This window comes from Macaca mulatta, chromosome 15 (assembly GCF_049350105.2).
Source record: "Macaca mulatta isolate MMU2019108-1 chromosome 15, T2T-MMU8v2.0, whole genome shotgun sequence".
Taxonomy (NCBI): domain Eukaryota; kingdom Metazoa; phylum Chordata; class Mammalia; order Primates; family Cercopithecidae; genus Macaca; species Macaca mulatta.
The window spans coordinates 1,689,386-1,832,990 of NC_133420.1; the positions used below are offsets into that span (position 1 = coordinate 1,689,386).

A 143,605-nucleotide genomic window follows, 5' to 3' on the forward strand; every position below is an offset into this window, starting at 1 on the left:
AAATCTTTTTTTAAAGATAGGACTTCTGTCTTCCTGGTGGCCCCTTTTAGTCGATACTCTTTTAAGCCTGCTTTTCCAGAGAAAAGCTAGGAAGGATGGCCTATATAGGTTCCAGTCTGGGCATATCTGGAAGAATGGGTCTTTTTTAGGTTTGAGTCTGGCGTACCTGGGGACATCTTTGAACCTCCACTCAGAGTCCCAGAACCACGTGTAGAGGCTCCCCAAATGTCTGCTGGGACTTTCCCCTCTGCTCGCGGATGATGAAGAGCAGAACCTCACCCTGCCACGACCTCTGGGGTCCTCCTTCCTGGAGGGCAGTGCCTTGGTGACCAGCGTGTGTAGGAGTCTGAGCTGGCACCCTCGGGCTATGCTGTGCAGCGGGGGCTCATGCCATGGGGCATTCTTGTGTTCTGCACCGGGACTGGTGACGTTGGGCATCCTCGTGCAGTGTGGACCACATGAGGTGCACATGAGCCAGACAGCTCCCGGAATTCGGAGCCTGGCTCTGTCTCAGGCCACCCACCTGTCTGTGGCATTTCTGAGGGATTGTGGGGACCGTATGAGTCTGTGTCCCCACCCTCACTGGCTGGACACCTGTGCCAGGCTGGAGCTTTATGTTTCACCATCCCCTGTTCCGAGTTGTGTGAATATTTATTTTCATTACCTACTCTCATGAGCTTTCCTTTTTAAAAAAAAAAAAAATCGGAGACAGACTTTGAAGTCCCCTGGCCCCACCGTTCGTGGACCTAATGGTATTGCAGAAATTATGACTTCAATTATGTATAATAACTGGGGCTACTTTAAAAGTCATGTAAAGGAACAAGGTGGAGTAGCCATTTCAAGCTGTACATCATGCTGGATTCTTAAGTGAACATTATCAGGCTTTCAACACGTTTTCTCTTTTTATTTACTTTGGAGAATATAATGGATGCTCAGAAGCTGTTGGGATTTAGTAAGAGGAAGTTATCCTTAAGAAGCTATTTAAGCAAGGGGACAGTTGGAGTAAACGTAAATTATGAACACACACCTATTCCAAACCAGAGAAATAAAAGCATCAACTTTACTGGGGTTGAAACTTGGGTGCTAGTGTGTCTTTCCTGCCCACAGTGACTGTGGCAGTGCTGTGGGCAGGAAATTCTGGAAAGAAGACTCGGTGCCAGTGGTAATTTTTGTGACGATTCATTTGCTTTCAGCTCAAGTGACTATAGTCTTACTTGCAAATGGCTAGGTCTCCACCAATGGACCACAACACTGACAAAGGACACATGAGAAATGACCCTTGGGTTTTTAACAATTATTATTTTTAATGGACACATTATAGTACATATCCATGGGATACAGTATGATATTTCAATACATGTTTTTCGTGTGTAATTAGCAACTCAGGGTAATTAGCATGTCCATCATCTCAAACATTTGTCATTTCTTAATGCTGGGAATATTTAAAATCCTCTCTTCTAGCTGCTTGAAAATATACAATAAATTGTAAACTGTAGTCACCCTACAAGGCTATAGCACACTAACCCTTATTTTTACTATCTAGATGTAATTTTGTATCCATTAGACAACCTCTCCCTTTCTGCCTTCCCGCCGCCCTTTCCTGTCTCTAGAAGCCACTGTTCTACCTTCCGAGGGTAGAATATCGTTTTCCTCATAGAGATCTTTAACCTTCTGGGTTAGATTTCTTCTGAGGTATTTTTATTTTTATTTTATATTTTTGTAGTTAAATGGGATTGCTTTCTTGATTTCTTTTTTCACTGGCTCATTGTTGGTCTATAGAAATGCTACTGATATTTATATGTTGATTTTGTATTCTGTAACTTTACTGAATTTGTTTATCAGTTCAAAGAGATTTTTGCTGGAGTCTTTTTTTTTTTTTTAATATATAAGAGCACATTGTCTGAAAACAGATAATTAGAGTGCCTCCTTTCCACTTTGGGTGCCCTTGATTTCTTTCTCTTGCCTGACTGCTCTTGACTAGGACGTTCAGTGCTGTGTTGAATAGGAGTGGCACAAGTGGGCGTCCTTGTCTTTTACAGATCTCAGAGAAAAAGCTCTTAGTGTTTCCCCATTCCCCATTATGTTAGCTGTGGGTTTGTCACATATGGCCTTTATTGTGTTGAGGTATGTTTCCTTCAGTGCCTCGTTTGTTGAGACTTTCTATCATGAAGCAGCGTTGAATTTTATCAAATGCTTTTTCTGTATCTATCGAAATGATATTATGGTTTTTGTCCTTAATTCTGTTGATGTGATGTAGCATGATTATTGATTTGTGTTTGATGAGCAATCCTTGCATCGTGGGATAAATCCCACTTGATCATGGTGTATAATCTTTTTGATTTGCTGTTGGATTCAGTTTGTTAGTATTTTGTTGAGGATTTTTGCATCTGTGTTCATCAGGAATATTGACCTATAGTTTTCTCTTTTTATTGTGTCCTTGCCTTATTTTGGTATCAGGGTAATGCTGGTCTTGAAGAATGAACTTGGCAGAATTCCCTCCTCTTCAATACTTTTGGGATAGTTTGAGAAGAATTGAAATAAAAATGTGTAGAGTTCAGCTGCGAAGTCACCTAGTTCTGGGGTTTTCTTTGTTGGGAGACTTTTTATTATTACTTAGTCATACGTGTTACTCATTATTGGTCTCTTCAGGATTTCCGTTTCTTCTTGGTTCCATCTTGGTAGGTTGTACGTGTCTGGGAATTTATCCATTTCTTCTAGATTTTCCAATCTGTTGACATACAATTGTTCAAAATAGTCTGTAATGATCCCTTGTATTTCTGTAGTATCAACTATCATTCTCCTTTTCTGTTTCTAATTTTATTTCTTTGGGATTTCTTTTTGTTTGCTTAGTGTAGCTAATGGTTTGTCTATTTTATTTATCTTTTCAAAAAACCAATATTTTTTTCTTCATTTTTATATTTGTTAGTTTCAAGTTTATTTAGTTCCTCTTTGATCTTTGTTATTTCTTTTCTTCTACCACTTTTGGATTTGATTTGTTCTTGCTCTTCTAGCTCATTGCAGTTCGTTGTTAGGTTGTTTATTTTAAATCTGTTTTTTAAATGTAGGAGTTCATTGTTATAAACTTTCCTCTTAATACTGCTTTTGCTGTATACCATAAACTTTGATATGTTGTGTTTCTGTTTTCATTTATTTCAAGAAATTTTTAAATTTCCTTCTTCATTTCTTCATTGACCCATTGGCTATTCAAGGGCATATTGTGTAATTTCTATGTATTTATACAGTTTTGAAAGTTCTCCTTGTTGTTGATTTTTTTTTTAATTAAACTTTTTGTTCTAGAGTACATGTGCACAATGTGCAGGTTTATTACATGTGTATTCACGTGCCAAGTTGGTATGCTGCACCCATTAACTCATCATTTACATTAGGTATATCTCCTAATGCTATCCCTCCCTCCTCCCGCCTCCCCCCTCCCCACAACAGGCTCCAGTGTGTGATGTTTCCTTTCCTGTGTCCAAGTGATCTCACTGTTCATTTCCCACCTATGAGTGAGAACTTGCGGTGTTTAGTTTTCTGTCCTTGCGATAGTTTGCTGAGAATGATGGTTTCCAGCTCCATCCATGTCCCTACAAAGGACATGAACTCATCCTTTTTTATGGCTGCATAGTATACCATGGTGTATATGTGCCACATTTTCTTAATCCAGTCTGTCATTGATGGACATTTGGATTAGTTCCAAGTCTTTGCTGTTGTGAATAGTGCCGCAATAAACATACATGTACATGTGTCTTTATAGCAGCATGATTTATAATCCTTTGGGTATGTACCCAGTATTGGGATGGCTGAGTCAAATGGTATTTCTAGTACTAGATCCTTGAGGAATGACCACACTGTTTTCCACGATGGTTGAACTAGTGTACAGTCCCACCAACAGTGTAAAAGTGTTCCTATTTCTCCACATCCTCTCCAGCACCTGTTGTTTCCTGACTTTTTAATGATCGCCATTCTAACTGGTGTGAGATGGTATCTCATTGTGGTTTTGATTTGCATTTCTCTGATGGCGAGTGATTATTGTAGCAGGACTAGCCGCAGACAAAACATGATGGGAGGCTACATGCATCAGCTAACAGAACAAAACGTTTTACAGTGCTTTCTCAGACAATGTCTGGAATTTACAGATAACACTAGTAGTTTGGGTCAGGGGTTAATATTATTATTATTATTTTAACCACCAGGGCCAGGTGGTGGTGCCAAGGTCGTCTAGCTATTTATCTTACTTCTGTTTCCTTCCAACTTTTTGTTTTCTCCCCCTTCTCCTGTCTTATAAACTAGGGAAAAGGGGAGACGGGGAAAAGTTGGGAAAGACAACAGGAGAAGTGGTGGTCTCATTCTATATTATGAGCATTTTTTCATGTCTCTATTGGCTGCATAAATGTCTTCTTTTGAGAAGTGTCTGTTCCTTGTTGTTGATTTATAGCTTCATTCTGTTAGAGTCTGAGAATATCCTAGATGTTATTTCAATTTTAGAAAAAATGTATTGAGAATTCTTTTGTAGCCTAACATGTGGTGGATTCTAGAGAATGTTCCATGTGCTGAGGAGAAGAATGTGCATTATGTATCTGTTGGATGAAATGTTCTGTAAATGTCTGATAGGTCCATTTGGTCTACACTGGACTTTAAATTTGATGTTTTGTTGTTATTTTTTGTCTAGATGACCTCCAGTGCTGACAGTGGGATTTTGAAGCTCCTACTATTGTTGTGTTGGTGTCTCCCTGTCTCTCTCTGTCTCTCTCTCTCTCCATATATATATATATATATATATATATACACGCACACATATATATATGTGTGTGTGTGTGTGTATTTATGTATATATAAATTTATTTGAGACAGAGTTTTGCTGTTGTTGCCTAGGCTGGAGTGCAGAGGTGCAATCTCAACTCATTGCAACCTCCACCTCCTGAGTTCAAGTGATTCTCCTGGCTCAGCCTCCCAAGTAGCTGGGATTACAGGCATGTGCCACCATGCTGGGCTAATTTTTTGTATTAGTAGAGAGAAGGTTTCACCATGTTGGCCAGACTGGTATTAAACTCCTGACCTCAGGTGATCCACCTGCCTCCACATCCCTCCCAAAATGCTGGGATTATAGGCATGAGGCACTGCGCCAGACCTCTCTTTCTATTTAGATCTACTAATATTTGCTTTACATATCTGAGTGCTTTGTTGTTGGGTGCACATATACTCGTAATTGTTATATCCTTTTGCTATTTTGATCTCTTTATTATATAATTACCTTTTCTTCTCCTTTTTACAGTTTTTGACTTAAATTGTGATTGATCTGAAATAAATATGGCTACTCTTGCTCACTTTTGATTTCCATTAATGTGGAATGTGTTTTTCCATCCCTTCACATTTAGTCTATGTGTGTCTTTGCGGCTGAACTGAGTTTTTTGTAGGCAGCATATAGTCAGTTTTTCTTGTTTTAAAGTCATTCAGGCCGTCTGTATCTTTTAATTGGGAATCTTGGGATTATTTTGCTATTGATATCACAGTCCAGACATTAAGATTTTCTCACTTAAGTTGCTTTACACAAATTAATATGAAGAGGAAGTAGAGTTTTTCTTTTGTCCTTTTGAAGAGAGTGATGGATTATTATTTTCACTTCATGCAAGTGAGGGACTCACCATGCCTGTTGGGATTTTAGAATTTCTTTCCTGTTATTAGGAACAGCAATGATCTGTAATGGGTTCCTGGAATCATCCAGTGATGGTCTGAATATCTTAAAAGTTTCCTTTCATGTCTCATTTTCTATTTCTCCCCTAGTAGCCATGCACCTGGGGCAGGACCTGGCCTTACATTTCTTTGGTTTCTTGATGATTTTTTAGGTTTAGTGTTTGACACAGTTAGGAGTCTGGATAAAATCAGCCCTTCTGGGAAGTGTGTAAGTCAAACAAGGACTTTCTGGTGACGTTATACAGGTTTCCCATGCCCCATGAGTACAGGAATAGCTCCCTGGGGAAGGAGAATGGGCACATGATGGCAGGGAGCCATTCTGGGATGGTCCCATCGTTCTGCAGGAATTGTCATGCAGGAAGAAGAAGCACGTGGTGACTGAGCTGGTAGTGATTCTGCTGATAGTTTTGATCGTTATGATTTGCTCCTGAAAGGTGATGTGGGATGAACTGCAATATTTAGAATGCTGACATTCCTTGAAACAAAGATATAGAAAAAGGTTTATAATTGCATGATGCCTTGTAGTTTTCAGCTGCTCTCATGTGGATCCTTTTTCGTGCTTCTGAAATGCTTTCCCAGGAGAGAGCGTTGTTCTTTGTATATAGATGAGGAGCCTGGGTTTCAAATGGTTAGGAATTCAGCACACGCATTGGAATCTTTAGTTTCCTGGAACATTTTCTATTCAAGTATAGACCACATGGCCTCTAAAGGCTGGCTCATTCTTAACACCGCGATTGGTTATCCAGCCTCACGTCTGGGGTGGGTGGCAGGAACTCCACAGCCATCCTGGGTGCTCTGGGGTGGGGTGGCTGAGCTGTGGCAGCTCCTCCCAGCTGAGCAGCAAGGCTGGGGAAAGCTCATTCCATTCCCCTTGGTTCTAACCAGGTAGAGGCTTACACTGCACGTTTCCTTAGCTGGGAACCTTTAGAACTTTACATTTAAATCTAATCTGTGATCCAGGGGGTAGACACATGGGTATTCACTGTACAATTCCTACATTTTTTGAATATTTAAAATTTTTTTTTATATGTGTCATGGACGACAAAAGAAATGAGACCCCTTTGAGTTAGCTTTTCTGTATAGCATCTTCTAGAATCAGGAGGCTGGACAGGGTTTAGTTTCATCAGAAATCTGAATCTTTCTGGTCAAGAGACGGCACTATTAAGTTCTTGGTTGTGTGGTTTCTGGGAAAGAAATATTCTAAATGAGTTCCAGGAATCACCTCTGTGGGATTTCTACAGGAAAAATGACCACTCTTGAAGCTTCGCTGTCACTAACAAGAATAATGGTGACGGTTTCTAAGCTGTCTCCAGCCAATCTTTAGTTCTTTTATGCAGAGTGCTTTTATTCCAAGTGAGGTGCCCTTCTGTTTAATAGTGACCTGCAGTTATTACAGGGACTGCAGCTGCATTTGATGGACGTGAACCTGTTCATCTCTGGCTCCCCAGCTTCGCCTCTGGGGTGCGTGGCAGGCGCTCCACAGCCATCCTGAGTGCTCTGGGGTGGGAAGTCTCTAGGGGGAGTGGACAGTGCATGGCCAGGACGTTCCTGTCCGACGTTCCACACTGGTGTGTGGGCGTCTCTGCCCTGTTTCCTCCGTCCGTGCATGTGTGGCGTTTCCTCCGTTCGTGCATCTGTGGCCTGTTTTCTCCGTGTGTGCCTCTGTGGCACGTTTCCTCCATCCATGCGTCTGTGGTGTTTCTTCCATCCGTGTGTCAGTGGCATTTCTTTCGTCCCTGCGTCTGTGGCACTTTTCCTCCCTCCATGCGTCTGTGGCGCTTTTCTTCCCTCCGTGCGTCTGTGGTGTTTCCTCCGTCCGTGCGTCTGTGGTGTTTTCTCCGTCTGTGGATCTGTGGCGTTTCCTCTGTGAGTCTGTGGCCTGTTTTCTCCGTCCACGCTGAAGGCCGTCACTTCTCTCTAGTCACCACTTACTGATCGCTCCCTGTTGGGGTCCGTGCCGGGGGTGGTGGAGAATGAAAGAACACACAAAAGACAAAGACACACAGAGAACATGGCGGCCGCGCTCAGAGCCTCCACCTCACTTTATTTATACTCCATAAACCCCACGTCAGCAGAAAGAATGCAATGCAAAACAAACTTTCTTTTCCCAGATGTAACCTTCTACTCAGTTCTTTGTTTCTATGCTCTTCCTTATCTGCCCGCCTTCTTGGCGCCTACGGGAGTTCATTAAAAGTTCAATTGGAGATACTGTCCTTGAGCCCTATCTATTCTCAGCATACTGCTTTCAAAGGCCCCTGCATTTCCCCCCCCCCTTTTTTTTTGTTTTGCCTCAATCCTAAAAAGGTAGCCCATATTTGTTCTTGTGTTTTCTTTTGTTTTTGGAGGCGACGGAGGGAGCATCGAATCACCAAAAGAAGTAGACCCAATCCAAGTGCCCAAAGCAATATACTTCCAGAGATTGTAGAAATCCATATCTTCATCTGGGTCCATGGGTTAAAGCAAGGCGCTGACCCAGCTCCTGAAGGGTTACAGTTCCGGACAACACATGTAATTGTTGTTGAAATGCTTCGGAAATGTTCTGAGTGAGCTCTTGGATGTCCAAACTAATATTTTTATGGCCTACTAATAATTTTCGGATTACAGTCCAATTTTGAGAGATGTTAAAAGGCACAGGCGTTACACAAAATTGAGTGGAGTTCCAATCACATTGTAATGTCATCCGAGTACTGAGTACAGTGAGCTGATCTCCAAGCCATGTCAATGCTTGCTCCATGTTGTCCAATCTTTCAGCAAGTTGAGAATCAATGTTTCGTTGTTGAAGCCATAACCGGTGAGATTGTTCGTGCCATTGCTGCATAAATTCAGCATTTTGTATGCTTTGACGAAGAGCGAGTCCTGCTATGGCTGCAGTGGAGACCATGGCGACAAGGCTCATCACCGAGGCAATTATAAGTCCAAGGGCACGGAGGGTTCACTGGAGAGAAGTCCAAATATAAGTCTCAGGAGGTGATGCCCCCCATGGTCACGTAAGGTTAACAGGTAGCCAAATTTCCTTACGAGCCCTGAGGATATAAATATCCTCAGTAAAATTGTGCCACCAGGAATGATTGAGGCAAGACAAAAATGTACACGTATCTGTACTATTAACAATCCCCGTAAGATTATCCCATGTCAAATTTCCTGCTAATAATAGGTGGGGCTTACGGACACAAGAAATAATATATCAGGAGGTATTCCGATATAACTGAATATGAAAGGAGTTATTTGGGTTAGAAAGATTAAGGGGCATATTCCCCACAAAAGTGCTAATGGCATCGCCTGCAACTAACAACTTCCAAAAATAACTCTGTACTTCAGGCCTCCTTCACGCCATACCAAGGTTTCATTACTGTTAGCAGCAATACTTTTATTTACCCAGTGTCATTTCAAAGGTATGTGACTAAATTTTGTTTGAAAATCACCGTGCACACTTCAATCAGTTATTTGCATCCCGTTGTATTCTAATAAAATCCGGGGTTTAGTTCCCCGACATTATTGTCACTCCAGCACCTCAATATTAGGAGAAACGTCTAGAATAGGACAAAAAAGTAAAGAACTAGGAATAGTTTCATTACTATATACAGTATGATTATATTAAAAACTTCTAGTTACAATAATAACAGTATTAGCAGCCACATGACTATGATTATAACGAACAGCCCAAGCTTCATGTGATTTTCGGAGACAATGAGGACTATTTCCCATACATATTGGAAGTCCTTCCACTCCAAATTGGTATGTGCTGATTATAATTGCTGTTTCCCGTTCTATGTTGTCCTTGTCCATATGGGGGATGGCATCCAAGTAATGTTATTGGTGAAAACCTTAATTTCCGCCTCCTCTCAGGCGACTCCCTGATACAAGGGTGGAAAGGGAATATAAGTCCAATATTCATACAAAGCCTCACTAAGAGAAATAAGTCTCCCGCCGAGGCACATCTAACAAAGGAAGAAATGCATGCTGAATCCAGTTTTCTTTTCAACAGGGTTTCAATCATCTTGTAGGAAACAACTCAGGTCCACTCCCTGTAAGGACAAGAGCATAGCCCCGTCCCTGTTTTAGAACTTGCCCTTGAACATGCTTACCTTCTTCATTAGGATACCAAACCTTTAAACTGTCAGCAGGGACTATCACCGAGGGAGTTGAGGAAAGATGGGTTACGACAGCAGAGTCTTGCAATTGTCTCCATTGATTCAAAAAAATTAAGGTAAAAAGAACCTTCAAAATCTGGTTTCAAAATCTGGTTTCTGGGGGGCTCATTTCCCCCTTTTTGTTTTGTTTTAATAGTTAAGTTTTTAAAGTTAAATTTGTGCGCTCAATGATGGCTTGACCTTGACTGTTGCCCGGGATACCGGTGATATGTTGAATATTGTATTGCTGTAAGAAAACTTGTAATTTACGAGAGACATAGGCAGGGGCATTATTAGTTTTAAGTATGAGGAATGCCCATGATGGCGAAATAAGCTAAGAGATGAGTAATAACAGAAATGAGAAAAGGTATCAATGGTATGATGAACATACTTTAATCGTCTAAAAGAAGGGACACCTCGTGGATTAACCCCAGGTTGGAAGGATGGAATGCTCAAAGGAGCACAGGAAGGACAAGCTCGAATAAGAGAACGAGCTTGTTTATGAGTTAAATGAAACCATCGTTGAAGGCCAGAACTATTAGTGTGATGTAGAGTATATTTTTGTTCTGCAGCATGTAGGTGGCCGATTAAAAGCAAATCAATCTGAGTATTACCATGAACTAATGGCCCAGAAAGTTGAGAATGAGAACGAAGATGAGTGATGAATAAAGGAGCTCGACGTTGGCTCAAAGTAAAGGACAACAAAGAAAATAATTTCTGAAGAGAAGAAGTAGTACAAAGAGGTAAAGTGGCCTGAGAAATATAAGAAGTAACATAAACGGCGTATTGAGAATCACTAACAATGTTACAACCAGTAGTAGGGAAATCAAGTAAGACCATGAGAATAGCAAACAATTCTCCCTATTGCACCGAGGGATAAGGATAAACTGTAACTCAAGATTGATGAAGCTTCTTGCCAAGAATCAGAAGTTGCAAGAAGATAAGTGATCTGACTATGAGTGAATTGAGAGATAATTAAGGAAGGATCTCCTCCCCAAAGTTGTCGACAGTGATGCCGTCCTTTGATGATCAGTTCAGCTAAACGATCGATATAAGTAGCCAAGCGTTTAGATATTTTATTGGACAAAAAGATCCATTTTAGTGGTCGACTAGTTTGATGAATCATTCCTGTGGGAGAAGGTAAAGTATGAAATAAACAAAAGGAAGGGCCTTTTGAAGTTGCTCTTCAACAGGCTGGAGTTCCTGTAAAGCCAAAGGAGTTAAATGCCGTGAGTTGTCCAAGTGACTGTCTCCTTCTAGAATAGAAAAAAGATGTTATAACTGATATGTTGGTATTCCTAAAACAGGACGCATCCAATTAATGTCTCCTAGAAGCTTTTGAAAATCATTTAATGTTTTTAAATGATCACGTCGAATTTGAATTTTTTGGGGTCGAATATTTTGTGCCCCCAAGGTATAACCTAAATATTGATAAGAAAATCCAGTTAAATTTTTTCTGTGGCAATATTAAGTGAGTAGAAAGAAAGCTGAGTTTGTAATGATACAAAAGCATCTTGCTGCTTTTCTCTGGTTTTAACTTTGTGGGATAAGGGCAGGATTAGGAAGACCAGGCTGTAAACTTTCCCTAGGTTTAATGTAAACATTTATAATTTTAAGACAAGACAAAGACAGGAATTCCATGCAGAAATACGTGGCTTTATATTCCTCTCGGCCATTTGTTTTTTGACTTACTCTTTTAGAGTCCTAAGTATTTCTTTAAATAATAGTCACTGTTTCACCTAAATAGGAGTGGTGGCTATGAGTTTAAAGGATTGTAGCCCATTTTGAACATCTTATTTTTGGCAGCTGAGGAAATATGAGGAATGTTTAAAAAAGCAGCAAATTGTTGTGAAAGATCTTGTTCCCAAAAATTAATATTGATAGGAACAATATAAAAATTAAAAAAAACACTTGACCTTGTTGACCTTTAGGACTGACACAGGTTAAAGGTTCTACGTCTTGATAAATCACAGAAGCAGCACCCAAGCCAGTGAGTATAATTGAAACTTGTCTTTTTTCCCATTGTATAGGCCACTAATTTAAACAAATAATAGACATATTCACCCCCGTATCAATTAACTCTTTTAAAACTATCCCATTAATGTGCAATGAACATAAGGGCTTTTGATTAGAAACTAAAGTTTCCCAAAAAACAGTTTTTTCTGTGCTACGAAACCCTCTCTATTGAGAATACGTTCCCCTGCCTCTAGGCGTATAAATTGTGAAACTTGTACCAAAATAAACATTTTATTAGTAATATCATGTCCTTTTGGCAAAGGGCCACACACTCTAATAGCTAATTTATATACTCCTCTATTAGGAGACAAAGTATAAGGCTGAGTAATAGCTAAGTCAGCAGCGGCGCTCTGCTTAGTTGCCGCATAAAGCTGAGAAACTGGGGTAAGGTGTGGGATCCTTAAGGAGGACTTGAATTTATTCCTTAATGTTGTAGGCCATTGCTCACTGAATATTGTAGTAGACTTCTATTGTAATTGTTGGGGCCCCAAGCCTGTGGGCCCCGGCTCCCGTTTCCCAGGAGAGGAGACAGTAAATTTCCACTTTTATCAGTTTTGGAACGACATTTATTTGTCCAATGTCGACCTTTACCACAATATTTGTACACCTCTGAAGGCAGCTTTCTGCCTTGAGGGATAAAAGTGTTCAATTTTTATGACATTCTTTTTTTTGAAATGTCTAGGTTTACCACACTGCAAACAAACACCTTGTCTGTTATTTCCTTTTAAGGCTTTAGACAAAGCTCCAGCAAATAATTGAGCATCATAAATAGCCCCTCCAACACTAACACAAGTTTTAATATATTTATCTAAATTGGCCCCATTGGCCTTTAACGATTTTAACAATTTTTAACAGTCAGCATAAGCATTTTTAAAAGACAATGTTTATAACACAATTTTTGAAGCAAGGCCAGCACCCACAATTTTGAAGACAGCATCCTGAAGACGGGCTACGAAATCTGAATATAGTTCATTTGTGCCCTGTAAAATCTTCACAGAGGAAAGGGAACATTTTCCTGTTATCTCTACCTTATTTCAGGCCCTTAAAAACAAAGTCTTGATTTGAGTAAAGGCAACATCATCTAAACCAGCCTGAGCATTAAGAGTAGCATATTGGTCCGTGCCTGTGAGTTGTTCCTCAGTGGGTCCAGGGGGATCACACATAACATTTTTTCTAGCCTATACATGTGCCTTGTTCATTTACCAGCTGTGCAATTGTAACCACTGAGAACGATCAAGAAAAGCCTTCCCCAAAGTCTTCCAGTCTATAGGAATTATCAAATTTTCTGATGAAAAATATCAAGAAGACCAAGGATAAAAGGAGATTGAGGTCCATAGTTAGAAATGGCAGCTTTCATTTCTTTTTAAAAATTTAATTTGTAAGGCATTAAATTGGACATTATTGCCACCATTTGAAAACTGAGCATTAGGAGCAAAAGAAGCACAAATAATTGGAAACAGATCCAGCTCCTTAAATTTTTTTTAATTAAAAGTATATATAATATATAATAATACTCATATCCCCAAATATAAAGAATCTCAACATATTAATAAGAAAAGGCAAATAACCCAACCAAAAGTAGCAGAACAAAGAAATGACAATAAACCTATATGTCTAACATCATTACTCACTAGGAAATATGTATATTAATACCAAATTGAGAATCATTACATACACAATACAATGGTTAAAATTTAAAAACACAGAAAATATCAAGAGGTAGTTAATGTATTAAGCAGCTCGAATATTCAACTTCTGTTTGGAGTGTAAATTGGTGGAACCTATGCACCCCTATAACATAACAATTTCCTAGCTGGGGTTATTAATACTATATTAATATTAATAGTTAATATTAATGTGTTTATTTATTGACTATTGAAATACTCATAATATTTTAACAAACAATAAGATATACATATACACTGGTTTTAACATATTAAACAGGTGTTTAGTATAAATTTAAAGTATGTCTGATGTGAACAGGGCTTCAACTTTGCCAAACAAAGGTAAAGATAAGGAAGCCGGGGGGTTGGAGGCACTGGAAAATCCTCTTTTAACAGGGCAGAAGGAAAAGAAACAGGGAAAGCTCGCAAAGGTGAATTAGAAGAATATATCTGTAATATTTGTTGAAGCATTTCCATAATACACTGCATGTCAGAATTTCCCTTAGAAGAAGGAAGAGCTGGCTTTTTCTCTTCTCCCCCTTTTGCTACCCCCCCCCCCCATCCTCTGTTATCCTGGCACAAATGGGCTCCATTTCAGATTTATTTTATTTTTATTTTTTCCAAATCCTCAGATATCTTTCCTCCTGTGGCTACATTACCACACTCTGAATCAGTCTCAAGTAACTCTAATGTCTGAGTGATAGAGTCACACAAGGTCCACAATTTTAGAGGCATAATATCCCCTAACTGGAGAGCTCTAAGCAGAGTTTTTACTACCTGTAACCATTCTCTGCGATTCAGCTGCACTTTAGTCTGATACTGAAACCAGTAACAATGTTGTTCAACATGGGCAAACCATCACTTCAAAGTCTTTTTCTTTCACTTTTACTCCTATAGACAGCAACAGTCCTTGAAACAGCCGTAAATATTCTGAGGCCAGAGAGATGGAATTCCCCATAACGAAAGCTTAAGAAGGTTCCCCTTAACAATATCCGGGCCTTACCCGCCCCTAGGGGGTTCCCCTTCTTGTTCTCCCCTACTCACCCGTGCTGACCCTGCTCGCTGCGCCACTTGTTGGGGTCCGTGCCGGGGGTGGTGGAGAATGAAAGAACACACAAAAGACAAAGACACACAGAGAACATGGCGGCCGCGCTCAGAGCCTCCGCCTCACTTTATTTATACTCCATAAACCCCACGTCAGCAGAAAGAATGCAATGCAAAACAAACTTTCTTTTCCCAGATGTAACCTTCTACTCAGTTCTTTGTTTCTATGCTCTTCCTTATCTGCCCGCCTTCTTGGCGCCTACGGGAGTTCATTAAAAGTTCAATTGGAGATACTGTCCTTGAGCCCTATCTATTCTCAGCATACTGCTTTCAAAGGCCCCTGCAGCTCCCTGTGTGCTGAGCCTGTGTCAGGCGTGTGGCGTGTGTCACCTGTGTGGCAGGGGTTTGCGTGACACACAGGGACACACGCTTGGGGAGCTGCAGTGATGGGGTCATAGCCACGCAGCTCAGCCCTCGGCCTGAGGGTCTTGGTGCCCACCCAGCTCTTCCCGAAGCAGCCTCAGGGCAGATCCCAGCTCTGCTTTCTCTCCTCGAGATACCTCATGAAGTAAACTAAGCAAATCGAAAGTAGGAAACAGTTGTGAAATGAGGCCTGGTTTCAGGTGTGTGTGGTCATTTCTCTTTACATGTTTACTTCACATACCCCAAATGATATACTTTCCAGCTGGTATAACAATGAATTACCAGCCATTACTGGTACAAAATTCCAGGAAGGATATTTGAGGAGGGCATAGTCTCAAAAACATGCTTAATTTTCACAGTTGTGATTTGCATGATAAAGCTGTCAGGACTGTGACCTTCTTTTGTTATCTTATTTTTATTTTTAGATCCTTGGGAGGAAGTTATTTAGTGATTACTTATAATTGTGAAAATAATGTAATGATTACAGAATCTCATTAGAATAAATATTATATTTTCTGTTCCTTATGTCAATGAAATCATCTTAATCCAGGCCGATGTTGGCAGGAATTGTCACGTTTAAAATGGGTAAGATATTTATGTGATGTGACGACCTCCCGTATTGTCTCTGGAACATATCAGAACTTTCATCTCAATTCTCACTTGTTGACACCCTACCCTGTTTTGTAATTATTCGTTTGCATCAGAATTTTGAATCCACGTACCTGAGATGATACTTACGTATGCATGTACGCATGCATGTGTGTGCATGTGTGTATGCGTGTGTATGTGCGTGTCCACGTGTCCATGTGCACGTGTATATGCATGTATGTGTGTGCATGTGTACGTGTGTATATGTATGTGTGTATATGAGTGTACGTGTATGTGCATATGCGTGTGTATGCATGTATGTGCGTATGTGTGCATGCATGTGCGCTCATGCACACACGTGTACATGTGCATGCACGTGTGCACGTGCATACACGTGTATGTGTGTATGTGTATGCACATATGTACACACGTGTGTACATGTATAGGTACGTGTATGCATGTGTATGCATCTGTGTGCACACAGATATACCTTTTCCTTTCATACAGGCTGTTTTGAGTATTGCTGTTAGGCAGTGACAATTTTCTGTTTCCTCAGTCAGAAAATGGGTAGCTCATCATTAATAAAGATGAGCATTCAACATCAGGAATAACTAAATACAAATGAAATTGTCATATTAAATAAATAAATTCCAAAACAAAGGCAATGTTCTGTACTATGTGTTCACATTGAACTTTCTTATAAAAATTGGTGTGAATGTTTCCCACTTATTGGAAATCACATGACTAGTTTAAGCCAAAACGTGGAATATTAATTAATTCTATTTTCAGATCACTTTTGCATATTTATGATTGATCTGTTCTGCTGTTCTGGAAGCTCTGAAAACCACTCTGTCTTACTCTAGCTGATGCCACGGTTGTGAGAATTCAGGGAAACAAGGTGTTTGCCAGTTTAAGTATTTTAGATCTCAAACTGCCTCTTTTCTGCATCATAAACCAGTCTTAAAGAAAGACATAGTGTGACTTGTAGTGGATTATGTCAGTTTTATTTTCTGTGGCTGAATCATCACTCTACGTTGTGAATTAATGTTATTTTTCAGATCGTCTTCATAACACAGGGAGGTTCTCCAGTGTTGAGTGCAGGTTCAGTGAAAGTACTAACACTGTTACTACGGACTTAAACAGACTTGTTTTCTGAGGTGATAACCTTGGAGTCAGGCATTCAGTGTCCGCCCATCTCTTGGTTCCGAGTTCTCGGTCCCCTCCCGCTCTCCTCCCCCTGTACCCTTACTACTGTCTTACCTTCTTTTTGACTCCTAGGCCCTCGGAAGATGGTGTGTTGGGGGCAGGTGCCTGCTGTGAAACTTTGATAACTTTGGGAGAGAACTTTTTCTTTGGAGCAAGACCCCTCTCAATAAACTTTCAGTAGCCTGAGTATCATCTGTTGTGTGAACTATTTGTGGAAAATGTTCAGCATTTTTCCTTGGATTTTGACTGATCTTTCTCCACCTGCCAGTTTCTTCTCAGTTTGCCATGTCTGTACCCTCACCAACCCGTTCCAGCCCTGGTTACGTGTAAAGTATTTGAAGCAGAACTCTGCAGATGAGAGAGTGTGTGTCACCACCCCGAGTTCCCTTCCTGGCCTCTGAGTGTCGGTTGTGTTTTGTTCCGAGGGACGACTCTGAGGCTCCTGGCCCCTGTTTTGGAGCACCCCACAGCAAAGTGGGTGTAAAATGAAAAATGGGTTTATGCTGTATTATTATAATTCATAGAGTAGATGATAAAAATGCTTGAATCTGAACAGCAGCTGAAAATGAGGACATGGTACCAGTTTGAATGTTGGACGACTTTCTTGAAAAAAGCTTTCATCAAATTTAGAAACTGTGCGTGTGCTGTTTTCTATTTCATACTTAGAATCTGTATAGTGTGTGTTGTATGAATGTGTTGTATGAGTGTGTTGTGTTGTATGTGAGTTGCAGGGGTTGTATGTGTGTTGTATGTGCATATTGTGTTGAGTTGCACTTATTGTATGTTTGAGTGTTGTGTGTTGTATGAGTGTGTTGTACGTGTATTTGTGAGTTGCATGCTTTGTATATTGTATGAGTGTTGTGTGTTGTATGTGTGTATGTGTATGTCGTATATGAGTTGCATGTATTGTGTGTGATGTATGAGTGTTGTGTGTTGTATCAGTGTGTTGTACATGTGTTTATGTGTTGCATGTGTTGTGTGTTGTATGAGTGTTGTGTGTTGTGAGTGAATTGTACATGTATTTGTGTTGAGTTGCGTGTGTTGTGTGTATGTTGTATGTGTTATATGTTGTATGAGTGTTGTACGTGCATGCTGTGTTGTGCGTGAGTTGCATGTGTTGTATGTGTTGTATGAGTGTATTGTATGTGTATGTTGTGTTGTGAGTTGCATGTATTGTGTGTACATTGTATGAGTGTTGTGTTGTACGAGTGTGTTGTACGTGCATGTTGTGTTGAACGTGAGTTGCATGTGTTGTACGTGAGCTGTATGAGTGTGTTGTATGTGTATGTTGTGAGTTGCATGTATTGTATGTATGTTGTATGAGTGTTGTGTGTGCATGTTGTGTTGTGAGTTACGTGTGTTGTGTGTTGTATGAGTGTTGTGTGTTGTATGAGTGTGTTGCATGTGCATGTTGTATGTGAGTTGTGTGTTGTGTGTGCTGTATGAGTGCATTGTTCATGCGTGTTGTGTTGTATGTAACTTACGTGTGCTGTATGTGTGTATGAGTGTGTTGTACGCACATGTTGTGTTGTGAGTTGCATGTATTGGTTATGTGTCGTATGAGTGTGTTATAAATGCACATTGTGTTGTGAGTTGCATGTATTGGGTATGTGTTGTATAGGTTGTGTGTGTTTGTGTGCAGTGTGTGTTGTCAGTGTTGTATAAGCACATTGTACATGCGTGTTGTGTTGTGTTGCATGTGAGTTGCATGTTGTCAGTGTGTGCCATGTGAGAGGCGGGGCATCCACATGACTGCTCCTCAGTGAGTCCTGCCTTGCAGCCCCTTCGAGCTTGTATCTTCCCGAGCAGCCTAGAAGCAGCAGCCTGTTTGCCTCTGCCCCTCCCCAGGAGACCTCAGCCAGGTCCTGTGCTCAGCCCCCCGCTGGGCAGTCTGCCTCTCTTGTCTCTCTCTCTTCTCTCTCATCGTCCTCCTGCGCCTCCTCCTTCTCGGGACCTGCATCCTTCCTCTGTGCTTCCTGGCAAGCCACACCTGGGACGTTGGAGTTCAGGCTGTCCTCCAAACCGTTTGCTCCTCTCTGAAGAGCGCCCCCCCTTGACTGGCCGTGAGCAGCTGGAGTGGATTGCAGGGAAGGGAGGTGGGTGTTCCTGTAGAGACGCCAGGGTCTTACCTGGGGAGAAGGGAGCCTGCACTGGGCAGGCCGCCCTCCTGAGGAAGGGGATGGGGTGGGAGGAGGCTTTCGTGGACAAGGGGCCCACCTCCTGCCCTCCTTCCCTCTATCCCAGTCTGTTGTGAGGGAGGGCGGGACCCTAGGTGATTTCTATGCAGATCTTCAATTATCCACGCTGTGAAACAAATACTTCTGTTTTTAAGATCAGAGGAAATCTCCTTTGTTTGTCTGCCTTTTATTTTATTTTACGTTATGTTTTTTTGAGAAGGAGTTGCCCAGGCTAGAGTGCGGTGGTGTGATCTTGGCTCACTGCAACCTCCACCTCCCAGGTTCAAGCAATTCTCCTGCTTCAGCCTCCTAGGTAGCTGGGATTACAGGTGCCCGCCACCACATCTGGGTAATTTTTGCATTTTTAGTAGAGATGGGGTTTCACCATGTTGACCAGGCTGGTCTCGAACTCGTGACCTCAAGTGATCCACCCGCCTTGGCCTTCCAAGGGGTTGGGATTACAGGCGTGAGCCACCGTGCCCGGTCTGTCTGCCTCTTAGTTAGAACCTGTGCATTTTATGTTTTACATTTCACTTTTCTGGGTCAGAACAGTAGTGTTTCTTTTTCGTAGTGTTGCGATGAATGTCCTTTACGATTAGGAGACTGGGTTGGCTGCCCACTGGAGAGTGGTATCACTGGGTCAAGGTCACCATCTGCCCCAGCAGCGTCCAGAGTGTTTAGAGTCTTTCCTGGACGTAGACACCCTTTTGTCTGACGTTCAGATAAAACCAATCACTGCATTCAGTTAATCAAAGAGGTCAGAGCTGGGAACCGTTAGTGCACATCCACCTCTCCCGAGGGTGTTCACGCCTCTTCCACGCGGGGCTAGGCTGCTGCTGAGCATGGTTCTGCTGGCTGTGGCTGTGGCCTCTTTCCTCAACCACAGCCATCGCAGGCCTGCCACAGTTTTTATTCTTCTAGAAGAGAATAGGCAACACAAGAGAAGCAAGGTATGTTAGATATGAAACCGTTAAAAATTATTTCCTCAAACATTGTATATATTTTTTGCTCACACCTAATTTGATAGCAATTTTAAAAAGATTAAAATGAAAAAAAAATTCCCCTATATTAAGTCTTTGAAAGGCATCCAACTTAGTTTTCATACAATTATTGACTCTTTGGAGTCATACTTTATTGGTTTCAGTAATGTGTAAGAAATGCACCAGCATAAACAGATTTAGGAGCAAACAGCAGCTTCGTAATTATAGTTCAGCTCGTGGGGCCCAGCTGTGGGGGTGCAGCCTGTGCCTGCCTGTGCACCAATAGGGCGGGTCACCTTGAGCATCTGGGAGTGTCTGGGTAAGTGAGGTCTGGGCAAGGCAGCATCCACACACCTGCGTAGTTCTCACTTTGTCCACGTTATCCGACAATGCCACAAAATTATCAAGTAAGTGTTCTCCAAGCGCATATTCAGTTAGTGTTTGGAAAGTGCATAGGTACCTCATACAGCACCTTTAAGAGGAACTAGGAGCCCAGGAATGAGAGCGGGTGTGAGACCTGTACTCTCTTTGCATAGATAAAATATGCATGTGCATATCTGAGGCCAGAAAGTTAGATTGGGGCCAGAATGTGGAAGTCCTTACCTGTGGGATACTAGGGAACCACTGAGGGTTTCGGAGAGAATCGTGTCTCTGATGTGCGGCATGCCGTGGAGCCGGGGGGTGACAGGGCAGGCTCATGCAGGGCACTCGCTGTGGCCGGAGGAGGAGAGAAGGCAGCCAGTGAGCTGAGCAATTCGGTGCCTGGGTCAGGAGGGGAAGAGGGAGTACAGGAAGGCGGATAAAGCTGCGAGTCTGCACCCCGAGGTCGCCGTTGCGCTTTGCCGGAAATCAGGAGAAGCAAGTGTGGACCTGACTCAGAGATACTTAGAGACACCACTGCAAGCTGCAAGTTTGGAAATACAGGAGGAGGCTTGGGGGAAATCTGGAGCAGGGAGCATTTGGGAGCCTCTTAGGTAGAAGTGCACGTCAAGTAGCCAGCGTGTGAGGCGTGCATGTCTGGAGAGAGGAGGCCAAAGGAAAGCCCACATTTGGAAATGGAGGAAGGGTTGGAAGACCCAGAGAAGGCCCTGCTTAGAGTCCAGAGAAGAGCTGGATGGCGCAGTTCACGAAAGCCCAGAGCCGAGAGTTTCCAGGAGAAAGTCCCAAGTGTTGCTGAAAACCAGGGGGCAGGACTCCAGTTGGAGCCTGTGAGGGGAGCCTGGCGGCCCTGATCCCTGAGAGCAGCCAGAGCCTGGGTGTCATGGTGGAACTGGGTGGGAAGTGAGTGCAGGAAGCAGGTGGAGATGGTCCTTCAAGGCCTGGTGCTTCACACAGGTAGCCAGCTGTGGACCGAGACACAACTGGAGAGGGGCCTGAACCCAGAGCATCTCCAGGTGGAGGAGGGAGCCAGGAAGGGCAAAGGTATCCGGAAGAAAGGTGGCAGGCATGGAGCCAGGTCCCCAGGGAGGCTGCAGTCTTCTTTCCCTGTTCATGGACTGGTTGTTGGTTATTTTGAGTTCTCAAAGTCGTCCACTCGGTGCGGTCCAGAGAAAGTTCCCAGGGTCTCAAGCCGGAGCAGGCCTTGTGCTTTTCCGAACACTGTGCGTGTTGACTCAGGGTTACCGTCAATGGCTAATTCTAGCGTGTCTTTTGTTGAAGTCTGCAGAAGAGCCTCAACCAGCACCGGCTTTTGAAGAACTTAGAAAACTTGTGTTCTTCTGATTCTGGGATTTTTGCCTGAAATGCCTCGTATATTTTTGGCTAGGTGTTGTTAGCACTTGTGTTACAGCATTTGGAGCTCTGTAGTTTTGTGATGTGCTAGCTGTGAGGATGTTTAAAATTAGATTCCTAGAAATCAGGTTATAGGAGCTCTCGGCCATGCTTCATGGGTTATGTTTTGACCCCTCATAGTGGACCCCGTTGCAGTGGCTATTCTTAGTATTTGTGGAACACCTGACTGGTGATGCTAGGAGAATGTGATTTGTTTTCTTTGTAAGTCTAAAGTCTAATGACCTTGTAGAGTCTTTATACCCATCTCTTATAAATCAGCTTTAATATACTTGAAAATGTCCTCATTGTGCCCTTGAAAAGCAGGCTCACATTTTAAAAGTCATCCTTTTAAAATCCTTTTCTGCAGCCTGTGCCCTTTGTCTGTTTTGTTACCTTCACTGCAACATCATGAAACAGGGACAAGGGCTAGAATCTGTTTCATACACAGAACTTGAAACAGGGACAAGGACTAGAATCTCTGTTTCATACACAGAGCTGAACTGTGCTGAGCGACCTGCTATGCTGACGTCTGTTTCTGTCATGAGAGGGAACCCAGGCCTCTTGACTTTTCCTTTTGTACATTTTCAAAAAGAATATTTTTTCCTCTCTTGGGTCCATTCCATTGTGGGATTCTCTCCTAAGGCTGTTTCTTTGCGTTCCATTTTGACAAGTATGATTTAGTTTCCGAGATGATGAAAGGGCAGTGAAAAGGCCTGGGAAAGAGAAAGCAGGAAGAGAAGGAATTATCTCATGATTTCAGTCAGAAGGAAATCACTCAGACAGAAACGCTATTCCAAGTGGGTCAGATCCCAGGAAGTGGGATTGAATAAGTGACATGGTATCGCACAACTCTGTTTTACATTCTTGCTGTTGCCAGGGGTAACGAAAAGAACGAGTATATTCATTCCGAGGTCAAATATATATCTTTGCTGACTCTGACTATAATTAGCAGAATTCGTTCAGTTCAAGTTTGAGAATACCTTTACAGAAGAGGGTCTTCGTGCCCATGTGCCTATTTCTATTTATATGTTCACACGTATTGGAGTATAAATGTGTGTGTGCTGTGTGTGAGACCTCATTATTTGAAACAAGAAATGTGCAGTAGAGCTTGTTAATTACGGGAAGGTACATTTGGGGGATAAACCACTTTGTTTAGAATTGAATAATGGGGTCTTTGAGGGATGTATATAAGTATGTGTGTTTGCATTTATGTGTATGAAAGTGTATATTGCATGTATATGTGTTGTGCATGTATGTGTGCCTTTGCGTGTAATGTACATGTGCATGCATGTGTATATGTGTGCATGTGTATTTGTGTTGCATGTATGTGTGTGCATGTGTTACATGTTTAGGCACGACTGCACATATGTGCAAGTAGGCATGAATGGATGCTCATGTGTATATAGTTATACATGTATATTTGTGCATGTTATGTCTACGCATTTACATATGTATGTGTGTCAGAATGTGTACGTATATGCATGTGTGTTTGAGTGTTGTGTGTATGCTTGTGCGTGTGTGTTTGAGTGTTGTATGTTTGTGCGTGTGTGTTTGAGTGTTGTGTGTATGTGTATGCATGTGTTATGTGGTGGTATTATGTGATTATGTGAATGTGTGTGCATGTGTGAATGTATGTATTGCATGTAGGTGTGCGTGTCCATGTGTATGTGTGTGTGTGATATGTGTCTGTGCATGCATGCATGTGCACATTTGATTTGTGAATCCTCTCTGGGAGGGGCATGTTCCTGGAGACAGTGCATGGGATCCTCCGCTGTCCTCTCAGGGAGAGAGACATTGTGAAAGTTCGAGCCATTAGGTAAACATGCCTGATGTTCTATAAAATATATATTTAAATATACCACTGGGGTTAAATATATGTTAAATGGGTGCAAAGCTGTTATATTGCATTAAAAGTCATGTTAGTACTTCCTGGTTAAAGGCTTTGTGAATGATTTCCTGTACATGGGACATAATACACCACACAGAATTACAGCGGGTCAATGGTATTTGCCAGGAGGTCTGGCTTATGATTGGTATTTCTAGTTGCAGACATGCAGGTTGAGCTTTGCTGGACTCAGAGGAGGGTCATTGACTCTGCCCACTGAATGATACCAGCGTCTCTGCTGCTTCCTTTTTGTGCCGGCTTCCCAGAGCTGGGACAGACAGCTGCTCTCAGACGCATTGTACTTTTCTCTCCATAAAAATCTGCAGCATTTGTTAGCAGTCCAATAGCAGACCGAGTGGCAGGTCCAAGGGCAGGTCCAGCGTCAGGTCCAGCATCAGGTCCAGCGGTAGGTCCAGCATCAGGTCCAGGAAGAGGTCCAGCGGCAGGTCCAGGGGCAGGTCCAGCGGCAGGTTCAGCCAACTTTCCACATGGCCCATGTGAAAATGTACCCTCTCCCTTCCATTTTTTAAAGCAGTAGTTATTAGTAGAGCCTACTGCCATTTCTCCTTGAGCTCCTCACAGTGGATGGTAAGCATTTGCTTTATTAAAGCAAAGTTCCGTGCTCTTTGTGCTAAGTCTCCTCTGCCTTTCTGTGAGAGGCTAGAATTGGGATTGACCCTCAGCTGTGCCAGAGCCTTGGTACCTGTCTCAGTTCTGGAATCTATTCTGTGCTTGTTGCCTTCCATCCACCGACAGCCGTCTGTCTTCCTGTCACTCCTTCAACACGGAGTCCAGCAGAGTGCACACAGGTGAGCCTGTGTGAATGCTGGTTTTGTAGGATCTTATCGGGACCTTAGTCATCTTTTCACTAGGAAACCAGACACTGCAAAGGACTTAAAGAAAAGCCCAAAGAAGCCGTATCAGTAGAATCATAGAGACAGAATCCTACAACCATAGGAAATGGCATTGATTATCATGAAATGTGCATTTATGTGAGGCATAGTAAAACATCACATTTCTTACTGGGTAAGAGCTTGGAAAAGAGATTATGAAAGTATAACTGACTCTACTCTTGTATCGTGGAACATGGTAAAATGATGCAAGGTATTGTATAGAATGGAACAAACAGAATAGAATTATATAGAGTAGCGCAGAATAGAACAAATAGCATAATGTTATATAGGGTAGCATAGAATAGAAGAAACAGTGTAACATTATGTAGTATAGTATACAATAGGAAAAATCGTATTACATGGTCTAGAATAGAACAAGTGGGATAGTATTGTAGAGTATTCAGTTGAACTAATGACGTAGTATTGCATAGCATAATACAATCTAGATTAGAACACACAGCATAGTATTAATATTACGTAGTGTGGTGTGGAATAGTAGAGTCGCATGGCACAGAACAGAGAGGATAGTGTTCTGTAGCACTGATGCAGGAGTTTTGCTCTTTAGCTCAGCTGGGTCCAGGTTCTTGTCTAATGACCAGGAAGAAACAGGCACGGGGACATCGAAGAGTGAGTGCAGTGGAACTCGTTAAGCTAAAAGTTAAGCTCTCAGCGAAAAGAGGGGTCCTGAGAGTAGATTGTTCGTCGCCCCCTTCCCAGTTGACTACAAGGGCTTTTATGTAGAAGCTGATGGGGCTGGGCTCGCTGTCTAAGGAGCAAATATTCACCCCATTCCCTCGTGTGCATGGGGACCCTTAGTCTGCTGTGAGCATGTTTAGGCGAGCCCCCCGTGCAAGTCCCCCTATCTGCACAAAACATGGACTGGAGGCTCTCTGGGACCCTTCCCTTACTGTCTGCCTACAGCAAGCTGGCTAACTCCTTTCTGTATAGAAGAAAATAGAATAGAATAGAACAGATAGTACAGTATTTTATAGTATGGAGTGAAGCTGTAGTATTCTATCATAGAGAATGGAATAGTATCGAATAGAACAAACAGATCGTACTAGTGTAGTATAGAATAGTAGCCTCATGCAGCACGGAGCAGGGTTGTGCTCCCTATGTACAGAGTGTAACCACCAGGAGAGCGTTCTTCAGTGGGGCGTCACTGGCCCTTCATATTTCTTTGGTTCTGCGGAAATGAGGAGAGGGAGTTAAGAGAGGGGGAGGAGGTTGGCTTTCTTACTTTTAAGGCGCTCATTACTTCTTGGGGATCATTTGATGGTCCCCTTTGGTAGTATTCTGTGAAGCAGTCTCTGTACTCTGTGTAGGGTGAAATGTGGGGCAGTCTGTGGACTCTGTGTAGGGTGAAATGTGGAGCAGTCTGTGGACTCTGTGTAGGGTGAAATGTGGGGCAGTCTGTGGACTCTGTGTAGAGTGAAATGTGGGGCAGTCTGTGGACTCTGTGTAGGGTGAAATGTGGGGCAGTCTGTGGACTCTGTAGGGTGAAATGTGGGGCAGTCTGTGGACTCTGTGTAGGGTGAAATGTGGAGCAGTCTGTGGACTCTGTGTAGGGTGAAATGTGGAGCAGTCTGTGGACTCTGTGTAGGGTGAAACATGAAGCAGTTGAGAAAGGATGAAGTCAGAAGTAGCTCAGCAGAGATGCACCAACTCTTACCTGGGAGACTGTGGAGCAGTCTGTGGACTCTGTGTAGGGTGAAATGAGGTGTTTTATGTAAATAGTTGTCTCATGCCTGGCACATGGCAGAGCCTCCGTGGATCTTGCCGTCATGAACCCTCTGATAACTTCTCTACAGTGCCCTCCACACTATAAATACCACCCATTGTGGGAAGTCCGGGCCTTTTCAAAGGCTGGGTTTCATTTTAACAAAATTGGAATGCCCTGCATATTTGGAATGGCCAGATCATCCTGCACTTTTGACTTCACCTGTCCAGCTAGGTACACCTCCCTGCGTGCTGCCAAGGTTTACGGCGGAATTCCCTGACGCCACTACCCTCACTGCCTGCACCTGAATCTGCTGTGGGGTCATTTCCTTATTGGACTTGTCTGGGGACCTCCTGAGGGGTGGATGGGTGAGGACTGGGTTATCTGGGGAAGGTGTTCATGGCATTCCTGTTTGCAGTCTGTGTCTCTGTTGGAAGAGATGCTTTTAGCACATCCGTTAATCCAGACGTGATTAGCAAGGAGTGTCTCTCCCAGGTAAGAGTTGGTGCATCTCTGCTGAGCTACTTCTGACTTCATCCTTTTTTAAGTCTGTTACAAAGAGAACTTTGGTTTCTCAAGGTTTAAGAATTAATGTCAAAGAGCAATTTAGTGTTCTTTTTGAGTCACCAGCCTTGCTGTGGATGATCCATGAGTCCTTGGTGGTTAGGGCCACAGCACAATCGGTGGGCCGTCTGTTCCCCACCCTGGTGGATACTTTCTCACCCAAAGAAATGTATTCTGTTAACATGTCTCAATTAGAATATTTTAGTAGGAGACAGAGTTATGGCTCTTGTTTTAATTTGTAATAGATGATTACTGTAGCAGGGTCAAGGTTGAGACTTGCAGTGTAGCTCATGGAAAACATTGATTAGAAACACCCAAAATATATCACCAGCTTTGTTGCTGCAGCTCCAAGGGACTAGGAATGCATATATATTTTTTCTTTTGTTATTATTTATTATTTTTATTTTTGAGACAGAGTCTTGCTCTGTCACCCAGGCTGGATTGCAGTGGCATAATTTCAGTTCACTGTAACCTCTGCTTCCAGGGTTCAAGAGAATCTTGTGTCTCAGCCTCCCAAGTAGCTGGGATTACATGTGCCTGCCACCATGCCCAGCTAATTTTTGTATTTTTAGTAGAGACAGGGGTCTCACCGTGTTGGCCAGGCTGGTCTTGAACTCCTGACCTCAAGTGATCTGCCAACCTTGGCCTCCCAAAGTGCTTACATTACACACATGAGCCACTGTGCCTGGCCACCATGATCATTTTAAATGTGGCACTGAATATCTGCCTTTTTTTTTTTTTTTTTTTTTAAGAAGTGCAAATGTTACCTCTCACACCTCTATTCTGTTGCTGGCCTGGGCTGGCCAGCAGGGTTCCCAGGCTCGAGGCCATGTCTGAAGTGTTGTTGGACAGTGTGGATCTGTGACCCCTTGGTCTTTGGGGACGTGGGGCACCCCGAGACACCCACAGTCTTTCGAGGGCTTACGGCTCTGTGTGTGGCTGCTATGAGGCAGCTTTCGGTGGGGAGGAAGGACAGATGGCACCATCTGTCCTGGTGCGGAAAATGCCCAAGAAACTAAAGAAATGGTACAAAAAAACATTATCTGCCCTGGTGCCATTTCTGTTAAAAAAAAGAAAAAATTCACTCTGAATGTGGCTCTGTGCTTGAGGAGGATAGAAAATACCTGGAAAGGCGCAGAAAGTGTTCTTATGGGGTCAGCGCTGGGAAGTGGGATGGGAGGCTTGGGAGTGTGTGCAAAGGAGGACGTGGCGTACTTTATTCTTGTTTATTTGGTAGAGCAAGTGATGAAAGTGAAGCTTGAGTGATCAGAGCAGCTCGGCCTGGCCATGGGTAGATCCCAGCATGTCCCGCCTCCCGCCTCCAGCTGCAGCTGTTTCTCAGTCACAGATGAGACAGGTGGCCTGAGGCTGTGGGCCGAGGAGGGGCAGCTCGGTGTCCTGAGCACCTGACTGTCCAGGCTGCTCTTGGGCCAGCCTGAGGGAAGGGGCGGAGGAGAGCTGGGAGGGTGCACAGTGCGTCCTCCTCCCCCGCCCTGGGACTGAGGTAAGCCCAGGCTGCTGTCAGGATGGAGGAAGATGCCCTCAGGACGGAGGAAGAGGCCGATGGAGTTTGGTCAGCAGCCAGTGTTGTCTTTCCCACAGGTCTTACGCAGTGCGCCAACTCGCAGGAAAACACTCTGCTTTAGTTTTTAAATTTTGCTCATTCTCTTTATCGAGCTGGTCATGATAAGATTTGGATATTGTTGGTAGGAATCAGTGTCAATTGCATACAGTTGACTCTTGTCCAACACAAGCTTGAGCTTTGCGGGTCAACTTATAGGTGGATTTTTTCAACCAAACTCAGGGAGAAAATACAGTGTTCTGCCACGTGAAACGCATGTTGGCGGGCTGATTCTTTGTACACGCAGAAAATACAGCGTTCCTGCCATGTGAAACGCGTGTCGGAGGGCCGACTCTTTGTACACGCAGGTTCGGCAGGTCCACCTGTGGGGCTTGAATGTGCCTGGATTTGGTGTCCATGGGGTCCTGGAACCGACTCCCTGAGTCCAGCGAGGCTGGCCCCGGGATCGACTCCTTGAGGACAGCGAGGCTGGCCCCGGGACCGGCTCCCTGAGGACAGCGAGGCTGTTTCTAGTAGCAGGTGGTTTATTTTGTGTTTTCCCCCTGGCTCCACACCCCGTTCTCAGAGACACGGCTGTCACAGGGGGACCAGCTGGGGCAGGGGAAGAATGGAGGGCACCTGGTAGAAGTGGCCGTGGACTCTCTTAGGAACGATAACCGTGACACCTACCGTAGACGAAGATGTTGTTGGTCTGCACTCTTCTCGTGTTGGTCTGGGGCATACAGTGGCCGTGGGCTGGTGTGGTCCACAGCCCCGGGCTCCGTGGTCCCTGACCCTGAAATCCCATCCGGTCCTGTGTCACCTTGGGCCAGCTGTCTCCTGAGGGGAAGGGAACAGGGAACAGCCCTCCCCGCATGGCCTCCCCAGCACCACCCACCCCCAGGACCTCCAGTGTTGACCCTGCTGGGGGCTCCTCTCTCCTGGGGGGACCTTGTCCCAACAAGAGGACTCCATGGGCTGCAGGAGGTGTCGAGCTATTTTCTCTCCTGGAACTGGGTTGCTGGCAGCTCCCAGATGCAGGAGGAAAGGCTCAGAAGTGCCTTCATAATAAGGAGTTGTTGACGTGAACTTTGGACAGCAAACACTGCTTACATTTCCTTTTCCATTTTGATGCGTTAATGGTGTGCGGCAACACCGTGACACACGGGGATGCAGGTGATGGGTGACCCCCCCGCAAGGGGGCCATGCACCTGTTTGATAAGAAGGCATGCTTCTCTTACTGCAAATAAAAACTTTTAATGGTTTTCTGCCAGAAAGACCCTGTCTTTATGTAGGATACATAGCGGATCATTTGGCAAGGGATTGGGGATTTGGGGTTAAACTAAAAACAAATTAATTTCATTTTGTAGCACTCTGAACGCATTTGAGTTAATTATTCATTGAGAATTTGAATAGCACACACTGTTCTGACTTCCATTTTCCCCCTAATGAACGGCATTTGCTGTAACATGACAAAACCCTTAGTCTTAGAATTACTGGGTAATGTGGAAAAAGTCAAAGTTGGTTCTCTGTTGTTTTGCTTTAAGGAAATTATATTACTTTGCAGCCACTTAGTTTTCTCCTTTCCAGTAAGAAAAATTGCTTTCTTATTACCTGAAAATTCGTGAAGGTCAAGGGGACACAGGCTGCAGTGCATTAAAAGCCACCATCAAATGTGGACGTGGACCGAGTTTTCCCCTGTTCTCTCCCACCATCAAATGTGGACGTGGACTCAGTTTCCCCCTGGTCTCGCCCATCATCAAATGTGGACGTTGACCCAGTTTCCCCGTGTTCTCGCCCATCATCAAACGTGGATGTGGACCCTGTTTCCCCCGTTCTCTCCCACCATCAAATGTGGACGTGGACCCAGCTTCCCCCTGTTCTTGCTAACCATCAAATGTGGACTTGGACACACTTTCCCTCTGTTCTTGCCCACCATCAAATGTGGGCACGGATTCAGTTTCCCTCTGTTCTTGCCCACCATCAAATATAGATGTGGACCTAGTTACCTTCTGTTCTCACCCACCATCAAATGTGGGTGTGGGCCCAATTTCCTTCTGTTCTTGCCCACCATCAAATGTGGACATGGACTCAGTTTCCCTCTGTTCGTGCCTACCTTGCCACCATGGCTCATTTCACAATCACTCAGGAAAGGAAGAAACATTATTTTTAATAGGCATAAAGGCAGTTGTTTTTAACCTAAGGAACAGGACATAATTCCAGCAATGGAAATGACCAGCCGAGTGGGTCTGTGTGAGGTTTGGAAGAAAAAAAGTATTTTAAGTTCCCCTCTCTGTGTGTGCCCACCTCCCCCAGTTGAGAGTCACAGATTTAATTACTTTAATTTTGAGCTTAAAATAATTTGACAACCTAACAAAAACTACTACAGTCCTATAAAATTCTACTGTGTGTTTGGTTTTTCAGTTGCTTTTCTGAATATGGTAAATGAATGCATTATGAGTTGTTATTTTAGTAATTGCTGTAAAAATTAATGTATGTTATAACCAAGTGTTATAAAGTTAATTTAGCACCAAAGGAAAGCTAAAGCTGCATTGATTTCCCAGTGTAGTTGTGCATAACAACGGCTCCATGAGGCAGGCGCTGTGACCCTGCAGTCTGGTGGGAGCAGGTGCCACCTGGCTGGTGCGTTCGCTGCCCGTCCCCTCTTGCTGCCAGGCAGCTTTGCAGTTTCCAGGCTATGCGGGAGTTGAGGCCGGTGGTCAGTAAGAGACGGTGGGGAGTTGGGTGGTGCAGGTTGACGTGGGGTGGAAGGAGGCGTGGAGAGCCTGGGGAAGCCTGGACAGCAGCTCCGGTACCTGCACAGGGGAGCAGGGTGCAGCGGCACGGGACAGTGAGTAGCTCCCGGAAACAGCCCTTGGGGTTTCTATAGACGAGTCTGTCTTCAGCTCTGCACCCCTTTCCTGCTGAGTCCGGGTGGAGAGTGGAGGCGTCGAGCGCTTGTTTCTCCAGGTGAGGGCCCATCGGACACAGCCAGTGTTTCCTGGAGTCCCCTCACCTGGGAACGTGCCCCTGCTCTTTTCAGAACAAAACAAATCTTAGTTAAACTTGACACATCACCTTTCCAGAAGGTGTTTTAGTCTGTATGCCTGTTAAGTCACCTAACTTTAAAGAGTAATGATACAATATGCTTCTTTTTAGGGGAGAAAACCTAGCTGATTTAAAAGATAAAATCAGAGGTTGGGGTCGCAGCATTTTGGAGACTTGGTTTATGTCCTAGTGGGCAGCAGTGTTTCCTCAACTATGGTGTTTGCTCTATTATTACATTACAGAGGTGACACTTCAAACATAAGGAAATGGAAGTCAAAACAGCCCCCCCCCATTCAGAGATAAACGTTATCAACATATTCATGCACTTCCTTCTGCTGTTTTTGCTCTTCACTTTTTATTTTAAGGCCACGTTCGTAGGATGGATATATAATTGTTTATGGTGACTTTAAAAGCACCTTTCTTGCTAAAAGGAGTATTTTTTCAGTCTGGAAAATTTAGACAACATGTTTTGTTTAAAACTTAATTATAATACCACCGTGAAGTCATCAATGTTTTTATACATTTTCTTGGTCTCTTTATGGACTTAATAGATACAATTTAACAAATTGGAAATAACGTAATTTTATGCATAAAATGTTTCTTGGCATTAGAGATGGAGCAGAGAGGAGGCACAGGGCTTCCCGCTGGCTGAGGTCCTCCCAGGGTGTGACCAGCAGCCTCCCAAGTTTAGGGTCTGCACGGAGTAAGATTTCTAAATTGCCTTACACCACAACCCCTGCAGCCACGCATCCCTTTGATAAGGGGGTGTACTCTGATAGATTTTTCAAGACAAGAGTTTGCTGGATCTGAGGCTGTTTCAGCTGCTTCTGGAGACGGCAGCTCTGGGACGTTTGTGCCAGCTCTCCCTCAAGACCCCACGGATGCCACATCCTCATCTTTTGGAACCCAGTGTTGTAGAGGAGAAGTCTGAAGCCAGTTTGATTTTTGCTTCTTGGTAGGAAACTGATGTTTTCAGGCTTTTCCCCTTTATTTCCATAATGAAGATGATGTCCCACCTCATCCAGAGGTGTGTTTGTTACCTTGTCGGGAATGTCCAGCCCTTATGTGCCCCTTCAGGTCCTCGGTCCCTTTCTCAACTTCCTCGCAATCCTCCCCATCTCATCCATCTTCACTGTATGTAATTCTGTTATTTTTTTCATTTTTGTGCTCACTTTCCCATGCGACTTTTGTTCTTGTTTCACAGATGCCCGTGCCAAACTTTATGTCTGGGGCTCGAGGGTCGTGTTTTATTCTGTCTGCCTCTGCATGTACTTTTGAGAAGTGGGGTTGGAGGTTGCCCCCCAGGTGCTGTTTCAGCTGGACCTGCCCAGACTCTGTGAATTGGGGGCGTCGGGCAAAGCCCATGTGGCTCTATGGTGGGCCGTGTTGCTGAACTGTACATCTGAGGTTTGGGGGCCGTGTTTCATTCTGTCTGCCTCTGCATGTACTTTTGAGAAGTGAGGGTGGGGGTTGCCCCCTGGGTGTTTCAGCTGCACCTGCCCAGACTCCCTCAAGTGGGAACGTCGGGCAGAACCCGTGTGGCTCCACGGTGGGCTCTAGTGCTGACAGAGCAAGAAGCCGCACTCCCAGGACGTGCTTGCAGCTGTGGGCAGGACTGGGATTGTGACAGGATCATTTCCTTCTCTAAAATACATCTCAACTGTTATCCAGAGGGTTGGCTGCAGGCTTTCAACAGCTTCACTCTTCTTAGTGACCAGGAGACAATTCACTAAACAGAGTTGCCGTCAGGGTTTAATTAGGAATTTCTGCGAGTGGCTGGCGGTACAGCTCCCTCTGCAAGCCTCCTGCAGCCTCCCCGTCCCCACTCTTGGGCCCAGCCACCTGCATTGGTCTGTGGAGGCTGCACATTCTCTGTTCTCCTAAGGGGCTCCTGGACTTCGGGACAGCCTTGGTAAGTTGATGTGTAACTCCCAGTCTCTTCTCTCTTTAAGTAAGTACGTTCAGGAACCCTGATCTTCTAAATTGTTTCATCTTTGTAAAACAGCCACAGTTTCCTAAGCCACCTTGTGTCTGAATGTGAATCACTTGTTATTTTTCACTGCAGAATGAACAGAACTGGAATCATAAGATTTAGAAGGTGATGAAAAGACAGAGGTTAGCGTATTCCATTTTCTCACCTTTTCCTTACACTTTTTCCTTAAATGCACCCCTCGTATGTCTGTGAAGTTCTTCCCAATTCTGTAAAGTCACTCCATCCTCAAGTGGAACATTTGTGAACAGTAACAAGTATTGATGTGTACACCTCTGCAACCCCGCTGGAATTAATGCTTTTTATTTATGAATGGATGGTCATCAGATGGCCAGAGGGATTCCCTGTGAATTGCGGGGGTCCTCATGCCTGCTTGTGAGTGACATGCACATGGCGAGGGCTAGGGAATCTGAGTCTCTGTGATTCGAGTAGTGACATCGTTTACGCAAGGCAGGTGGATGACTCTTTGAGCTTGGCATGCTCCTGGGTGGCACAGCACAGCTGACATGGAGTGGGGCAAGGGCTTGTTCCACGAGTTTCTGTGTTGTTGTTGTTGTTGTTGTTGTTGTTGTTGTTGTTATTTTTTTTGAGATGGAGTCTCTCTCTGTCACTCAGGCTGGAGTGCAGTGGCGCGATCCAGGCTCACTGAAAGCTCCACCTCCCGTGTTCACACCATTCTCCTGCCTCAGCCTCCCGAGTAGCTGGGACTACAGGTGCCCACACCACACCCTGCTAAATTTTTTGTATTTTTAGTAGAGACGAGGTTTCACAGTGTTAACCAGGATGGTCTCGATCTCCTGACATTGTGATCCACCCGCCTTGGCCTCCTGAAGTGCTGGGATTGCAGGCGTGAGCCACCGTGCCTGGCCTGTTTTTGTTTTTTTGAGATGGAGTCTTGCTCTGTCATCCAGATTGAAGTGCAGTGTCATGATCTAGGCTCACTGCAACCTCCACTCACTGCAACCTCTGCCTTTCAGTTCGAACAATTCTCTTGCCTCAGCCCCCCTAGTAGCTGGGATTACAGGCATGTGCCACCATGCCTGGCTGATTTTTGTATTTTTAGTAGAGACAGGATTTTGCCATGTTGGTCGGCTGGTCTTAAACTGTTGGCCCCATGTGATCCACCCGCCTTGGCCTCCCAAAGTGCTGAGATTACAGGCATGGGCCACTGCACCCGGCCCTGTGTTTGACTCTTAAATCTTCTTTTTCTTTTTAATATTTCTGTTTCTGGACGGCCACTCAGTGGATATGGAGGAAGAGTTCACAGATGTCCGTATTACATTTCTTACTTAAATTAGCCTCCCTTGAACACTGCTATAGGGTACAGATGCATGAAGGGCTGAAAGGGTGGTTGCGTCCCAGTAAGTGTGAGCGTGGAGCTGGTCTGTGAGACCCCGGTGCCAGTGAAGGCACCCGTGTGAGATGGCCTGGGATGGGGGTGTTCAGAGCCCTGACCGTGGCACACACCCTTCAGCTTTGATGTTTCAGGCCATTGCTCTGGTCATCAGTGAGCAGAAGGTCTAACAGCAGTGATATTTATCACTAGCTGTGTTGGCCAGTGTGTTAGGAGGGTGAACCTGTTTGACTTAAGCTGTTTGACGGGTTTGCATTTAAATAGAAAACTGGTGACCTGGTGCCTGGACGCTTGCTCTGTGACTTGCCCTACGTGGCTTCTCCCTCTGGTATGCGTTAGATGAGATGGGCGTGTTTAGGGTGGTGTGGCCCTAGACTAGAAATGCAAACCCTGCCTCACCCCAGATCTGCCCCACCCCAGTGTGACTTTTGGAGGTGGAGGCCCAGCATCCTTCACCTGCCCTCCAGGGTGATGCTGAGGATGCTGAGGTTTCAGAGCGCTGCTTTGTTGGCACTCCAGCAAGTCCTGCTTAAAGAGGCCAGGATCTGAAATGGCAGGTTACCAAATTGTATAGCAGAAAAATAGAAACGTTTCCTTAGAATGGGCGTAGGAAGAAAAATGATTTCCTTCACCATATCTGGAAAAGATTTCAAATTAGCAGGCACTATTTGGAATTATTAGTGGTCTCCTGTATTTCTTATCTTTTTTTTGTTTTTTGTTTTTTCTTTATTTTGATACAGGGTCTCACCCTGATGCCCAGGCTGGAGTGCAGTGGTGCAATCTTGGCTCCCTGCAACCTCTGCCTCCTGGACTCAGGTGATCGTCTCACCTCAGCCCCCTGAGTATCTGGGACTACAGGCACGATACCATACCTGGCTATTTTTTTTTTTTTTTGTAGAGACGAGTCTTGCTATGTTGCCCAGGGTGGTCTCAAATTCAAGCATTTGTCCTGCCTCAGTCTCCCAAAATGCTTCTGTACCCCTGACCCAACAAGGAAGGACAAGAGGCGTGAGCCACACTCCTGGCCTCCTGTCTTTCCTTGTTGGAGCAGGGATGTAGAAGCACTTGCCGCAGCTGACTTGAGTATATCTCGTTTTGCTTTGTTTTCGTCACGGGTAACCTGGCAGTGCTGTGCACCAGTGCTGCTGGCCAGCTGTTTTTTCGATGGACTGGCAGAAAATCAAACTGAGACCCGGGTTCCTTTCTCCCCGGGTACTGACCAGGTGGGAGAGGAAGGACGTTATCTGAGTATCAACTTCATGAGAGCTGGTGGGGAAACGTCAACTTTAAGGTGCCTGGGATCTAAGGCATGGAACCCAGAGTGCAGCGGAACATAGGGGATGTAGCCTTGGGAGCAGAGACGTGCGGGCCAGTGCCCTGGTTCCTGGCAGGTTCTGAGTGCAAGAAAAGGTTAGTGACCCAGCCGAAGTCACGGAGCAACCTGCCAAGACCTGCCTGGATGTGTGGCTGGCATCTGTGCTGGCCCCAAAACTGCCCATTTGGGGATTCCTTGCAGTTTCAGACCCATCTAGGGGTCCGGAGAGGGTCCCAACCATGACCTCAAAGAACGAGGTGTTGCCTTGAGATCCTCCAAGGTGAGGGTAGGAATTTTTTTTTTTTTTTCAATTAGCAATAATTTGTTGTGAATGATCTTGGACCTATTTTCCACTTCTTTGTATAGGAAGAGAGACAGAATAAAAAGTCTCAATGTGCCAGATGCCATGTAATGAAGTCGTGGGGTTAACATTGTTGATTATTATGTAACATCACGTTAAGTGGAACATATTCACACGTGTCCACAGCATGTGCGTGTGCCCAGTCCGATGAGCACGTTGGGTTGGGGTCGCTGCTGGTTCATGCAGCCCCTCTGGGTGGTGCTTTCTCTGTGACTTCCCAACACCTTTGCTGCTGCCTCTGTTGGAGTTCAGCCTTGACCAGCCTTGCTGCCACCAGGTTCTCGGGGCCTGTGCACCCTCTTCCCCGCGCGCACCCTCTACCCCACGTGCACCTTCTTCCTGGGGCACACCCTCGTCTCCGCGAGCACCCTCGTCCTCCGTCCTGTCCACCCGGGGTCTGCTGTGTGTTTCTACTCAGCCCATGCCTGCCTCTTGCTGTGAGCTCAGTTTATTGAGGTGCGGTGAGAAACCAACAGAGGGGAGCAGTGTCCCAGCTTGTCAGGGCAGGAGGGAGCCTTGGGCATCTCTTCCCCAACTCTGGCGACCCACCCTTCGCGATATAGTGCTGGGGAGAGAGGTGAGTTCTAAAGGTAAGACGGCCGTGATTTCCTGAGTCTTAATTACCTAACACTGGGTCATCTGCCATGTCGCCTCATCGAAGGGCACCTCTAGAGACAAAGCAAAGCCTCTGGTGGCCGTGGGCGGGGTGGCCATGCCTGTCTGTGGGTTCTGTAGAACCTACCCAAAGCCCCTCCAGCCGTGGGGATGTTCAGGCACTTGCCGCCTGTAGGAAGTGTGCGTTAGCCACGTGGTAGGTGCGGACGCCTGGAGGGATAGGCACAGGCCCACAGGCGTGGTGAGTGTGGGAGATTTAGCCACGTGGGGACGTGTGGCGGGATAGGCACAGGACCACAGGCGTGGCGGGTGTGAGAGAAAGTGCACAGAGTGCCCAGCAGATGGCGTGTGGTCAGCGGAAGCCGTGAACACAGGCCGGGCTCGGGAGACACATTTGGAAATACACTTTAAGCAACATCAATGGATAATGCTGCGATTTGGTTTCCTCCCGTGGTCCAAAACATGTTCTAGAGATGCCGCTGCTTTGTGTGTACCTGAGACAAGGGTCTAAATGTATTAGGGCCTTGATGTAATCTGTAAGACAGGTACAAAATGCCTATTTCAACGAGGCACTGAACAAGAAAGCGTGCTCTATTCAGTGCAATGAGAATGCTTCATTGTCATAAGCAAAGTAAAATGCCTCCAAGGCGAGCTTGCCATGTGTTTAATGACCTTGGACACGAGCCTCCTAAACCTGCCAGAAAGTGCTTCCAGCGTGGCTTCATGCAGTGGTTTCATGCAGTGGCTTCAGTGGAGAATGTGCATATGTGGCTGATACTGAGAGCTGCGCAGCACCCTCCTGACCTGACGCATGCCCATGTGTGGACCGTGAGCCGGGCAGCACCCTCCCGACCTGACGCATCCCCACGTGTGGGCCATGAGCCGGGCATCCTGACCTGACAGGTCCGCATGTGTGGACCATGAGCCGGGCAGCACCCTCTTGACCTGACGGGTCTCCTTGTGCCCATTGTGGGACCTCCGTCAGTCAAACAAGTGACACATGTCAAACTGAATGCAGGGAGGAGGGTCCAGGATTGCACGCAGGCTCCATGTCTCATCCTTCTGAGGCCTTCTGGGAAGCCAGGAGGGCAGTGGGGTCTTTTGCGTGTTTCCTCCTGGTGGCTATGAATTTGTACCAATGGCTTTTTGCAAAAGGGCCCGGAGGCGGAATCAGACCCTGTCTTAGAAAGGATGACGTCTTCACGGGCACCTCTTTCCGCCACTCTAGTGCTCCTGTGATTTTTCAATATGTACACCCTGCAGACTTCAGCCTGTTGGTGTCTTGGGGGAATAGATACCAGGATTGTTCCAATGTGTGCAAACCTGAAACAGGAATTTCTCTGCATTAAGTTGGTCACCAAAATGGGAGGTAAGGGGAGAGGGGAAGGAACTTCTTGGCCTCATCAGCCCTTTTCTTGAAACTCACAGTCAAACTTTGTCAAATTCTAGATGATGGTGCTTTAGTCGATGCATTTATGTATGTTATGTCTCGTTTTCTGAGTATGGTGCTTCGAGAATTTAAATATTAAGGTGAAATTGCCATGCACGGTTGAATTGGCACCATAATTTGACTCTCTGTAAAGCCTTTTGGTTTTCTGTTAGAGTGACTTACCATTTTTTGAGTTAACTGAAACAAACTCTGCTGTCAGCACGAAGGAACCACTGTCTAGTTAGGACATCCAATTAAATAGAATTCTCCTAAATAGAGCGTGCTCTTTTCATAAATTTTAAAAATTCATCTATTCATCAAACACATATTGAGTACTTATCACCCTGGTTGCTAGTCACTGTTCATATATATTTTTAAGGAATTACTTCCACCTAGCTCTGAAATAACATTGTATTTAGAATTTAGCCCAGAGGTGATTAAGCATGAACTTTTCTCAGCAGTCTTGTTTTCATTTTTACTTGATAACATGTTCTCAGACTCGGTGCCCAGCTGACGTTACTGTGCATTGCCCCAGGCACACACCTGGCCGGCGCTGTGTCTCTGGGGCTTTAGAGCAGGAAGGAAGGGCTGCCAGGTGTCTGGCCCTTCCATGTTTCCCTGGGGGAAGGATTAGGCCTTGGGCAGGAGTCTTGGCTTGTCTTACTGGATTAGCTGGTGTCATTCAGTCAGCTCTGCCTTGGTGTTAAGCTCTGGACTGACTCTGACCTCTGAATGGCAGAGGAGAGGATGGCGTTTTAGAATCAGTCATGCAGACCGGGGCACCCAGCAGGTCTCGGATAAAAAGTGGTGGCAATTGATCACTTCCCTTTTTGGGAGAACTGTGTGGATTGACTCAGACCTCTTTCTTTTGATTTTATCTTGAGACTTTGCAGAAGCAAAAATGCCTTAAAAAAAAATTAAATGATGGGCTTTTGTAATGTTTGTGTCTCCCCAAGATTCACAAGTTGGAATCCTCACCCGCGAGGAGATAGTGCTAGGAGGGGGAGCTTTGGGCGGTGAGGAGGTCTTGAGGGTCTCATAAATGGGATTTGTGCCCTCAAAAAAGGGACTACAGAGAGCTCCCTCGCTCCTTCCATGGTGTGCAGACCCAGTGAGAAGCGCCGTCTATGAACCAGGAAGCCCTCACCAGGCAAACCTGTCAGGCCTTGACTATGGACTTCCCAGCCTGAGACTGAGACTGAGAGCTGTGAGAAATGAACTTGTGTCATTTGCCAGCCCCTGCCCAGCCTGTGGTGTGTTGTTAGAGCAGCCTGGGTGAACGAAGGCAGGTCGTGAATTTTCTGTCATGCTTTCTGGCTTCAGATACTTGCTAGGGAGATGTCACCATCTTACCCAGGTGGAAGTGTCTGGAATCAGACGTTCCGTTATGATTTGACCTTGTTCTTGCCCCACGCCTGTGCCGTTCACACCTCCTGGTGTCTCGGCTGCCCGCGGCCCCTCCAGACGTTTCTGATTCGGGGTGTGGTGCTGGTCGCGGCCGTGTCGTCAGTGACCAGGAGTAGGAGCTCGCGCCCCTCGTGAAGCAGCAGCCTCACCCGGAAGCTGCCGAGAAGCATTTGACAGAAGGTGATCGCGCCTCGAGACTGAAACTTCCTGTTTACAGGGAATGGAGGTGCATAGTAGGGAATTTCATGATGGCCCTAGAAACAGATGCCTCTGGGGTAGGGGATATTCTGCAGGACAATGCAATGATCTTCTCGAAAAGTGAAGATCACAGATAAAAGGGGTGCGAGGCTGTCCCTGACTAAGACGGGGAAGGAGAGTCACTCAGCACAGTGTGTGGCCCGGATAGAAAAGACGTTTTCGGAACGATTGTGCTACCTGAACATAACCTGGACAACGATGCTCTGAAATCATTCTTGTCTGCCGATGATGGTACTGCGGCTGCAGAGGGGCCTTTATTCCTAGGGAACGTGTGCCTGAGGACTCGGTGAGGCAGCAGGAGCCTCTCACCTTCAAGTGGCTCCAGAGAAGAAACAAATCTGTCTCTCTGTCTGATCTACAGAGAGAGTGAGAAAGCAAATCTAATGAAATGTTAGCAGTTGTTGGAGCTCCACGTGGAGAAAACTTGACCACTCGTTGTACTGTTCTTCCACTTTTTAAATATGTTTGAACATTTTCATAATGAAAATGTGGGAAAGTAAAAATAAATCTGGAAATTAGAACGGAAGTGAGCCCAGCCGAGAGCTCTTGGGTTCAGCCGGGAAGAGCCAACGGTCCGTTGGTGTTCTCTCGACTCGTCGTGGGGATTTCCTCCTCCTGGGTTCACCACCTAGTTTTCCTTGTGATAGTTATTTTACACATAGCTATGAGCATAGGTGATACTGAAAACACACGTTTAGTGTGGTTTGTCATTAAGAATTTGGAGAACTGGCTAAATAAACCACTTGTACAGAGTTGAGATGAGCACCACCTGCCTCAGCGTCTGTGGTAACAGCTTCATTTGGGTGCAGAGCTTGGCAGAGGTTTGAGTGACTCTGTCTCGATGGTCCTCTGTCAGAGGACAAGGTTAGGCATCACCACCGAGGGCCCTGTTGAGCCTCTGGGCTGGAAGTAGCCTCCCCCTGGCTGGTGAGGCAGCCTCTGAGGGCCTTTCCTGACAAAGCCCTTCACTGAGCTGCAGTTTGGCCATCTCTGCCCTCACCTCCCCGACTGCAGGGCCTCGAGGTCTCACCACCTCCAGCCTGAGCACCCAGTGCCCAGGGGCAATTTCCCACCTTCACTGGGGGCTCAGGATTCTGGCTCCCGGGGCAGTGCCCGCAGCTGGGCCCCTCCTCCTGGGCTGGGGGTAAGGCTGGCCACGGCCTCCTGCTATGTCCCACTGGCCACTTCACCGCAGCTGCAGCCCTCACTGGGTGGCCCCTCCTGCTTCTGTTGGATGAGGAGATGCAGGCCTTCACCGAGGCTTCCTGGCCTCGCCCCTGCTGGCCCCAAGGCTGTGCCGCTTCCCCCTTCCCAGCCCCTGGTCTCTGTACAGTGTCTGTCCAGGATGTCTGTCCATCTGTCCTTGACATTCTGTCCAGAAGCAGCCACTGTCATCTTAGTTTGTGAGGGGCGAGCAGAGCCCAGGTGCGGTCGATGTGGAGATGCTCATGCACTTCAGTGTGCAGGGAAGTGAGTTCCTTCATATCTACAGCCTCTGCACAGCCAGCTGGGAGCTCACCCCATTCACAGGTGGATGTGCCTTGTTTTTTGGCCCAATCACCTGCATTAACTCAGAAGAATCACAGTTCCCTGCTTTTCTGTCTTTCGTGACCGTCCACCTCCCTCCTCTGCCTGGGGCTGAATGGTGGGGTCTGTCGTGGGTTCGTGGGACCCTCTGTTCTTGTGCGGCCACCAGGAACTGTTATCCGGGCTGATTCCACAGGAGGAGTTTGGGGTGAGCTCCTGAGCGAGAGTTGGGAAGACTGACGTCGGTGTAAACCTTGCTTGTTCATGGTTATTCCTCTCAGTCTTCTTAAATTGTGAAAAATTGGGGACCATTTTGAAATATGGATTTAGGTATGGATTGGTGAGGAGAGAACGTTGATCTAATTGGGTTTACGTTGTGTGTGATAATTTTACACTATCCTTGGGAAAAACTGAAGATGTTGACAGGGTCATGAGAATCGTTTCTTTCTTTCTTTCTTTCTTTTCTTTCTTTTTTTTTTTTTTTTTTTGAGATGGAGTCTCACTCTTGTTGCCCAGGCTGGAGTGCAATGGTGCAATCTCGGCTCACTGCAAACTCTGCCTCCTGGGTTCAAACAATTCTCCTGCCTCAGTCCCCCAGTAGCTGAGATTATAGGCGCTCACCACCACGTCCAGCTAATTTTTTGTATTTTTGGCAGAGATGGGGTTTTGCTCTTAAAGGCATTGTTCATTAAGTATTAATTGGTGGCCTGCCGTTGAACTAATGTTAGTGTAGTGCTGACATCATCAGCCATGGCAGAAACTTACTTGGCATCCCTGGAAAAGAGGGCAGGGAAGCATAGTGCCCTGATACCACCTCATTCTCCAGTGCTACTTCCAACTCTGAGCTGATGGTCATTATGAGTGGATCTGCCCTGGACAATTAGTTTAGTGCAGCTGCCTTGGACAGTCAGGTTAAAAGTAACAAACCGCCACAAAACTCAGCTAATAAAATGTGAGGAGAGACATGGGGCACCAGGAAAGGGTGAGGCCTGTCTCCCTGTGTGCCATCTGTGTGGAGCCTCAGTACCTAGGGGACAGCGTTTACACAGAGCCCCAGGTTTTTATTAGCATTTCCCTGAATAAAATGTCACTTGTGAGCTGCGGACTGGGAGGCTTTTTCTGATTATTAGGTTTCGTAATGTGGGATCATCAGTAGGCAAGGTGGGCCTGAGGGCCATAGGATCTGGAGACTGTCCAGGGCTGCTTTCTGGGGATGACAGGCTTGTCCCTTCAGCAGTCAAGACACCAAAGAGAGTCTTTCTGAGAATAAAAGAGAGAAGCTTTTAAGGGAAAAAGCAGTTTCTCTCTCTGTTTGGGAGTTGAGTGCATTTTTCTACATTTACTCGGAGATGTTCCTTGGTTCCCACCATGTGCCATCGCCCCCCTATGGGGTAGGGTCACCCCACCGCGTACCTAACCCAGGAAAACTCCTCTGCAGTTATTTCAGAGGCTGTGTGCATTTCTCTTGCCTCAACGGGTAGAGTGAGTTTTTCTTCCTACTGTTTTTAGTCAGTTTTCTTAATCTAGCCTGTTACTGGGATAAGTTCCAGAGACGAGCAGTTTTAAAAACAATCTTTGTACGTTGCGTAGAGAGCAGTCCACCTGTAACCAGTGTGTTCCTGGAGGTACCGCAGTGGCCTTGGTTACGCGAGGGCCCCGTGGCTCAGGATGGGCCGAGGAAGGAGTGCGTGAGCAGTGGGCACTGGCCGGAGGCAGGGGAGGCGTGGCCACCTGTGGCTCGAACTCCCCCCATCCACTCTACCGCACCGCTGGGACGTGAACATTCTCGCCCTGGACGTTTTGTCTGAATGTTCGGTGCCCAGGCTCTTGGGTACACAGGCGGCCCCGGGTTTTATTTCAAAAGGGTGTCATGAACAGTGAAGTAACCCACGTGCCTAAGCTTTGATTGACATGAAGGAATGTAGAGGCTGCTGAAATCCTGGTCATTTTAGAACAAAGTATTTTATTAACAGTTTTCTAAAAGAAAGAAATCATTAAAAAATTGATCCCTGTTGAGGTAGAAGGATCTCGTCCTCATGCTCCTCAGTTCCTTCCAGAATCAGCTTCCAGTTCAGCTGCAGAACAGGTTCTGGTGGTGGCTGGAGCAGCCCAGGCACGTGCCGTCGGGTCTAAGTTCACACTGGTGCCCGTGTGGTCTCCAGTTACGGTGCGGGCCGTGGGGTCTGAGTTCACACCATTGCCCATGTGGTCTCCAGTTACGGTGCTGGCCATGGAGTCTGAGTTCACACTGGTGCCTGCGTGGTCTTCAGTTACAGTGCTGGCCATTTGTGCCTTTCTGGGAAGTTAGAAGGAGGATCATTTCATCACGTCTCTGTCCTCCCACACCTGATCTATGCTGGGCCACCGTGAATTCTTCCTTTTAACTGTTTCTCTCATCACGGGCAACACTGGTGTTCTGTGGTCAATGTTTGCCATTTCTGAAAACGGATTCTGTGTTTTTTTATATAATCACCTGGTCTCTTTTACGAATTTCGCTTTTCTTTAAGAAAATCATCGTGCTTTTATCTCTTCAATCTCAACTCTGTTCCCTGACACAGGCTCTTACCAGCTCGAAAATTAAAAGTAATCTTTGATTATACTTAATACTTTCTAAAGTTTTCAAAAGTTTATCAGCATGTGGGTTACTGAACATTGACTGTTTATTTAATGGAAAATTAGATTCTAAGTAGAGTATTAGAGTGAAAATGATCTTTTGATTTTATTAAAATATTCAGGTAAAAATATGAAAATGCCTTCGCCAAACTTCATGCCTGTGTAGCGTGAAAACATTAAGCTGCTCTCTGCTCCCGGGAATGCATGAGTAGAGTATGTGTTTGAAAGCGTCATTCCAGTCTTAAGTTTTAGGTATTCTTAAAGGGGTTGGCTGGAGAAGTGACATTTAGCATTGAGTGAACGTTTGACAAAGATTTGTCTCGATATAAAAATAGTTAAAAACAATCTTTAGTGTTTCCTGTCAGGGTTCACCCATTAAAGAATGGTCTTGTAAAAAACTCATCGAGAGTGTCGGCGCCCAGAGGTGCTACCTTGCCCACAGTTGTGTCATCTGCTGTCACCAGGCGACACGCCCAGCGTTTAGCTGCACGTCAGATGTGGCCACGGGGCCACAGGACATCCCTGCGGACGGATGTTCTTATGCAGATTAATGAGGATGGAGACCGCTGCAGAACTGTAAGCCCCCCAGGGGCTGACGGAAGCCTGGGAATACCCGAGACACCAGAGTCGCTGCTGCCCTGGGTGGAAGGAAACCTGCCCTGGAAGATGGGAAATGCAATAAGGAGAAAGTACCAGGGTACATGATGCTGTGAAAACGGAGATGTTTTAATTAAATTAACAATTAAAATCATTTTAATTATGTGAATTATTTGAATTCATGTTAGTTCTTTTTAGGAAATTAATACTTAAAGCAAGTTTGTTTTCTGAATTGTTTGATTTAATTGAGTCAGCACAAGAGTTAGCATTGATATCTGACCCTCTTCCAGGGTTGGGGCAGAGGAGATGGGGGCAGAGGAGACAGGCCTCCCACCCGCTTTCCCCTGGAGCTCAGCCAGAATTTCCCATTGAGGAGCCCTCAGCTCCCTGAGAGCCAGGAGCTCTTGCGGAGAAGCCGCTGTCGGCATGCCACCCGCTTTGATGGCCCTGCTCTGCCATCCCTGCGCTCCAAGGGCCGGACCCTGCCGCTGCCTGTGCCAGACGGGTCTCAGGGAGGTGCCAGCCAGGGGTTATGCATGGCGGGGCCTGGGCATCGCTGTCCAGATTCCGTGGCTGCCGGTTTCATTCTCTCGCTGTTTGTCCCCCTAGCAAGACTCATGAGGTTCCTTGAGGACAAGACCCCCTCCTGCCACCTGGTCTGTTTCCTGAACGTTCTCTGCACGAGTACAGCCCCGGGATGCAGCCCTCGGGAATCAGGGTGTCGGCCATAGTAGGGCGGGTCGCTCTGCTGGGCACCATGATGGATGTTAACCGCTGTGCTTCACTTCGGGGACGTGTTTAAGTACAAAAGTAATTTTAAAATTTCACCATTATTTCAAGACAGCTAAGAGCCTATTAGCACAGAATCCCTGGTCTGAATGAAATCAAACGGTTCTTATTAATTATTCATGATGCCACGAATATGTAGCCTTATTTTTTATAATTGCCAGTCTGTATAATTAACCTTTCATTTGGTTAAAGTACTTAACACTAAGTAGAGCTGTACTTTCAACTGTTTATAAAGCATATGGAAGAATGTTTAAATGTTTAATTAGAACCACTTTTTTTTAGTTTCATAGAGAATTTTTTTTCTTGTCAACGAGGGTCTTTAATTATTTAAACCAAAAGAGAAAAACAGACCAGAAAAGAAAAACATCTAGTAAAGCTCGGAACTGTGAAGGTGGCATCATTCCGTTAGTCTCGGATTTTGCTTCCTGGGTTTGTGACGTGGTCAGAGTCCTTGTCTTTGATTTCCTAACACAAGTTGTTAAAGTTGGAAGTGAGTGTGAAATTGAGTTAGTCTAGCTTTATTCTTTCACGGATGAGAAGTGAATTATCTTCAGCAAGGTGGGTGCAGGCGTGGTCCCCGGGGGTCACTGTGGTGAACAGGCCGCCCTTGTGGGGAGCCAAGTTCGTCATCACTGGGACAGAGCCCAGGACACTTCCCCAGCTGGCCAGCCTCTTCCTAGAACCTCACACATTGCAAAGGATGGAGTCCAGATCTATACCGTGAAGAAACGAGGGTGGTTACAGAAAGCACCACGATCTCAGCTGAGTGGCTCTGAGCACCCCAACGTTGGGGCACCTCAGCATCCTGTGTGGCTCAGGCTGTGCCCAGCAGGGAGGCCGGCCCGATCGAGCTGCGGTCTCCACCCTGAGAGTGAGGGCTCCTTCCCCCAGCGCGAGTTAAAGCATCATGTGTCCACCTGTGCAGTGGCTGGTCCCAGTGGCCCTGGAGGGCTGAAACCCTGGGTCCCGCCACTGGTCCGGGGCATCCGTTTCCCCTTCCTGCAGTTCCTGTGTCTGTGTGTCCAGGGGGCTCCGATCCCTGTCTTAGGACCATGGCTGAGGGGTCAAGTTCACCCACTTTGGAGCTGGCCCGGATCTTGGTTCTGTGGATCCTCGCTGTGTGGCTCTGGAGCAGTTCTGTCCTCAGGAGATGGATCCTCACAGCCGCCTCTTGGGGCCATGAGGAGAATTAATAGGACGACCCCCGGGTAGCTGCTCAAAGCCCTGTGCGGGGCCAGCCCTGTGTCTCCACCAGTTCCTTTGCTCTGTGCTCCCCCCCACTGTCACATCGCCAGCCTTTATTTCCTTTTCCTTAGACCCAGACAGCGAATGCTCCGCTGGTCTTGGCAGCCCCTTCTCTAGTCTATCCTCAAATCACTTCCTGACGGACAGCCATGACTAGCCATCGGCGTGACCAAAACCCCACAAAATAGAACCCAACTTTCCTATTAAGCTGTACAGAGCTGTCCCAGCCCCACTTCCCACAGGCTGGCCTCATTCACCATGGGATCCGTGGTTCTCACCTGGGGCTGGGGGTGCCCCTGGCATCTGGTGGGGAGTGTCAGGGATGTCCCTCCAGGCCCAGTACAGTCCCCCAGCCAGTGGCCGGCAGACAGCAGCACCCAACCTGATGTCCCTGTGGCTTCTGGTTCCCCGAGGCTGGCTGTGCTTTGCTGCCTCTACATGCTCTCAGACGTGTGCCCTCTCTCCACCTTCACTGGTTAGCAGTGTTCCATCCATTAGAGCTCAAAGCACTGCCTCCCGGCAATGCAGCCCCTTCTCCTGGCCTGCCGTCTGCCTGTGCCCCACGGTCTGTACCGTGTCCTCACGGACCGATCAGAGCGAGGCTCCCAGGGATGGAAAGGTTCCTGCTTGTGTCTGCTTGTGTCTCTGTCCCGCCTTCTCTGGACCCGGCACCGTGGCCTTTGCCGACAGAGGTCTTGGGTTGATTGTCAGCGAAGCAGACAATCTATATGGCTCTAAATGGCTGTGAATATGCTTGATTGGGTTATTTTAAAAATAGTTGTATATGTAAACATTTGAGTGTGACACAGGTGGATTTTTGGGCTAATGGTCTTGTTCTTCAGGGAGTAACCACAGGCCCATCTACAAGGACCATTTTCAGCTGATTTATGGAACGCTGTTCTACCTGGTTAATTTTCAACGTTATCTCAGCCTGAGAGGTAGGTCAGCATGTGACGAAGTTCACTGGTTTGAATCCTAATCTGCTCCTTAGGAGCTGCACCTTCCATGCCTTCGTTTCTTCCTTGGTTAGGTAGGGAAGGTATGAGCTACCTCAGAGTTGTGAGTGAGGCCTGCATCGAGTGACCGCATTAAAGTGACAAGGACTGCACCCGGAGTGTTGATATTTAAAGACCTTTAAGGCCGGGCGCGGTGGCTCAAGCCTGTAATCCCAGCACTTTGGGAGGCCGAGGCGGGCGGATCACAAGGTCAGGAGATCGAGACCACAGTGAAACCCCGTCTCTACTAAAAATACAAAAAAATTAGCCGGGCGCGGTGGCGGGCGCCTGTAGTCCCAGCTACTCAGGAGGCTGAGGCAGGAGAATGGCGGGAACCCGGGAGGCGGAGCTTGCAGTGAGCCGAGATCGCGCCACTGCACTCCAGCCTGGGCAACAGCGTGAGACTCCGTCTCAAAAAAAAAAAAATAAATAAATAAAGACCTTTAAACATCGCGATGCTGCATTTTCGTACCCAGGTAAAACAGCAAAGTTCTTTCAGATGCAGACACAGACCCTCGGTGAGGTGGGGGGCTGATGGCAGGAGGTGGACCACCGACCCTGTAACGAGGGCGTGGTCTGTTCGAGGCTGAACGAAGTGCACATCATTGCATGTACCACGGAAGTCCCTCTCGTGAAGTCCTGGAAGGGTCCATGTGGCTGAGCCGTGTGGTCTGTCCATGACGTCTGGCAGGAGCAGAGCTTTCGGGTGCAGCCTTGCTCTTGTGCGCACAGCCCTCAACGATCTCAAAAGTCTGAGGCTTAAAGCAGGCTTGGGGTTTCCTTACACCTCCTGGACATCTAATTTGCCTGGCAAACATGTTTTTCTTGGGTGTAAAGGTGAAGGAGTGGGTGATTCTGGTGAAAGTGTACTAATTACTGCACTTCTGGGTCAGTGGCGCTTGGTTGAAGACACTATCTGCCCTGGATGGACATCTCTGGGATGGTGAGAACCGGTGGCTGGATGTCGCGGGGTTGCCAAGAAGATGCCAATTTTTTCCTTTTTCCTGAGTAACAACACCCTACTTTGTTTAGGGAAGCAGCACACCCAGCTGAAAATCCAATTCTCTTGTACGGCGGAGCGGCTGGTGACACAGGTCCAGATGCTGGGATGCTGATGGGGGGTCCTGGAGTGGGAGGTGTCAGGAGGCTTTCCTGACCCACAGCAGCCCTGGGCCCTTGTCCGGCCTTCTTGCCCGGGGCATGACACCTGGAGGGAAAGCAGCTTCGGGGGCCCGAGGGCCAGAAGGCAGAGTCCTGGCGTGTGAGGCAGGCCTGGGCCAGGCTCCTCGGAGGATGTCACAGACCTGCTGCCCATGCAGGGACCACCCACCTCTGAGCCCCACGCAGATTTTCCTCCATAGCCGAGTGAAATCCTGGTACAGCCAGTGAGGCAGTCAGAGGCACCTTTTGTGGAAGGAGGACAAAGCTGGAGAGAAAGAGGTTTTCCTAAAGGCACAAGGCGCTGATTCTGCGTTAGGGATAATTCCTAGGAGTGTGGTTGCTGGTGGGTGGAAAACTAGCCAGAGAATAAGTGGGAGTGGCACTTGCTGGTATTTAACTGATTCGTTCACGAATGGTCCGAACAGTTCCAGTGAAAAGAACATTTCGGACACAGAAGTTTTCATCCTGCCTGACAATGAGCATGACCGTGGGCTGTTCCATCCTTCCTGGGCGACAGTGAGAGGGTCTCAGGCCCTTCCGGCCCTGTGCTGTGCCCCATCCCAGGGTGTGTGCCCCATCCCGAATAGGCTGGAATGCCTCTGGGTGCAGCTGAGCCTCTTGAAAAGGGAAGAGACATGTGATGTGCTCTGGCTGAACAGGAAAACGAGGGAGGACAGGGAGAGGGGCCTGGAGGTGAGTAGGATGGTGAGCAACACTGGGGACAGAGGAAGTAGGGTAACACCAGGGACAGGGGGACGGAGGGTAAGGCCGGGGACAGGGGCATGGAGGGTAACGCCGGGGACAGGGGATGGAGGGTAACACCACTTCTCCAGGTGCCTTTGGGGGATGCTGCCGCCTCTCGCACCCCAGAGTGAAGTCAACAGGATTCTGTCCCGAGGAGCCCCAGAGCCTGGCAGCTGGGATTGTCGCAGTATGAACCACTGTTCACTAGCTCTGCACCCTGGGACAGGCTCCCTGGTGTTTCCACCCTGGTTTCCCATCTGGACAGTGGGACCCTGAGTGTCCCCGTCCCAGCTGCGCCCAGAGCCCTGGACTCCAGCGTGTCGTCGGCACTCATTAGCGTTTCTTTTGTTGTGGTCCGTGGACGAAGTGGCTCTCTCTTTGTGTGTTCACAGCCCTCCTGCTCACTTTACCTTCTGGGAACACTTTTTACATAGCTTCGTATGTGGGGAGGACTCGAGTGATTAATGGAATGTTTCATCAGGTGCAGTTCTTCTGTTTCCCAGTTTTGACACAACATTTGGTGAAATTTCCAGGGACTCCTGTGGTCAGCCTCACGGTTTCACTCTGTCACTTTCTAATGCAGTAGTCTTTGGGAGTCTTTTCAATTAAGCGCCATCATTTAAAAATAAGTTTTATAATATGCAGTTTCAGGTTAATTCTTTACCTTTGTGTCTCAGGCAGTACTACCTACCTGTGAGTAGTCACAAAGGTTCACGCAGTTTTCTCTAGCTGTCCCTAGCTCGTAGCTCAGCAGGTCCCTTCAGATGAGTCAGCCAGCTGTGTACCTGCATGTTCAGGATACTTGTCAGGGGCCTTCCTCAGAGCAAGACCGACGCTCACCTCATCCTTGGGACTTTGGAGCCCGCCCTGGAGAGACTCCAGCCACGTCCAAAGGGGCCGTCCGGGTCCCACAGGCTGGTGGGAGTGACTTCTGAGCCACTCCAGACCACACTTTGTGTTCCTACACCCCACAAAGCCACTTAAAGTGCCATGTTCTGGTGCTGTGTGCCTCACCAGTGTGCCACACAAGCCTGCACGGGGATCTGAGCGGGCGCTGCCTTCCTCAGGCTATGCTGGAGTTTTGGGGCAACTGGAGCACTCGTGGCTGTCATTCTCGCCACTGTCTGGGCTTCCCTAGAGGGTCTCACCTGCAGCGTGAGGACCACATCGGCAGCCACTGAGGAGCCGCCAGGTGCAGCGTTGGTCCCACTCAGTCCTTCTCGACTTTGGTGAGAGAGTAGACAGCAAAACTTCAGCTGGGAGCCCCAGGCCTTCTCTGCTTGGGGCCCTGGGACTGACATAGCACAGATCCTGCCATCCACGTGCTGGGGGCCCCGCCGTGCGGCTCCCTCCTCTGGTCAGGGGCTGCACCCTTGGGCTGTGCAGCTCCTGGTTCTCACACTCAGGGGCCCAGGGAGGGTGGTGGATGAAGAGAGAAGGAGAAGGGTGGCAGTTTGAGCCCAATTGTGTTGGCTTCATCTTCCGCCTCTTGTCCCTAAGTACATTGGCAAAGTTTTCCAGGTGAAAACTCAGAAGGGATTTTTAATGACTGGAATCTGTGAATTCCATGGAAGCCAAGTCTGTCCACCTCTTTCACCCACCTCATTTCTCCCCGTTGGGGCTGATTTTGGCAGCGTTCATAGGGGCAGGGACGGAAGGGGTGGGGGCCAGCCGTCGGCCCTGTGTCCCTCCCTTCCTCCCCTCAGCGCCACAGCATTTCGGTGTCATCCCCTTCCGTGCACGCGTCCTCATGAAAACCAAGTGCGGCTGGAGGGAGATGCCTGCGCCCACTCCCGTGACCTTCCCGGCCGGCCTGGCTGCAGCGGCCCCTCGGCAGGCATCTTTCTGGTGCTGCCTCCGTGCCCCTCCCATCACCTGATGCTCGTGTTCCTGAATCTTCACGCGTGTGCTCTGTGCAGCCACCTCACGGGCTCCCTGGGAAGGAAGACAGTGTCTCACGCCGGTCAGAATGCTCTTCTCTGTCCACTGAATAGTCCAACACAGAATCATTCCTCTGTGATTATTTGTGCTTTGTTATGTAGAACTGGAATAAAGAAAAAGTGAATTTAGACATTACAGCCATCAGGTTGAAGCTTAGTAATTGCATTAGGGAATTAAATGGAAGCATTTGAGCTTCTCGAGTTCTAATTCCACATCTTCGTATCCCCATCACCCCATACCCAGTGTCTAACAGAGCTCTTGGTCTAGGAGTTTCTTGATAAATGCTTACTGAATTGAACTGGACTGAGCTTAACATTCCCACCCAGAGTTAGAAGCCAGTCCCTGAATAAATTGCATTTAGAATATGAGTTTGATGTTACTGTGGTAAGGGGTATCCTACACGTCATAATTCCTAGTCAATATCGGGTATTTAGTCAAATAGACTCAAGTATAAAGAAGCATAGGCCCATCTGGCAAAAGGGCAAGGCACGCTGCTTTAGGTCCAGGTCCCCAATATCAACTATGAAAATAAAACGTCAACTCCAATGACAGCCCTGTCCTCAGCTGGTCACTGTTTACGCTAACAATTACAAACAGCTTGAACTTGCTGTCCTGAGAGGCAACACACCCTCCATTCTCTCTGCAGTGTAGCTGCCTTGGTGGATGGAACATGCCCCTCCTCCCTCCCTCTCCCTATCCCTCCCTCCCCCCTCCTCTCTCCCTCCCTCTCCCCTCCTCTCTCCCTCCTTCCCCTCTCCTTCTTCCTATCTTCTCTCACCTTTCTCCCCCCACCTTCTCTCCTGGACAAGGGGCAGAAGAGAGGAGATCTCCGGAATCTTCTGCTTCATCCAAGCAGCTTGGGGGCAGCATCAACAGCTGCAATTTGGCTGCCCCAGCAGGTGCCTCAGGGCAGCCTTTCTAATGGGAATCCTGGAATCATGTCTTTCCTTAATGTGTCCTAAAGGCTGGAGGACATGAAGTGAAACAATGCTCCATGCTCAGTCCTGTGATTTTGTGTAATTATTGGACTTACTTTGAAATTAAAGTAAATGATACCCAAGGTAGAGCATGAAAAAAAAGAAAAAACAGGCTATGGTGTTTGAAAAACAAACAAAACCATTTGGTTTGTTGGTTTGTTCTTAGACCTTCACAGGCTCCTAGGTCACACGTTTCAGTTTCTTAGCAAGTGGCATTCTCTGCAGAAGCTGTGTCAGTCTCTGTTTGATGATGTCAGCCACAGCAGAAAGAAGCACTCCGTAGGCCCCGTGCTCAGCACCTTGGCGTGAGCTCCTGCCATCTTCTGTTCATGCTCATCACAGCTCTGTGCAGTGGGCATCCTCCTGATCCCTGTGGGAGGATGGAGGATGGAGGCGGAAGGGTGAGTGATGGCAGGATCACATGAGGGGTCTCTCCCGAGGTAGGGAGGGGAACTGGCCCAGGACCTTAGTGCCCATCGCATCCTTCTTCCTCCTCCTCTGCCTCTCTGTGACTGTTTGACTCAGGCTGCAGGGACAGACATGAGTATGTGCAGAGCCTGTGTGCACCCCTGGGAATGTGTGCTCATATTGGCAGGGAGGGATGTGAGTGTGTACAGAGCGTGTGTGCACACCTTGGCGGTATATGCCGGCGTTGGCAGGGACAGATGTCAGCGCGTATGGAATGTGTGTGCACACCTTGGGGATGTGTGCTGGCATTGGCAGGGACAGATGTGTACAGAGCGTGTGTGCACACCTCGGGGTGTATGCTGTCATTGGCATGGACAGACGTGAGCGTGTACAGAGCGTGTGTGCACACCTGGGGGTGTGTGCTGGTGTTGATAGGGACAGATGTGTACAGAGCGTGTGTGCACACCTGGGGGTGTGTGCTTATGATGTTTTGTAACCGGCAAATACGTGGCCTGTTGCATCGGGCGGCCCTGCGCCCATGCTGAGCCCGTCAGTGGCCCTCGGGTTGGGGTCTCCATCTGCCCAGACAGCACTCGAGTGGCTTGAGGTTTCAGATTCTTCCTCTACAGATACTTGGGCTTCCTCAGGACCAAACATCAGAACCAGCCAACTGCAAACTACAAGAACGTTCAAATGCATCTTCAGTAGGAAAAACAAAAGCAATTGGAAAAATTTTCCAACGTGACCCCGTGGTTAAGCCGTTAGATACTCCAGCCAACAGATTGAGTCACTTTAAAATTCACACCAATTAAAATGGTTGTGAGAGTTGCAAAGCTTTACCGCTAAACCTTGAAATAATTGAAGCATTCTGCTCCACTTGCTTACAAACTAGAGTTGGGGATACCTTTCAGTCCAAAGTAGCAACCTTCTAAATCCAGCTTAGATGCGAGGCTCCCACTGACACAGGAAGAGACAGTGGCCCTTGATTATTCTCCTGTGTTCAGATACTGTGTCATTTCTTTCTTTCTTTTTTTTTTTTTTTTTGTATCCTGATCATCACTTCTGCTTTTCCAATTCAAACTAAAGGAAGGGAGTTTAGTTCTGTTTTGGAGAAGCTGTGGTTAGTAGTTTCTTTTCATGGTTTGCTTAATCTCTTAAGTCTGGTGCTTACATTACCCAAATAGACTTTTCTTTAGTACGACAGTGCCATAACCCAGGGCTTCTCCCTCCATATCTGCTCCCCAGGGGGCTCCCTAGGAATGGGCGCTGGAGATCCAGCCCCCCTCCATGTGCCATTTTCTTTGAGTCCAAGGTAGCTTTGGCTCAGAAAAGAAAAGAGGCCTCCGGGTTAGGTGCCTCTGACTGCTAGCTTGTGAAATGTTTAATGATAAGGCGACTTCCAAACTAATTTACACATTGATAGTTGTAGCTTGAAGTATCACCGCAGTCATAAGAACAAGAAACACTCCCATAAAGTAGATAAGCAGAAGAAAGCCATAGAAGTTTAATAAAGCGCAAATAAAATGGTGTTGTAAGAATGTACAGTGGGAAATGCTCTCAGTCCAGCCAGATCCAGCTGTGGCGTCAGTCCAGCTGTGGTGTCCTCCTGTAAAAACATTCAGCCACATGTGGCCCTGATCGCAATCACTACTCTGAATTGTGATCCAGAATGTTCTTGGGGGCCGATGCTGGGACTGTTCCAGCAGTTCAATCTGATTGGGCGTCACGGTGGTGATGTGCTTAGCGCGGCCAGCTGGGCTGAGTGGTGGCCACCCGTGCACTCGCCACGTGCAGCCGTTATTCTGGTGATGGGGTTGCATGCGCCCCGGCTTGTCCACCTGGGCTATTAAAGTACTGGGAACCCAACCGCGGGCGGTGCCTCCCGATATGGGAGCTGTCTTTTTTATCCAGGGCCCTGTGGCGCTGCAGAACCCTGCTGCCAGTCTGAGCTCACAAGGAGGTACCGGAGGGCTCTGCTGGGGCATGGAGGTCCCTGAGCAGGTGGTCACTTATTGCTTGTGGAGTGGTCCATGGCCTGTGAGTTTATTCTCGGGGTTTGTGTGGGCGAGGTTAAGCAGTTCACAGCTGGGCACGTACCCCTTACACAGGTGACACTAGTTAAAGTGGAATCTATATTAGCTCACACGGGAGTGTGTGAGGAGCTGGGAGGGTGGGGAGGCTTGGCCTTAGCACTAGATTCCCGGGCTCCTGACATTTCTGCGTCTTCCAGTTGAGGGGCCGTCAGAGCCGCTGTGGGTCCTGAAGACAGTGGGTGCCATATGGACCAGGGGATGCAGAAGCCTCTAGAGGCTGCGGGAGGCAAGGAGACGGTGGCTTCCCCAGAGCCAGCCCTGCCGCCACTTCGACGTTAGATGGTGGGACCTGTTTTGGACTCCAGCTTCCAGAAATGTGAGAAAATAAGTCAGAGTTTAGGGCGCTAAATTTGGGGTGATTTAGTGGAGAAATAGAAAACTAGCCCACAAATGTGCACGCATTGAAATGTGCTCTGTCCAGGTGTTCACAGTGGTGTGAGGGAGATGGCATCATGGTTCTGGGAACTGTGCAGTTTTACTGAAGGAAGGGGGCTCGCCACGCCTTTCCTCATATAACTGAAGGTATGTATGCCTGCCACACTGCCCAGGAGACAGGGACTAGAATTCTGACTTTATTTCTTATGGGAACCAAGCCACAGTCAGAACACGGTGAGGGCCGAGACGAGCTTCCTACAGCCTGAACTGGGAAGAGGAATCGCAAGTAGTTTGTCTTTTTCTACACAGACCTGTCCTTTTCAGGTTTTGTTAAGTTTTGGAAAAAGGGAGAAGCCAGGCACACCTCGGCGAGGGACAGTGTTTCTGGAGGTGGTGCGGCTTCAGCCTGAACGTGGCCGTGTGGTTGGGAGGCTCAGAAACTGCCCTCCAAGGGCACTCATCTATTCCTTATTGCAGTAATACCTCGTTTACAGAAATCCACAGAAATTACAGTGCGGGAGGCTTCTGGTCTGGATGGGTTTGTGTGGACCGAGGTCACGGGGTGTTGTCCCAAGTGCTAATCCTGATCTGGCAGAGGCTCTGTTCCCAAATAATTATTCCACAGTTTCAGAGCCTATATCTGAGTGATAGTCTTTTAACTTTGTTGCATAAAAGGAAACAAAGTATGTCTTGAGGGTCTAAAAATCCATGTGGTAATCATGGCTGTAAACTCATACCTGGGGCTTTGGGATGGAGTGAAAACCACCGTCACCTGGCGTGGACGCTGCGTGGTATTTTTAGCATGGTGGCCTGCTCGTGCCTTGAACTCTATCTGCAGTGTGAGCAACAGCTGTGCATTTGAGAAATGTGGACAGGTCAGCTTGCTCCTCCAGGGGCCTGCAGGCATCCGGGTGAGGGGCCTGGGATGAGGCCACATCAGTGGGAAGGAGCTTGGTTGTGTCAGCAGATATGTCTGCCTCTACAGGCCCGCAAGCCAGCCAGAACCCAGTTTTCCTTAGGTCATCTAATGCCAGAAAAAACCTGTTTCTTAGAGATTCTCATAATTTATATTAATGAACCATTTGACCGTACCTAAAATGTTATAAATGCATGAGGCTTTACAACTTGGCAGATGTGTAACTCACATGTCGTTGTACCAAACTGTTGAAGATATTTGTTTCACTTGAAGGTTGTTAGCATTTTATGTGCAAAGCAAATGCCAGTAGCATTTTGAAGGAGTATTTTGGAATTTTAAACACAGTGGGATAGTGCTGGGTCTCTGGGATACTGGTGAGGTGGACGTGACCTCAAGCTCTTGTAGCTTGCAAGCAGGATTGCTAAATTGTCACAACTGCAGTGCTGGAAAGTCAAAGTGGATTTCTGTAAATGAGGTATTAGTGCAATAAGGAACAGGTGAGTGCCCGTGGAGGGCAGTTTCTGAGCCTCCCAGACACCCCAGGAGGAAGCGGGGGACGGGGGCAGTTACCCACCAGAACCTGGACGGTGAAGCTGGGTTTGCTGGTGGCCCTGCTTGGCAGGTCATTACATGCAATAAGAAACAGGTGAGTGCCCTTGAGAGCGGTTTCTCGGCCCCCTTCAGAACCGCAAGTGGAAGACGCTCCAAGGTTGGGGGGTGGGGGTTCGGTTAATCCACAGGAGCCTGGATGGTGGAGCTGGGTTTGCTGGTGGTCCTGCGTGGCAGGTCATTACATGCAATAAGGAACAGGTGACTGCCCTTGAGGGCGGTTTCTCGGCCTGCTTCGGAACTGCAAGTGGAAGACGCCCCAAAGTGAGGGGGGGCTGGTGGTCGGTTATCCAGTGGGGCCGGATTGGCTGGTGGCCGCTGCGTGGCAGGTCACGGCGTGGAGCGATGGGAGGGGAGTGGAGTGGAGTGGGAATAGAGGATGCACCCTCCACAGCTACTGCTGGGAGTTGGCTCTGGTAGCAGAAGGGGCATAGATAGAGGGATTCCCATCAGGGGCAACACGACTGGGGTCCCACGTGTGGTGGATGCCGAGGTGTGGCTATATGTAATCTCAGTCTGCACAGCCGTCCTGGTGAGTGGGTTCAGTTACCTTCCCATCTCACATTTGAGAAATCTCGGGGGCTCACATCACAGCTAGGTGGGTTGGAACTAATGTCTCAGGCAGGACGTTGGCCCCAGAGCCCAGATCTTACCCGCCCCCGCTCTTTTCAGTCCACCAAGCTTGTAGAGAGGGTTGTGTGGTGGTGGGTGGCGGCTGAGAAACCAACACAGTAGAAGGCGGGGAGGAACTAAACCAGGCAGGAGACACAGGCAGTGCTTGGGAGGTCTGCACGGGGTGTGGGTGTGGGAGACACCTCTGGGCCAGTGAACCCCGTTCTGTGCTCCTGGCTTGCCCAACCTTGGCCCTCAGCCACATGCTGCGTGCTTTAGGTGAAATCTCAGTCGCTCGTGTGGTGCGGGCATCTTTTCTCCCTGGCTTTGCCTCTCTTTAAATCACGGAGTCTCAGTGGGGATGGCGGGGCGGATGGTGGTCCATGGAATTTGCCCTCCACCTCCTCATCCTTGTCCTGTCCTGTCTGGCCTGTTACCTGAATCTGTGTCTCTTCAGAGCCTGCAAATGAGTGGAGGCCACGACAGCCTCTCGCTGACCGACCTCTCAAACTTTTATTCATCAGAATAGTGTTAAATGCCGATTCCTAGGCACCCCCATTGGACTCTACGCCTGCCTAGCATGGGTACTTTGGGGGAAGGTACAGAGGATTGCTGGGCTGTTCCAGGGGGGAATTTGCATTGTTGAATGTCTATTGTGTTCCTTCCAGCACTCTACTTTCCACGCACACCTGGCATTAAACCTGGAAGACCTCTGGGTGCTGTGCTGGTGAGGAAGCCCCGGCTGGACGAGGGGCTGCTGGGGCTCGGACTTGATTCCCGGGCTGGGGGCTGGGGGCTGGGGGCTGCGGGCTTATTCTCTTCAGTGGGTCTGCTGATGAGATGCCCTGAGAAGTCCTGCTGTGCACTCAGGGGAAGGTGCAGAGACAGGCTCAGAAAAGACAGACCATGGATTTAAAAATTCCTACTGGAAAATCTTTTATGAGCAAAGTAATTTGCATCTAACTGAAGACAATCATTGCTTGAATAATTGGTTTGTTTACAAAGTTGGTCCTATGAACAGATTAAAGTTTTCATTCATGCCTTATCTATAATGTGAATAGGAGCTATTACCGCAACTTAAATTAGCTTTAAATTTCGTATCAGATTGCAGTCCAGATTACAAACGGCTGCTTGATAATCTAATTGATAAAACGGAGGAATTTAGTGCTTGGAACCCAGAGTGAAGGGATCGGAATTGCTTTGGTTTCTCAAAAGGGTGTTGACTGAGTGGTGACCTGGGGTGAAGAGAAGTGGCTAGAGTCATTACACTCGAGGAGATGATCTGCCCCCGCCTTTCTCAGCTGTCTTCTGGACAAAACAAAGGGTGATAAATGGAGAAAATTCAGCACTGAGTTCGTCTATGCCCTGAGCTTCTCATACAGTCATTAATGGGCTGTATCTGTGAAGCCTCCATACAGGCACAAAGGAATTAGGCTAGAGTAAGGCGGCCGGCGACCTCTGGCGTCTGGACCGCGTGTCACTTCCTAAAGCCCTTTTGGGTGAAATGACAGTGGCAATGTCGTTGTTCGGAGGAGTGTAATCTCACGTATGAGATGCAGATTTTAAATGATGCAGATTTTAAACACCAAAGTCAGGAAGCTTGGTGGGAGTGGCTGTCTTCCAAGTGGTTTTCTGTGCTGCCATGGATGAGGCGTGGATGTGTCATCTGTTGGTGAGATCCACTGGTGAAGGGGCTAAGCAAACCATGGAGGTCGGGGGTGTGAAGCTGCATCTCTTCTGGCATCCCAAGGAAATACATCTTGTAAAACTTGTGAATTTGACCCTGACCCTAACCCCAACCCTGAGTGTTGAAGTCTGGTGCAGTGTCTTGAGCCCTCTTCTGCATTGAGGGTGAGTGACTGTAAATGACCGATTCCTCAGTGGTGAAAGTTCAAATGTAGCTTCCCTGAGGAAGCCAGACCTCGGTCACCCGTATCTCCATTGTAAACACTGCGGCCCCTACGCGGGTGGCTGCAAGTTTCCAGGCCTTCCTTGGAGAAGCAGCCGTGAGGTGCTTGATGATTTGATAACATCAGCCACCTTCTGTCTTCTGTCTAATCACGGTACAAATGATTCTCCTACAAGGAAATGGATCTGGTTTCTTCCTGATCGTTGGAAGAAGCAGCCTGCCTAGGGACTCCACCGTCCTCTGCACTTTCACAACGAAGCCTGTGTCTGTCTCCAAGGAGTGTCACGTGTGTCGTGGGACTCGCTTCCTTAATTCTTCCTGCTTTTGAGGGCTCCGGTAGCTCTGCCTGTTTCACCCGGGATGAGCAGCAGGTGGTCTCTGGCTACTGTGGGACTAGGGCTTGGGGGTGCATCATCACATCCGGTGGCCTGTCCAGGTGGGCATCATTGTCTTTTGCCTGTTGCCTGAGGCAGCTGTGATGCCATGGGGGTCATGCTTGTCAGGGCCAACCCAGTTCTTCCCGTGTACACCTCTCCTGCTGGAGTGCCTTTCCTTATGATGACTTGTTGAATTAACGTGGAGAATGCAGAGAGGCTCTGGGCCTCTCTCTCTCCCATTCTTACTCCCTGGAGCTGTGAAGCCCGACAAGGGAGCCCATAGCCAGAGGCTCCTTTAAATTTAATTAGAATAAAGATTTGATTACATAGCTAAACACATTTGAAAAGAACTTCACAGATTAAATTCCAGATTCAACCCTTCAGGCCCAGTGGCCACGTTTTGGGGCTCAGCAGCTGTAGGTGGCTGTTGTCTTTCTGTGTTGGCTGAGCAGATTGGGGCGTTTCCAGTTCAGCAGGCAACTCTCTTGCATGGCTCTGCCTGTGGTGAGGGCACCTAGGCTGGAGAGCCTCGTGGGGATCCCTTAGGCCTCCGGCTGCAGCCAGGCTGCACGGTTCCTGTGCCCCGGGTCCTCTGCAGGCCCAGATGGATCCCACCACAGAGCCAGCACTGCTAGACTTGGGTACTGTGTGCAGACAGCAGAGGGTCACGTCCGGGCCTTGCAGGGGCTGGGGTGACTGGCCTCCTTGGCCAGGCTTCTGTTTCCGAGTCTTCAGGGGAAATGCATCCACCATCCACCATCCACACCGTGCACCAGAGGAAAACTGCAGGCTTCTCTGTGGATGGTGAATTGAGATCATGCAGAGTGACTAGCTTTGGGCTCCTGAGCAGCGTGGAACCTGATACCTTTAGGTGGAACCTGACATGCCTCCATGTGTACATGGCAAAGAGAATGCAGCATTGTCAGCTTGAATCCAGATGTGCTCCCGTTTTGAGGTGGAACGTTCTGGGAGTATTGGCCATTGGTGATTGTGTTGCCGTGGAGGACTTTGAATGCAGGCACTGGTTTGGGATAACCCTGGTTTCCTGGTCCTGTATGTGGGCATCCCTGAATATCCCGGACTGGAGGAAGGCAGGGCAGATGGGAGGGTGACAAGAGGTGTCAGGTGTTTCCAGCTTTGGGGACTGATGCCATCAGATGGCCGAGATCAGGATGGTGGTGGCCAGGGACCAAAGCAGGGGTGCGTGGAAATGCCATGTTCCTCGGAGCATGGGGAGGACCTCTTGAACTCTATTCCTGGGCAACAGTTCTTCCATTCTCAGGAATCTGTGCCATTGTAATTGAGTAGCAAATTCTGTAATTGCTCTAATTACTTACTGTTAAGTCCCCATGCCAATTACCATAAATTAGCAACAGTGATAACAGTTTGCCTGGTCAAACCTTACCAAGAAAAACCAGTGGACCTAGTTTTAGTTGCCTCCAGTTCCCTCCAAATCAGATTCCTTAGCAGCTTGTGTCCCCACACTTGCTGCAGTTCCTCCTGGGCCTGGCAGGCACATTCCAGACATTCACATCTCAGCTCAGATGCAGGCGTGCACATTATTTATAGAAAATGGCACTGCGCTGTGATCGGCTTGAGCTGACGTTCTCTAGGTGGGAGGTGGAGGTTCAAAAGTTCTAATGGGATGAAATTAGAAATATGAATTTTAAAAATTCACGTGTTATGAACTCTGTTCAGTGATTTTCTCTGAAATGAGAGACTATTTGCAGATGAGGCAGTCAGCCTGCAGCTCTCCTTAAATCTGTCCTAGACCTCGATGCCGTCCTTCGGCCTCTTCCTGGGTGTGGGGTGCTCTGCTTGAAGCAAAACCAAAGGAAAGAACGTGGTCTGCATCACTACTGCAGCCAGCTCAACGCGCACACCCACTAGGAGGGGCGTTTGCTCACTTAACATTTTAAATGCATTTAACATTCAACCAGCAAGTCAGCCAGTGCTTTCTGTAAGCAAGCTGCCTGGCTCATGGGAACCTGACACTTGACTTTTTGGAAGAGAGTACTTGCTTCTGTGGAGTCTCAATATTTGTCTCATTTCTTGAGACTCTGCTGAAAGTGATGAACGTGACTAATTAGGACTTTTTTTTTTTTTTTTTTTTTTTTTTTTTTTTTTTTTTTTTTGTAAATTGGGCCACAGAGCTCTCTAGGCAGAGTCAGGGGAGTAAACGGCTGTGAAAGATGCCGCCTGATGTGAGCCACGGCCAGGCACTTTGGAACCTGGGATCCCATCTCCAGCCTTTCAAAGGACACAGACGAATATAAAATGCAGATGGGAGAGTTCATAATTTGGGCATCTCTGTTCTTTTGAAATCAAAGTGCAAAGAAAAAGTTTTGCCCATACTTGTTTTTCTCCTGAGGTTTTAAGATTTTCTTAACTGCTTTTCTCTTCCCCCAATCCTTGAGGAAGTTCTATCTTCATATCTTCTTAAAAGATATGGTTAAATTCAACACTGAAATATAAAAACATGCTTTCATATTTTTCTTTAAACTGAGGTATCTGACATTGGTGAAGAACTAACTGGGAGTATTGGTTTATTTTTATTTTTTTGAGACAGTCTTGCTGTGTTGCCCAGGCTGGAATGCAGTGGCACGATCTTGGCTCACTGCAGCCTCACCTCTTGGTTCACGCCATTCTCCTGCCTTAGCCTCCTGAGTAGCTGGGATTATAAGTGCCTGCCACCATGGCTGGTTCATTTTTGTATTAGTAGAGACGGGGTTTCAACATGTTGGCCAGGCTGGTCTTGAACTCCTGACCTCAGGTGATTCGCTCACCTTGGCCTCCCAAAGTGCTGGGATTACAGGCACGAGCCACCACACTCGGCCTGGGATATTCTTGATTATAATTGTAACATATCCCTTTAATAAAAACAAAACAGAACAACAACAACAAAACAGCTGTCTGAAAAGTCTCGAAATTAAAGAGCTCACTTGGACAGGGATTTGGACACCAGTTGAATGGCCCAGCACACCATAGTTACATGGGCCACTCGGCCTGTTAGGTCCTTAGGGTATTTGAAGTCATATGGATATTTGCATTTCTGCCTCTGGATATCGTGTTAGTATTCGGCTAGTGTTTGAGGGCCAGGCTCAGATCCGGGAAAACAAGAGCCCCTGCCCTCACGGCACTTCTCTTCCATGTGTGTGTGTCAGGAAAATAGAAAGCATAAGATATTTTTTTCAATGAGCTGGGAAGATGGAAAAACAAGCTTAAGATGTTTACTTGTTCAGAAGAAGGGAAGTGCAAGGAACACTCAGCTTTGTTGCTGCTGAAGGAGGCCCCTGGTGGAGGCTGTTTCAGAGGTGGGGTTTCTCTGAGAAAGGTGGTAAGAGGCAAATAGGATGCCCCATCTGGTTTGCCAGAGGTGGGGAAAGTTAGTATCCCCAAAACAGCTTCAGCATTCTGGCAAAGCTTTGGAAAACCAGCTACGGTGTAGGACCTTGTTGGCCGCTGGGTAGAAGGAAAACATTGCTGGTCCTGAGGACTGTACTGTTGTTCCACTGCTATAAAGAACTATCTGAGGCTGGGTAATAAGGAAAAAAAATGTTTAATCGGCATACAGTTCTGTGGGTTGTACAGGCTTCTACATCTGGGGAAACTTACAATCAGAGTGGAAGGTGAAGGGGAGGCCGGCATGTCTTCACATGGCTGGAAGGGGAGAGAGAGTGAAGGGGAAGGTGCCATGCACTTCCAAACAACCAGATCTCAGGAGAACGATCATGAGGACAGCACTTGGGGGATTGTGCTAAACCATTAGAAACCACCCCCATAAGTCAATCACCTCCCACCAGGGCTCACCTCCAACATAGGGTTAGAGTTCAGCATGAGATTTGGGTGGGGACACACAGCCACACCATGTCAGGCTTCCCATTCTTCTCCTGCACGTGCTTCGCAAATGGTTCTGTCATTGGTTTTTGTTTCTGTTGATACATGATATACGTACATATTTTCAGAGTGCATGTGATACCTTGATTCACCCCTATATTGATGAAATCTGTGTACTTGGGATGTCTTTCACTTTAAATAGTTTCTTTTCCTTGTGCTGGTTATGTTAAGTTATTCTCTCCTAGCTGTTTTGAAATACACAGTAGATGACCCACTGCCATCCCCCTGCTGATTTATCAATAGTAGGTCTCGTGTTCCCATTAGGCTGTGTGTTTGTGCACATTACCAGCCTCTGCCCATCCTGCTTATGAGTGGGCTCTGCTGGGCCCTGTTGACCACCTACTTTTGGCCTCCATGAGATCTGCTCTCAGCTCCTGCTTATGAGTGAGAACATGCGCTGTTTCCTTGCTTGACTCGTTTGCTTAACGTAATGTCCTCCAACTCCATCCATGCTGCCGCGGATGACAGGGCTCTCCGCTGTGTGGTGGAGTATTGCTCCTGTGTGTGTTCGGGCCACGTTCCCTTCATCCCCTGTTGACGGGCACTCAGGTGATTCCAGACCTTGGCTACTGTGGATGGAAGCTGAGAGCAGTCACTGGCTTTATACTCGGGGGACGTGAGCCACTTTGATGTTCTCAAGCAGCCTATCCCCAAAGCCCTCCGTAGAATGCCGCATTCGTTTGTACTCATGGCTTCTTCCACTAGGATGAACAGCTGGGAAGGGGCTTTGAGTGAATGCTTGGGTTTCTGTCTTTAATTGGTACCCAGCTACACTGGCCAAGTAGGGGTCCCAGTGGCCCTGGACACTACCTCACATAAGGTCCAAAGATGCAGTTAGGTTCTTTTTTTAACTTAAAAAAAAAATGCTTTTGACCTGGGTAAGCTATGGCATTATCAGTTAGAGTTTTTCATATTGGAAAGGTGTATATTTTATTTTCTAAGAAGGAAAGAAATCCTGTTAAATACTCTAACCACAGATTAAATCATGTCAAGGAAAGAGGTACTATTTTGGGGGAAAATTACCCCTTCATGTCAAAGATCAAGGAGATGACTTACATTGTTTAATTGAGTTAATTATGAAATCTTAAGTGGTTTTAAGAAGATGAGCTGTGGATCCTACAAGACATGAGACTGATACTGATTTAATGTTAGTCAGCCCTGACAGAATGTGGCTAATATTTAAAGCTTGCTCCAGTATTGCTTGATAGATTGTAAGTTAATGTAAAGATCTGTTTGATGCTTTTATTTTACAAAATATTATTGAGAAAAAGTTTGACAGCCAAGGAACGGCCTTCAACCAATTTCTTCCTAATTTCTATCACCAGAAAATTTTGTCCTGTTAATTCCAGAATTTACTTTTGGAAAGTTCCCGTAAGGAGAGCAGAGGTATTGGTGGTTGAATGGTGACTTGAATTTAGGTGAAGATCGTTAAATATTTCATAGTCATGTTTGTCTTGGTGGTTTTAGCAATTTTATATTAAACTTAGAACTGTGAGTCAAACCAAATCTGTTCTTTTGCTTTTGTGATACTCCTTTGTATGACTATACTGGTAAAGAATGATAAAATGTGTATTGGGTATTTTTTCTGTGTAGATATTAGGATTTTTAGGGGAACAAATTAATCATTCTTCTAATATACACTGTGCTGTGTGTTGGGTCCTTTGTATATTAGTTGAATCACTCTAATGAGGACCACTTGAAAGTCTGTTTCTATAGCAGATCTTTTATATGTTGACTTGTGTTATGCAAAATCCTTCATCCTCTAAGAAGACTAAGCAATGGGTTGGAGGAAAGATTTAATCACCCATTAGGTCTATTCCGAATGCCCAGAATTGAATGCAAGTACTAATTATGTTTTTGAAGTGGTGTGTGTGTGTATGGGTGTGTGTAGTGGACTCCTTTTTAGGTCATGGGAGGGAGGTAAAGCGAAGATGAGATTTGCTGATGAACATTTGTGCACATGCTAGTGGAGAAGTCATATGACTTGACTGCACCTGCGTACTCTGATTTTGCTTTCGTTAGTGTCCGTAGCCACAAGCCTCAACTGCCTCTGGGACCCACCCTGAGGGGCTGTGGTGAGGGTTATTATAGAGTCGTGCGTCTTAGTGAAGGGCACAAACGGCCTTGTGGGCCTACTTTGGCTTTGTTTGAACGTCTAGATTGTTAAACTAAGTTTAACATTTTGAGGATTATAAATTGTGATTCTTGTCTAAGAAGAGGTTTCTGTTGTCTCTGAAGACAGGAGCCCCAATACAGAGGGTCCCTGGCTCCCAATTGTTACATATCTGATTTTTTTTTTCAACCTTGTGATGGTGTGAACTAGTCACACTCAGTGCATTGTTTGGCCCAAGATGGGCTGCCTCTGGATGAACCCGTTGTAAGTTGAAACTATGATGTCAAATGCACTTTCTATTTAGGATATTTTCAGCTTACGCTGGGTTTATTGGAACAGTTTCATCCCATGGTAAGTCAGGGAGCATATGTGCTCATAAAAGTGGAGACGATCTCATAGATACCGTGAGATATAATGTCTCTGATGTTATAGAGATACGATGAAAACAATCAAGTGGGACTTGGAAGCCTTGGAGGGACTCACATGGGCGGCTCCTGGAATGCAATCTTGAGCGCCACTGGCTTCTGGATGTGACATCTGTACCTTCTGCTTAGCCCAGTGTGTTATCGGCTGCTCTCGAGGGCAGAGAGGTCCAGCGTTCCTGTGTTTAGGTATTTGAGCTGCCTTAAGAGGCTAGGTCAATTCTCACTGGTGTCTTCAGGGCTTTAGGCCTTCTGAACAAGCAGGAGGAAGCACGACTTTGTAGAGCTTTGGAAATCTCAACGGACTTCAGGGCCATCCCCTTTGGCAGGAGAGAGCCACACTGGAGGCGAGCAGGGTGCCGTGCGGGCCTCTGCTGGGCCCAGGCATGTACGGACGTTGTGAGGGCCACAGGACACAGATCGGTCTTGGTTCACAACTGGCGTCGATGGCCACGCAGCATTTCTGCCAGGTACATGAGTGCGGGGACTTGGGTTTTGGGGTGTGCGTCCTGGTTGCCTAGTTGCTTGGAAGACCCCCATTCAGACCCCAGCCTGAGTCACCGTGACAGGCCTCCTGCTTCACACGCCACACGGAAGCCGTGGCGTCGGTCACTGACGTCCACCGGGTGTCAGATGTGCGTATGTATCTTCCTTGGTCTCGGGATGTGTCTTGTTTTGAGGTTATAGTAAACGTTCTTTACAAGGGGTTTTGGATTTTTTATGTTTGCAAGGAGGCAGCAGGGAGTGCTTGAGCAATGAGATCCCCTTTCCAACCAATACAATTTCAGATCCCAGCAGGTAATTAAGGCAGCGGAGCTGTGGGATCACCTTTGCAACCAATGAGAATTCAGATCCCAGGAGGTAATGAGGGCAGCGGGGCGGGTGGCAGAACCCTGAACTGTGGCTGTTTCTGGTGTCTTGCCCCGCGGACAGAGCGTGCTGGGGCCTCCGTGGTCCTCTGTGGGGTGAGTGGAGCGCATGAGCTGGGTGCTGCTGGGCCCTGGCTGGCTCCCCAGCCCGGGGTTTATGCAGGACTCGTTAGACAACTTGGAACCCAGAAAGCAGCACGAGGAGAACGGGATTGTGCCTTTCTGGATCCTTGGTGCTTCCCAGTCTCAGACACTGAGTAGGCTCTGAGGGGTCTCGCCGGGAAGACTTGCACAGTCGGCCCCCAGGATGGAGTGGGGCTGCAGCGGGTCTTGCAGGAGCTGGAAGTGGGGGTGAGTGTCTCGCAAGCGGGACCTTTCAAGTGGGCCCAGCAGGATGCATCTGTGGAAATGGTGCCACCTAACGCAGGGCTGCGGCCAGCAGGACCTGAAAGGCTACAGCGGGCTGTGTTTCTGCTCTCTCTCGAGTCTCTGCACGATTTTCCTTGGTTTTTGTCTGTTTGGAGGACGCTTCCCCCTTTCTTGCGCTTACCTAGCCCTCTGAGCTTCTTTGTTGAGTATGACAGCCCTGAGAAGGCATTTTTATCGCATAATTGTGTTATCCTGGTGGCTGGATAAATGACCTGCAAATGTGGGTGACTCAGTAGCTCTGAGGGTGTTCAATATCCAAGACAGAGGTGGGAAGGAAATGTTCAGGCAGGCATCAGAGGATCTGTTCTCTGCTTTACACTGGGGCCCTGGTTTGCTGACAGTCTTCACACTCGATCCAAAATGGGGGATAATGAAGTCTCACGGATTCGGCTTCAGCTGAGAGCTGCCTCCAGCACAGTCTTGTGTGAGTAACAGTTTCTATGTTTGGTGCGAAGGGCGGGCGTCAGTCAGTTGATCTTATTTGTGGTGGTGCTTATGGTGGGTTTTCCGTAAGGAATGTAGACTTTATTAGCTTTGGCAAGGGAATCCTGAGTGATAAATTGGAAGAATGTCTCAGGAAATTCTGGAACCTGCAGTGAATCTGGAATCTGTATGAAATTGAGATTTGGATTCTCACGATTTCCTAATGCTACCCCGAAACCCAGTAGTTGAGACAGTCGTAGAGCTTCAGTTGTGCTGCCCCGGTTCCCCATTTTAAAAGGAACACGTTGCTTTCCTCTAGAATGTTCTGAGCTCTGAGTGCTGCCGGCAGAGTGACCAGCTCTCTGCATCAGAGGGGAAGCCAGGGCTGCGTTCACGGCGTCGCGGCAGCCGGGAGCTGACCCTGGACTTCAGGCACGTGTGATGCTGACCATTTTCTGTAAACTCCAAGGGTGTAGTGGTCTCCTTGGCCGTTTACAGTCTTCTGAAGCTTTTGATGTGTCTGCACTTTGTAGATTTTTCAGAAGTAGACAGCCTTTTCCCACACCCTTGGGCTGAGTTTCGTCAGAGGCTGGTGTGTGGGAAGCACCACACCCACATTCTGACAGGGAAGACTCTGGTGCCCAACTGAGGTCAGAGTGGAAATTTGTTCTTCCTTCCCTCCAGTCTGGTCCAGCTGCTCCCTGCTTGGCCAGAAGAAAATCATGCTTATTCAAGTCGTAGGCAAACCCCCGAAGTCAAACATTTGTCTTTTTTCTTTTTTCTTTTTTTTTTTTTTTTTTTTTTTGAGACGGAGTCTCTCTCTGTCACCCAGGCTGGAGTGCAGTGGCCGGATCTCAGCTCACTGCAAGCTCCGCCTCCCGGGTTTACGCCATTCTCCGGCCTCAGCCTCCCGAGTAGCTGGGACTACAGGCGCCCGCCGCCTCGCCCGGCTAGTTTTTTGTATTTCTTAATAGAGACGGGGTTTCACCGTGTTAGCCAGGATGGTCTCGATCTCCTGACCTCGTGATCCGCCCGTCTCGGCCTCCCAAAGTGCTGGGATTACAGGCTTGAGCCACCGCGCCCGGCCTTGTCTTTTTTCTTTCATATGCCCATTTAGTTTATATGGAATGATAGCTAGAAAAATGCCTTTTAGGGGAAAATTAATTTCCTTAATTACAGAGAACTTTTTGGATAAAAATCAGGAGGCTATTTTGTAATAAGATCTAGTTAAATACTACAGTGGAAAGCTCCTTATATTTGATCTTACACTTGGGCCCTGTGTGCGTGTCCGCATGCTCGTGCTCATGACGCCAGGCGCAGATGTGAACTACGGGCACAGTACATACTTTCTGGTTGCTTCTTTGAACGTCTTATTGCTTGACCTCTCCGACTCAAATGTTGAGTTATGTTGATTCTGTTCAGAATGTTTATCCCTCCGTCTAGGGTCCAGTCGTCTTTCAGGGAGGAACCGTCTTCCTCATCTCTGTCTCCTACAGTATTGTATATTTAATAGTCAAATATTTATAGGTTACATGGGTGACTGATCTGTTCATTAGGAGGAAAACAATGCCAATTTTCACATCATTAGAATGGACTTGTTAAATGATTGTTAGTATAATGAAGTTTCCATGGCAAAAGAGGCTTTGCAGATGTGAGTGTAACGGACAGTGAGATGGGAGAGGACCCTGGGTTGTCCAGGTGGGTCCAGTGTCTTCACATGTGCCTTTTGAGAAGGCAGTACGAGGGTCTGCCTCAGAGGAGGAGACCTGAGGACGAGATAGAGGCCAGAGGGCTGTGGGGGTGAGGGCGAGTGTGGGGCAGGGGCAGGGTCCGGAGGGGTGCAGGGCTGAGGCCGGGGCAGTGGTAGGAGGGGTGTGGGGCTGTGAGTCAAGCTGCATGGTGGCTTCTATGAATTGGGAGACTCCAGGCAGGAATACAAGCTACTGACCCCTTGACTTCAGCCCTGGGACTCCTGACTTCCAGGGCTGAGAGGAGGTTTGCATTTGTGGTAATTTGTTGCAGCAGCAATAGGAAGCTAATGCATTGTATCTGTTCTTCACCTCCAAACCTTTGAAAAGTGACCCTGTTGTATCGGCCTTTTGTGTGCCCTAAATTCTAATGAGATGGTTTGTAGGAAATAATGGACACAAACGATGGCAGAACACAAAGTTGGACAGAAGCAGTGTCTTCTGTGGTTCTGTAGTTTGGGTCTGGGAAGTTAGATTTCGGTCAGAGTGTGTGGTCTTGTTCAGCGTATACCTGGAGTACTTGTTCAGAGCTCCTGGGGGAGTGGTCTTTAACACTGTTAGGATTAAAACTCCAAGCACATCAGGGCCAGAGTTCCTGAGTCAGTGTTAGGCGACCTTTGAATAAGAGTTGGCATGTAGAGTCTGCCCACTTTACTAGTATGAAGCAGCAAAATCTTTTTTTTTTTTATTTTTTGAGATGGAGTCTCGTTCTGTCACCCAGACTGGAGTGCAGTGGCGAGGCCTCGGCTCACTGCAACCTCCGCCGCCTGTGCTCAAGTGAGTCTCCTGCTTCAGCCTCCAAATTGCATGATTTATTTTCCTGTTTTATATACTTAGTATGTGAAAACTCTGCAAACTTTATTAATACAAATGACATGCCAGAACTTAGGAGAATCTGGTATTTTCCCATGCAAATTAGTAGTGATGTGGAATTCCTGGGCTGATTTGGTTTTATAAGACATGGGGCAGATTCTTTGCCTTATTTCTGTGGAACTAACAATTGTTAATCACCCAGCACTCTTACCTCCCCCAACAGCTCAGGTGAGGGGGGTGTTACCCCCACTGTCGTGATGAGAGGCAGGAGACTGAGGCTTAGATGAGCAGGTGACACATTACTGTCCAGCCCCACCCACCCTGTAGTTTCCTGCCATGGCTCAGCTGTCTTCCTGCAAGAAAGGACAGACACCCTGGTGCTGGGTAGAATTCCTTGTGAACCCCTTTCCATCCTCCAGGGAGTTCTTGCTTTACAGTGGTGGCTCATGGGGAGTCCTCTGGCCCACTGAGAAAGTGACTCATGTTGTGACATTACTGTCTCTGTCCGGCTGCTGTCGATTGGGTGATTTGTAAAGAGACATTTATTGCTCACAGCTCTGGAAGCTGGAAAGTCCAAGGTCAAGGCAGTCCAAGGTCAAGGCACCTGCACATCTGGTGCCCCAGGGCCTGTGGCTCACAGACGGCAGCATCTCAACAGGTGTTGCGTGGCAGCGGTCGTCTCGTCAGAACTCACGTGGTGGAGGAGCAGGAGGGCTCCTCTAGGCCTCCCAACAAGGACACCAACCCCAGTCCTGAGAGCAGGACTTCCCAAAGGCCCCACCTCTTAATGTATCCCTTCGGAGATGGTTTCAGCATGAGGTTTTGGGGACATTCAGGCCAGAGCCATTGCTCTGCTGTGGTGTTAGGGCTGCATGGCATCATTACTGCAGCAGAGCCACAGCTTCTTATCTGCATTTGCTGCAGGAGGAAGACGCAGGTGCCTGTGCAACTTGGGGTTCGGTGCAAGAAGTGGAGACTCTGGGAATCTTAGCAGGAGGAACTTAAGGGCTTTGAGAACTGACACTTTAGGACTGTAGTTTTCTTCAGACTGTAAAAACCTTGGTGTGTGACAATACTGAACATTGCCTGAGCCCTGTGATCCTGTAAAACAGTGATTGTTAAGACATTCCCCCTCCCCACAACTGCGCCCCCACTTTTACTGCAAGAAGCCCCTTCCCATGTGGCTTAGGCTGACTGGCGGATGACCGTTTACCGAGGACAAGACCAGATACAGGCCTTCAAACCCCCCTTCTCTGCCTTATAAGTGATTAGCTAAACTGCCTGTTCCCACTGATCAATCACTTCCCACCTTGAAATGGTTCTTCGTGGTGCAGTTGCGACTAGGGGGGTGGACTTGTCTTTGACTGTCGCCTTCCACAGAGGACAGTTAGGGTGGGCAGGAAAGAATTCTCTGCTACAGGTCTGCATTCCTGGCTGTTTCCAGAAGTGGGAATTCTGGTGCCGTGGAGTCTGCGAATGGATTTCTAGTGTCCCAGCTTCAGGTGGAGTTGAAATTGAGTGAGGCAACCCACCACACCCATCTGGAGCCAGGAACTAGAGCCATTTTTAAAGTGGCAGTTTCTCCATAAGATTACCCAAAAAACGCGCTCAGCACGTTTCTTTCTTTCTCATATGCATTTGGCCATCTAAAATGGGAATGGTGGTTTTTTGGAGCATGGATGTAGTTTTAAATTTTGAGTATTGTAAACCTTAATGTAGCTTCTTAAAATGTTTGCCTGATTATCTGGAGATTTACTAAACCTTTGGAGTGGTAATAATGAGTTGATCTATATGACTTTGCTTTCTATGATGCAATGAAAGTACTCTAATTAAAACCTCTGCAGTTGGGTCAGCAGGCGATTGGCCAAAACAAATTCTGCTTTTTGGGTTTCTTTAACCAAACAAGGGAGTAGAGTGTAGGCTGAAGTGGCAAATTCATTTCAGAGCACGCCAGAGCCCTCAATGATTCAGCAGCCTTCTCAGGTGAACGTGTAACGTGCCGTGAGTCTTGGCAAGCCTGGCTACTGAAGTGTGCACGTGACACCACAGAGCCACACCTAGGAAGATGTGGTTTCTGTAACAAGCTTTGGAAAACCAAAGTTCAACTAAATTATCCAACTTTGTTACAGAAAAAGCTTAGACCAGATGGCCAAAGACCTGATTGTTTCATGGTTGAGACATGGTTATAAAATCGCCCTTACTTGGTGCCAATCAGTGTTGGTCCACAGTGATACTCCTCCAACCTCACTGAAGAGTTTGGAGACTGATATGAGACTGTGAAAATCTCCTTAAGGTGAAAAGGGCTCTGGGGCACCCGGGAATATCCGCACACCCGTGGCCATTCCCCTATAAGGTGGAGAGGACGGCTGGGTCACGCGGGAGCATCAGCACACCCGTGGCCATCCTCTTTAAGACGGAAAGGGCTGCTGGGGTGCCCCGCAATATCTGCACACCCGCGGCCATTGTGGCTGTCCCCCTTTCTGCTCAGTCACCTCTGTGTTCCCGCATTCAGGCTTTGGGACACTCATGAACAGCTCATCCCCTGGGCTGGTGAGGAAGGAGTGGGAGGTTGTTCTGAGGCTCTGTCACTGTCTGCCCTGTCATGAGCTGGGCAAGGCAGTGGCAGTGACCCTGGAGGAGTCTGGTCAGTGAGGGCTCCGGCAGGAAGTGCTGAGGCTTGAGGTGACTCTGCCAGTCGTAACCAAATGTCTTCCCTCTTATTTCCATGATTCCTTCTAGTTCTGCACCTTGCACTGCAGAGTCTCTGTGTATCTATAAATACACATGAGTTACGATACAGGTGTCTCTTTCCCCTCTGTCTGCGGCTGGGCCCAGGGAGTGAAGTGCAAGACCCCCTTACTGCTGGATGCCCACCAGCACGAGGCACTGCCTGCCCTGCTGACGAATGCCTACAGCGAGTCCTGGAAGCCGCCTCCTGAGCACCTGGCCTGTTGACGGTGTATACGGGAGACAACGGAGCTCCCCTTGCCCCACCCTGAGCAGAGACTGGGGAGGCGGCGGCAGCACTGCCCCCATGGTGCATCCTTGGTGCATGGAGGAAAGTCTGTTCATGCTTAAAACACAGCCCATCCTCTCAAAAGCAGGATGACAACCCCATTTACTTCTGGAATCTTAAAAACGGGCCCGTCTCTTTGAGAGAAGAACATGGCATGTATGTGTGTACCTCCTTTGTTTTTTTTTTTTTGAGACAGTTTCCCTCTGTCACCCAGGCTGGAGTGCGGTGGTGAGATCTCAGCTCACTGCAAGCTCTGGCTCCCGGGTTCATGCAATTCTCCACCCTCAGCCTCCCAAGTAGCTGGGACTACAGGCACCCGCCACCACGCCTGGCTAATTGTTTGTATTTTTAGTAGAGACGGGGTTTCACCGTGTTAGCCAGGATGGTCTCGGTTTCCTGACCTCGTGATCTGCCAACCTCGGCCTCCCAAAGTGCTGGGATTATAGGTGTGAGCCACCACGCCGGGCCGTATGTGTGTACCTCTTTACAAGTCTTGCCTGACCTTCGCATTTAAAAATTACTGAAAAACTTAAGGATGTAACTGACAAGAACTTTATAGGTTTCTCCAAGTAAAAATTTGGAAAAGTTAAGTGAACCCATGATGTGTTTTATTTCTATGAGTCCCACACTTGGATTTTTAAATGTGGGCAAAACATCTGTATGTTCTTCAGCCTGATTTCCGTGGAATCGTGAATGAAACGTGCTGAAGTTGCCGTGCGGATTTTGTTATGTGGCGGTGACAAGTGGGGCTGGTCATTAAACAACTGGAGGAACCCTGTCCTTTCTGTGCTCCTGTTGGACACTAGGCACGTGCTTGGGTGTTTTCTGTGTGTGTGGACAAGATGACGACAGAATTTCCAGATTCACACGGTGGTATCTTCTCCCTTTTCTGTTAAAACGTGTCTTCTGCTGCTTCTACATAGACCAAGTGTTTCTTTCTCTCGCCTGTCTACATAAACGCTGTTTAACAAAAACCGTATTGTAGACATGTGAAGCTGAATTCCACATGATCAAGCAGATAGAGATGACTGAGTATACTGTTTTGTGGAAGGAAGGTTTAAAATGATTTTTAGCTTTTTCCCTGAAATAGGGAATACTTTTAACTTTTTCCCTGAGATAGGGAATAATGAAATGGGAAAATAATTAAATTTTCCCATGTAATTGTTAGATTATATTTAATTATTAGATTATTCATGTATTGCAAGGGAAAAAGGAACTAGATCACCCCATGTACCCAAATGAAAATTTAAAGGGTATGGGCGAGTTCATTTGAACTCCTTTAATTTGTTTTTGTTTGTTTGTTTTTGACAGTCTCACTCTGTTTCTCAGGCTGGGTGCAGTAGTGCAATGACAGCTCACTGCAACCCCAACGTTCTAGGCTCAAGTGATTCTCCTGCGTCAGCCTCCCCAACTGCTGGGATTTACAGGCGTTAACCACCACACACAGCTTATCACCTCTTGGAGACTAGCTTTGAGTTTGGGCATTCACTGAACTATATTTTAGTTAATTCTCAAAGTTTGTCACTGTTTATCTTTAATTTGCTAAAAATCTACATGTATTGTAAAATGTGTTACATTTCCTTAGCATTCACGGATTCCCTGTTAGTGGGGCAGAGACACAGAAGGGCAGAAGGCGTTCGGACATCATCAGGGTTGCAGTTGAGTCCTTGCCCCGAACACACTGGAGCTCTGGGCTCTGTGGTCCCACGGGGGTCCTCTGTCCACTGAGGGGGACGGGTTACCTGGAAGGTCCCTCCAGCCTCTGCAATTTTGCCCTTTTCAGGTTAACATCTCATCATTGTCCTGGACAGCACTGCCTTTCGTTCACTGATCCACGAGTGAACAGCTGGTCAGTGGCCAGTGCTGCTTCCTTCAGCTGGGAGGTGGTGATGTGATAACACTTCCGTGGAATTTGGTTCTTGGTGTATTAAGGGTTCAGTTGTATGTTTATTTTTAATCTGCACCTCTGAATTGGTCTTTTGATTGCAAAGAGATTGCTTACTGGATTTGTTTCTGAATATTTGGTGGATAACAGGAGAACCTTGCTTATCTGTGTGTTCATTTAGTGTGTTTTTGCCAGGCATTTATATGGTTGTGTTAGCCCTCAGCCCACTTTCTGTGTGTGGTGGAGTCATTGAAATCATTTATGTGAAGTCTCTCCTCTTTTAAGGCCAGAGGACGTGGGGTGGTGTCTCCCTAAACTAGGGGGAAATGGCATTGTTCTGCCCTCCTCCCTGGGAATGCTGGTGTTTCCAGGTCTCTGAACTTGGCTCCCACACTGGGAGAGTAGCTGTGGCTTCTGGAGCCCGTTTTGTGAGGGACTGACTCCTTCACTTGCTTTATTCCCCACTGTCTTTGCTGCTTGATGACGCAGGGATGAGGGAGTTGGGCCCAGGGGCCTTGCCTGTGCCTGAAGGGCCCGATGCAGAAAACTCCTCATGGGAAGGATGTTCCTTGAGGGCAGCTTTTGGAGTGTTTTCCTACTTTTAACTGAGAAGCAGCTATTCACATGGTTCTATTCTGCTGGTGTGTTTCAAAATAACTGGTGTAGAGTTGTGAAGATGTCCGAGACACCCATGATCCACTCCGGGCCAGTGCAGGACATTGAGCTCAGAATCCTTCAGACCATTCAGATGCCAAAGATTCTTGCTTGGTTATTCTCAAACTTATGAGAATCTAAAACGCGAGCCACGGTATGGATTTTCTCTTGAGCCCCCATGACTTTGCCTTGTATTTTGGGCATGAATGACTTCATCAAGGGGAAAGAATTTGAGGAAGGAGCCTCTGAGGCTAGGAGGGGGTGGGAAGGGGCGGGGGGAAGAGGAGGGAAAAGGAGCTATAGAGGGAGGAGCCAGGCTGGGGCTGGGGCGTCTCCCCATGATGCTCCCACACGCCTGGCGCGAGGCCCCAGAGACTGACTGATTTTCCCACAGACAATGTGTATGATTGCATGTCTGTTTTGTGGGCTGGCCATTTGGATTGAGGGAATGTCTGTGTTGTGATTCCTTATTGATTCGAAGGTTGGAAAGGTTTGTGCTCAATACAGGGGTCTCTTGGTGCGATGGGAAAATGTGATCGCAGCCGCCTTCGGGGTGGGGAGAGCCCTCGAGGCCCTCAGTGGTGGCCGGCGTCAGCCTTCGCTTCCCTGGGTGAGCTGCCCTCAGGGTGGGAAGGGAGGTCCTCGGTGGTGGCCGCTGTTGGCCTTCGCCTCCCTGGGTGAGGGCTGCTCCATCCCCGGCTCTCCGACTCCTTGCCTGGCACCTTGCTCGTTGGAGGCCGTGATCCATCAACTTTGTCCACGCGTGTCCTGCAGACTAATGCTGACTGGAGGTTCAGGAGTGGTCAGAAGAGGCCAGAGGAGGCCCTCGTGATGCGAAGCTAAACGTTTAATGATGGCGCTGTTGAGTGCATGAGCCGCATCAGCCCAAGAGTCTGGGTAAGAGGGAACCCCGCGGGGTGGAGGGAAGACTGGACAGATGGGTGCTTTCCTCGGCCCCTGGGAGCACGGCCAGGTCCACGCTCAGACCTCCTGGTTTCTCCCATATTTCCATCAATAGCAAGGGAAGGACTCGGGGCAGAAGTAGTTCAAGGGCCTCTAAAGACTTATGTAATTGTTAATAGGCCTACTTTTATGCTTTCTTATGTATTAAGAGCAAATCATGATACAAACTCATTTCTGTTTGAAGAAATCTTTACTGCTCTCATTTTTGTGGCAAGCAACATTGATTCTTTGCTTAGTGAGCGTTAGTGCCCTCCTGCCCAGTGCTGCTGCCTGGCGTGTCCTCGCACACACCTCTGTCCATTGGTCTCCGTTCACCTTTCCGCCTAGAATTGTAGGAGGGGCGCTGGGATCTTAGGGCTAGAAAGAAATTCTGAAGACCACTTTTAGGGGCGGCTTTTAGTCAGGGCTTCCAGAGAGACAGCCAGCCGGGTGTGCGTGTGTCTCCAGGGCGAGGCTTGCTGCAGGGGCTACAGAGTCCAAGAAGCCCCAGGACCCACAGGCTGCAAGCTAGAGTCCTGGGAGGGTGTGGCTTGAAGACTTGAGAAGCGGAGGGTGCGGATCCCACCGTGGTCTGAGGAGCTGAGACCCAGAAGCACGGGCTGCAGAAGACAGATGTCACTGGCCCATCAGCCAGACAGGTGGAGTGAACCCAGTTTTCCCCGCCTTGCTGTTTTACTCGGGCCCTGGGTGGATAGGGTGGTGCCCCCCACGCCGGCGAGGATGGGTCTCCACTCAGTCCAGAGGCAAACATGCATCTCACACAGAAATAATGCAGAACCAGCCATCTGGGCACCCCGGGCACGCTCAGGTTGATGCACAAAACCAACGCCGCGCGTGGCCCTGACATCTGTGTGTTCGCATCACTCCACACACATTGCTCAGTCATCGCCTCGGTGAGTTTGTAAGCTCGTTGTGTGGTTCTGGGGCTTTTCGTCCTTGGTGATGACAGGCTCCCCACTGCCCCAGCTCAAGTATGGAAGGTGATGGCACCAACGGCTCCTTGTTTCTCAGACACTTGAGTGGGTGCTCTGTGCAGCCAGTTTCACCTGCAGCAGCATCTGTTCCCTATGCCGATTCCATTCGGAGTATGTGCCTCCCTTCTGTTGAGGGTGCAGCCTTCTTTCAGGGAAGAACTGTGTCCTGTTCGCCTATATCGCCTGTGGTGTATCTCATGGCTGAATAAGTAGCTATAGGATACCTCGGTGGCTGAATGATAGGTTCATTGGAAGGAAAACTTTATATATTTTTTTCTTTTTGGGATGGAGTTTCACACTCAACGCCCAGGCTGACGTGCAATGGCACGATCTTGGCTCATTGCAAACTCTCCCTCCCGGGTTCAAGTGATTCTCCTCCCTCAGCCTCCCAAGTAACTGGGGCTACAGGCTTCCGCCACCATGCCTGGCTAATTTTCGTATTTTCGTTAGAGAAAGGGTTTCACCATGTTGGCCAGGCTGGTCTTAAACTCTTGACCTCAGGTGATGCGCCCACCTCGGCCACCCAAAGTGCTGGGATTACGGCCATGAGCCTCTGCACCCAGGAACTTAATACCGTTTTTTTTTTTTCCTTTAAATCGTAATGGGCTTGTTAAATGCTTACTTTTTTTTTTTTTTAATTTATTATTATTATACTTTAAGTTCTAGGGTACATGTGCATAACGTGCAGGTTTGTTACATATGTATACTTGTGCCTTGTTGGTGTGCTGCACCCATCAACTCGTCAGCACCCATCAACTCGCCATTTACATCGGGTATAACTCCCAATGCAATCCCTCCCCCCTCCCCCCTCCCCATGATAGGCCCCGGTGTGCGATGTTCCCCTTCCCGAGTCCAAGTGATCTCATTGTTCAGTTCCCACCTATGAGTGAGAACATGTGGTGTTTGGTTTTCTCTTCTTGTGATAGTTTGCTAAGAAGGATGGTTTCCAGCTGCATCCATGTCCCTACAAAGGACACAAACTCATCCTTTTTGATGGCTGCATAGTATTCCATGGTGTATATGTGCCACATTTTCTTAATCCAGTCTGTCACTGATGGACATTTGGGTTGATTCCAAGTCTTTGCTATTGTGAATAGTGCCGCAATAAACATACGTGTGCATGTGTCTTTATAGCAGCATAATTTATAATCCTTTGGGTATATACCCAGTAATGGGATGGCTGGGTCATATGGTACATCTAGTTCTAGATCCTTGAGGAATCGCCATACTGTTTTCCATAATGGTTGAACTGGTTTACAATCCCACCAACAGTATAAAAGTGTTCCTATTTCTCCACATCCTCTCCAGCACCTGTTGTTTCCTGACTTTTTAATGATCGCCATTCTAACTGGTGTGAGATGGTATCTCATTGTGGTTTTGATTTGCATTTCTCTGATGGCCAGTGATGATGAGCATTTTTTCATGTGTCTGTTGGCTGTATGAATGTCTTCTTTTGAGAAATGTCTGTTCATATCCTTTGCCCACTTTTTGATGGGGTTGTTTGTTTTTTTCTTGTAAATTTGTTTGAGTTCTTTGTAGGTTCTGGATATTAGCCCTTTGTCAGATGAGTAGATTGCAAAAATTTTCTCCCATTCTGTAGGTTGCCTGTTCACTCTGATGGTAGTTTCTTTTGCTGTGCAGAAGCTCTTTAGTTTAATGAGATCCCGTTTGTCAATTTTGGCTTTTGCTGCCGTTGCTTTTGGTGTTTTAGACATGAAATCTTTGCCCATGCCTATGTCCTGAATGGTACTACCTAGGTTTTCCTCTAGGATTTTTATGGTACTAGGTCTAACATTTAAGTCTCTAATCCATCTTGAATTAATTTTCGTATGAAAAAACTGCTTTAAAGTTCATATGGAACCAAAAAAGAGCCCGCATCTCCAAGACAATCCTAAGTCAAAAGAACAAAGCTGGAGGCATCACGCTACCTGACTTCAAACTATACTACAAGGCTACAGTAACCAAAACAGCATGGTACTGGTACCAAAACAGAGATATAGACCAATGGAACAGAACAGAGTCCTCAGAAATAATACCACACATCTACAGCCATCTGATCTTTGACAAACCTGAGAGAAACAAGAAATGGGGAAAGGATTCCCTATTTAATAAATGGTGCTGGGAAAATTGGCTAGCCATAAGTAGAAAGCTGAAACTGGATCCTTTCCTTACTCCTTATACGAAAATTAAATGCTTACGTTAATGTTTATTTTTAAAAATGTTATCTGTGACCTTTCAGCTTTTCATAGCACTTCTCGTGTGAATATTTTAAAAAGGCCCTTTAGTCGTGGGGGAGAAGGAGGTTATCCCTTTCAGCAGAGGGAGATGGAAGAACAGGCCCTGGTGGGTCTGAGCACAGGCAGTCACCCCAGCCTTGGTGCTTGCTTAGGTCTGTTCTCCGTTCACCGTAGCCGCATCCACTCTCATTGTCAGCTTAAAAATAAGCTTTTTCCTCTTTCTAATCGGAACAGTTAGTTTGTTAACCGTCACATTAAGGTATCGAGAATGATGGCTTTCAGGCCTCAGATATGACACAAGTAATAAATGCAGCTGACCCTGAACAACATGGGTTTTGAGCTTCGAAGGATCACTTATGTTAATTTTTTTTCCAACCAAACCCTTACTGAAAAAACCTGGCTTTGTGGAGGGCCGACGTTTCCTACATGTGCTTCCATAGGGTGGCCGTGGGGTCCTGTGGATACGTAGATTTGGGTAAACTCGGGGCGTGTTCTGGAATCCATGTCCCTGTGTATACAGAGGGACAACTGCAGCTTTTTAGAAGTTTGTGTCCTGCCTTGTCCTAAAAAGGTTCCAAGGTGGATGCAAAATTATTTCATTCCTTTGGTTTTCTTGGTGGGATATTGATGTTTATTCTTCAGTGTCTAATATCCTGAGTGAACAGAGTTACCGCTTCAGGAACAAAGCCAGTCTGGAAACACATATTGAGATATCCACCTTTTCTTCATGGTTTCACAAAAGGCCATGATCATATTTTATTCAGTTGAACTGTAGGAAACTGCCAATATTTGCTGTTTTTGGCCTACAAAATGGCAAGTTCGTACGATATTAAAAACAAAGGCTTCCTGGATGGGGAAAATAGGAATCGGTAAGAACCTGAAGTTCTCTGTCATGGCCTCTGAGTCACAGGTAAATAAACCTGCGTGAGGGGGAGTTGACTGTACAGTATTTTCCTTCTGTTTTGATACTGTCAGAAAACGGTCAGTTCCAATGTGTTGGGTCCCTTTGCCTCAGCTTTGCTGCAGAAGGGACTTGCCATTATACCTCTTGTTCCCAGTGCCCAGGAGGCTGATGCCACATAGAAGACCTGCAGGTCGGTGGATGTGAAACAGGCATCGGACACGCTGTGCACCTTGGGACGCATCTGAGAAGTGTGTGCTTGCAGCAGATCTGAGGTGAGGGCGTGTTCCATCTCCTCTCCCTTCTCTGGCTTTGCAGGCCTTTGAAGTTGGTCCTGGAAAGTGAAATTAGTTAATGCTGATTTAAGCTCCAGGTCAAAGCCTGGGGGCCGAAGAGACCCGCCCTTCACGAGGGGTGTGAAACATTGGGCCCTCCCATCAGGAGGCAGCAGGGACTCGAGAAAGCCCCACATGCCCTCCAGTTCCCTTATGTTGAAATTTTTTGTACTCGGCCATGCCGGGTCATTTTGGGAGGTGAGTAGGGGATTCACATGGGGGTGTGCAGTATTCTTAGGTGTCAGGTGCGAGAGTTGAATTTGCAGAAGCTGTGCAGATAGGAAAGGGCCTGGCAGGGAGTGCTGTTTACACGGAGCCGATTTAACGCGAGGTCTGTGCTCTACCTGGGTCCGTGTCTGACTGCTGTCTCCCAGTCTGCAACAGGACGTTGACGTGACTTGGCGCCATCGTCCCACTCTGTGTAGATGTCTGAGGATCTGTGCGCAGCTGCTCTGTGAGAATGCGTTGTGATAATGAACTGAGAAACAGTGAACAAACCCTGAATTGGTTAGCACTGGTTCCACGGCCACTTCTGCTGTGGTTGGAGTCATTCATAATAAAGTGTGCTGGACTGCTATGCAGAGCTCTGAATTTCAGAGGCCCTTTAACTTGGCAGCTAACCAGTCGCTTCCTTCAGAAGACATTTGAGTCCCCTTTACCTACCAGGGTGACCCTGGGAGTTTGAAGATGAGTGAGACAAGCCCTCTGTGTCTTGTGGATTTTACTGTCCAGAGGGGAGACAGATGTGGATGGTGAAGGAGGCCCTATCAGAGGTCAGTGCACGTCAGTTTTGTTTCTTCAGCACTTGCTGTGTTCAGGCGGTGCCCCGGGCCATGTGCAGAGCATCTGGGGACCCTGCCCATGGCATCCCAGGCACAGCTAGCATCTGCGCCATCTTCATACTTGGCCTGAGTTTTGGGGAAGTACCGAGGATGGCTTCTGCCTTTGCTGGAGAGAGTTGGAAGTCAGGGCAGCCCTCCACAAGGAGATGATCGCCAGCTGATTCCTCAAGAAAGAGAGGTGGTCCCCACATGGGTAGAGCAGGGCAGCATGTACAGACCTGGGTGTGGGTCTGGGGCATGTGCATCTGAGTGGGTTCTGCTGGGAGACAGCAGGGGTGAGGTGTGAAGGCAGTTGGAATTTACAGGATAAATTATCACTAAGGCGATGCCTGGAAAACATAAAATGGGGACTCTCTGGGGGTAAACGTGGACTTAGGGTGACCCTGGGCGTGGGTGTTTTCAGGCTCTGAAGGCAGAGATTTAGGAAATTGGGGCAGAGCTGAGCCCCAGACGAGGATGAAGACCACCCTTGGGATGTTGAATGAGACAGGGGTGGAAACCCAGTGAATGTCATGGGGGGTCAGTCCAGCAGGCAGGCAGCAGAGGAGACCGGTGTCCTCAAAGGCCCCTTGGGCCTACCTCTCAAAGTGCTGGGATGACAGGCATGAGCCACTGCTCCCTGCTGATACTTTTAAAATTTCTAAGCTACTCTCTCTCATACCCACTCCCGTATTTTTTTTAAAAAACCAGGTTTATGGCTATATTTTTTCCAAGGGAACCAAACAGTTACCTGTTTGAAGTACAAATAACACCGTGTTTAAAAACCGAAAATGCCACTTTGCATAGAAGTTTCCAAATACCCAGTTGGTTTGAGCCTTGCATTGCAGTGTCACTACCTGCTCTTAAATTTCTACCCGATGTATAGATAGCGAGACAGGGACGGCTCGTACATCTTCAGGTTTCAGTTCTACTACCTTGGGCTATATTTTCATTTATTTTGGCACAACTGTGGGTGTGGCAAGCAATGCCAGGGTATTTATTTTGAAGCGTTTCCAATAACAGTTGGGAAGATTTTCACATTTTTAGAATTTTCATAGTAATAGTTATAATTGACAAAGAATTTAAAATTGTGTAGTCATTATTTTGCTTTTTTCTAGATGTGCCCCGAAACAGGGTTGCTAACTATCATTCTACATCACAGGATTAATAACAGTACCCTTTTGGAGCAGATGCCTGTAATCAAGGAATTCTGCCTAGTCAGTTCACTTTAAGCGTGTTTAAAAGGTTGTCTTTATCCTAGTTGGCACCTGTGGCTATAGTTTGTTTTCACTGCTGAAGAATATTCCACGATGGAAGCCGTAATTCATCTGTTTTTCATATCGGTGGACATTTGGATTATTTTGGGAGGGTGTGTATGTCTATTCAGCCTTCATTTTTTCAGGATTTTTTGTAGAAGATAATGTAACAGTGTAACATCCTCTGCTAGAGAGCCAACACGAACCCTGATTACAGCCACACAGACTCTCACACAGACTCTCAGGCCTTGTTACCAACACACAGAACCATTTTCTTAAGTTGAAACACAGTAGCAGAACCTGAAGCCATGTGAACGGTTCCTCCGATCTTACACTTGGAATTCACTTTTTATTACTATGTCTGCTAATTAGGAAGCATATCAATTATACAGAAATCTGAGAATGTAAAATTATACGTTTATAACAGAAAAAACCTTATTTAATAGCCCAGAACACATGGCTATGTTTTTCCCTCATGCCCCACCACTGTTTTCTTTGCTTGAAATGGGAAATGACACTTGAATGCGGTTTTCTAGCGACTGTTAGCCTGGCATAGTTCTTCAGAGACAGAGGATGTAAAGCACATGGAGAATTTCTGTTTGTGGAATGTGATTTCCCGGTCGCCTCATTCAGGCTGTCGCCGCCTTCCCCTCTGGCCGCCTGCATCGTGGGACGTCTGAGAAGGTCCCTGTTTCATCCTCTGGAAATTCTGAAAAGGAAGGAGAGGAGGGTGTGCAGGGTGTGGTGCATTTGTGTTGGTCTTCCAGCTTTTATTTGGAGTCTCCGCTACCTTGGTTCCTGCCTTTATGTCCCTAGCTCGTGGCTTCATCCTTGTGTCTAACTCACAGGCAGACAGATGGAAAGGGAAGTTGTATTCAGCCAACAGCTTGATCTTATTCTCAAGGCTTAAATCGACTGGGTATTTGGAGACTTCTGTGCAAATGGGCATTTTTGGTTTTTAAACACCGTGTCTTATTTGTACTTGAAATGGGGTAACTGGTTCTCTTGGAAAAAATATAGGCATAAAGCTGGTTCTTAAAAAAAAAAAAAAAAAAAAAAGGGAGTGGGTGTGAGAGAGCGGCTTAGAAATTACACCAGTAATGGTCGCGAGTGGTGGCTTATGCCTGTAATTCCAGCACTTTGAGAGAAGGAGGCAGGTGGATCCCCTGAGGTTAGGAGTTCGAGACCAGACTGGTGAACATGGTGAAACCCCGTCTGTACTGAAAAGATGAAAATTAGCCGGGCATGGTGGCAGGCACCTGTAATCCCAGCTACTTGGGAGGCTGAGGCAGGAGAATCACTTGTACCCGGGAGGCAGAGGTTGCAGGGAGCCAAGATCGCACCACTGCACTCCACCCTGGGCGACAGAGCAGAAACACCATCTCAAAATAGAAAAAAACCAAAAAACTAAACAAAACAAAAACCCGGTAATGAAAACCTGATTGCATCATCTGTGATGGAGATGGCGGATTATTTCATTTTTAGTGACAGGATGAATTGGATATGTTTGCAGTATTGATTTGACAAGGGAAATTGTGAGAACCAAATGTGCCGCCCAGCTTGGGCCTCGCCGTTGGCAGAAGACCGTGGCGGGCAACAGACTGGAGACTCGGAGACCGAGGGGAGAATTCTCATGCCTTGACGCTGGTGCAGTGTGTGCTTCTGGACTCCTGCTGGAGGGAGCTGCCCCTTTGCCTTGCAGGCTTTGGTGCAGTGGAGACCTTAGGACCTGCCCCTCCTGGCACACCTGTGGGTGTGGCGAGCAGTGCCAGGGCTGAAGCACAGGTGCTGAGCCCGGAACGTGGGACGGGAGAGGCTGCACACGCCGGCAGGAGTCTTCTCCAGCAGCCGGGGGTTTCCGCAAGGGGGCGGGGCGTTGGTTTTCCTCCTTGAATTTGGGTGGAGAGGGTGTCCTGGGGTGCTGTCTGCACTTGTGTTGCTCTGAGGTCAAGTTGTGGCCCCGAGTCCCTGTCCCTCTGCAAAGTGAGGGTTTGCCCATTTTCAGGTCAGATTTCCCTTGGGTCCGGGTCTCTAGGAGTGGGGCGCATTCCAAGGGGGCGTGAGCACGGTGGACGCCCGTGGGCCTCTTCCTCTCCCCTCAGCTCCTGGGCTGTGTGTGAAGAGCTGCCCAGCGGAATCACCCTCCTGCCTGGTGTTTCATTCACCAGAAATCGTTCTCACTGTGGACTCTTGAGTCAAATGTAATCCAGGAATGGAACGTGCTGTTGCTGGATGCCACACACAGCATCAGGAGCTTAGTTGGGGATTATATGATCTTACCCCACACCTTAAAAGTAAAGACTGTAGTTGTCAGGCGTCTGAGCCCAAGCCAAGCCATCGCGTCCCCTGTGACTTGCACGTATATACGCCCAGATGGCCTGAAGTAACTGAAGAATCACAAAAGTGCAAATGCCCTGCCTGGACTTAACTGATAACATTCTACCAGAAATAAGTGAAAATGGCCAGTCCTTGCCTTAAGCGATGATTTGTGTGTGTGTGTGTGAAATTCTTTTTCCAGGCTCATCCTGGCTCAAAAAGCTCCCCCACTGAGCACCTTGTGACCCCCACTCCTGCCCGCCAGAGAACAACCCCCATTTGACTGTAATATTCCTTTACCTAACCAAATCCTATAAAACGGCCCCACACTTAGCTCCCTTCGCTGACTCTTTGGACTCAGCCCGCCTGCACCCAGGTTAAATAAACAGCCATGTTGCGCTCACAAACCCTGTTTGGTGGTCTCTTCACATGGATGTGCATGACAATAGTTAAGGGGATATTGAAGTCTTTGGCAGCTCCAAGAGCCTTTTCAGTTTGTGTCGGGCCATTGTAGGCAGAAGGAAATACTTGCTTAGAGACTCTTACAGAAATGTTCGGTGCAGTGCCATTAACTCATGGAATAAATGTGTAACTTTCCATGGCAGACCTCTGGAAAGAGATGCTCTTTGAGTGCACCCTGGCCTGCTCGCTACAAGAATCGGCCGTGTCACCCCGCTTTCCGTGGGCCTGCAGGTGTGCGTGGTCCATTGCCCTGCACTGTGGCCATGGAAGGGAAGATGATCTGGAATGCTGGCGACAGTTATCGGTGCGTGTTGATGTGTGCTGCTTTCTACAGGGGAGAACATTTCTGTTTAATAAACATCTCATCTCGATGATGACTGCAAGATATTTGAGTCTCATTCAATAGTGTTTCTGGGTTCCTTCTGTTTTTATCTGCTTTCTAGCACTAGGCAAGTGAAGACATGGAAAGTAAAAACCCATCGAACTTGTAGAGACATGGTGTTGTGGAGGAGCAGACTGTAGCCTCTGGCTCTGTTTAAAGATTGTAGTAAACCTCTTACCTGGCACGGTCAGGGTGTAAATTATCTTGTTTAATCGGAATGTGTATGAGTCAAAGCTGGCGCCTGCATTGTGGATGAAATACCAGATTTTAAGGGAACATGTCAATGTGCTGTAAGATACCAACAAAGTTCCTCACTGAGGTTCTGCGCGGGTTCGGAGCAGCTGGGCCTTAGGTCACCAGGGTCGTCTCTGGGAGCAGATGCTCAGTGTGGGCATTAGTCACTTAGCCTTTCCAGAGCCGAGGAGCAGCTCTCTGTGGTGGTTTTTGGAACCTGTATTTTGAGTCAGTTTGTCCCACTTGACTCGAAGTTGCCGCGCGATTTCAGACCTTTGCCTCCACCGTGCGCTCGTTTTCTTGTCCCCTGATAACTGCCTCGGTTGCCCCGGCCTGACATTTGAGCCTCGTCGTTCATGGACACAGGTTCCGTGGTGGGGCAAATGCCGCGACTCCGGCTTGCACAGTTCTGTGACTCTCACCATGGCTTATCACATCACTCCCGGGATCTCCCGTTTAGAGGAAGAGTGTCCCTTTCCTGCAGGCCCTGTGTGGTGTGGAAACCACCCCTACCTACCTTTCTCCTGTTTGAACTGTACCGTGAAGCTATTTCTGTTCTAGTCAACCGTCAGAATTTAAGGAACAGTGATTTATGTAACTTATCACACGCTTCTGAGCAATTCTTTATGAATTTCATTCTGTTGTGAAATTATTGCAGTTTTCATGGCTATGCTGGTCTCATGTTGTGGCCCTTGAAATGAATTCCCTTCCCCATTGTGTGTTAAGGTTGTGCCTGGGAGCTGTTGAGGCCTCACCTCTGCTTAGGGCAGTGGCTTTGCTCTCCTGACAACAGGAAGAATCTTATTTAGAGCACTTCTAATGTAGTTTTTGCTTCCAGACAGAGTTACTTTTTTTCACAGAGACAGCCACTAAAGTCATAAATTATGCTGAGGATGCACACACACGGGTCAGCTGACAGAGTGGAGTCTAGAACAGATCCAAAGATGCAAAAGCAGTTCAGTGGAATTTGAGTCTTTTCAACAAATGGTGCTGGAATTATGGGACAGCCATATGCAAAAGAGTGAAAACAGGGAGAAATTTCTGTATGAAAATTAAGGTGGATCATAGCCCTGAATGTAAAATACCAAACTACAAAACCTGCAGAACAAAGGGAAATTGTGGAGACCTAGGGTGAGAGCTCTTAGCCATACCATGATCCATAATCAAGGAAGAAAACAAGTAGGTAAGACTCATCAAAATTAAACTTCTAATATAAAAGACACCCCTAGGGAATTGAAGAGACACATTTTCGATAGATGGGGAGAAGATGTCTACGAACCATGCAGCCGGCAAAGGACTCGTATCCAGAATGCACAGGACTCCCACGGCTCATGACAGAGAACAAACCACCTGACTTAAAAGCGGAAGAGACCTGAACAGATGCTTCGCTGAGAAGGACGGGAGGATGGCCCGAAAGCATCTGAAATGACCTTCAGCGTGACTGGTTGCACCCAGATGTGCACCGAAGCCGCAGTGAATTTGTTCACACCCCTGCTGGAGCGCCTGACTAAGGTCTTCCGACAGCCCCAGGTGCTGGTGAGGACCGGCAGTCGGGACTCCTGTGCGATGCTGGGGTTCAGCACGGTGCAGACAGCTTGGCGGTTTCTTACAAAACTGAACTCACACAAACGTGGGTCCCAGTGACCCCAATCCTGGGTATTTACCCTAGAGAAACAGAATCTGATGTTTAAGAAAAACTGTGCCCAGATGTTAATAGCGCTGTCTATAGTTGTCCAAAACAGGTTACAATGTGCCACAGCCATATGTGGAATAATAAATACCCAGCAGCCCCGAGGCCTGGCTGTTGATCACAGGACACCCTGGGTGCACCTCCAAGCACGATGCCCAGGAAATTGTGATTTTGCGAGTGTTTTGCCACAACGCTCGCAAAAGATAGACCCGAGTCATGGGAGGACACGGAGAGGGTGGTTGCTGAGAATGGGAGGGTATGCTTATGAGGCCCCGTGAGTGGGTTTGGGGCTGTTGGACTGTTCTGCTTGTGTGATGATGATTATGGGAATATTTGTGCCGAAATTCACAGAACTGAACACTGTCCACTTTACAGTAATTTTTAAAAAGTGGTAATATGCTCATTTTCGGTACTGTTTTTAATGGAAGATGGAGTTTGCAGATGATTTGTCAGGGCAAGCCTGTCTCAAGAGTTTGTAGACGATTCGTTAGGGGCCTATCTCAGGGCCCTTGGGTTGGGTTGGGTTGGGTTGGGTTGGGTTGGGTTGGGTTGAGTTGGAAAAGCCTTCTCTGTTGTGGGCAGTAGTACGGGGCGTGGAAAGGATATTGCCAAGGAAACATGTAGAATCCTTTGAGGAAACGTGTATTTCTAACTTGCCATAAGATAGAATTGGAAATTGTAATGGTTTTGTTTTCTAGAGTCTTGGTAGAATAGGGAAGACAGTGTAATAAAAGCTAATTTTGAAATGAAGAATTTTAAAGATTTTCAACAGCAATTGCTCTAGGAAGTCACCCTGGAAATGTTTTTAAAGATGTTCAATAGCAATAGCTCTTGGAAGAGTCACCCTGGAGTTGCTTCTTGAGCATTGGTTTCCTGGCTGTATCTTCCAACTTTCATTTTTAAGTTTTGCTGTGAGTTGGGGATGTGTGGGAATAGCCATCCCAGCCCTGCAGGGGGGTGCATGTGCCCCGAGGCCTGAGGCACTGTTTCAACCTAGCTTGCAACATGGGGACTCTTGTCAGTGGCTGGAGTAAGAGTACCAGCCTGGCAGGCTGGGGGGAGCCCCAGGGTGGTCTGGGCACTGTCCTCCCTGCCTGCAGGATGGCAGCTGGAGGAGCTCGAAGGCTGCCTGCCTCGTGGCTGTCAGCGCAGCAGCCCCTCCTGGCCCTGGAGCAATCTTTGGGTCCATGAGTCTCTGCACCAGGACTTGCCTCCTGGGACCTCCGCCACTGTCCTGAGGGCCCTGGTGCCACTTTCCCGGTGGGACCCAAGCCTCAGGCAGCTGCGACCCCAGATTCGGTTGCTTTCCCTGCCGTCTCATTGCAGCACGAGTGCTCATCTCACTCAATGTAGAACCTCAGGTTCCTTCAAGATCCCCAGAGATGGAATCTCCCAATTTAACAAGATAGTTGGTGACAAGATTTGAGCGGCACTGATTTAACTCAGCTTCCAGAGTTTAAGTTCCCAAGACACAGTCCTGCTCCTTCCCTGGCCTCATCCTGTGTGGCTGGTGTGGATGCGGGGTTTCCGGAGGGTGGGGCTGTGGCAGGTCAGCAGCCAGGGGGATGGCTCATTATTGATCGCTCAATGCCTTGAGGATAACTAGGATTAATGACCTTTATAGGGCTGTAGGTTTGGAGTATATATATATGTGTGTGTATATATATACATATTTAAACGAGGTGGACACGGTTATCACTGCATTTTTCTGACATGAAACTTGGAGAGCAGAGGGTTTAGGAAACTCCTGAAGCCGCACTGTCAGCGGGACTCGGGCGGTCTGGCCTTAGACCCTGCACTGTTTGCCCCTCACCACGCTGTCAGCAGATCCGGGTGGTCTGGCCTTAGAACTCACGCTGGTCGCCCCTCCCTGCCACGTTGTGGGGTTTTTCCTGCTTCTGGGCAGCATTTGATAGCTTGTGAAACAAGACCAAGACTTACTATGAGTGGATTTGCCATTATCTGAGATCCAGAACGTTTCCTGGACCTGGCGTTGCCGATGTCACGTAAGGGAAGGTAAAAACATTTTCATTGTGGTCACTGGGGCTCCGGAAATGGTATTTTTCCCAGTGAAAGTTTACTCATAAAAATCTATTAACTCAATACTATGTGAACAGGAAGAAATGTGTTGGGCTCTAGTTAAATGTCTCAGAGCCACAGAAGTAAATGAGGGCACCTTCCGAGCACAGCCTCCCGGAAGAGACCAAGGACGTTTGTCTGGAGGGTTTGCCATGAAGCAGGACTTGGGCAGGGCTGGTCTGCCTAGGGAGGCCTCTGCCATGATGTAGGTTAGTTGAAGTAGTTGACGGGTGGTGGCTTGAGGTCGGTGGTCCCCGAGGAAGCCCCTAGCAAGGCCGGTTTCCGTGGGATGGAAAACTGCCGTTCAGTGGCTGTAATCTTGGCTTCACGGGTCTGACATACAATCCTGCCCTCGGATACTTGGATCCCAGCCAGGGCAGATGGCCCTGAAAGGACATTCGGACTGTGATGGCTGCACCCATTCTCAGCATCTGTAGGGTCTCCTATGTATGTCTGTGTTTCCATTTTCTTTTAGCACAATTTCTCCCAGTGAAGTCGTGAGAAATAGAAGGAAAGGTGGAATGAAGATGTGATTGAGGAAAGTGTGGTGTGGTCTTCGACCTTATTTTGCCTTGGTTGGTGCTCAAGAACTCCACCTGACCTCAGAGCTGAGCGTTTCTGCCAGGAAGTCCTGCCTTTTATCCTACCTCGAGGCCTGTTGAGACACTCCAAGAAGCTTCGTTAACAAATTGCCTTTTCCTTTTACAGCAGTTGGATATATTTGCAGCAAAACAAAGGAATAACCCCCCAATATGGTGATGAAATGCATTTAAGTATAGATAGCATTCAGTCTTGAAGGGCCTGAGATTTTAATCATCTTTGGGTCATGTAACAAGTGGTGTTGGTGATTAAAATCTCCTGACAGCTTTGTTCTGCCACGTTCCTCAGTTTTGAATGATGATCTTCCTGGTGTTGTACCTTGGGAGGGGCGTTTGTGTCAGTAGAGAGCAGAGTGGTGGTTCCCAGAGGCTGCGAAAGGACAGAGGTGAGGCCCCTGAAGGACACTGGTCTTCCTGGTTTAGGGGTTTGGGGCTCAGCCACCTTCCTGTGTCCGTGTAAATTATACCCAGGATCATTTTCACTCGCCCCACTTTAGTTGAGTATTGGAGCTTCAGGATATGTGTGCCCACGTCACCTGGGCCGTGATCCTGGAGTTGGGTGAGACTGATTCCCGGGTTTATAGAATTACTCTGGGATTATTGAAAACAGAAGCACTTAAGGCATTCATAATGCTATTTCCTGAACGTAATTTATGTTCAGTTCTTCAGAAACATTTATCTGAGGAAGCATCTATAATTTTTGTTTTCTGCCACTCAGTGCTAGAAAGAATTGTGCAACACTCAAGTGAGTGGCATTATTCCTCTCCCTCCACCATGCAAGCAAGATTAAAGGTACCTCTGGCTCCCCTCAATCTTCTCATCTGCAGGGTGCCTGGCGTGGCAGTGTGCTGCCTTCCGTCTTCTTTTTGGGGAGAATTAGTTGTGTTTGTGTGTGCTGCTCAGCTCAGCCTCGTGCAGTTGTGTGGGTGAGGAGCTTGGATGCTAGGTGACCCTCCCAGGCCTGCCTCCCACCTCCCTAGGCCTTGTTCTAAACTGACAGATAAACAGTGTGTTTTGGAAGAGGACAGCAGCAGGGCAGGAGAGAGTTTGTTCAGACTTTCTCCTTGCACTGACGTTTGAGCCTTCATCCAGCCTGGGCACTTTTACAGAGCTGCGTTTGTGTGTTGCAAACCATTCCCTCCCAGTAACCGTGCTTTCAGAGGTTTGGAAATGTGACTTAACTCATCTTCAATTTAAAGCATACTATCAAATTTTAGTGTTGAAACTGATGTATTTTATGGCCTTTATTTGATTTCTCTTGATTTTTTTTCCCATATGAGACAGGGCATCTTAAGGGAGACAGCCTGGTGTTGGCCGCCTTTCCTAAGGATGGAAGTGAATTCTGAAAGCCCTTTATGTAGGCAGCGAAGGCCTCTTTTATTTTGGCCTAGTCAGGTATATAATTCTTTTTCTCTTTGGTTTTTTTGAGACAGGCAAAAAAACCTTTTTGTTGCCCAGGCAGTGGTGTGAGCACAGCTTACTACAGCCTCAACCTCCCAGGCTCAAGTGATGTTCCTGCCTCAGTCTCCTGAGTAGCCAGGACCCACAGGCACATGTTCCATGTGTCCCCATGCCTGACTTAGTTTTGTATTTTTTGTAGAGATGGAGTTTTGCAATGTTGCCCAGGCTGGACTTGAACTCCTGGACTTAAGCAGTCCAGCTGTCTCAGCCAACCAAAGTACTGAGATCACAGGCATGAGCCACCGTGCCTGGCCAAGTGTGTTTCTAATTTCAAAATTAAGAGGACACCCATCCAGTTAATTACATCTCTATTGGAACATGCTGCTTATAGTGCATTAGGAAAAATCATCCAGAACTTGGAAAAGGAGCTGGACAGACACAGCCCTTCGAGGTTGTCCGATGAACCCCTGGGGTCTTTAACTATCTGGAGGGATGTACCATGTCAGACTCACTGTTGTCGACCGGCTGAAGCCCAGGTTTCATGAGGTTATGTGTCAGCTTGTAGTACTTTCTCTGGCAGAGATGCGAGTGACTTCTGCTCAGTGACAGGCTCATCTCAGGGACTTCATGGCCTGAGGGACGGCAGCCTGTTTGAGCTGATCGAGCAATCTCGCACTACCCTTATTTTCTGAAACGCCTATGAGTGACTTCTCACACGGTCTTTGAAGCGGCTTCATGCCCGCGCTCCTTGGTAATGATCGAATGCTTTTTTTGACCCCTCATCCCTTTCTTTGGGGTGTTCCAGTCTCAGTTCTCATGATGTGTTCTGCTTCTGCAGGAATTTCTGAAGCTGCTGACTGTAGAAAGCACTGAGGAGGCTGTGCTCCCACCCCTGTGAGCCTTCCAGGCATCATCCTCTCCCCTTGGTGAGGCAGCGTCCATGACACACCGAGGAGGCTGTGCTCCTGTCCCCCGTGAGCTTTCCAGGCATCCTCGTCTCCCCTCCAGGAGGACAGGAGGAACCTTTCAAACCCTTCTTAAACTTGTTTTCATGTCTTTGTTTTAACAGTTTTCTTTGCATCGTCTCCCTTATCCAGAAGTGAGGGTGAACGCTGAGTTATTCACGGGAGTCAAGAAACCACACGCAGCCCAAAGTGACGTTTGTTTCCCTGAAATGATTTGTGTGTGTTCACCTTAAAATGCAACTCAGTAAAACAGGTGTGTTTTGAGGAATGACTTTAAATTACGTAGGTAAAAATGTGACAGTTAAATTTCATCATCTGTGTGGGTGTCCACAACCCCCTTCTGTGATTGCGTGTGAGTTTGTGACTTGTGGTTATTTTTGAAGAAAGAAAATCTGTTGTTGAGGACTTCAGATGGTGTGCTGGGATTGTGTAGGGTGGACATCGGGGGCTTCAGTGTGTGGCTTCCTTGAAGAGGTTCAAATTAAGGCTGAGAGTCCCTACTCCAAAATGCTCCAAAACCTGAAACATTCTGAGCTTCCTCATGACACTCGAAGGAAATGCTCTTTAGAGCACTTTGGATTTCAGGCTGGGGATGGTCAACTGGAAAGTGAAATATTGCAAGACCCTTCTGGCCCCAGGAGCTTGGATAAGGACATGGAGGGGGCCTGTGCCAGGTATCCCTGGAGTGCAAGGCAGCCTGGGCTCTCTGAACTGGTTTTTTGTAGGAGCCACAGAAGGGAAAAGAGGGTCAAAGTGGCCACGCCTGGCTCCTGAGAAGGCTGGACCAGAAGGAGGTGGATGCGCGGAGGACAGCAGTTGAGTCCCCAGCGTCCGGGACTCCTGTCCCTGGTGGAGTTGAGAGCCTCCTCTAGTTGTGGCCTCTCCGCTGTCAGCAGCCACTGAGGCCTGAAGGGAGAGGGGGCTGAGGAGAGGAGGAAGGATAGGCCTGCTTCTGGAGAGGGCCAGCATCGGCCTGTGCTAGCCTCGTTTGTTACTCCTGCGTCCAGTGTGCACGGCCGTGCCTCGTGGTGTAGCGGTTCCCGGGATGCACAGCGCTCTTGTCTGCAGTAACGTCTTTGTCTCCGACCCTTGGAGGCAAGTTACCTTTTTCTCCAGTGAAAAGAGGTAGAAAATCTTACAGAAATGCATTTGCTCTAATGTCTGTTTTCCGATAAGACATGGTCGCTTAGGCTAAATCTTTGTGAGGTCAAGACAGGAGGATCACTTGAGGCCAAGGGGTTGAAGACCAGCCTGGACATCATAGCAAGACCCCATCTGTATAACAGAAGTTAGCTGAGTGTGGTGGTGCGTGCCTGTGGTCCCTGGTACTCTGGAGGCTGAGGTGGGAAGATCACTTAAGGCTACAGTGAGCTGCTATTGCTCCACTGTACTCCAATCTTGGCGACAGAGCCAAGACCCTGTCTCAGAAAGAAAAGTTAAAAAAAATCCAGAAATGTCATTTTCTTTTAAAATCATCCCAAAAGAAAAATCGTTTTTTTCTAAGAATGTAAAGGGTAACTGATACGATTCTTTCCTTGCATTGTTTCTCCTTTTCGAATATTTACAGTAGTCCGTCCACATCGTCTCTCATCTCATTACAAAGCAGCAGGTGTCTTTGAGGTTAGTGGTGTCTCTCTGTGTCGCACCTTGGAGAACAGCCAGCATGAAACCTCTTACCACGATCGTGCACATCGTTTGTAGTCCCAATTAAAATCCTCTCCAGAGACGCCTGTGCTGCTTATTATAGCAGAACTTTGGTTGTGCTGAAATGTGCATTCAGCTAATGGTTTTAAGTTCATATCTGAGATGATGCTGTATAATTCCTGAAGCATATGGGATCAGTAATGATTGAAGATAATTCTGGCTGGTGTCATTTGGAGAATATTTTTCACTTCAAGTTAAAACTTCCTTCGCGATAGTCATTTTGGGATTCATTTAACTATGTGCTTTATTTCATAGCTCAAATTTTCATTAGTCATTTCATAGCATAGGATTTTGAAAGCAGATTTGGCAAAACCTTTCTAACAAAATGTTTGCTTATGATGTCCCAAGGAACAGCACTCAGAATTGCTGGTAACTGTGGTACATTTTAAGGCTGATGATAGAAGTCACTTGAATGGTAAGGGCTGCTTTGTGAGGCAGATGGGGTTTGAATCCCGACCCTCCTGATATGCAAGCCCTGACCGTGGCCTTCTCTCCTCTCCCCTGGGAGATGGGAAGGTGCCAGCATCTACCTCACAGGCCGTCCTGAGAACCTGGGACTAAGGGCTTGTGTTCCTCTTGCAGGTGGCACAGACGTGGGGGCTTGACGATACACACACTGCAGGCTGCCAGTGTCAGGGTAATCCAGTTTTAGTCATAAAGGTGGGATTTGCTTTGCTCCCCTGCAGACCAGGTGCGGTGCTGCTGTTGTAGCAGGTGTGTGGATCCTCTTGGGTGGTCCTCAGGTGGACAAGGAGTCACCGATTCGGATTCCCAGTGTTAGATGTGAGGGGACCATGGACCTCATGTGTTCAGAGGGGAGGAGTAAAAAGCTTCCCTTGTATTTCCAGAACTGTCTATCCCAGGAATGCCAAACCACTGGCTTTCACCTGACGCTGTCGTAGGTGACACTGTCTGGAAATGAGGACTCATGTTCCGCATACTTGAGCCAGTACCCGTCTCCCTCCAGGGCCGTGGCCCAGCCCTCCTCATTTCGCTGGGTTGCCAGCCTGGGGATCTGTAAGCCCAGTGACGTCTCCGGTCTCGGCCCCCGCTCCCCCTGGGGACAGGAGGTGGCTTCAGGAGGCTGGTGATGAATGCCTGAATGAAGCCGACTTGTGAGTGCAGTTCTGTCTAAGGGCCTCCCCGCGTGTTAGATGTCAGTAAATGACACCTGTGTGTGGATCTCATGTGATGAGAGAAACAGTGGGGGAAACCAAAGCTTGTGGAGTCTACAGGTTCTGAACTTGGAGGTGTGTGCACCTGTGTACTTGGTGAGGGGTGTGACGTCCGGAATGAGTGTGCACGTGTGTCACGTTTGTGCGTGTGTGGTTGAGTGTATTTAGCAGGTGTGGGTGGAGTGAGCATGTTCATGTGTGTCGTATGTATTTGAGGGTGTGTGTGGAGTGTGTACGCGCATCATATTTAGTGAGTGTATTTGAGGGTGTGTATGGAGTACATACATGCGTTTGCGTGTATACTATTGGGTGAAGCGGTGGCATGTGTGGAGTAAGCATGCACACGTGTATGCTGTGTGTGGGGTTTCTAAGTGGTCCTCCCCTGAGCCTGCTCCTGGGCCCTGCTGTCCTGGCAGCTTTACAGTTTGGTGCGTGTTTGATTCCGGAAGATTCTGGAACCAAATTCTGAAGCTGTGATCACAAACTTGCAGCCCTGGAGGACGCTGGCCCGTGGAGCCGGCACGAGGGTCTCTGTGCTGGCCTCTCCCTGGGCTCTGTCCACAGAAGAGCATGTCCGATGATTGAGCTGTGCGGGTCTGTGGCTCCCCAGCCTCGAGTCAGCCCTCGGTTCTGTCCCACCTCTGTTTTTCTTGCTGAGGGGCTCCGGGAAGTGGTGCCTGGGATGGCGTTTTCACCCTGGGGTTGCTTCGCCAGCTGCCCAGGTGCTGGCTGCCTGAGACCTGCTGCCGTCCTGGGTGGACGGGGCTGTCGCGGGGACATCCCTGAGCACCCGCGGGAAGGCAGGTTTAGGAAGTGCCAGAGGTGAGTGGCTTCCTCTCACACTTGATTTTCTGGAAAGTTCTGGGTCTCCTGTTTTTCCCTAAGGGAAGTTAGAAACTGAGTTTCTCTTGAGGGGAACGTCTTTGCAGAGTCTGCTGTTTGAATGTTCCCCAGGTGTGGAATACTCGGGGCCATATGTGTTTGGGAACATCCGTGTCCTGAGCGAATTCAGTAAGGAATGGAGAGAGGCCTCCTATCAGCTTGGCCTCTGTTTCCAGCTTGTTGAGGGTTGACGGCTGCTGGTATCCCAGGGAGAGTTAAACACCGGGCGGTGTGGGATGGGAATGTTTGCTCTGACAAGGACAGTGGGAAAGCATCTAAACAAACGTCGCTGTTCTCCGGGCTCCTCGGGGTCGAGCTTGTTTTGTGGTGTTGAGGGAAAGCTACCCTTGTTCCTGTTCCTCACCATTTGAAAGGTGTCCAGGACACGTTCCTCTGGAGAGGTGATGTGCGTGAGTTGGGGGTCAGGTCGCAGGCTCCGAGGTTATTTGGGACCTGTCAACTGATTTCCTGAACACACAAGTGCTTGGTAAAGATGTTCCTGATTAGCTAAAACATTTCAAGAGGACGTGATAGCTGGTGGTTGTTTAAAGACTATCACAATTTTCCTGTTACTTTTTAAATGCCTGTTGAATAAGGGAGGATTCACGTATTTTTATTTTCCTGTCTGCATACTTGATATTTTGTTTTTTGTTTTTCATGTGGGTGTGCAGTTAACAGGATTTAGAAACAGTCTCAGTCCTGGGGAGACTTCAGGGCCGCCTCAGTCAGTGCTGAAGGGAGGCAGGGATTTGGGGGCTGCTACCTCCACAGGAAGGGACACCAAGGGCCAGAGGTAAGCAATCTCAGTGAGGTCACAAAGACGGGCACACCCAGCACCCTGGCCCATGTGCCTCTCCTTCACCTTTGTCTCTGCTCAAAGCTGCTCTCCTGGGTCATCACTGGTGATCTCTAGGTGCGTGCTTGCTTCTTGCAGAAGTGGCGTCTGGCTGTGGTCAGTGTGGGCCCTCAGGACTTCCCTGTTTTTGGCTCACATCAATATTGGGCAGTGGTGTATGTTTGCTTTGGAGTGGTAGATCCGGTGGATTTTGGCTTTGCCAACTCATTTAATACCTGTTCTCCTAGGTGCTGGGACCCTCTCCTAAGCCGCCTGTTCTCCTAGGTGCTGGAGCCCTATCATAAGCCGCATGTTCTCCTAGGTGTTGTGACCCTATCATTAGCTGTGTGTTCTGCTAGGCGCTGGGACCCTATCGTAAACTGCTTGTGAGAGATCTCGGAGGTGCTCCTTATGAGGATCCGCTGCCTGACCTGAGGTGGAACAGTTGCAATTCAAAACCACCCCCCAGAAAAATTGTCTTCCATGAAACCCATCCCTGGTGCCAAAAAGGCTGGGGGACAGCTGGCCTAACGCGGGCTAAGATGTCAGTAGATTTTTGGACTTGGGCCTCAGTTGAAGAGGATTAGATTTTGAAAGGTGGGGTTTGAAGGCTTCTAAAGGGCAGGTTTTCATCTCCAGTGGGGCCTGGCCAGAACTGGGTAGAACTGACCCAGAAGCTGACAACTAGTCAGGCTGGCTCACTGCCTGTGTCCTGTGTGTGCAGCCTTGCTGTTTATTCAATTGTCTGGTGGTGGTGTGGATTCCATCCACAGCCTCAGAGTAGTGGAACCCATTACTTCAAGGCTGACCTTATTTAACTTTATCAAAAAGACATGAAAATCATTTAGTATAAATCTTCCAGATACCTGTATCCTTTCTTTTCCCAGAGGCTTTTAAGTATTGCAACTTAAAAATCTTCAAAAATAACTTGAAAGGAAAACCTCTAAATATATTTTTGATGAGCACCCTTGAGAGCTTTAATATGTGAAGTAAATTCCCTTGACTTTTGTATTCCTAGAAACTCGTTCATGTTTGCAGATGACTTTGTATTTTGTCAACTGGTTGGCCACTGTGGTGACCATCAACACCTGCCGTGTATCATTTAGAAAGTTGGATGTGGATGTATTCACTTTTCAGACACACAAACACATGGGCTGTTTGTTTTTGGTTTTGATTTTTTTGGTTTTTTTTCTCCCCCCAGCTGAATTCAAGAAAGGGAAACAAGCAGACAGAGTAAGTACCAGAAAGCGTCTAAGTGGCTGGGTGGGGGATCCTACTATGGTGTTGGATTGTGTTCTGCCAGACATCGCTCCTCGAAAAGCTGACCCTGAAACGGCTGGCATTGCCCTCACCCTGGGACATTCGTCTGTCTCACCAGAAAATGAAGAATCTGCCAGAGTACTGTGAGTCAAATTCAGTCAGAACTCGATTAACTAAGAGGCTTTGTCTCAAAGGCCAAAACATGAGGACACATTTTTAATTTTTAAGGAGTGCTTCATTGTGAGTCAGTTCTGATGTGTACTGCATTAGGAAACCTCTGAACTTCCACGGTCAGGCCCAGAACTCTGAGGGAAAGTGGTTGTGCCCTTCCCACTGTTTTTGTCACTAGCTGTATTGATTTCCTTAAAACCCTTTTTATATGAGTTCTATTATAGTTTGAAAAAAATTCACTGAGGTAGAACTGGAAGCGTTTGCGCCATGTTAATACTCATGACCCGTTCTGGGTCTCGGTGTATGCGTACTGTATAAATGTACATGTGTGTATGTGGTGTACGCATACTACGTGTATTTCCACTGCATGTATTTACAGTGTATAGGTATGTACACTACATTTGTGTCCTACACACGTGCATGCTGTAGGCATGCATGTACATGTGTATATGTGTGTATCTACGGGGATGATTATATGCACACTAGTTGGACACCTATCTGTTCTACATGTGTACATACATGCATGTATTTAATGCCACATACATACCTGTGTACGTGCACCATGTGGGTATGTGCACATTATTTCTGCAGATGTATATATACATATGTGCACACAAGCATGCATGTACACTATGCACACTGAATAAACTTCTGGATATGTACACAATACGTGTACATGCTGCATATGTACGTACACTATTGCATATGTGTATACGTTTTATACGTTAGTGTACTGATGTACATTGTATACATGTGCATATGTGTACCCTGCACATGTGTATGCATGTTGTAGTGCACCTACGTACATTGGATAAGAATGTATGTTATATGCATGTGTATACATATAGCAAATAGCATACCTGTGTACATACGGATGTGCATGTGTATGCCATATACATGTACATACAGGTTATAGTATACCTGTGTACACTGTATGCATATAGACGTGTGTGCATGCTCTGCATGTACATACATGTTAGCATACCTATGTACATTTGCTATATGGATGTGTGTATGCTCTATGCTTGTACACTCGTAGTGAACTTGTTTGTACACTATATATATTTGGATGTGTGTACACTCTATGCATGTACCCTACATGGATCTGGATGTGTGTGCACTCTGTACGCACGTAGTGCACTCATGTACACTCCACGTATTCGGATGTGTGTACGCTCTATGCAGGTACACGTGTTACAGTGTGCCATATACGTACATTATGTGGATGTAAATGTGTGTGTGCGCTCTATGGCACCAGGAATAGGGCTCCCGCAGGGATCCAAGAACGCACCATCTCGCTGGCACCGGAGCGTGTAGGATGAAAACAGTTGTTTGTTACAACCTAGTTGAAATTTGGCAGGTTACTCTACCCTTTGCAACGATTTAGGAACAGTCACTTCATTGATGTGTGTGTTCCTGAAATCATAAACAGCTCTGTGAGGTGTGCCTCATCCCCAGACGAGAGAGGGAACCGAAACAACAATGACTCGGTCACTTAAGTGAGGTAGAACTAACAGAGCAGCTGTCTAGCTTTCTGTATTATAACTTTGTCAGCAGCTCAATGAGAAATCGGCACTCATCAGGAAATGTGTCCACTTTCTACTGTTCTTTATTCGTGGCGTATTAACTGCCTCGTGTTATTCCTCACGATGTAGCAAAATCCCTCCTAGAGCTGTGAATATAAACAGTTCATGACAAATGTAGTATCTTCTTTGTAACATTGAAAACGATATGTAAGTTCATCTTCAGATATTGTTTGGAAGGATGAGAAGGAAGATGTTTAGGACAAAAGAATAGAGAGCTTTCAAGTAAACAGGGAAAATAAGGACTTTGTGCAAAATATTTCCAAATTTGGAATTTGAGAATACTAAATCTCACATCTAAGATCATAGGTAGTTTTTTTTTTTTTGGGGGGGGGTTAAAATTAGTACTTGGTTTTCCATGCCTTTGGGAATTTCAGTCCTGATGGAGGATTGCAAGAATAATCTGATTTTTCAGAACAGAAGGGCAGTCTGTCTCAAAGGTAAATTCCAGGTTGTACCATAGAGAAATAGAAATTGCTGTCAACTTTCTGTAAGGTTCTTCAGTTCTTTCCTCTTCTGTGGTTAAAAAAACTATCTCTGGGTTTAGTCTCAGCCAAGTTCCTCTTATGAGGTTGCCTTACATTTCGCACAGCTGTTGAGAGTCTTCATCATTCGTAGTTAACTTGTTAAAAGCAAAACCTTGTACTAGTTAGATCTGGGCACCTTGAAGGCAGGGGTTTGTTTTATATTTTTAATAAGCAGCAGGGTGATGGCAGGGCTAGGGCCCTTCATCCCATCATGCATTCCTCTGAGCTTTCAGAGCTCTCACTGCATGCTGAGTGGTGTTGGCTGTTTAGGGTTTAAATAGGAAGACGAGGCTCTGCGACTTGGGACGCTCTTACTACCTTCATAGAGAGCTTGGTGACAGTTTAGCATGACAGTTTGTGCCCCTGCTGTGTATACTTTGTTACGGCCTCACAGAAAGGGTATTGATTTAAACGTGACTAATTTCTTCATGTTTATTTTTGCCTTTATTCCTAGTTACAGTCCTGATAATTTTTCTTCCTTTAAAATCTTGCTAATGGCTAGTGAATTAGTGATAAACTATATTTACGTGTTCTCTAAATCTAGCGATTTAATTGGAGGTCATTCTTCTTGCACCATGTGTCAGTGCTATGTCAGGATGGCTCAGTTTTACATTGTCAAAGGATTAACTAGAGCAGGATGCAGCCTTACTGGAAATTGCTCGTTTGTGAAATACAGGCACTTTATTTTTTGTTATACTCGAGGTGTGTTCAAATGTAAACATTTTGAGCCGTGTTAGAAGGATATACAAGATTGTAATGAAGAAAGCAGCAACTTGATCAAGTACTAGCTAATGAATTTTATGTTTTAAGTATATGGACTGTGGACCTTGGCAATCAGTTCTCATCTTGACCTTTTATTGTTTTATTAGAATCTTGCTCTGTCACCCAGGCTGGAAGGGTGGAGCCCAGGAGTACAATCTCCATTCACTGCAACCTCTACGTCACAGGTTCAAGCGATTCTTATGCCTCAGCCTCCCTAGTAGCTGGGGTTACAGGGTGTGTGCCACCATGTCTGGATAAATTATTTTTAGTAGAGATGGGGTTTTGCCATGTTGGCCAAGCTGGTCTGCAACTCCTGACCTCAAGTGATCCACCCACCTCAGCTTCCCAAAGTGCTGGGATTACAGGTCTGAGCCACCATCGCTGGCCTGACCTTCTGTTCTAATATTGGTTATTCAGTCTCGATGATAGCACCTGGTTGTATTAACTTGGGGTAGAAAGCACAATTGCAATGAATCTGGTTGTGTATATACGTGCTGACTTAGCGTTCATGGCAGCACTGTGAGGTGGGCATTGTTCCTGAAGGAAGGCCGATGGGCAAGTCGGGGCTTAGATACGGGACTTGTGGGCAATCACTGCTGTCCCATGGCTGAGATCAGGCCTGTCTGTCGCCTGTACCCTGAACTCTGAACACACAAACGAGCAACTGTCAAGAGTCGGTGCTCGAGTGTGATGTGGCCTGTGGTGTTTGCCTCGCAGCGCTGCTTTGGCTCGGGGCAACAGGGCAACAGCTCCCTCCCTCGTTCGGCTGCCTGGGATTCCCAGGAGAACCCACTGTACCGTTTATAAATGCCGGACATCGAGCGTTCTCCTTGGTACCAGCACATCTGGAATTGGACAGCTCGGTTAGATTCTCGGCCAGCAAACCTGTACAAGAGTGTGTGAACTCTGCGTTTGCTTCGCCCGGACAAAGGTGAATTCGTGGTCACTACTGGATGGCAACAGGTGTGGCCTCAGGAGCAGCACGGAGACAGGCACCCGGGTGCAGGAAGAGCATCTGCAAGAGGGGGTGGGGAAGGTGACAGACGCACGTGCGAGTTTAGCTGTTACCGTGGATGGGGCTGGTTGGGTAAGACCAGATTTTCTCATTGTTGCCCCTTTCTGAAAAAGACCCTGAATTGACTTCTCTGTGGCTCCTCGCGCCTCCTTTCAGGTTGGAGGAGACTGCTCTCCTGGCTCAGGCCCTGCTTGCGGCATCACGGAAGCTGCTGTTGCTTGCCCTGCCCTCCCTGTGACGTCCTCTGTGCTGTTGTCCGGGAACAGTTCTGCCGAGCAAGCTTGGACTCTGCTCCCTTCTGCTCTTGGATTTCGTGTCTGGAAAGCTTGTGTTCTTTCCTGATTTTTGATGATGCTGAGCTATGTTTTTGCAAGGATCACGCGTGCCTATAGCAGGGAGAAGCCCCTTTGCAATTTTAGCATCTTGACGCTCTCAAGCAGAGCTTGCTATCGAAGTTGACAGCCTCCTGTGTTTTTGTTTTGGCAGAAACTGAATTTCAGTCCTAGGACAGCTTCAGCACACTTGATCCTAGCTCTTCTCTCTCACTGCTCCCCTCGTGTGTGGCAGAAATCATATGCCCTGAAGTTTACCAGTCCCTTCATTTGAAAATCAGTTAGTGTTTGTGATCCTCATGAGAATTTTACTTTTTATAAAAGCAATCGCAAAGACTGGGTTTTGCGAAACCAGTGTTTTGTGTGTATATTAATTGCACTCACAATAAGCTTTGTCTTCTAAATATTTCATGTTTCAGATTAGCCCTGGAATCATGCCCTGGAGTAGTTTTGCTATTCCGCTTTTATTTTTGGCTAAGGTAAAGTTGAGAACATTGTGATATTAGATATAGTGAGTCCTTTTAGTTTCTTCTATGTCTGTTTTCCTTTAAGCCAGAACCAGCAGACTGATAGCAGTTTGTGAGCACCTGGCATCTCCCAGGCCTTTCCTGGGTCTTCCCTCCGCTGTCTTGTGGACAGGGCAGTCATTGGTGGAAGATGAACTTGAGAATCTGTGTGTGGAATTAAGTAAATGTCATAGCTCTCTTCTGTGACAAACTGAATGACATTAAGCCCAGTAAATTGTAACAGCAGACTTTGCACATACAAAGCATTGAACACCAGGAAGGTAACCAGGCTGCGATGCTTCTGGTCCTGCACAAGACCTCCGGTATCACAGCGCATTTAACATACTGGCAGCATTGAGTGTTTGAAAATGTTGTGTATGTACCATGTCCGTGATTTTCGAGGGCCTGGATAAACACCTCTGGTTATCGCAATCTTTATCAATGGGAGCTTAAGGTTAGTACTGGGGCAGACTGTGTTTTAAAGAATTAAGGTGTCTCGAGTATGTTTCAGTTTTCCCATGAAGAAGAAACATGTCAGCTGTTCTTTCCTGGACTGTGGCTATCACAGTGCCCCACCACGGTCGGTCACATGTTTACTTCCCCTCCATTTAACCGGGCTGGGCTTGGGCCAGAGTACTTCGGTTGTCAAATGTCATATGAGGCTGAGGAACTGTCTTCTGCTTCATCATTAGCTTATGGAAACACTGTTTTCCAAAGCATACTCTCCTTTATCATTTGTGTTTATATAAAATAATGGAATGGTTATTTTAACTGTGCAGTTTCCTATGTTTGGTTATTTAATTGCAGAAAGATAATGGTTTTATATTGCTAAAATCTGTGCTAGGAATTGTGCAAAATCTTTGTGAAATGCCCAGTTTACTAGCTTAAGTTATAGATCTTTGTATAGAAAAGAAAAAGCCTATTGCTACAAGGAGCATTGTCTTTATCGATGCAAAAAGCTTTAAACTTATTGGCCGTGTAGTAGGTAAAAATGCATCAGAATGTGACGAAAATAGAGAAAAGCATTGAAGTTTTAAAATCTGCTCTGCAGTTTTCTTCAACTCCCTTGCAAGATACTTAATTTGAATAAAAGACAGAATAAAGTGTTCCCACTGAGGAAAGTGGCAGGAGGACTGTTTAGACTGTGTTCTGAATCTGAGCAGTCCTGCCACACTCGTCTGTGATGTGGTGGTGTCCATGGTGTCACTTTTACAGAACTTTAAGAATGCCTCTGTGAATAAAATACATTTTATTCTTAGTATTTCTGTTTTGAGTTTTGAGGTGTGTAAAACATGTTAATGGTTTCTTTCCCTTACAGAATTTGCTTGTTCTTTTCTTTTTTTTTTTTTTAAATGCCTACAAGACTCTGAAGCACATTAATCGCTTAAAAAGGAAAGAAAAAAAAATGGGCCAGGCGTGATGGCTCACGCCTGTAATCCCAGCGCTTTGGGAGGCCGAGGCGGGCGGATTGCTTGAGCCTCGGAACTCGAGACCCAGGGAACCAGCCTGGGCAACCTGGTGAAATCCCATCTCTACGGAAAACACACAAATTAGCTGGGCATGATGGCTGCACACCTGTAGTCCCGGCTACTCCAGAGGCTGAAGAGAATCGCTTGAGCCTGGGAGGCGGACCTTGCAGTGAGTGGAGATCACGCCCCTGCTGTCAAGCCTTGACAGAGTTGGGACCCTGTCTGAAAAACAGCAACGTTCATAACGTATGGGTGAACTGCCCGGCTGCTCTGTCTAGAGTAGAATAAATCTAATTATGTTTTTGCCTTTTATTAGCATTGAAATCTTCTTAATTATCCCTTTGTTTTCATTACATTGTAGCAATATATTGCCGCTTAGAGTCTGGAACAAGTAGGCTTCTCTGGATCAGGTTCTTACTGGATGGCTAAAACTTAGAATGATTTTTCCCTTCCTTGGATGTGACTTATAGAACTTTGCCTTTTGAGGTGATGTGCTGCATTTGATAGCGGACACAGGAATGCCCGAAGAATTCACTTACAGGGCTAAAGTATACGTGCTTTGTAGTGTTTCCCTCCTAGAATGAAAACGGTACCTCTCATTTGTGGGTCGATGATGCTATTTGCTGAAAACTTTTAAAATTTTATTTATTTTATTTTTTTCAGACAGAGTCTTGCTCTGTCGCCGAGGCTGGAGTGCAGTGGTGTGATCTTACTCTCTGCAAACTCCGCCTCCTGGCTTCACGCCATTCTCCTGCCTCAGCCTCCCGAGTACGTGGGACTACAGGTGCCCGCCAGCACGCCTGGCTAATTTTTTGTATTTTTGGTAGAGACGGGGGTTTCATCGTGTTAGCCAGGATGGTCTCGATCGCCTGACCTTGTGATCTGCCTGCCTCCTTCTCCCAAAGTTCTGGGATTACAAGCATAAGCCGCCGCCCCCGGCCAAATACATGTTTGTTTACTGCCTCAGTCCTCCGTTGGGTAGCCCTGTTCTTCGTCGGATATTCAGGGAGCGGGGGCATCTTGAGTCTTGAAAGGTGTGCTCTGCGAGATGGGAATCTTCTGGCTGCTTATTTAGGGAATCCTGCCGGCTGTCATTTACTGGAGAGCGCAGTTTCCTGGCTGCCCTGGTCTTTGAGGGGAGGGAGACTGAGGGGTCATTTTCCCACCTGGACCAATGTGTTTATTAAACCTGGTTTGTGTATCATTTGGATCTTTTTATGAAGGAAAAGCTACATCTGTGACTTTCAGATGAGTGGAAGTCATGTTAAAAATATATATATATATAAATATAAATATAAATATATATATATATATATATATATATATATAGGCTACTATGGAGAAGTTTTGTCCTTGTGACCTGTGAATACAGTCACAGGAGGGCAGAATGTTCACGGTGTGGGTGCTTACAGTGTACATGCAGAGTCACATTCTTCACTAGTATTACGTTAAAAAGTGACAAATAAGAGAAAAATATTTTGCTCATTACAACGTCGGTAAGAAGCTGGCAGCACTCTTGTTTTTGGAGGGGTGTGAAGGGAATATTGAGAAAGTGTCATCAACATTAGACTCGCCCACTCTGCAAATCCTGTGCCAGCTGGAGTGAGGACCCCGTGATGGAAAGATGCACCCCTCTTCCCGGAAGGAGTTGAATCTTTGTAGCGCTCAGGACGCATGGTTCATCTCTATATAAAGGCAGAGTGTGAAACGCCGTGGAGGCTGAGAGAAGCGATGTGGTTAGCAAGTATGAGTGAGACGTTTGGGGCTTGTTAGCACCTGGCGTGTGTGCAGCAAGCTTTGCTATCTGCACATGTGTGATCCTTAGAACACTGGCGTCTGGAGCCATGGGGGCTGTCGAGGGCCCCAGCTCCTGGCGGGCTGAGGAGTTCCCTGTTACCACCAGGATAACCGTGATTTTGAAGGCTGTCACTCAATCCCAAGTCCTGGAAGGGGGCTCCTTTCAGAGAGGAAAACACCCCTAGAGCCTCAGGCAGAATTCAGTGATTTTTCTTATAATGTTGCTTAGATTTCGCAACACATGAAACCAAGAACATATTTCAGAATGCTTATGGTTCTTTTGTAACCATGGAAACAAAGTAAGTTGCAGTCGATGGACAGTTTGCGGAAGCTGAACTGCCTACATCGTGAGCACGGCGCTCTCCCTACCGCCCTGGGCCTTGCTCCGGTTTGCCGGGGAGGCTTTGCAGGGCCTCTTGGCTGGGATACCTCTCTCATGTCCCATGTTGCTACCCCTGGTCACAGCCATACTGTTGGGCACCTGCGCCGTGAGGTCACTGAGTGGACACGGAGCCACGGGGCAGCAGTTGGTCAGGAGGTGGCATCCACATGGTCCGAAACAGGTTTCTGTTCATTAAGAATGATCATTGCAATAAAAACAGAGTGAAAGAAAACTCTACTGACCTGAGAATGCATCCGCTGAGTTGCATAGGGAAGTGCAGTGAGGAAGGTGAGGGCTGAAAGGACATGAGGGAGGGAGAGGAAAGGAGAGAAGGGAAGCGAAAGGGGGGGAGGGTGGATGGGAGTGAAGAGGGAGATGGAGGAGGAAGAAGAGAGAGGGCGGTGGGCAGGAGCCTGGGAAATGTGTCCCAGAGCCGGTTCCTGACCGTCGTGGGTGCGTCAGAGCTGATCTTCCAGGAGAGGTGGCCTGGGAGGGTTGACCCTTAGGAAGTGAGGGCCAGGGGGAGCTGATTTTTTGGCCCTCAGCGGGGCTGTTGTTGACCTGAGATACAGTCGATAGTTTTCCTGAAGAGATCGTCTGCACAGCCACCGTTTGCTGCCAGGTTGGAGAGAGAAGTGCTCCTCCCCATGGATTCTTTCTAGTTTGTGGATTTTTCCCAGTTTACCTGAGCAGCCTGTCAGTGGAAATGTCGGGGATTACTAACATGTCTCCATCCTACAGAGCAGTCGACCAGCTTCCAATCCTGTAGTTGTTGGGGGCACCATTCCGGTCCTGTCAGTGCCGGCCCAGCGTGGAAGCTGCAGCCCGAGGCGCTGGGAAACCTGCGGGGCTCTCACTGCCAGGAAAGATGTCCTTAGGGCAGAGCCTGGCGAGGAGGGGGTGCTGCTGTTGCAGCAGTACATGGAATTTCAAATGACAAATGAAACAAGCTTTTAATTATGACCAGAGCCCTATGCTCTGCGTTTCTTCAAATGGAAATGTTGTGCTGAAATGAAATTGCTGTTAATCGGTTGCCTCATCCAAGACGCAAGACCGAGGACTGGGAGCAAAGTAGAAAGTGGATTTATCTACAAAGCTTCCTCCTCTCAGACTATCATCAGTTGGATGGTGCTACACAGGAATATGTGAGAATTCGTGTGAGAAAGGTGATGGGTGCAGACCTGTGTGACCGGCAGGTGTGGGGGGAGGTTTGAGAGAAGCTTTTGGCTGAAGTGATGTCAGATGCAGGTGCTGAAGTGTGATGTCTGTCTGGATGGAAGAGCACACACGCCTCTGGGCTGCGGGAAACAGATAAAGGAGGAGGTGGACAGACGTGAGTCGTGTCTTAGGAATGGTAGCAATTCAGGCAGACCCAGGATCAGGCTCCCACGGGGGAGGAGTGGATATCAGGACCCAGGGAGCGTGGGACGGGGGTCATGCCCAGGCCTCTGCGGGTCTTGCTCTTGTGTCAGCAGGGCCCTGTGCTTGCCCTCCTTAAAACTTTCCTGATCCATAAAACGGGCACGACAAAATCCACCTTGTGACACTGAAGCTTAAATGAGATGAGGTACATGGTGTCTTCCTTCCCTTCCTGACACATCCTAGACTCACAGCTATGGTAGCAGCGACAGACTGGATGGAATGCTGGAGCCGCTTTGCGCCTGGTGAAGCCACATGGATTTGTGCAGTGCTGGCGACTGTCTCTGAAAGCCTTTGGTCATGGCAGTGGCAGCCTGGAGTGGCTCTTGGCATACTTGAGTCTGTGGAGTGCAAGGTTGACTGGAGCTCCGAGGCCATTGATACTATCCAGGGGTGAGCTGATGAGGCCCTAAAACATGGGGGGAAGGCCGAGAGGACTTGGCTGCCAGAAGCATTGTAGATTTCTGGCTTCGAGAACTTGCTGACTTATGGACATAGGAAGGTAAACCCAGATGGCTCCAAAATTGTAAGTCCAGAAGAAAGGTGGGAGGGTACAATTGCTGACTAGGTCATGGTTGCCCTGTCCCTTTGTTTCTGGCCATCGTTTCTCCTCCCTCCCCCTGCCTTTGTGGGCTGGAGGGCCTGAGCCTGCACAGCGGTCTATTTCATGATGACAATGGCCGATTATTACCCTGCAGTAAGAAGTCTCTCCATTTTATTTGGCAGCAGTAGTTAAATAAATTTAAGGAGTGATGGTGTAGTAGTATTTGTTTTGTTTGTGCTTTTTTTTTTTTTTTTTTTTAGTGTCATTTAACTGAATGTTATTTCCAATTTCACTGATCACTTTGAGAGGCCAAAACATGCTTTGATTTGTTATTTTGTGTTTGAGCTAGTTTATTGCCTCACAGGAATGCCAAGTATTCTGTTGTCACACATCATTAAGTATCTCAAATTGTGTTACTATAATACTTAGCTGAATTACCTCCCTGATTTTGGCTTTTAAAAATCTAAAATCTGTGTGAAACACAGGATGGTGCATCTCCATTGAGGGTTGTTGAGAAGTGTGACTTTTGCTGGCATGCTTGAGAATCAGTGACATTATTTTATAGAAACACTTTGTAACTGACAGCAAAGCTAGAAGCTCCTGTAAAGGGCAGAGTAGGCAACGTGTTATGCTTTGAGGGCCACAGAAGTCTCTGCATATATTTCTTTTGTGAAAACTTCAACGTGTAAAAATCCCTGTCCAAGGCTCGGTCGGGGATCATGGTTTGCAGACCCTTAACAGCAGCTTAGCTGAAAGCTGGACTCCCATGCGGTGAACAGGAGCCTACCTCATTGCTTCAGCCAGGAAGATGCTGCCCTGATGCTGGAATTTACTTCAAACAAACTTGAAAGCTCTGGCACCACTGCTCATTTCCATACTGTTGCAGGCTATCTAAAATACGGAGGATGCCGTGGCGTTTTGATTTTGTTACTCCTCTTGAACGGCTCTGAGATGGCTCATCATGAGTTAGACATTTGCAGAAATGATCAAGCAGAGCTGCAGTCATCTTGCAGATAAAGTGAAGTTTTTTCTGAAAACTCATTACAGGCTTAAATTTCTGATCCCATTCCATCCACTGATCTTGTATGATTGGTTTCTTTTTGTACCCATTTGGGTCTATGAAGCGTCTCCCCACCGTGGTAGAAATTTAGTTCTGATTTTGTGCATGAGTCGGTATCCTCACTCCTCATCTGCGAGGAGAAAGTGCTGCAGGTCCTGTGTGGTTTCCATCCCCTCCCTGCACGCGGATGGATTGGGAGGTATTTGTGGTGTGTGAACTTGCTACCCCCAGAGCCTTCTGCTTCATTCCCTGTACCGCTTTCCTCCCTCCTCCCTCCTGACTCACTCCCCTGGACCACACTTCTCCCTCCTGGTTCACTCCTTGGGCCGAACTCCACCCTCCTCCCTCCTGGTTCACTGCCCTGGGCCCCCACGCCTCCCTCCTTGTTCACTGCCCTGAGCCCCCACGCCTCCCTCATAGTTCACTCCCCAGGGCCCCCACTCCTCCCTACTCTCCTGGGCCACATTCCTCCCTCCTGGTTCACTCCCCTGGGTCCCCAATCCTCCCTCTTGGGGGCTTGGTAGTTTCTGATGTGCTTGTGCCAGCACGATAAGGCTGAGTGGCAGCTCCAGGGCTGCGGCTGCTCACGCAGCTGTGGCATGAGTGCAGAGAACTGCGGGGATGCAGCTGCCCTTGCTGTGATGCTTCGAGTGTCATAGTCGATATGGGAAACTGGGTGGGATGTGGATGTCCCAGGAAGGGACAGGAGCCTCCCCTCAGCCTCTGTCAAACAGTTCTCAGCCAGGCGTGGTGGCTCACGCCTGTAATCCCAGCACTTTGGGAGACCGGGGCGGGCAGATCACCTGAGGTCAGGAGTTGGAGACCAGCTTGGCCAATGTGGTAATTTTTGACGCATTAAGGATTAAGGAAAATGACTCACACTAGTTTGCCTTGCTTTTTAATTGATAATTGGTGTACCCCAGTAGTCTGAACTTGTTAAGCAACCATTCTTACCGAAAGACTAATCTTTAAAAGTCTCTTCCTCTGGACACGTCTTTGGCTGCTGTAATCAAATGCAATGTAATCAGCACTGGTTAATGGCTTTCCTTGCTTGGCTAACAAATGCTCCTCAAAAACTTTGATTTCTTGTTATTTTCATTTAAAATTATGTTTTAAGCCTTCTAAATTTTCTAGCTTTCCTGCGAGTTGGGAATAACTGTGATGGGTGCTTAGTTTGGGATGTTGACGTACACTCTATGCCCAGCTACTATGCCATTGTGTGAACACTGATTTCTCACTTTCTCATGAAGACTGATTTCACCTAGTTTGGTAAATTCTATTAATTTTAAGGAAGGGGGTGGAATGCAACTGCTGTTAGGAGGCTTTTCTAAGGATCGAGGAAATGTTGCCATGATTATTACCATTACAGAAGGAACATAAAAATGCGTGCTGCCTTCAGTCATGATGAATATGTAAGTCCGCATCTGTGACTGCAGAAAACTGCAGCCCCAAATCCTAAAATCGTGTGGATGCACCAAGCCCATCTGCAGGGCACTGTGGAGCAGCCTGCATTAGCCGAAGTTGGCCCACAAGCCCTGAGGGATGGTGTCTGAGTTATGATAAGGCTCTGACTTGGGATTAAACAGGCCTCCAAATAGTGTGATATTCTAAACAAAGACATGATACTGCCCAGGGAGCCCAGTGGGCACCTGTAGGCAGTGTAGGTGAGAAAAGGTTCCAAAGAAGATTCCTGCAGCTCAGCTAGGAGGATTCTGTAAGGCAGTAGACACATCAATGTTCACATGGGAGTGTTGAGCTATATTCATTCCTTTTAAGCAGCCAGGCTTGTGTGTGTTTTTAGGGGCACTCACATGGCGCCCTTTCCACCCTCACTGCTGGTTGTGCCTGTTTGATGTTGCGGACTTCTGTGTTAAGTGTGTCCACTCTCCAAATGTATCTCTGTCTCTAGAATATTTTAGAGTAAACCGTTTATTGTTTAAACGCTTGTTTTTAGTGAGGAAGAAATCTTTAAAATGGGCCATACAGACCCTGCTATAAATGTTGAACAATGGCACGTGTAATGTTTAACACGTAGTGTTTAAAGTAGAAGACAGTTTAATTTAGAAATCCTGTTGGAATGCCAACTTAAATTACGACCATCTGTACACATATGGAAAAGAATGAGAGTGAAGGTACAGAATTGGAATTTTGTCTATTTTGTAGAGATTCTGTAATGTATCAGGTACAAGTCTCACTTCATGATTTAAATGCATGAAGCTGAAATTAGAAAACTTGACAAAAACATGCCTTTGAATAGTGAGCCTTTATCCTCCTTGAAATGGTGATTCATTCACTAAAACGTCCACCTGCAACTTTGTCAAATACATTTGTTGCATTAGTCCTCAAGTGAGCTCAGTTTTCCAGACAGGCAGATTATTACTGTTTAAAGTTTGTCCTGATGATGTTGGTGAACAGGGAAAATCCTTTGACGTGGATCCTCTGTGTGTGTTACACATCAGACGCGGCCTGCCCAACCCTCTGCCTGTAACTGGGAACCTTGACTGTCAGGATCATTGTAGAGAACCTTGAGGAAAGCAAAACAAGCCTCTGGAGTAGCAAAAGATGTAGCTGGTTTCATGCAATAAAACTTACACGTTTTTCTTTAAAATGCTTTCTTCGGAACGTCAGCTTGCTGACTATCTTAGAATCGCTGTAGTCCGCTGACAGCAGTCGTGGGAACAGGTGCATGGCCTGGCTGATGCAGGAGGGTCTCAGAGTGGAGCCACACTCCTGACACTGAAGGAGGGGCTGGAGCCATCACGCTCGTGACTCGTGCAGATGGCCTTGGCTGACCTCCAGAAGAGAAAACGTCAGTATCCAAGGAGGAAAAAGTCTATTAATTTCATGAGTGTTTGCCTTCGCAATGGCTAATACCCTGAGTTTGTGGCACCTGCTGTCTCTGGAATGAGGAGTCTTCCCTTCCTGGCAGACAAGCTCTAGATGGGAACAGGAGCTGTGATTGCTGGATTGAAGAGATTTCCTTCTTGGGGAGGTGGCCTTCGAGCCTGACATGAAGGAAGCTGTGACTGGCGGGAAAGGGCCTTGGAGACAGTGTATTTACCAGGAGGGTCGGTGACTGAGAACCATCCTGTTCCCAGTGTTGCCATTCTGGTTCTAGAGTAAACCTGGGGAGAAACAACAGCCAAAAGCCCCGAGGAATATTCTGTGATGTTGATCACGTTTGGTAGATTTGTTGCTGAGACTCTGAAATGAGAAGCCCTGGAGGTGCAGGTCTATCAGGCCATGCGACGTGAGACAGCTGCTGCTTCAGGGGTTGGAGTCCCCGTGCCAGAGGCTCAGTCCTGCAGAGACTTCTGCACAGTGGGCAGCTGATGCCTCCGGTTGATTGTGAGTCCCCCAGATGAATACCCATGAAAGGTACCGTGTCAGCAAAGAGTCAAACTCTGTGAAGCATTTGGAGATTTATTCTGAGCCAAATGAGTTACCATGGCCCTTGATACTGCCCTCAGGAGATCCTAAGAACATATTCCCGAGGTGGTCAGAGCCCAGCCTGGTTTTATAGCTTTTAGGGAGACATAAGACAATCAATCAAATAAAAGTAAGATGTACATGGGTTTGGTCTGGAAAGGTGGGACAACTGGAAGCAGGGGTGTCCAGGTCATAGGTAGATTTGAAAATTTCCTGATTGACAGTTGGTTAAGAGAGTTGTCAGATAAGGGGTTGTGGAGACCAAGGCTTTGTCATGTGGAGGAAATCCTCCAGGTAGCTTTGGAGAGAATAGATTGTAAATGTTTCCCATCAGACTAAGCGTCTAAGTTCTGTCTAATTCCAGAAGGGAGGTGGGGTGATGAGGCAAGTCCGACCCCCCAGCAATCATGGCCTGGACTAGTTTTTCAGATTAGCTTTGGAATGCCCTTGTCAAAAGCAGGGGCTGTTCAGATGGGCAAAGGGGCTTCGAATTCTAATGTTTTTAAAACCAGAAAGTGATTGTTTTTTTCTGTGGATAACAGCCAGTGTAGTAATTAATATTTTATTAGCAGATTAATTTGGAAGTCAATGTGTTTTCAAGTATGTTAATTATTAAGTCATCAACAAGCAGAGAAGGGCTTACTTTGAAACCAGCCTGAGACTCAAGAGGCTCATCAAAGAAAACGATGGACTTGGGAGAACTGATTCACGTGTTTACTGCGCCAAGTTTCAGGCATTATGAGAAGTCTGTGCTGATACATTGTGACTTGAGAACTTAAATCTTGATGGACTCTTAAGAGTGAGGCTTTTTTTTTCTTTTCTTTTTAAATGGTCAGTGTTTCTGTCTCCTGTGTTTTGTCTTCCAGCCGCTGAGCACTTTAGCTTTGTGTTCACGTGGCCTTGTTCTCCGAACCACCTGCTTTGTGGCTCCTCTGTCCTGCCCACCTTGATCGCGTCTTCCCTGCCCCGTGGATTTTATCCCGAGGACTGTTCTCCGCTGTGGGGAGGGGAGGATCAGTGGACACTGGCTTTACCGACTCATTTTCTGTGTAGCTCCCAGTTTCTCAAATTCTTAATTGTCTTGGATTCCCTGTGAAACTGGGAGTCAGGCCTTGGGCGCAGTGCTGGGTGGCCTTGGGCGCAGTACTGGGGCAGGAGGGAGAGATGAGAACAGGAAGGATGGGTTTGTCAGGGGAAGGAACCCCTTGCCAAATTCCTGTGTCTGTTTTAGGTTAAAGATGAATGGCCGGATGGTGGATGTCTCACCTGCTGTGGCTGGACCTCGCTGTGCTGAACCCTGAGCAGGGGCCCCAGCAGCTGCCTCCTGCCAGGCCGGGGCCACAGGGCTGGGCTTCTGCCTCTGGGAGGGCTCGTGCCAAGGTGCAAGGGTCTGCACCGCTCGTGTGTGACCTGAGGGGCATGTGGGAAGCTTTTCTGTGCTCCTCACCTGGGAGAAGTTGAGCTCATCTGGGCTAGAGCCACTGGGGAGGTAGGAAGGCAGAGGCCTGGAATTCCTGCTTTCCCCAGACAGCAAGAAAGCTCAGCGTTGCACCTGCTCTGAGATGCCCTCAGCAGCCATATATAGTTGATTTTAACATGACGGAAGGTGCCAATTAACCCGGCTCTGTGGAGAGCTTTGAGGAGTCCAGGCCCTGGGCCCCGGGCTTTTTAATATGTTCCTTCCTGAACAAAAAAGAACAAAAGATCCCTGTGGCTGATGTCGACTGCGTGGGGTAGGACATGCTGAGCTTGGGTGGGGCTTGCCCCTGAGTTTCCTTGGTGCTCCTCCCAGCCCCAATGGACACCAGCCTCTCAAGGCCGAGGCTTGTCCTGTTTAGACCCTCGTTGGTAGGGTCTGTGGTCCTGGATCGAGGGCCCAAGCACTTCTTTCATTATTATAAATGATTCACCAGAGATGCACGGCTGTGCCCAAACCTCTCACGAGCATGAGATACAGCCAGTGTCGCTGCCGCAAGCTCATAATTCTAGTGGAAAGAGGAAATTTTACTTTTAATGTGCTCGTGTGACTCAGATGCAAATATTCAATTCCCATTAAACTTTCAAGACCTTGAGATCCTCTGAGATTCCTTGGAAAGCCGTTCCTTGGCCCCACGACTAACTCTCCTGTGGAAGGAGGCTGGGGTGGTCCGCGTGGTCTGGGATCCTGCTGCGTTCTCCAGGATTCCTTAGGTTTCATCATTAGTCCCAGCTCTTCAGCAGGTGGAGCTGATTGACTCTGACATTTGCATTATATTGTTCTTGTGTTGCCTCAGTTAACTTAGAATAATCAGTATTTACCAGAAATAATTGATGGCGAGATGGGAATTATTGGTGATTCCCTGACATAGGCAGCCTGTATAGATAAGCGTGTTACACGGTGTCTAATTTCTGAGATGTTGGTCCACACCTTCTCAGGAACACACTTTCAGGGGTAGATTCCTGTGCAGGAGAAGCTGCTTTTCCCCGAGACGCGGTGGCGGCTCCTGCACTGGCATGGCAGGGTGGCTGTGTGACTGGGCAGGGCTGGACATGCTCCTGCGCTGGGCGCCCACCTCCGCCCTACATCTGTGTCGAGGGTGCCTGCCTTTGTTCCCCCAGCTCGAACTCATAGAATTGTATACCTTCCTGACACATTCCTGCATAGAGATGATTAGATCTGGGGGCTGAATCTCAATCTGACATGCATGTAGGTAAATTATTGACGTGAATGACTTGGGTCCTCCACCTTCAGGGTCAGGAGGCACGAGGTGGGTTTGGAGACAGCTGCCTGGCCTCAGGAAGTTTCTCTCAGAGCCTGTTTCTTTCTCTAGCAAAGTAAATGATGCCTACCTCACCGGGCTTAACACACGCTCAGTACTCAGATGCTGTCTGATCTTTGTTATAGTTAGTATTTGGGGAACAGCGTGGCTGGTAAGAAAATGCGTTATCTTTACAATTCATACAATGTCATACAAGGCAAGCGTGAAACCGGGACACTACCTTAATCTGAAGATGCTGGTGCTTAGTCTTCTCCTCAAGCATTTTGTTGTCATTCTGGCGTGTGTCAGCCAAGTCATATGATGGTACCGCGTGCGTGATGCCAGCTCAGTTACCTTGGAATGGGGAACCTGAGGCTGCCAGGGAGCATCCCTCCTGCCTCCAGTCCTCGGGGGTTTCTCTCTCTCTCTCCTTTCCTTTGTCCCTCCCTGTCCCCCAATCTTCCTCACCACTCCTGCTCCCCTCCCTACCCTCCTCACTTACTCTACAACAGAGGTCTAGACTTTGACAAATCCCAGCTGGGCCTATTTATCGCTTGGCTGGGAAAGCAGAGGGAAAGGGGCCCAGTTACTACAAAAATAGAGAATTGAAATAGAATGTGAGCTACTTTTGCGTCTTGTTTTTTATTTTATTCTGAATATAAAAGGCAAGTGTCAAACAAAATCGGTGCTAACTGCGCCACTCAGCTCCGAGTCTGCTTTGTCGGGGCTCCGTGGGTTCCCACGCCCTGGCCTTCTCCATGAGCGTCTGGACACGCCGTGGCTGTGAAAGGAGCATTCAGTTATGGTCCTTTGAATGTTCCAGAGTCATGTTTAATAAAAATCTTCACGTTTACCCACAGCCAAGTCTTGATTTAATAACAGGTACTGCAGGTCTCTGGGTGGGGCTGAGCCTCTGTTTTAGAAGCAGCCGCACCATCCGAGGGGCAGGTCCGTGTGGGCTGGCAGGCGGCCTGGTCCTTGGAGCACAGGGTGGACCTGACCCAGTCCTGGCAGTGGGGGGCCTTGCAGTTCTAGAATGTAGTGATGCAACCTGTGGCATAAATAAAAAGCCTCATGTGCCCCCATGAGAAGCTGGGGCTTCCCCTCAGTAGTGTGGCGTGCTGTGTTTGTGATCGTGCAGATGTTAAAAGGGTGAGGGAGATGTCTAAAAACTAGGCTCCCAAAGACAGCCCTTCATGTCGGGTGCTTTCATGTGTGTATGTACACCTGTTTGACGAGTGTACACCTTCACGCGTGCACCTGTTTCACGCATGTACATCTGTTTGTGCATGTGCCTGTTTCACACTTGTGCCTGTTTCGCGTGTGTGTGTGCCTGGGCATTCCCCTTGTATTGCGTCATACGTTGTATTTTACAGATTGTTTTCTTTCAGTTTGTATCGTGAGCTTGTAACGACGTCGTGAAGAAAAGAGGGGATCCTGGCAGCCTTTGGCTCTGAGAAACGTGATGTCACGGGAACAGATGAGACAGCCCGGGTGAGGCCGGCAGAGGCCATCGTGGCCTGGGAGTCCGTGCACATCCACTGTCTGTCGCTGTGTGACAAGTGACCACAAAACTAGGGGCTTAAGGCAAAGTACACGTACGACTGTACAGCTTCTTCAGGTTGCAAATTCAGGGCAGCCTTGCTGAGCGGCTCTGGCCCAGTCCCCCGGGTCACCGTGAAGATGCTGTCCAGGGCTGCAGCCATCTGTAGGCTCAGCTGGGCTGGAGGTTCTGCTCCAGGATGCTGTGCTGACGTGTCTGCGGGCAGAGGCCTGGTAGTCCACACCTGGCCACTCCCCGGGGCTGCCAAGTGCATTCCTGCCCAGGGCCGCTCCTTTCCCCAGAGACGTAGCAGTGCTGGTCTTATGCCCAGCGTCAAGGTGGCCGGGTCAGGAGCAAAGACTTGTTTCCCCTACTCGGCGACTACTCCTGCAGGGCTGGGAGACAGTGGAGGTCGCGCAGGAAGGTGTTCGCTGAAGACCGTGCTCTGTGACTTGACGGGTGTTCCTCCCAGGAGAGTGAAATGGAGACTGGACGCCGGAAGCAGCATCCTGCGTGACCCCATGTGTAGTGGGGTCACAGCAGAGCTACGTCCTTCCTTTACAGATACTTTTCAGAGTCTACCCGCCTTTAGATTCTCTGATTAACGTGTCTGAGGAGGGTCCCAGGAGTCTGCCACCTGCCAGGCCAAGGAGGTTCCCTGCATGTGGCTCTCCCCTGACACCTTGAGAAACGTGACTCGAGAGAATCACCGAAGTTTCCTAAATGAGTCACCTGCTTTCTCTTCTCTTTGCTTTCATGCCCCCCCAGGGTAGGTCAGTCCTGTCCGCCACAGCGATACCTGCATGCTGGAGTTCCAAGGAGATTGGGGGTGTGTCGGGTCCCCCAGGGAGATTCGGTGACTGAGGATGCTGTCATAGCAGCCAACATGTCCCTATCGTTTTCACTTTTAATGAAGTTCAGTTACTAGGTTTTCTGAGGCACAATGATGTCCTTGTGAAAAATTGGTGATCAGGGAAGCAAGCAAGTGTGGGAAAATGATCCTGCCCTTAAATCTAAAAAACGATGAAACAGCAAACAGCCCTGAAGAGCCCATGAACCTCCTCATGGGGCGGTGAGGAGACACCTCAGTAATGGCTTTAAAAAAAAGTGATAATACTGAAGAAAAGGTAAACTAAATTTTGGGTCTCCTATGGGTAAAGAGATTGTGGTTTACATTTTGGAGGTATGCGTTTATATACTTATTTATTTTTCTTTGTTGGATTTAGAATTAGTTGAAATAATTGTGTTTTTTTAATTTAAAAAATTGGGGTATACGAAGTCTAATCCCTTTGTGATATTTCTGTACTGTGAGACTCCACATACAAAAGTGAAGCCCAGACTGTCTATCTCTAATGAACCAGAGAGAGGTGGTCATCTCCTGCAGGCCGGTCTGGTCTCCAGGCATCTGGCCATCCTCCCAGTCTTGGGCACACCTGCATCACTGGTGCTTCCTGCCAGACTGTGACTCTGCCCAGGTTTCAGGAGCACCCGAAACTGTTTTCCTAGGGGCTCCTGCTTTGTCCTGGCTCCTGGAAGCACAGGCTTTTGACGAAGGACTCTCCCCACTGCCAGGTAAATTGGTGATTGCCCCACAGTCTGTATTTGTCACATGGGGCACAGAGAGTCTGGGCGTGGTGTCGTGGCCCTGGAGCCAGCTCTAGGACTGCCCGACGGCATTGCCTCCACCCCTCATCTGGGAACAGGGCGGTGGGGAGGAGAAGGGAAGCAGGGTCTTGACCCTTCTGCGTCTCGAGAACACGGGAACACATCGTCCCATTGCCTCACACCATTCACAGCCCAAGCTTGTGTGAAGTATTATTTTATAACCTCCCCTGACAATGATGTATTTTATATAAGCAGCACATAAAGTGGTAATTTAATACCCTATCGAGCAGGATTAAACAATAAGGAGCAGATATCACTGTAGAAAAGTTACTTTATCCGGGAAACATTTATCTACTGCAGGTGGATGTGAATCATGGCTTCCTCCTCAGTGGCTCCTGATTAGCCTGTGAAATTCTGTCCTGTTCACCACTGTTAGTTATAAGCTACACCTTTCCTTCTATGACGTTAGTTACAAGCTCTACCTTTCCTTCTATGATGTTTATTTCTTGCCTGTTCAGCACTGTTAGTTACAAGCTATACCTTTTCTTCTGTGATGTATATTTCTTGAAGGCATGGACTAAATCCTAATTCCACAGTATTCGATGCACATACTGAAGAGATACTTGTTTGAATGAATGGATTAATAGAAAATAGAAGTGGTGACTTCACTTTATTTCATTATGTCAAACTTTGTCTACACGGAAAATTTTATGGTCCTTTGGAAAAACAGGGCCTCTGTGCAGGGTTGTTAGAGATTGTGAGAATGCCGCAAATGGCTCTGTGGCTCTAGGCTCACAAAGGGCTTGAGGGACTTGGTGGCGCACCTGTGTTGAAAACCGAGTTCTGCAAATCCATTGGAGTGACCTGCCAGCACCAGCACACACAGCCCTCCTTCCCAGTTGATTTCTGCACAGAGGCTTCTTCTGAATGCCCCAGGTGAACGTGGGTTCAGCCAGCACTGCTGGGCTTCCACAGCAAGCCAGGGTGCTGCAGGGACGAGAGAGAAGAGGGGCAGGACCAGGATCTTCCTGGGCCCCAGTGCCCGTGTGGGGACGCTGCCTGGCCTGGCTTTTCTGGGGGAGGTCAGGGAAATGATGGCATGGAGGGACTGTTGGTATGAGTCGCTTGCTCAAACATAGATCCCAGGTCTGTGTGGGAGGCAAATAGAAATTTATGTGGGTATCATCAGTAACATAGCAAACATGGGCTTCTTCACTAGGGTGGCTGACCCTCTTGCTCATCTGCTGAGCAAAGGCCCGGCCTGGCCTGGCCTTCTACGCCTCCACAGTGAGCTTTTCTCAAGCTCTGTCCACTCCATGGAGATAGCCGGAGCCAGGGCAGATATGGGGTGTTTTCCACTTTTTATTTATTTTTTCTTTTTTGAGATGGAGTCTTGCTCTGTCGCCCAGGCTGGAGTGCAGTGGTGTGATCTCGGCTCAGTGCAAGCTCCACCTCCCAGGTTCACGCCATTCTCCTGCCTCAGTCTCTCAAGTAGCTGGGGCCACAGGTGTCCGCCAACACACCAGGCTAATTTTTTGCGTTTTTAGTAGAGTCAGGGCTTCACCGTGTTAGCCAGGATGGTCTCAATCTCCTGACCTCGTGATCCACCAGCCTCGGCCTCCCAAAGTGCTGGGATTACAGGCGTGAGCCACTGCACCCGGCCAGGTATTTGTCAGTTTTTGAAAGCTACATTTAAAGAATGAAATAGACCGAACAGAATTACTTCCTTTTGAATATTTAATACTCAGTCTACCAGAACACTTAAATATAGTTAATGTATTCAAATAATAAGAAAGAACTTTCCCTCTGTTCCAAAGAAAAAGTATAAACAACCTTTTACTTGTCAGGGATTTCACTATGTTTCTAAAAAGCCAGCAAGCACTTTTCCTGAAATAGACCCATCTCTTCCTCTGCATAGACCCTATGAACATTTTAGCTACATTTCTGCTGTATCTTAATGTGATAGATTGTAGAAAATTCCTTGCTACTGGAACTTCACGATGCTTTCCTTTGAAACATCAAATAGAAAGTATGGATAGTAAATCTCAGACTAGTTGCAATTATCAGTCTTGGTAGAGCTGCCACCCACAGCCTCTGTCAATTACAACAGAGTGTGTCTCCCCAGCAACCCGGATTAGATTGCGGACCAAGCCAGGCTCACCCAGGATTCAGTGCAACGTCTTTCAAAGCTGTAGTCACTGCCCCTGGAGGAGACTTGAGAAGTCCTCCCTTTGATGCCTGTGCAGGGCTGTTCTCAGATCACAGCAGCTGCAGCAGCATCTCAGAGGATGCCAGCAGGGGTGTCCTGGGTATTGACACCACGGTAGGGGCCTGCAGTGTCTGAATGAAATGGGCCGTGAAAGTGAGCACCCTAGAGGAGTCCACAGCCACGTTTCAAAGGTGCAGTGGCCCGAGGTGAACCCCAGAGCACTGAGGAGCCTGGAGTTGACCTGTCACGACTTCATTGAGAGAGCTGACTGAATTCCGTACCTGTGAGGGCAAAATATGGCTGTTTGCGCTTGGCCCCTTCTCAGTCCAGGGCTAGGGAGGTTGTCTGCACAGCTAGTGGGAGCTTAACTTTGTGCACACTCGGGGTTGGGTCCTACTCCTTTCTGTGAGCCCAGGGAAGATAGGCATGCCGAGCTCTCCTGGAAGAGGGCCCTGACGAGTGGAAGCTGAGCTTCAAGATGGTCGGCCTTGTGGTGTGCGTGGCGGGTTCGGAGTCGGTGTGTGCTGAGTGGGGGCCCGGCTGCTGCTGTCGCTATTGGGCTCAGCAGACGCTGCGGGGGACGTGGCTCCTGTTGTACTTGGTGGTTTTCTCCTCACAGGAGTGGGTTTCCCTGCTGTGAAGGTGTCGGGGCTGTGACAGGCAGCCTGGCAGGAGGAAGACGCTCGTGGGGTTGTGCCCCGAAGCCCCCTTCCTCTTGAGGAGCATGAAGGGGGTTTGGGACCCTGCTTCCGGCTGCGCTCCCTTGCTAGGTTCTTGGCCTCGGGGGCCAGGAGAAGCTGAGTACAGGCCTGAAACCTGGACCCCTTCCACAGCCTCCGCGGCACTTGTGGTGGTGTGCGGGACATGGCCCTTGGAACTCCAAGCCCTACCCTGGCATGCCCGCCCACTGGGGCGTCTTGGGCACCTGCTGTGTGCTTGGCTCCGTGGTGGGGTGGACGGTAGCAAGGGCTGTGGGTTAGAGTGGACACGGTACGCGGATGATGAGAAGCGTCAGGGAGGCAGTGAGAGCACAGCTGAGACCTGCAAGGAGGGGACTGGCTGTGGGTGTTGGGGCTCAGGGAGCTGCCTCTACCAAGAGCCACAGTGGCCAGTGAGGGCAGAGCAGGGGACCGAGGCCCAGGGAAGCCGTGTGTATGGTTTGCATCAGGTGTGCGGGTCTGCCGGGCTATGCGGCCCTTCTCAGTCCTGGCTGGGCCTGGGGTCCCAGAGGGAACGGAGGGTCTTCGCATCTCCCTCCTCTTGCTTCCCTGCTGCTTCCTGGTCAAGGGATGCTTCTTTATTGCAACTCTGGCAGTTATTGTGCATATTAAGAGGAGTTTCACAAAATCGTAGGGTGGGAGGCGGACTAGGGATTCATTTTTTTTTTCTCCCCCTGATTTTACACGGAGCCTTCTACTACCCCTTAGTGTGGAGGCAGAGTGCAGATGCTCTACAGTTATCTATCCGGGAAGAGAAGAGCTGATGGGAAGTCACAGATCTGATCATTGCAATAGCACTGACATTTTTAAGTGGGAGAATGCTGATGTCTATAATAATCAGAGTAAAACTTCAGTAGCTTCAACATAAAGATTCTGAGATGATCTTAGAGCCATTTCGTCCCTAGATCCTTCTGCAGTGTGTAGTGTGACATCTCTACCAGCCTCTGGTCAGTGGCCGCCTGTGGGTAACTGAATGCTTGAAGTGTAAATGAGAACTTCTAATTTTATTTAATTTTAGTCAAATTTAAATAGCTATATGGCCCGGGCACCGTGGCTCATGCGTGTATTCCCAGCAGTTTGGGAGGTCGAGGCGGGTGGATCATGTGAAGTCAGGTGTTCAAGACCAGCCTGAACAACAAGGTGAAATCCCATCTGTACTTAAAAATACAAATAAAATAGTCTGGCGCGGTGACAGGCGCCTGTAATTCCAGCTACTCGGGAGGCCGAGGCAGAAGAATCACTTGAACTCGAGAGGCAGAGGTTGCAGCAAGCCGAGATCGAGCCACTGCACTCCAGCCTGGGTGACAGAGGGAGACTCTGTCTTAAGAAAAAAAAAAGATTTTAAAAAACCCTACATGCCCCTAGTTGCCTCTGTAGGAGACGGTATGGTTCCAGAAGGTAGACTTTGTGTTGAGGACTCTGCAGCGTCAGGCTGGAGACAGTCTCCCTTCCTAGCAGCGTGGGCCCCTGGGCTGTTCTTCTACCAGAAGGGATGGTGGCGTCTCTGGGAGGTATCTGTAGACTCAGATCTGTGTGGATTAGTGACTTGTGTTACTCACAGATACTTAATTTTATGTGTAAATGAATACCTGGACTGGCTGCAACTTCAGGGCGAGATTCGGGAGTAGGGAGTGAAAAGTGACGACGGAACCCTGGGCTTGTCCTGCTGCCCCCAGGACCCGGTCGGGGTGCCTTCTCGTCTGAAGTCCCAGCACGTGGTCAGGGTACCCCTTGCCTCTGAAGCCCCCAGGAAGTGATCGGGGCACCAATCCCCTCTGAAGCCCCAGCACCTGGTCGGGGCACCCCTCCCTTCTGAATCCCCCAGTACCTGGTCGGGGCGCCCCTCCCTTCTTAAGCCCCCAGACCCTCCTGGCCTGCGGTGCTGCTTCTCCAAATGCTGTCCTTGGCTGTTTTCCAGGAGTCACCTGCACCAGAGCAGGCTGCGTGTGTCATTTCTTGTCGGATCTGGGGTGTCAGTGAAGCTCATTTAGCTTGTCTTCCTCCTCATGTGCCGTATCTCACCTGTTGACTGTCTGAGTTTGTGTGAGTGCGTGTTGTGCGTTCTCAGGCTGTACTCGGTGCTTAGGTGACAAGAACGTCTTAGAGCAACGGACTGTCTGCTCCAAAGGACGCTGGGCATGAATCGAGACACAGTTTACTTGTGGGGTTTAAATTTCCTGGGTGTTGGAGGCAATTAAGGGGAAACAAGGTCTAAAAAAGCCCCTGCAGATGAGGAAGGCAATAATGAAAAAAATTACTCTATACACACTTAGCAGATGATTTACTTTGTAGGTGAATTTTGCATTTCGGGAACTACTAAAGCTACTGTTTGTAGGGATTCCTTGATGAGCTTCTTGTTTTCTGTCTAGAAAGTAAAGTGGATCGGTTTTGCCTTTAATTCTGACTGACTAGAATCTACTTCCTTTTCCCCCCATTCACGTTAGGGTGGGGATTGGACTGGAAGAGCTGTAGGATCTCTTTATTTCTGATCTTAAATGAATTTTTTCTTCAATGCCCTGTTCTTTGGTTTGGGAAATGTGCTCAATTTGTACCGTGCTTTAAATGTACACAATGGTTCGAAATTGCTACTTTTCTTTAAAGTTAGATATAACATCTTAAGTAAAATGTCATCTATAAATCAGACACAGTCTGGGGCCTGGAGACCCCCCTTGTCACTTCCTTCCAGCTGTGTCTCCTTCCCTGGCCACATTGCCCCTGGCCACATCTCCTCCCCACACCACGCCGTGTCATCCGCCCACCACCTCACCTCTGGTCACAACGCCTCCCTCCCGGCCACATCACCTGTGGCCTCACTGCCTGCCTCCCTCTTTCCTGGTGGCCTCCGTGGCTCCCACTGTCTGCCCTCCCGAGGGTCTGTTCAAGGCTCCTTCCCCGTTTTCCACTCCTGAGTGGGTCTCGGGGCCTAGGTGTTTCACAGGATGCAAGTTTCTTCCCTTCCAGCCGTGGGTCTCTGAGCGACAACTCCAGAGAGGGCACTAAGCTCTCCTTACCTACCTGGGGGGCCTTGAGCCCTGACCACCGACCACCAGGGCTTTTCTGCAGTGTGTGGGGCAGACTCATGCATGAATTGGACTAAAAAGATGCTTCCAGGAATCCTTGTTTTAAGTGCACTGGAGCAGAGATGGGGAGAGGGGACCACCGGGTTTGCTCAGAATTTGGTCCTGATCACAGCCAATGAGGCAACATAAGCACCTCCTAAATGAAGCGTTCCACAGACTGATTTTACACATGACAGAAAGGCTTCACACAATGAGTGAGTTTGAGCTGCATTTGAAGGAAGAACAGGTCCCTGTAGGTGGTAATGAAAGGTAAGCGTGACCCAAGCCATCAGCAGCAGCGGGGGTGGGGTGGTGCAGACTCCCCATGGATGGTGGGCATGGCTGAAATGCAGGAGAGGGCAGGGGTGCGAAGGAACAGCAGGGCGGCAGTAAAATTCCCCTGCAGAGAGGGGACTTGACTGAGATATTATCACATGTATACAACTGAGAGATGATTTGAGGAGGATTTCTGGGAGCCTGTGGGAAGAGCACGTGGTCATCATCAGTTCTCGGGATCTCTTTTTATGAAGTGAAAATAGTTTTGCCTCTGCCTATCTTGTGAGCTGTTGTGACGATCAAATCAGATAATCTTCAGCGAGCCTTGTAAATGCTAAAGCTTATGACAGACTGTTCCAGCCCCCTTGTCTCCACCCTCCTTTCCTATTCGGTAACGTGAACCCTGCTGGGTACCTCACTATCTGCCTGGTTTCCTCCTCCATAACGTGAGCCTTGAGTACTTGCTGGGTACCTCGCTGTGCACCTTCCTTAGTAACGTGAGCCCTGAGTATTTGCTGGGTACCTCGCTACCTGCCGTACAGCTGGCTGTAGAATTGTCAAACGCACTTGGCTGGCACATAAGCAGAAGTGCTCGCTGGGCCTTGGGAGGGCTTTGTGACATGTGGGTGCCTTCTGTTCCCTGTTAGGCTGGAGCTGCAGGAGCCCCCCTAGACCAGATAGAGGACCAAGGCTGGGGCCTCGGGGTGGGGGCTGGGGGAGCTCCCTGGGTTTATATAGTGAGGGTGAGAGCAAACTTCAGTCCCGCTGTGGCATTGGGATTCAGGGTTCCTTCTGGAATGTTCTGAGTGAGAAACAGGAAGTGCGCACAGGTGCGTCTTCTGCGGATTTTATGGTTATCTTGGGAGAGCACTGGTGCCTCTGAACTATGAACCTGCAGAACCACTTGTTCCACTAACGGCCGCCTTTATATAAAGAATGACTTACAAAAGATGCCACTGCAGATGGAGGTATTTGCAGGTGTGGCCTGAAAAATGAACAAAATGACTTTCATCTCAAGGAAAGTACCTTACATTTTTCCCAATGATAGACATTTGAGCTTTCCAGCGAATATTAAAACATAAAAATCTTGTGTCCACCACTTTCTCATGTGATCAATGGTGATACTGATGTGGGGTTTTTTTTTTTTTTTTTTTTGGACATATAATGAAATGTGGAAGCCGCTCATAACTCCGAACCAGTATTTTCTAACCAATGTGTGATTACAAAATCGTGTGCTGGTAAAAGCCATTCAAGTGCAAGACGGACCAGTCGATTTAGAAGGAATTGGGGCAGAAAGGCCCGTCGACCAGAGCACAGACTCTGTGTTGCAGACAGCCTGTACGGAAGTGCCACTTGTTACATTTGGCAGCAGAGAATACCTAAAATGATCTGAAAACACAATGAAAATACTGCTTCCTAATTGTATATCAGTATGGGGTCGGACTTTCTTCATAAACTTCAGCCATGGCTCTGCAGCCCACTGAACGCAGATGCAGGCATGAGAATCCTGCTGTCTGAGGTGCAGAGATGTTAGGTGTTTTCACAGCAGCACAAACTGTTGCCACGCTGCTGCTTATTTTGGAAAATGGTTTCTTCTTTAACACTGTGTTAAGATGTAATGACTTTATCCTTGTAAAAGAAACTAAATTATGTTGTTTTTTTTTTTTTTTTTTTTTTGAGACGGAGTCTTGCTCTGCCATGCAGGCCGGAGTGCGGTGGTGTGACCTCAGCTCACTTCAACCTCTGCCTCCTGAGTTCAAGCGATTCTCCTGCCTCAGCCTCCCTAGTAGCCGGTACTACAGGTGTTCAGCACCATGCCAGGCTAATTTTTGTATTTTAGTAGAGACGGTGTTTCACCATGTTGGCCAGGCCGGTCTCGAACTCCTGACCTCAAGTGATCCACCTGTCTCTGCCTCCCAAAGTGCTGGGATTACAGGCATGAGCAGCCACCACTCCCGGCCTGATGAGAAAGCTTTTTTGTGCTCTTTAATAAAGTGCAAAGGGTTCCTGAGACCCAAAAGTTTGAAAACCACTGGCTTAAACCGACAAAATTGTCCATGATTCTTCAGTGTATCTTCTAATCTGTTGATGGAGAGAGGACAGCAAGGGTTGCTTTACTTTTTTCCTTTCACAACTCAATGGTGCTGGGACAACTGGGGTATCCACATAGAAAAGTATGGACTGGACCTTTCCTCACCCTACGTGCAAAGCTCAACATGGTTCCAATGTAAGGAGCTGACTGAGACCCATTCTGTCAGTCTGCTGGGTACCATAACGGACACCACAGACCGTGCGACTTAGACAATAGCGTCTTATTTCCTTTTTTCTGGAGACTGGAAGCCTGGGATCAAGGTGAGGGCAGGGTTGGATTCTCTGGGGCCTCACCCCATGCTGTGTAGACAGCTTCTTCTCTGTGTCCTCACAGGTTTCTCTTACGTGTATGCAGCACTGAGGACTGTGTCTAAATTCTCTTAAAAGAACACCAGTCATACTGGATCAGGGCCTACTTTTAAGATCTTATGGGACCTAAATTGCCAAGTTAAAGGCCCTGTATGTAAATACAGTGACATTTTGGGTTTCTGGGGTTGTGACTTTAACATGGAATCTTGGGGGAGGGGGACAGTTCAGCTCATAACACCTTTAGGGGAGAATCCTGGAGAAACTGTTAGGTTGGATTAGGCAATGTTTCCTTGGCTGAGACGTCTAGAGCTATAACAAGCAACTGAAGGGAAAAAGACGGTATCAAAATTAAAAATGTTCAATTCAGAGGATACTATTAAAGTAAAATGACAACCCACAGAACAGGATACATTATCATGATAAGGACCTGATATCAAGAATATATTCAAAAACTTAATAAAAATCCAATTTAAAAATGGACAAAGGATTTGAATAGACACTCTCCAAAGAAAGACATATAAATGCCTTAAAAAGCACATGAGATGTTTAGCAGAATTCGTCATCTTAGAAATGGAAATCAAAACCACCGTGAAATAACACTTCACAACCACCGTGATGGGTGGGTAAAACCCCAGTATTGGACAGTGACATGTTGGTGAATTGGGGAAAACTGAAATCTTGATATATTGCTAGTGGGAGGGGAAGTAAAATGGTGCAGTTGATTTGGAAAAGTCCGACAGTTCCTCAGAAAAGCATGAAATCACCATACGACCCAGCAATTTCACTCCTAGCCATATGCTCAAGAAAACTGAAAACATTTTCCCAAAAAGTATGTCATGCCTGAATCTTCACAGCAGCATTATTCATAGTAGTAGAAACAGTCCAGGTGTCTGTCAACCGGTCACTCACTGAGATTCCACTCACCTTAGACGTGAAAGATGTCAGCACCGAAGGTCACACCAAAGGTCATGCACTGTACGATTCTCCTCACAACAGGTGTCCAGAATGGGCAAATCCAGAGAAAAGGAAGTTGGCTGGTGATTGTCAGGGGCTGGTAGAAGGAAGGAGCCAGGTGCTGACTCTTAATGGGTTCAAGGTTTCTTTGGCCTGTGGTGAAAAAGTCCCGGAATTACATACTAGTGGTTGATGTGCAGCTTTTAGAATATGCTAAAAAGACTGAATTGTATTCTTTAATATTGGGGCTTTTGTGCTTTGTAAATTGCTTTTCAATTTAAAAAGGAATTCAAGAAGTTATTTGGTGTTGATATGATAGTATCCAAAACAAGTTACTATGTAACTCACGTCCCCAGAGTTAAACTTCATTTTCTGAGGATCTTGAAGTGTTTGAGGCTAGGAGACACAACGATCCTATACTGTATGTTACACCCCATCTTACTGATTTCTATCTCACATAACCATATTCAGGAAAAACCGACATGTAAATGTGAGCTGAATGCTATGCAGAGGCACATTCCTCTTACCCGGATGATCTTTAGTGGTACAGTAAGAGATGAGATCATAGCAACGTTAGTTTAGTTAGTTTAATTTCCATGGCAACAGGAATTTGGCACATGGGATGAGTTAGATCTCTCTGCACAGCTCCTAACGGGGTTGCCCATTTCTGTGTGGTGTCTGTGTATATTCTCGCTGTGGAAATAAGTGATAGCACCTGCACAAACACTTGTCCGGAAGCGCACACGAAGCTGGTGAAAGCAGAGGACAGGCGAGAGGGAAGCATGGCTCAGCCCTGGCAAAGAAGACCGTTATTCCAAACGCAAAATATTCAGGAACACAATCCTTGGGAAGACTGGTGATGTCTTTAGACCTCACCACTATCGGGTTGTATCTGTGCAGCCAGTTACCAGAGCCGCAGAACGGCGTGTGTTGGTATTGGTGTCATCACTCAACGATTCTGACTTTTCCTGGTGCTGAGGATGACTGCATGTGGCAGAAGCAAAGTGCTAATCTAGCACAGGTCATCATATCGAAGTTCTTTTCTATGAAGGCGGGCAGGGTTAGGAACCACCCCACCCCACCCCACTCCCCAATCCTATAAGAACTGGGATCTGATGATCTGTGCTGTCGAGAGAGGCAGGGTTAGAACACCTCATTCCTCAATCCCATTGTTGAAAATAATAGTTGGATTGGGAGGGTTTTTACTCCTAAGGTTGAAGCCGTGCATTTCTGGAGCCTGGGCTGTCAGTCATGGTGGCTGGGGAATGCTGGGGCTGCGGTTGTCTGGCTGCCGGTAGCCCTGCTGGTGGGTCCTCCCTCTTTGACACCGTTCATTTCTGAAGCTTGCTTTCCCCGGTGTTGGAAGTAGCAGCACTGGAGGAATGGCCGCCTTCCTACAGCGAAGCTCTGGCAGGAGAGGAGAAGATACGGAGCGTCTGTTCAAGGACGTGACGTTCTGGGCACCGCACCATGCGTTCTGCTTCTCAGCTGTGCCTCCTGGTTGATGTTACCATCACCTGGCATTTCCCAGGAGGTAACTCGCGAATGCCACACTGATGGAACGGTGCGGCTCGAGTCCAGGGCCGCTGGAGCACATCAGCAAGGTCAGGCTGGACGCATGTGCTTGCTGACAGGAAAATGACAGGAAATGACATGTCAGTTCAGGAAAATGACAGGAAATGTCATGTCAGTTCAGGAAAATGACAGGAAATGTCATGTCAGTTCAGGAAAATGACAGGAAATGTCATGTCAGTTCAGGAAAATGACAAGAAATGTGTTTGCTGACAGAAAAATGACAGGAAGATGACAGGAAAGAGGTCCATGAGGAGAGGAACCAGTAGATTCAAGGCAGTTAACCGAAGGAGCGAGCCATCACAGGCTGGGAGGACACCCCAGCCACAGTGGATGTCAGCGGTGGTGGATGGACTCGGGGTCCGTGAATATTGCATGATCGAACGTGTTTGGTACATTCTCAGCTCCTGCCCAGGTGCCTCCCAAGAATCAGGTGTTGTGGCTCCCCACACCCTTCCCATCTGTGTGTAGCATGACCACCACCTTCCTACCGTGTGTTTGTCCTATCACGGCTGCTGTGCCTAACGGACGCTTTGCTTTCCAGCTACTTTCCTATAACCAAAGCCCTTGAACGACTTTGCGTTTCAGAGACGACAGGGTATTAGTTTTTCATGATTGCTCTGAGGATTTCCGAAAGCAAATGTAACTTACAGGATGGAAGATATTGGAGACAGTAATTATAGATGACTTTTCTCAGTTTTTTGATTGTGGTAAACTTACACAGCACTCTATTTTTAAGTGTATGGTTTTGTGGCATTAAGTGTGTTCACACTGTGGTGCCACGATCACCGGCATCCATCTCCAGAACTTCCTGGTCTCCCCACGCTTGAAACTCGGTCTACCCAACACCAGCTCTCCTCCCGCCCCAGCTCTGGGAAGCACTACAGGTTGCTTACAAAATAGGCTTTTTCAGTAAGAGAAGGGGCAAGGAAAAGAGCTCTAAAGACTGTCTTGAGATTTGAGGAAGTGTTTTAGGTTTTGTTGTCTGGTTCCCGGTCTAAAGGAACTATTGAAGACGTGGGAAGGCGAAGGTCTGTGATCTCAGGAAGTGCTGGGCTGGGCAGCTTTCCCACTGTGACGGGGGCACTTGCCCTCAAACGTGCCTGAGATAATCGCGTGAGGATGGTGCTGCATTGTGACAGCTCTGAACTTGGTCTCCTTGAACGTTGCCAGGTACATAAGCTTTGGCGGTTACCGTCTAGTGTCTGCGGGAGACCTAGAATTTGAACATTTGTTGACTTTAGGCCACACTCATTTTATAACACTCTACCTGTTCTCATCAATAGGAAATATGCTGTGTCCTTTTTTTTTTTTTTTTGAGAGGGAGTCTCGCTCTGTCGCCCAGGCTGGGGTGCAGTGGCCGGATCTCAGCTCACTGCAAGCTCCGCCTCCTGGGTTTACGCCATTCTCCTGCCTCAGCCTCCCGAGTAGCTGGGACTACAGGCGCCCGCCACCTCGCCCTGTTAGTTTTTTTTTTTTTTTTTTTTTTGTATTTTTTTAGTAGAGATGGGGTTTCACCGTGTTAGCCAGGATGGTCTCGATCTCCTGACCTCGTGATCCGCCCGTCTTGGCCTCCCAAAGTGCTGGGATTACAGGCTTGAGCCACCGCGCCCGGCCTTTTTTTTTTTTTTTTTTTTTTTTTTTTTTTTTGCCTTAATATTCTGTGTTGCCGTAACAGTAGTTGCAGCGGACGCTACTTCTGGTTCATGGTCATCACCAAACACAAGCTTCAGGAAACCGTGTGAAAAATAAAGGGGAAAGTGCTTTTCTGCAAAGGGCTTTTTTGAACATCTTGTTTTTTTCTGGAATATCGGTTTTGCTGTAAAACGTTTTCATATTTAGGGGTTTGTAACGTGTTTTATACTGGTTAGCTTTGAACCCCATGTTTTTGCATGTCATGGGGCTGCTTTATCCTGTTATTCTATGATATAGCAGGTTGGCAAAACTATTGCTTATTTCACTTTAAAAACCAAAGCAGCTTACAGATTGAGTGTGATTCTTGTAAGAATTTAATTGTAAAATTGATTTGTGTTCAACAAGCTTACTGGAATGGCTAGATCCGTGGACAAAAAGATAAGAACATGTCAAGTCTCTGGGCCAGGAAGGACTTCCAAATAATACAAGTGATACACGTTAATTTCTTAACAAAAGATTAGATTTAGTACATAACTGTTTAAAACCTCCGTATTTTCTATTATAGCCATTCCACAGTGCCCATGGGGGTGGGCTGCAGGACTGCCTATGGAATCCAAGGTCTGTGGGCACTCAGGTCCCTGCAATAAAATGGCATCGTGTTTGCATATGACATATGCACATCCTCCTGCAGACAGTCATGTCAGGGTTGCTCGTAACAGCTATACCATGGACATACCATGCGAGTAGTTGTTTAATGAATAATAAAGTCTGAATGCTTAGTACAAACACATTTAAAAATATGTTGATCTATGGTTGGTTGAATCCACAGGCCTGGAACCCCGGGAGAGAGTACAAACTCTAGAAGCAAAACGAACAAAGCACTTGAGGTCAGCAGTGACGGGTGTGGGACCACACTGAATCTTATGTGTTTTGCTGTCTGTGTCACTGTGTCCCGTGTAAACGGGAATCATTTGTAGCTTAAGGTAAAATAGGTAACAGGAAACACTACAGAGTGGGCACGAAGGCGCGGCCCTCATTACCCCGTGTTACAGCCAAGCGTCTGCCTCCTAGGGAAGGATTTGTTCTGTGGGGAGACTATGTGTTGGTGATTTCCGGATGTGTGAAGGGAAACTCCCTCCGAGAAGCGTGGCTTTGGCCGGAGCACATCAGACGAGAGTTAGCGCGGCATGGAGTTTCCACAGTGGCCCTCAGGCCTGCTGCTTCTCTCCTCTCCCCACCCCTGGCCCTGACTCTTACCAAGGGAGGCAAGTTCAGCTCCAGCTGAGCCCCGCACAGGGCTGTGGGTCTCTAGGGCAGGTGCCCACCTTCGCCTGAACAGGCTGTGTCAGAGGAGGGTCTGGCTGTACTTGAGCTGTGAGAAATGCTCTCAGAGATCCAGCATCCTGAAAACCCAGGTGCTGAAGGTTCCTCCTCTTCCACCATCCTGCGGGGAAGGGGGTCTTATCCTGCTTCCCCTCAACCCGAGCTGACTTCTTGTCTGTTCTGTACACCTAGTTTTTCAGAACAGTTATTGTTAATCATCTAGCAGACAAACAACCATAAGGTGACAGCCTGGGAGGGTAGACGGCGCTGGAAGGTAGTTTCCTGAATAACAGCGTTCAGTTTCCTGTTTTGCCATCATTTGACCCAAGGCCCCAAGATAATTGAAATATTGTCAGCCAAACACCGATTTTTTAATCTGAGTTTTTTTTTTTCTTTTTAAGTTACGGGTGCAAACTTATAACCAGGGACCTGACAAAAGAGAAGGATTTATTTGCAAAGTGAATGTCGGGGATGGTTGGCATTTGCCAACTCTGACTAGCAGGGACCCAGGCTGCTTCCGTTCTGCCGCCCGACTCCTGATCCTCCAGCTCCTGCCCCTGTTCCCACCAGCAGGAAGAGGAGCGGGAAGGTGCCTTTTCCCCTTTAAGGGGGTGAGGTGAGAGTTGCACCTGCCACTTAGCTAGTCCCTGGGGTGATTCTCCAGCATGGGTGGGAGTTGGGTTTGGAGGCCTGAGCCCCGTGAAGCTGGGGTTGCTGTTCCCTGAGCAGCAGGAAACTGGACTCTGGGAAGTGGGGTCAGAGGGTAGCATCCTCAGGAGGGGCCTCTCGTCCCATTTGACATCTTCACTGCAAAAGGGGGTGTGGGCTTCATGGTCCATTGACAAATAGAACGTTACTTTTTTTTTTGAAGCACATAGAACCCTAATTCCTTGGCTTTTACTAAAGTGGCATTTTGTAATTCCACATGATTTCATTGATATACTCGCAGGAGAGAATGCTTCCTGTAAACCAGAAGGATCTCTGCGACACTCCTCGGTCCATAGAGTTCATTTTCCCAAGGTTATAGACACAGCCTTAGGAGGGGTTGAGGACACACTGCGGCAGCCTCAGGAGGTCCTGGACATGTGTCCAAGGTGTTTGGGGCACAACTTGGTCTTACACATTTTAGGGAGACGTGAGACATCAATACATGTGAGACGTACGTTGGTTCAGTCTAGGAAGGATGGACGGCTCGAAGCGGGGAGGGATTTCCAGGTCACAGGTAGATCAGACAAATGCATTTCTGGTGCATCTTTCCAGAGGAGGCAGTTAGATCCGCATTTATCTCCGTGTGCAGATGGGGACTTTGAGTTCTGTCCTCTGTCCATGAGGAATTTCCTTGTGGATCGGTTGTGAGGGAGGTACGTGGCTTTTTCCCCCCACCCCCAGTAGCTGTCTCTGTTAGGAAGAGCATGGGAGGCAGGTTTGGTCTAAGCTCTTCCTCACCTTGACGTCCCTTTAGCGTAGTGATTTTGGGGTCCTGAGATGTAGTTTCAACTTCATGTTTCTGAATACACTGGCACTCTAAACAGTGTTGTAGGAGGCATCTAACTTACTTAGAAGAATCTATTTGGAAACACTTGAGCACCTTCGTCCTTGAGAGAACCAAGCCTTTGTTTAGTTTGCTTTGCCCTGAGGCTGTTACGCTGTCCCGGGCTGTGCGGCCTTAGAAAGCTGTGCCCCTGTGAGCTACTGCCTGTGGAATCTGGTGACTTTGAAATTAATCCAGCAGCTACATATTTTGGAAAGCAGATTCCCTCTTAAAGTGTTGGTGATTATGATTCTAGCACTAGAATTTCAGTGTGTATTTTCCACCCTTCTTACTTTGTCTCCTCATACACTGAGATGCTGCTGTATTTGCTCTTAGGCTTCACTGAGGGAGGGTCAGTTCTGACCCTTTCTTAGATATTGACCTTGAACGGACAGAATTGAGATTCAGGAAAACTCTCGAGCTGTGAGAGTGTGCTGATATCTATGTAAGTGGGGTTCATGTGTCAAACTCAGGTTTAAGAAAAACCAATTCTAGGCTGGGCATAGTGGCTCACACCTGTCATCCCAACACCTTGGGAGGCTGAGTTGGGCAGTTCACTTTTGAGCCCAGGAATTCAAGACCAGCCTGGGCAACATAGCAAGACCCTGACTCTACAAAAAATTAAATAGGACAGGTGATGTACACCTGTGGTCCCAGCTATTCGGGAAGCTAAGGCTGGAGGATGACCCAAGCCTGGCAGGTTGAGGCTGCAGTGAACCATGATAGCACCACTGTACTTATGGTGCACTGTGCCTGAGTGACAGAAGAACAACCACCCCCCCACACACAAAATATCAATTCATGCAGTGGCCAGTTCTGCTGGGACCACCTGTTAAGACTACTCTGGGCCTCATGGTTTGAGAAGCGTCTGTCCGGGGTCGAGAGGGAGTAGCTTGAGGGCCTAGAAGCCAGTTCTTGTGGTTGAGCGTGATTGCGGGTGTGGAGTTGGGGGCAGGGCTCTCCACGGCATGAGTGGGTAAATGGATGGGCTTCCAGGACGAGCCCCTGTGACTTTGCCTGGTTTACATCCGTCCAATACAAATCCACAGGCTCTTACTCTAGAAGCTTCTGCAGGGCCTGATGGACTGGCCTGGGGACAGAGGGTGCCCTCAGAGCCTCATGGTGCCGTCTGGTTTAGGAAGAGCACTTAGTCACCTAGATCTAGGATTTATGGCACTACAAGGGGACTCCTCACACTCGGAGCAGCATCCATCTGCATTCTAGACTTGGTTCTAGGCAAAGTATTTTGGAGCCTGTTGGTACCCTGTGTTCTGTTTATGTGTAAAACAAGTTAGAGTTATAACTAGTTAAAACCTATTTTTAAAATTTTGTCACAGAATATGGCAGTTGTGGTGGAGCCTGGCCAGAGACCCCCACACTCAGACGCTGTTGCTTGCTGGAGTTGCAGGCGTTGCCTGCATCGGCTGCCCCTCCCGGCGTGTCTGTGTTCTTGACACGGACGCCCATCGAGGCTCGGCCTGTGGGAGTCGTGCAGCCATTTGTCTCCGTGTTCCTCTGAGGTTCCGCAGACTTCACGGTCCCGTGGCAGAGCGTACGGTATCTGCTTGCATCCTGATTTCCCCAAACCCCAGGACAGACCAAGAGTTCCTTACACACAACTGCAGAGGGCCCCGTGGCGTGGATTTGCAGAGACACAGCCTTTCCCCAGCTTGGCCTTCGTCTCCAGAGTTGGCTTTAGGGTGATAGAAGCTTCCTTCAGACTGGGGGGCCTTGAAGCTTTGGTGCTAGGAATTCGGTGACCAGCACGGATGATACCCCGTTTCTCTGCATTTGTAGCAATAGTTGTTAACACGACCACGAGATGTACAGAGGAAGGAAAAAGGAGGTTTTATTTTCAGAGTAACACTCTGTGCTTTGGGAAATGTGGTCTTGGGGGAGCTGTAAGCACACGCCCCTCAGGAGGGGAGGAGGCCGCGGCATTACACGTTCCGGGGTTGTTCATCGGGCTCAAGGAATGTCTGAACGTTTACAGGGAAAGTGGGGTTTGTTCATCCGGTTTGTGCAATGTCTGAACACTCACAGGGAAAGTCTAGCACACATGCAGTGAGTTAACCTGTAACATCCGTGTTCGCCTTGGGGCAAGTGTAACATTTGAAATGAGGTGGACTGGGCGTGTCATGTACAAAGGTGAGCTGTTGGGCGCAGACGTTTATGCGCAGCCTCAGTCACAGCCAGGACTGGCTCAGGGTCTGCAGCCTGTGGCAGGAAAGGACACTCATGAGGCCATTCTGTCCAGTCGGGGCTGCCGGCAGGGTCCCAGGGTGGGGCTGTCTGGTCGGCCGGCATCTGGAGTCCACCCAGGTCCAGTGGGCAGCGTTCCTCTAAACCAGGCTTCTGATTGTGGAGGAGACTTCATGCTGGTTAACACACTGTACAGGAGTAATGTTGTGGGGCTTTGGGGTCCACCTTCCCTATGATGCCGGTTACATTTCTCTCCGGACCTCACAGCCACAGAGACTGCACCTCGTCTGACGGCAGGGGGTGCCATGTTGACATAGTAATTTATTGTATTAACCTTTATTACTATTTTAATAACCTTTTTTTTTCTTTTTAAAGAGATAGGGTATTGCTGTGTTACTCAAGCCAGTCTTGAGCTCCTGGCCTCAAGCAATCCTCCCACCTCGGCCTCCCAAAGTGCTGGGCTTATAGACGTGAGCCAGTGCGCCCAGCCTACAGCCATGTTTTTAAAACTCAGCAGTTTAAAAATCCTATTCCTTTTACCCCCTCAAGCAGGCTGGTTGGCCTTGTGCAAACTGGGGTGTCACGATCTTAGCCCCCCTTTTATTTTTCCCTTTGGCCTCAAATTCTGATAAGAACAGCAGTTACAAAATGGGCTTTAGGTGATTCTTCCGTTACTAAAGCCAGAATTCTCAGCAGTTAGAGATGTTTGTCCCCAGGATTCCAGAAAGCTGTTTTGAGTCAAGCCCGTAGCAAATAAGTAAGGAACTAAACTCTTGGTCCTCTGCTTAGTACCAGGGGAATGGGTTAGTTGCTGATACCCTTTGATCTGTGCTCACGTGCTGCATCTCATCACGGGAAGCAGAGTCGCCCTGTGGAATAAAGCCCGGCTCAAGGTGGCGCGTCGAGACGCTTGGGGCTGTCAGTCCCTTATACAGCGGCAGACTTGGAGACTCAGTATCACGTGCAGGAGCCCAGGCAACCGGAGTGCATCCACCTTAGAGACCACATGGACGGTCGGCAAGATGGATGTCCGGGCATATGGCCTTGACAGGCCCACTGCGAGGTGAATTAGGAATTCGTTAGCAAAGAAATCAAACTCGCCTTTGGGTCCCAACTACTTGGAAGGTTGAGGCGGGAGGATTGCTTGAGCCAGAAGGTCAAGGCCGCGATGAGCCATGGTTGTAATACTGCACTCTGGACTGGGTGACACAGCGAGACTCCAAGTCAAAAAACAAAAACAAAAAAAACAAACCTTACTCTTCATAGCAAGAGGGAGAATTTATCAAAGTAACTGAAACAAAATCTTAGATGATGTAATTTCAGTGGCTAAGTGAGCTGTCCAGCCCACGTGGCTGGCTCACAACGCAACAGAGCCAGGTGCTGCTGCAACTGCCCCCCAACCCCGATCGCTTGTGGACATTTTCTGTTTTCCCATATCTCCCTTTTGGATACGTAGCTCGCTACTTTATAGCTAAGCATCAGTAAAACAGGTTGTCTATTTTGAAAAGTAACTATTTTGTCTTTTAAGGACAGAAAATGAAGCAGGTGACAATAGCATGGCAACCTGGTGAATAGATTTAGAGGAATATTTAATACTTGGCACCACTCTGATCCCTTCTTCTCTCATGCTTAGTTACAGCTACCGCCTCCTAGGACAGAACACTTTGAGCTCTGTGAGTAGGAATTAAACATGTTCTAAATCAGAAGTTTTAGTTAAGCAGTATTTTATGTGAATGCCCAGATCCTAAGTGTTCACTGTACTGGTGTGTGGTGTTGAAGAAGGAACGAGGGCTTGGGGCCACGTCTATGGTGCAGCGTCCGGGTTCCCATATGTGAGATGAGGGCCATGAGACACGGCCTGGAAGGTTCAGACTGTGGGATTGAATGGATCTACCCAGTCCTGGAAAGCCTCAAGTCTAACTTGACTTGGGCTGGTTTTAGGGAGATGCTGGCAGCGCTGTCCACACAGGTCACTGGGAGGGGCTCTGGCACCGTCCCCGTCAGGTGTCTCACGATCAGCCCAGCTTGCTCATCTCAGAAGCTGCTGGTCGTGTTCTCGTTCCTGTTGTTCGTTGCGTGTTATTTAGGTTCTGTTCATGTGGGGACCTAGGAAGTTCCACAGTGAGAGGAGAGCCGCTGAGCCGCCTTCCTGCCTGGACGCCAGCCCCACGGAGGACCGTAACTGCTTGAGGTTGGCTTCTGCCCCCGGCCTCACCTGTGGAGGCATTGATGCAGTGGTACTTTCTAAGCTCCTGGGGCACACAGTGCTGTTGTGTGGATCCACAGGCCACTGTGGCGTCCAAGCACGTGCTCCCGGAGGAGAGGACTCTGCGGGCACTGATAGTGGGAGCTGGCTGAGAGTCCAGCGAGTTGAGACTCCCTGTGACGTGCACAGCTGCCATCTGCACAGCCCCTCCTGACGCCAAGATGGTTGTGCGATAAATGCACAAAGCACATCTCCAGCAAAAAGCCGCCGAGTGTCCACATCCAGGATATATCCACCACGGTGGCTTTTTGGTGTTAATACGATGAATGTGAGCAGCAGGTGGTCTGCATTGAGTGTGACTGTGCCACTGCAGTTTTGTTCTCATGTCTTGATGAGCATGAACGGTTCCTGACGAGGGTAGGTAAGGATGCTGTGACCTGAGACTCTGCAGTATTGTAGCTTGAGGAACCAAGGAGTTTTTCTGTCTTGCAAACCTGTCAGGGAGGATGTTCCAGGCTGGTGACTGCTCCATGAGGTATTCAGAGATCCAGGTTTCTTCCCGACCCCTGCTTTGCGTTCCCAGGGACACGGCTGTCCTTGCTGTGGTTGGGAATGGGTGATTGCCATGCTGGCGGGGGAGGCTTAAGGTGAGAGTGGCCCTGATTTACCTAATCTACATAATGACAGGGAGCCTGGGAGTAAAGTGTAGCCATGGCCTGGAGGATGGATGATGGATGTTGGTGAACGACTGGCTGCACTCACCGCACCTGGCCCAGGAATGGAGAAGGATGGCTGAGTATGCCGTTCAACGGTACCTGGTTCTTTCAGATTTGACTTCCTTATGGATTTTCTGCTGTAAAGAGGAGAGAGCCTGTGGTTCTAGGCCAAGCATCTCACTCATCTCATAGCATCTTGTATCCCTCAGCCAACATTTATGTCAAGTTTTAGAAGTCCTATCAAACTGGCAAGCATTTCTCAATTTGGTTTAACCATTGGATTTTATATCTGTGTCTGCATGTCTATTTTACATCTATGTGGTTATTTGGCACTCTGTAGTACCTTTGTAATAGGTTCTATTTGGTGGAAGTTACTTTCAACAAACCCTTGCTGCTACTTGAATTTTCAAGATTGCAAGTAGAAAGGAGAGAATAAAAACCACATCTTCTCTAATTTTAAAATGTGTTGTTTCTCAAATCACACCAGAAGTACAGATATTACAAATTACAAAAGCAGCCAGAATCAAGGTTAAGAGATTTCTGGGCGATTCTGGCTAATCAGCAGTATTTGCTGAGGTGTGTGCAGCAGAGCAACATGCCAAAAGGCCCGGGACGGGGGAGAGTTGGGAGGCCAGGCTGTGACTTCGGAGGTGTGTTGCCTCAGGGAGAGGAGCTAGATGTAGAGAGGATAAATGGCCACAGGTGTGACCACCGCCATCCTTGCCGCCGTACGGAGGCCTTTCTACAGGGGCCTTTGTGAGCTGAGTTAAAAATCGAAATTGAGAGAGTGCAATGCATTCTTAGTTTTTAAAATAAAATGCTAATAGAGAACGTTTTGTTTGTAAGAATGTAAAATGTTACATCTTTGTTTAGAATTTAAGAATAATAATTTGCTTCTGAGATTTTTGTGAGTGAGATTTGAAATCTTAAGTATGGTTTTTTCTTCCATGTTTTATACATATGCACGTATACACATATATGTAAGGTATATAAAAGGAAAATGAGCGTTTCTGTATTCACATTTATATACACTTCCATAATGTGTATACTTCCAGTCACACTTAGGTCTAAGAGACCATGACTTGACTTGATAACCATGAGAGGGTAATCGCGCCTCCCGCGTTCCAGGCCTCACACAGCCCGTGCCAGGTTTTGGAAGCAGGAGTTTGTCTGCAGCCACTTCGGGAAGCATGTGGTTGCCAGGATTGCCTAGAGCTCCAGGCTGTCTCCAGTCCCAGCCTCCCTGGGGTAGAAGCTGCCCTACCAGGGGCCTGGACATGGACGTTAGGGCCTGGAGCCAGGGACCGCTCCTGAAGCGGGGGGCTCCCCTCACGGCTGGGCATGAGAACCGAGGATAGGAGGCGGAACCAGCCTCGGGCCAGTGCACGGCCTCCCTGAAGTGCTTGCGGGAAGCCCCAGCTGCACTTTGCTGACCCCATAGACAGCACCTCACTCTGTGAGATCCCCCTGGCCCACCCCTCAGGTTCCTAAAATGATGAAGGTTTCCTGAGCTGTGAATTTTTAGGTCTAGGCTAAAAAGTCCTGGGACAGGCTCACAGGGTTGTTTATGTAGAAATGATGAGTGTGCTGGTGACTCAGAACAGGCACTGCACCCTCACTCCAGGGTCCTTCGTGCCAGGTGGAAACGAGCGTGTGGGTCACCCAGAGTCCCTGCATCCTCACTCCAGTCACTGCTCTTTGGTTTCTTAATTAAAAGCCTAAAAGCCTTGATAATGAAAATGCATTCTCCCCAGAGAGTCGAGTTTCCGGTTATGGAGGCTCACCTGTAAATGCCGTGCCAGGTCAAATATGCTGAGATCTGGGCCAGGTCCTGCTTCCTGCCCACGGCCAAAGCAGGTACTTCATTTGGGAGGTGACCCAGGGGGATATCTGATGAGGCCTGCCGGTCCCCGAGGGATGAATCCGCTGGCCTTCACACTCTGCTCCGGCCTCCATCAGCTCCTTTCTACCTGCAAACTGCCGGCTTTGACGTTGCCATCATTGGAGATATGTTAGGGACTTAGTATGGGTTGACACCCATAGGACCAGCAGATCGTGGAAAGGTGGGAACCAGGGCTGGGAGGGTGGTGACCACGGCCAAACTGAGAACCGTGGTGGGCTGGGAGGTCCATCTTCTGTCTAAAGTGTTTTTCAAAATATAAAACATAGTGTCTCAGGAGCATGAGAGGGCAGGCCACAGACGG

General features: G+C 47.7%; 2 long non-coding RNA genes across 2 annotated transcripts; both read left to right on the forward strand.

Moving 5' to 3' along the window:
• Positions 1-2,077: 2,077 nt before the first annotated feature.
• LOC144334907 (uncharacterized) lies at positions 2,078-121,261 on the forward strand. Its single transcript, XR_013405162.1, has 3 exons — positions 2,078-2,124; positions 15,519-15,553; positions 118,843-121,261. It is a non-coding gene; the product is annotated as an uncharacterized LOC144334907 (long non-coding RNA).
• LOC144334906 (uncharacterized) lies at positions 55,600-74,635 on the forward strand. Its single transcript, XR_013405161.1, has 2 exons — positions 55,600-55,701; positions 73,431-74,635. It is a non-coding gene; the product is annotated as an uncharacterized LOC144334906 (long non-coding RNA).
• Positions 121,262-143,605: the final 22,344 nt, after the last annotated feature.